Raw genomic sequence first — 125,342 nt, 5'->3', positions numbered from 1 at the left:
TTGTGTCCAACTCTTTGTGACCCCATGGACTGCAGCATGCCAGGCTTCCCTGTCCAACACCAACCTCTGGAACTTACTCAAACTCACGTCCATCGAGTCAGTGATGCCATCCAACCATCTCATCTTGTCAGCCCTTTCTCCTCCTGCCTTCAATCTTCCCCAGTATCAGGGTCTTTTCTAATGAGTGAGTTCTTTGCATCAGGTGGCCAAAGTATTGGAGTTTCAGCTTCGGCATCAGTCCTTCCAATGAACATTCAGGACTGATTTCCTTTAGGATTGACTGGGTTGGATCTCCTTGCAGTCCAAAGGACTCTCAAGAGTCTTCTCCAACACCACAGTTCAAAAGCATCAGTTCTTTGGTGCTCAGCTTTCTTCATAGTCCACCTCTCACATCCATACATGACTACTGGAAAAACCATAGCTTTGACTAGACAGACCTTTGTTGGCAAAGTAATGTCTCTGCTTTTTAATATGCTGCCTAGGTCGATCATAACTTTCCTTCCAAGGAGCAAGTGTCTTTTAATTTCATGGCTGCAGTCACCATCTGCAGTGATTTTGAAGCCTAAGAAAATAGTCTGCCACTGTTTCCACTGTTTCCCCATCTATTTGCCATGAAGTGATGGGACCAGATGCCCTGATCATAGTTTTCTGAATGTTGAGTGTTAAGCCATCTTTTTCACTCTCCTCTTTCACTTTCCTCAAGAGGCTCTTTAGTTCCTCTTCACTTTCTGCCATAAGGGTGGTGTCATCTGCATATCTGAGGTTATTGATACTTCTCCCAGCAATCTTGATTCCAGCTTACGCTTCATGCAGCCTGGCGTTTCACATGATGTACTCTGCATATAAGTTAAATAAGCAGGGTGACTATATACAGCCTTGACGTACTCCTTTTCCTATTTGGAACCAGTCTGTTGTTCCATGTCCAATTCTCACTGTTTCTTCTTGACCTGCGTACAGATTTCTCAAAAGGTAGGTCATGTGGTCTGGTATTCCCATCTCTTGAATAATTTTCTATAGTTTGTGGTGATCTACACAGTCAAAGGCTTTGGCCTAGCCAATAAACCAGACATAGATGTTTTTCTGGAATTCTCTTGCTTTTTTGATGATCCAGTGGATGTTGGCAATTTGATCTCTGGTTTCTCTGCCTTTTCTAAATCCAGCTTGAACATCTGGAAGTTCACGGTTCACGCCGTACTATTGAAGCCTGGCTTGGAGAATTTTGAGCATTACTTTGCTAGCATGTGAGATGAGTGCAATTGTGCAGTAGTTTGAACGTTCTTTGGCATTGCCTTTCTTTGAGGTTGGAATGAAAACTGACCTTTTCCAGTCCTGTGGCCACTGCTGAGTTTTCCAAAATTATATCCATGTTTTAAGAGGAAGAAGTTTCCTTAAACCTTTCCTCTTCTGCTTTGCATCCAAACTCACTGTGATCTCATCCAGTTTCATGCTGTCAACTCCCAAATTTTACCCCTAGCTTAGACCCACCCCTGAACTCCAGACTTGGAGAAAGAGAGAGAGCTTGTGTGTGTATGTAGAACAGCTGGTGTAACATGTCTACATGAAATTCTAATTAAAGCTCAAACTCAGCACGCCGGAGCTGAGTTCTTAAGCTTCTCTCCCACACTTGCTTGTCCTTCCTCAGTAAACGGCAGTGCCGTGTTTCTAGTTGCTCATATTCAAAACAGTGGAGTCACCTTTGCTTCTTTCTTCTTATCTCCCATATCCAATCCACCAGCAAATATGATAGGCCCCACCTTTGAAATATATCCAAAGCTGACAACCTCTTTTGACCTTTGCTGTTAATATCCTGTTCCAGACCATATCTTCTCTTGCCTAGATTGAATTATCTAGGCAAGTCTGTTCTCTGTTGAGTACCCACAGCGATTCTTTTTAAAAGAAATGAAATCATAATCACTTGCTCAAAACTATCCAGTGGCTCCCCGTCTCACTCAGAGTAGACACCAAAGTCCTTAAAATTAGGCCCACACTCCCTTCCTCTCCTCACCTCACCCACTACCATTTTCCCCTTCTCATTCAACTCCAGGCTCTCTGGCTTCAGCACTCCTCTTCAAAAATACCAAGTACAGTTATAAGCAGCTAATGAATATAAATGAGTAAATGGTGCTGAGTACTTTTTTTTTAAGCCACAGTTTCATTTTCTTAGTTAAAACAGGATTAAGTGGTGATTTTTTTTTTTTTTTTAGCAACTTTAATTGTAACAATGGGCTTCCCTGGTAGCTCAGTTGATAAAGAATCTGCCTGCAATGCAGGAGACCTGGGTTCAATCCCTGGGTTGGGAAGATCCCTTGGAGAAGGGAACGGCTGCTCACTCCAGTATTCTGGCCTGGAGAATTCCATGGATTGTATAGTCCATGGGGTTGCAAAGAGTTGGCCACGACTGAGTGCCTTTCACTTTCACTTAAGTATAACAACTGGAATTAAGTGTATTTTCTATTAATAAAAATGAATTTTGACCAAAAAACCTAAGTAGACTCCTGTTGCAGACCCTTTGGTGTTGGTGTTCCCTCTGCCTTTAATGTTTTTCTCAGCTGTATATGTAGCTCACACCTTGCACCCTTCACTCTCACTCAACTGTTACTTGATCACGGCCTTCCTTAACTGTATATACATTGGTACTCCATGTCTCCCCTCCTTTAAATTTGTCCATAACACTTATCATGATCTGACTCTTGTTTGTTTGTCTTTGTTTTCCTATACTAGAATATAAGCTTCATGAGGGCAAAGTTTTCTGTTTTTGTTGAACCCTGCATTTGTAGAACCATGTCTGCTTCATATTAAACACTTAGTAAGTATTGAGCATTCAGAGTATTACTAATAGAACTTTGGTTTTTGAAAGAAAAAATAGCTTTAATTATTAAATGTTTATGATTTTTATAGTTCACGTGACATTTCAGTCTGTTTCATGTGACATTCAGTTTATTATATCAGAATCATGTATATCAGAATCAATCATTCAGGTTGATGATTAACTACTTTGCTTTCAAAGCTATTTGCTTTCAAAACTATTTGAAAGCAAAGTAATTCCAGTGACAAAATGACTGTAGAATTTGGACAGTAATCTTAATTGTGATGCTAAGTAATTTATTAAAGACCTAGTTTATTTTACAACTAGACCCTACCACAATTGTTGAGCATATTCCTAGCTATAAACAATGTCTTTTCACTTATATAGGGGCTTTCCTGGTAGCTCAGCTGGTAAAGAATCTGCCTGCAATGCAGGAGACCCTGGTTCGATTCCTTGGTCAGGAAGATCCCCTGGAGAAGTGCATGGCAACCCACTCCAGTATTCTTGCCTGGAGAATCCCCATGGACAGAGGAGCCTAGTGGGCTACAGTCCATGGGGTCACAAAAAGTGGGACACAACTGAGTGACTAAGCATAGCACAGTATCCAACCAAACCATAAATTTACTGGGATGATTAAAAACTGGTCAATTTTGTCAAAATGAGGAATGTGTGAATGTCATAAAAATTAAAATTCTGAGTTGAGTGATTCTAGGAAATGAGGAGGGAGAACAAGATAAGACTGGGGGTCAGGATAGTTTGAGAAGCAATAAGATACCTAACTCACTAATATTTCTGAGTTATGATTTCAAAGTAACATATTTTTATTATACAACTATAAAAATCATAAGCATATAATATACTTTAGTAGAACTTACCAGAAAAAACCTGAAGGCATAATTTCTTTCCTGTTCAAAATATGAACCCCGGATATCTCCAGACAGTGGCTTATAGATGACGAACTTCTTTTTAAATACAGAATCGTATAATTTTGTATTAACTTGCACTTATCAGCTTAAACACTGTTAGGATATTTTAAATTAAACAACCAACTTGTTCTGCAGGTTTTTTCCTGTCTAAGTGGAAGTAAGGTCCTGCTAAATTTGTATTCAGAGTATTTCCCAAGGTTTTTTAACTTTTCAGGTGCTATTTATTGATCATAAATTTTATTTTATAATTTTAAAAAACTGGCAGCTTACTTCTTCTTTTTCTCTAAATGTGGTTATACTTTCATCTGTTCTTCTGTCACCTCACTTAAAGTTCTGAAGAAAAAAGGACCTCTTGCTTTGTAAGCTCTTCTTATATAGCAGTTCCCTCCTTTTCTCTCCCATCTTGTTTCTGTATCCTCATGTAACATTTAGTGCTTTTCTTGTATAAACACAGTAAATGTTTCCTCTCGCTTAAAAGAGCAAGAATAAACACTTATCCCACTGCTGTCATGCTCCCTCCCTTCACGTCCAGCGCTGTCCAGCTGTATGAAGTATGTTCAGCCTGTTTCCTCACTTCCCAGTCATTCTTTAGCCTGTCAGGCTTTCTCTTTTCTCCTCCTATTTACTTAGGATATCCTGGGAAGTAACCAGATACCCTCCCTTGTCAAATCTAGTGTGTTCTTACCAGCCTTCACTCTGCTCAACCGATTCATAACCTGTCCTCTTGACCACTCCCTCCTAGGGTACTCCTCTCTGATGTTGACTTTTGTTCCAGGGTCTCGATCCCAGCGCTCGGTTGGTGCTATTTTTTCCCCTGGTTAAGCTCATGAGTGCCCAGAAGAAACCTTCAGCTTTCCCTCAAAAACTGGCTGCTCCTGTCACATTCTTGACTTTCATTAATGGCATTACCATGGACCCTGCCACTGAAGATATTTAATAGAAGCCTCAGAATCATTTTATTCTTTTTTCTCCTCACACTGAAAGAGTTATCAAGTCTTTTTGGATCTGCCTTCTAAAAAACTCTCTTGCATTTGTCCCCGCTTCACTTCTGCTGCATTCTTAGTTTAGGCCTTCATTCTTCTTCCCTCACAAGAATCTTTTCCATGTTGCTCCAGTTAAAAAAGAATTCCCCATACTTCCAATCCAGTATATTACATAGTTAGCATTCCTTGAGAAACAAACAAACAAAAACCTCTCTCAGGTCCCTAGGCCTCCGTGCCTTTAACATGTTGTCCGCTCTGCCTCTGCTCTTCACAACCACAGCAAATGGCCTTTGAGAGCTGTGTGATGTTTGGTCTGCCTCCCTAGCTGAGGCACAGCTTTGCACATGTCCCCATTGCAGACCTCCTCGCACTGAATTATACACTTACATAGTTTATCTCATTCACCTTTGGGACTCCATTGCTTAGCATAATCCCTAGCTGGTGCTAAATAAATGGTAGTATTAACAGAGGGAAAGAATGAAATTGACATAGATGTGATTATAAAAAATGTGAACAAGTATATGATTTTTAAATCATATAAATGATTTAAATGATTATTTAATCTGGTAGGGAAAGCAGTGATTACCCGGCTTGTGAAATACTTTACCCTCTGCCTCCTATAGTATCAAGAGTATTAGGTAGAAATTTTACAGTTCTTAGGATACTGTAAAATATCCTAAGAACTCTGAACTTAACTGCTCTCTGCTCTGTGTGGCAGGTTTAATCTCACCTTTGGGGCATTCCCTCAGCACCGTCCCCTTGCACAGAAACTCCAGTATTCATGTAACCAATCACATTTTTGAATGTCTCATGTGCAAAGCACCATGTTAGGGGCTAGAAAGGGCATAGAGGTGAATGAGACAACCGACTTGCTCTCAAAGATGTCAGGCTTTTTCTTTTGAGGGATAACATAAAGTGCATAAAGTAGGCTAACTTTAAATTTACAGCTTGATAAATTTTTACATATGTAAATAATCATTTCTACATCCCCAGAAGTTTCCTTCCTGCCCCTTGCCAGGAAGGAACCTCAAAACCACTATCTGATTTCTGTCATCAGAACCTACTCTCTTAACTGGCCTTCAACACTGGTAGCTGGGCTTCCCTACTCAGAACCTTAGTGAACAACAAATAGCTGGGTTATTTCTAACCTAATGCTTCAGAAAAATGAACTATGCTGTCTGTGTTAAGAGAGACTTAAAATTGGTGACCCACGGTGCCTAGTAGCCCCAAATAATTTCTTCTATCATAAATTGATTTATTGAGGGAGGGATTTAAAAAAATTACTGTGTGGTGTTAAATAAAAGAAATGGGAAGAGTAATTTGCAGTCAGGACATCTGGGTTTGAGTCTTCAGCTCTGCCACTTAAAAGTTGTATAATATTTTGCAGATGGCACTTCCCATGGGCCTGTCTCTTCACATGGTTCCCAGCCTACTTACCTCACAAGGCGTGTTGTATTAAGTAAAATAATGCATAAGAAGCACTGTAAACTGTATAGTACAAATCAAGTATCGTTAGTAAACCAACATATGCATATACCCTGTGGCCCTGATAATCTCCAATCCAGACATTTCTTCCAGTTCAGAGTGACAAATCACTGTGGGCTAGATTCTTTAGTAAGAACGCTGAGATGACTTTCTCTTTAGAATGGCTAGCTATTGCCCAGGCCAGGTCTGGAGGACTTTCATTTGGCCATATCCTTTCCAGAACATTTCCTATTGTATACTGAAGATAAGGTCAATTAATGACTTCCAGTTCTCAAATTCGGACTCTTAATTTCTTTGCCAAAATTGACTACAAGTTGCGAGTATTATGACTGTATTCCTAAAAAGGAGTCTCATCTTAGTGAAGTGGCCACTGAAAGATTTCTGATCTGTTTTGCTTCCGGAGATGGAGTATATGCTTTTTGCATTGCATGTAACAGAAAATTTCATGCTTTTTACATTATAAGCCCAGATGTGGGCAGCGAATCAGAGAGAAATATATGAGTTGCCTTGTCCAGTTTTATGCCTTTGTCTAAGATTCAGTCAAATTAATATTTTAACTAATACATCTTAGCAGAGTTTAAAGTACAAACTTAACATCAGTGAGTAAAGTCAAATCTCAATAGTAATCATGTCCCCACTACCTTCACTAATAAAACACAGGTACAAAACAATTATTTCTTCTAAATATTTTTTCTATTCTAAATGTCTCTAGTTTTAGAAGAAAAAATAAAACACCTGCTAGTAATTATATATTTAAAGGGAGCAGCATTTATACTCTTTATTCTTACATGTCTTATTTCTACAACTTCAGTTTACTATTGGACTTCAGAAATTTAAAGAATAACCAAAAAATCATTAAACACCTATGTGTGAACAGTAATAAACTGTAATTAGTGCAAAATGTTGGTGCTTCAGTCAATCAAGTTCTCAGGAATATGGGCAGGTCAATAAAATACAAATTTCTGTTAAAGGTAGCAAACATTCATCTTGCTTATTTTCTTAAACTTTAATCAAGTATTATAGCTTTGCATAAAATGTAGTGAAAAATAAGTTGGAGTGTTTGAGGATCTATTTCTGAAATTTAGTCTCAGGAGACTTCGTTGGTGACACACTTGATTTTATTTGGTAATTAGATAAAAATACTGATCACTGATCCCTGGATTGTGACCATCCCCTGGAGAAGGAGATGGCAACCCACTCCAGTATTCGTGTTTGGAGAATTCCATGGACAGAGTAGCCTGGCAGGTACAGTCCATGGGGTAGCAAAGAGTCAGACACAGCTGAGCTCGTGGTGCACACTTCAGACAGCTTTAAGATGAGACAGAAAGGAAACCACCAAGTTTTTGGGTAATGGGCATTCTTAAATGCATGGCTCAAACCAGATGAACCCTTTTCTAGATGACTTCTATTTTTTTAGGTGTTCTAAATATTTGTATATGCTTCTTAATGACTAATGAATTTGGAAGCACTGAAAAAATGATTTTTAAAAGTTCTCAGTGTTTAATTATTTAATGTTAAGTCTGATACTTAAAAGCTGAAATCATTTTTAAAATGTCAAAATGTCTTTTGTACAGAATATTTTATTACTTTTGTAATATCTTGTATACAGTGATTTTTTTCTTGATAATAAATGGAAAAAATTCTAAAGCCGTTACAAAAATTTGCTATCTGACTTTTAAAACATTTGAGATTTTCTTATATTTATAGCATACGCCTTACAGAAGAAGGCAGTTTTGGTTGCTTAGAAACATTAGACATCTTTATGGAATGCTATAGCTGAATATATTTGCATATGTAACTGTCCTTTAAAATTATAATTCTGTTTAGTACCAAAATGCCTTCTTAAAAGATTTTCATTTTCTGCCTTTCTGCCTTATTTGCTTCCCTGTGTCTCTCCCTTCTTCAGCAATTCAGAACAAAAATCATTTGCTTATTCTGCGCAAGGTAAGAGTTACATCTGCCACAGGGAGAAAAGTGCCGGCCCAGTGTGGGATTACAGTGTGGAGCCTAGGAACATTTGAGGGGAGGAGGGAGGGGAATCTCATCGATCTTGTATAAGGGTGTGGCAATAGAAGATTGGTTATTTATCAAGGGGAATGATCTATTAAGTAAAATGTTAAGGCTAATGGGAGCCAGATTTCTGTCAGGAACTGCAAATAAGGAAAGGGAGAAAACTAGAAGAAGGTTGGAAGTGGAAGTACTGGTATAAGCTCATAGTATGTGTAGGTAAACAGAGGTGTGTGTGCACACATGCACGCCATGAGGGCTTGGGAGCAGCAGTGCCACAGTAGCAATGGGCACATCTTTTTTCCATCATTTTCCATGAAAAGGAACCAGTTCTTCTTAGAGAAATGGCCATTTCAGGGCTGCAGATGAAATACAAGATAAGCCTGGAATGTCTTTGTATTAGAAAGTAAGAACATGCTTTAGGAATGATGGGGATATGTCAGAAGGACAAAGGAGCCAGCTTGAAGGGGTATCCACTGGCCAAGTCAACACTTAGAAATAAAAATAAATGCCAGTAACAAATTATAAACCATCAAATAAAATAGGAAGCCATGAATCCCCAAGAAGGATGTGGATTCAGTGTAATGCCAACCAGTACATGTAAAGGAATGATGGAATTAGAAAATCATTTGACAATCATTGTGATTGGTTCAGGTGAAAGTCTTCAATAAATACTAAAACTAGTGAATGAAAAGTTTGATGGTCTCCCTACAAGATACTTATTAAAGGGAAAAAAAGGGTTAACTAAAAAATTGGAAGAGCTTGGCACACATCACCTTCATTAACTGATCAAAGCCCAGTTACCAGTAACAGCAGGTATCAAATCATGTGCCATCTGAAAGGATATAAGACGGTAATCTCCCATTTGTGGGTATTCTTGCTAGAAAGGTGCAAGCTAAACCTAATTATAAGGGAGAAACTAGAAGAAGGTTGGAGTTGGAAGTACTGGTATAAACTCAGTTTTCAGTGTAAGTTTTCAGTTTCTTTCAGGCAAGCCCAAAGGAGGAATAGTCAACAAAATAGCCTGAAATCCTCAAAAACGTTAAAGTAATGAAAATCAAGGAAAGGCGGGAGGGGGGATCGGGAAGGGGAACACATGTAAATCCATGGCTGATTCATGTCAATGTATGGCAAAAACCACTACAATATTGTAAAGTAATTAGCCTCCAACTAATAAAAATAAATGGGGGGGGGGGAAGTAAAACTCTAAAAAAAAAAAAAATAAATAAAAAGATAAATGTGATACAAAGGAGAAAAAAAAAAGAAAATCAAGGAAAGACAAATTGTATCAGGTTGGTGAAGATTAAAGAAACTTAATTAAATGCAGAGTGTCATTCCTGACTATGAAGGACATAGTTGTAACAACTGGTGAAACTTGAGCCGGGTGGGTGGATTAATTTATAGTAGTATTAGGGGGACTTCTCTGGTGGTCCAGGGGCTAAGTCTCCCATACTCCCAAAGCAGAGACCCGGGTTCAATCCCTGGTCAGGGAACTAGATTCCATATACCGCAACTAAAAGTTTGCATGCCACAACTAGATCCCACATCTTGGAATTATAGATCTCACGTGTGGCAACTAAAAAGATACTGCATGCTGCAACTAAGACCCAGTGCAGGCAAATAAATAAATATATAAATAATAAAAAAATAGTAATATTAGTGTTAATTTCCTGATTTTGATAGTTATATTGTGATGAAGTAGAAGAATATCCTTGTTAGAATTTGTCCTTATTTGTAGGAATTACACACCTAGTGTATTTGAGGTGATATATTTCAGGAAAAAACAGTCTTTGTACTTTTCTTACAAGTTTGAAATTATTTCAAAATGAAAAAAATTGAAAAATGTTATAAAATATATTTTCTCTATAATAATAAAGGCTATCGTTTAAAAAAAAATCAACTCAGGAAAGCTTAAAGTTCATTTTCTTATATGGAGTTAAAAATCAAAGAACAGAACCCCATAAGAAAAGATCTATTTAAATAAGATGCTTTTTACAGAAATAGAAATTTAACTTCTAAATTGATTTCACATGATGTGTAAATGAAACCACTTATCTTACTTAGGAAATTTTTCATTTTATCAATTTTTTTTTTTCACTTTTCCAGCTATTCAGTGTTTTTCTTAAAGGGAACAAGACTGTATTTGGGACAAAGAGATACTTAAAGTACAAAGGGCCCTTTCTCTTCAGTGTTACTAAAAAAAAAACAAAAAAACAAAAAAACATTTAAACAAGTTACAGTAGAAGATCACAAAACTAATTTTAAAATATTTTTATATAGGCAAAAAACTATATTGCACTCTTATTACTTAATATTTTCAGTTCTAATTAAACAAAGACCTACATTAATTTTCAACAACCTGTCTCATGAATAGTTGGAATAAGTATATACAGCTGTTTCCTCTTGAAATTTTATATAATCCCAGTATAGTAAGTATAAGAAGTCTTCTAATAATTGCTAAGGAGATTCTTAATTCTTCCATTTGCAGATCTACTAAATTCAAAGCTGAGTCAAGAAGAAACCTACAAGAGACTATTTCTCAAATTATTTAAATCTCTCGTAGCAAAATTTCCCTAGAAATTGAGAAACATTCACACAAAAGTTCTTACGTTTTTACCACAAGTTTATTTCTATTATCCCTTTCTCATTTTCTGGCATTGAGAACAATGAAAAAGTTATTTGCTGTTACCAGGTGGCTCAGTGGTAAAGAATTTGCCTGCCACGCAGGGGACCTGGGTTCAATCCCTGGGTTGTGAAGATCCCCTGGAGAAGGAGCCAGCTACCCATTTCAGTATTCTGGCCTGGAGAATTCCATGGACAGTTCATGGGTTCATAAAGAGTCAGACATGACAGTGATTTTCACTTTCATTCACATATGAAATTTTTTCATGTCAGTTAAAGCATTTTCCTGATTCCTAAAGTTAATGATACAACTTAGTATATCTGAAGCATGTTTTTCTGTTTTTTTATTTGTCTTTGTTGCTGTGAATGGTCTTTCTCTAGTTGCAGTGAGCAGGGGCTACTCTTCATTGCAGTGCATGGGCTTCTCATAGCGGTGGCATCTCTTGTTGCAGAACACAGGTTCTAGGCTCCTGGGCTTCAGTAGTTGTGGCTCACAGGCTCAGCAGTTGTGGTCTATGGGCTAGTTGTTCCCTGACATATGGGATCTTCCTGGACCAGAGGTAGAGCCCATGTCCCCTGCATTGGCAAGAGGATTCTCATCCACTGTACCACAAGGGTAGTTCTAAAGCATGTTTAATGTAGAGATGGGAAACTGAGTAATCCATACTATCCAAGTCACACGTGTTCCAAAATAAGTTCAGAAAGTTGAATCATGGTGATGGAAATTGCACTTATATCTGAAATTTTAATAAGACTCCTTTCTGAAACTTTTTTCTTAATGATCCATCCATTTTCTTTAGGTTGTGCTTATTTAAGGATTTTCCTTTTCAGAGTACCAACTGATGATTAACTAATTAACAAATGGTAATCATATGAGCTCACATGAAATTTACTTGGGCTATTTTTTTGTAAGCTTTACTTGGTATCTAAATTCCAAAAGTCAGTTCTCATGGTTATGTGCATTAAAATGACACTCTAGGTGCCTCCTTCATGTAGGAGGTGCTCAATAATAAGGTTTTCTAGAAAGGACCCTAGCGACCAGGAAACTTCAGTCCTAGTCCCAGATATGGAACTTTAGATGAATTTTAGATAAATCAGTTAACTTCTATTCTTTGGTTTTCATATTTATAAAGTGGAGATGATAATACTCTTATCTACCTGATGAAGATGTTTGCAATTAGATAATATATTGAAGCACTCTGGAATAATATCAGCTTACCTTTGTTTAGCAAGTCAGTTTTTCAGAATCTTATCCCTGGGATTAAAGTCATTGAAGGCACTTGTGTCTCCTCATTTAAAAGTCTCTTGCCATGGTATGCCTCAATACCTAAGGTGTTACTTCCTCTCCCCCAGGAAACATAGTGACAATTCTAGATTGTCAGAATAGTAACTTGGAGTCATTAAGATTTTGACAAATCATACCAAAACAGTACTTCTATTGGTAATAGCTTGCTTGAAGCTTACTGGGAAAAATATGAATGATGTCAGATTTTCATTTGATATCCTAGAATATTATAAGGATACTGTGCTGTATAAGTCTAGAGGTAACTTTTATCAAGATCATTTAAAAAATTTAAAACATGATTTTAACTATCCTATGGAGGGAAATTTTGCTGAAAGAATTTAGAACTTCTCAGATTATCAGAATGTATCCTGTTTTTGTAACTCTAAATGAATGGTTTCATTATTCATAATTTGGCTTGTTGGGGGTTGGAGAAAAATCGTAAGACATCCTTAGAATAATTCAACACAAATTATACACATAGATAGATCCTGAGATGTTACAACAAATTTAAAAATATATAGATCAACATGATCCAAATGATTTCCAAGACACCGTTATGGTGGGTAAAAACAGCCATTTTACAGTGTATGCTGGATGGACGTCCATGCTGAGCTGGAAAAGCCTACTCTTTGTTTCCAAATCTGAAAGCTAGTCATCCAGAGCAGGGGGCCAGTCAACATCTACAGACTAGAAGGAAGAAAACAAGTCATTAACACATTATTGTTCTAGTAAGCATTTACTGGTAATGCTGTATATATTTAATAGTTTTAATATAATGCAACAGAGGAAACTGCATTGGAAGAAAACAGCCATAGAACATCACAATTTAACACTCTAAAATCCACTCTAGGACTTGGGGTTCTTGGACTTGAGGTCTCTTCCTGAATTCACTGAGTATTTGGTTACTCAGTCAGTTATTAATCATACTTTTTGATCAAAACAAGTTTAGAGTATATTTATAAACAAGTCAAGAGTATATTTAAATTTTTAAAATGTTATTTATGGGAAAATGAATGAATGCAGGGGGCAATACCAACCTTCCCTCAAAAGTCTCAGCAGCTTTTAGTCTTCATTTTCCCATCCTGCATCTAACAGTACTACATTTAAAGTAGTCTTTATACTTATAATGTTAAATAAATGTTAATAAAGTAGTACATTTAAAGTAGTCTTTATACTTACAATGTTGTTTGTAACTTAGCAACTAAATGTGAAATAAATCATTATGAAAGATCACCTGAAACTAGAAAAGGATTAGAAATTTGTGCATTCACATTAATAGAATTTTTGTTTCTTTTAATATTGAATTTATCTATCTCTACTCATCCTGGTTTGGCTCTTCTAGAACAAAACCTTGATCTTTTAAGTTATAATGGAATTACAGTAGCAGACTATTAGTCTCAACATAAAACATCATGTCCCAGGCATTAGAAGTATGAAATTGCCTTTTGCCTTAACTACCTAGAGGGCCTAATTTAGAAGTTAAACAAACAAAAACTACAAAAAGCAAACAACAACAAAACTACCATGCCCACATTGTTTTTTAAGACCTAAAGTGTAAAACCTGAAATGACTTAACTTACTAAAAATTATTTTTTTAAGTTAATCTATGAGTCAATACAAGACTTGGGAATTTTTATTAGAAAAGCCCAAATAAGTATTGTGTGTATCTGTATCTTTTACAAATGCCAAGAAATACTTTGGTTTCATTTCAGAGAGTAGCCATAGACCAAACACCTATATATAAATTTATGGGTGGTTTTTCAAGCCTGAAAACCAAACATTACTTATCACAATATCTTGTATGTGTTGAGGGCAGGGGAAAGTAGGCATATTTATTGGGTTTTTAAAGTTCTACATGTGATTGCAGTGGACAGTCAAGGCTGAGAAACTCTGGCCTTTGGCTCTTTGACACTCCTAAGCTATCCTAAGAATTAAGGTCAAAGAAGATGAATGCATTTGGAATTTTCTTTAGAAGATTGTCTTCCTGAAAATGACAGTCTTACTAAGAAGATTCCCTGCAACCCTCAAGGTGCTATCACTGGTTGTCCCACAAGAGGTGTATAAAATCTAACCTGAAAGAACTCAAGGGAAGTGCTGGTAAGGTAAAAATGCTCCAGTGATCATTTGATTACATGGCTATTTTCACACCAGGTAATTATACCCACTTCTTTTCATTTATACTGAGATGATTCCCAAGTGCAAAAATTGCCCCCTCCCTTTTTTTGTGGGCTGGGGGGCTGTTTTTAATCAGATATTTACCAAAGTGCACAACTTGTGACTCAATACCTATTGGTGCTCAAGTGAGGAAAATATTTATGGAGAATTTCCTGAAAGATCCATTCATTCCATCCTTCTAATTAAGAATATAATCTGATTTCAATTCAGATGATATGAACGGAAAATTTCTTTTATACCGTATCATAGAAGCCTTATGGGACTGCTTTTATTTATAACCATTGACTCATCCCATTTTCTATCCCTACTTGTTTCTGAGTAGGCTGTCTTAAATTCTCTACTAAAGAGTCCAAAGGATATGTGAAGGGCACTGAAAACTTTCTTTTCTTGCATGGTTCAAGGGTCTCATTCATATGTAAAGCACAGTTAGTCAACTGGCTATATATTTGTAAGAATCATAAATGAGACCAATTTCAAATATCTATTAAAGTGAACAGTACTATTTGGCTTAGTGCTTCAAGAGCATAATGTTGGCTGAATTCAGTGTGTAAACAGGCATTTCCACAATAAAATGGTTTACCTCAACATCCAGCTCAAGAATGTCTGCAGTCACGTCCATCAGAGAGCCAATGTTTGGCTTGGTTCTTCCAAAGTCTCCATGTACAAACTCTTTAATGTAGCTGAGGTTTGTTTAAGGATAAAATGAAGATAGTCATGTAATACCAACTGTTAGGTGAGATTTGACAGGTTGGAGGGGAAATGACAAACAAAGGCAGAAATGCAACAGAAGGGAGTTTATTTCTGAGCCGTGATTGGGATGTATATCTTAGAAAATACAGCTATGGCAATAAATAAGCTATGGCAAACTGATTCCTACCAGTCTGGGAGCCGACACTGGGGCCTAGGGCCTATGTTTACACCAAACTTACCAAGAGTCATGACTTTTCTTTTGGCTCATCTCCAAGCGCTGAAGCTTGAATATGGTTTTTTAAAATTAACTGTAGTTCAGTGCTTTAAAAAAAAGAACTTCAGCTGTTTTCTTTTTGCCACAAATTCTGTCATCTTTTTGGTCTCATCATTTTTTAGTAATGACAGCAGATACCTGCCAAATGGTAGGTTTTCACAGGGTCACTCATAGTGACATTATTGATGGCTTCTCTTGTAACATGACCCAGTGACACAATAGCAATAGGATGGGAGACAATGTACATATTTAGACTTAATGAAGGTCCTTCAGAAGGATTCTAAATTCTACTTGTTTGCAATTCTTGCATGGTTAGCAATAGAACTAATTGTTTTGTGTGTGTATTTTTCTTATAGATTTTCAAATCTCCAAGTCAGTGACTAATCCTAGAATTATTCAGATTACCTTAATACTCCTTACACAGAACTCGACTATAATCTTAACTGTATTTTACCTGAGAGATATGTTTTTGCCAGCATTCAGTAAACACTCATTTAGCCTATGTTATCTATAAACCAGCAGAATGGCACCCCACTCCAGTACTCTTGCCTGGAAAATCCCATGGACGGAGATGCCTGGTAGGCTGCAGTCCATGGGGTTGCTAAGAGTCAGACATGACTGAGCGACTTCACTTTCATTTTTCACTTTCATGCATTGGAGAAGGAAATGGCAACCCACTCCAGTATTCTTGCCTGGAGAATCCCAGGGACGGGGGAGCCTGGTGGGCTGCCGTCTATGAGCTTGCACAGAGTTGGACACGACTGAAGTGACTTAGTAGTAGCAGCAGTATAAAAATGTAATATAATTTGAATATAAAAGTTTATTCTCATCTGATAAATATAAAGTTAAAACCATAATATGATGATATAAGTCTTCCTCACTTTCTGATAATTTGTTCACTGTACTTTCACCAAATATTTTGACTCAAACATAAGGTATATAGTTATCTAGTTAACTGTCTTCTTTGCTAAACTCATAATTGCTCAACTGTCCCCTTTCACTCACTTCTTTAGAGAGTGCTACTTCTGAGTAGCAATGATGAGGGAGGATGAGAAAAAGTCCCAGAATAATCAACTAAAAGGTCCATAATGGTTTTTATTCATAGTCAGAGGGATGAAGTATAAGTCAAACGAACTAGTTTGGTATGCTGAGCAATATATGAGAAAAATTCACATAATTCTGTGAATTAGGGAATCTAAAGTTTTACCATGTAATAGTCTTCCTTGGCTAATGCCTTAGACTGGTTCTAAAAGTATGTTAGTTAGATTGAAAAGAGATTGGCTTCTCCATAAGACCACTGCATTTCTTCTTAGCACATCAAAACAAATGCTAAAATTAGATGAAAATGTATGTCTTTTATATCTGTGATTTCTCTGAAATTCCACCCACAGTCCATCTACAATAAGCAAATGTGCTTCATGTCCCCTGGTCTAAATAGGTCATCACTTGATTGAAACTACAAAAATTTAGGAGATTTTCGGAGTAAATAACCTGTACCTATTTGGTCAATAACCTGTACCCAGCTTGGTCAGTCCTGGGGTGGAGTAGGGAAGGAGAAGGGGAGAGAAGATTGATGGAAAGGAGAGGCAGACTAATAACAGAAAGACAGTAAGAATGCTATTTGGTAATTAAAACTTGACATATTCCCCCCCTGTTATTATATCCAGTAAGTTATGTCATGAGTTTTATACCAATTAGAAGGTTTCATACTTCATGATATTCAATACAAAACAGCCTCAAACCAAGAAACAAATAAAAACTTGGAGCATTTCTGAAAAATAAACTAAAACTAAGACGAAGGCAGTTCCCTGATATACTTTAACCCAGCAACTAAGATCTGATACAAGGACTTCCCTGGTGGCTCAGATGGTAAAGCGTTTGCCTATAATGTGGGAGACCTGGGTTTGATCCCTGGGTTGGGAAGATCCCCTGGAGAAGGAAATGGCAACACACTCCAGTACTCTTGCCTGGAAAATCCCATGGATGGAGGAGCCTGGCAGGCTACAATCCATGGGGTTGCAAAGAGTCTGACACGACTGAGTGACTTCACCCACTCACTCACTCAAGATCTGATACAAAACCACACAAAGCAGGGTAGGCTACAAACAAATGATTTAAACTGGGACTGTTCTCTTGTTCTGGGCCAGTGGCCAGATAAGTGAAGGTCTGCATGTGAGGTGGGGCCACTCCCATCCACCACCCCTGTTTAATAGTTTGGGGTAGAATGCTGAAAGGACCTAAATGTGGTCATGAATATGTGGCCTGCAAAATGTGTAAAGGCATGAATCAATCAAAAGTGTTCCCTGAGCACTTACTATGCCCTCAGTACCTCAGCATTGTGTAAGACACTACACATTTTAAGGTTCACATTGAATTGGCTGCTGCCTCGTGATTTACAACGTCATTTTGAAAAACAAATTTAATAGGTCAAAATACCTCAGATAGAAAAAAAGAAGATTCTTCTCCAACCCAAACCTTTCCTGAGCAGTTTCAAGATAAGGTTGAACCCCTTTCCTAGGGTGGCATGAATTCTCCCAATAGGATTCTGGCAGGCTTAGTGCTACACAAGGGTGGAAGGATACGTTCCAGCTTGAGTCTTCAGGGAGAGGTGGAAATGGTGCTCGTCCACATAGCGTGTCTCCATGGAGTGAATGATGCGAGTTCTCACAGCCAGGGGCCTCCGGTGAAGGACCCGTAAAGGTGTTTTCTGGTCAATCTTTAAGTCCTAGAGAAGGATATGAGAACCATGTTTCAGCTTTCCTGCCCAGTGAAGCCTGTCTTAGCATCTCCTTTGTCATCCATGGCTCACTATAGATGTTTTCTTAAGGATCCCATCTATTACTATCAGGATAGAAATTAATACTGTAATAAATTGTATTCTCTAAGGTTCAAACTTTGTGGGACTTCCTATAATCTAGTCCACAATTACTTATCTTCTGGGCCCCAGTACACTATTTAAAAACAAACAAAGTATCACTGATACTCTTTTGCTCCAATATTGACAAATTGATTGGACCCTGGAGTGTTATTTTGCCCATTAAACAGAGATCTTCTAGAAGATAATGTTCTTACTTTTTTTCCCCCTAACCCAGCAGAGTGACCTAATAGAATTTCATACTGAGGTGAGAAATGGTATTTATAGAAGACGGACATCAGCGTCACTTGTGTGCCTGGGCAGTGTCCCGTGTTGTAGGAATAATAATATACCTATTCACAGGGTTATTTCTTTTTGTTCTACAAAAGGAAATATCTGGAAACTTAACAGCTTCATCACTGTCTAGGGTGGTGTTTCAGAATAATAATGACAAGTAAACCAGAACCTCTCAATATTTGTCAGCCCAGTTCAAGTTACTTGAGAATTACATTGCATGCTTTTTTTTATAGTTCGGCTTTTTAGGGACAAAGGCTTGGTTTTCTCACAATTAGAGATGTCCTTTTATGTCACAAGATATAGGTTAATATTGTAAAAGGCCAACTAATTCCCAGTTTTAAAAATAAATACTGGGCATAACCAGCAATGTAGGTTCATAAGAACTTTGAATCCTCTGTAATTTCTTGTCGGAACAACTCCTTCCTGATTTATGTGATTAGTAAGTGCCTGAAGCCATGCTGAGAAAAAAAAGATTTCTGTCTGGCCTCTCCTCTATCAAGTTCTCCACCAAGAAAGAAGAGCAGGTTCTGACAAAGACTACACTTGAAATGGTATGACTGCTTTCTTTTATCAGAGCAGTGAGTCAATGGCTCCTCCTAACTTTTGGTTTTTATGATTCTATAATTCTTTGATTTTAGAAGCACTTTGTTCAGATGAGATAAGTTGTCTCCATAAGGTCTAACATTACTCTGGTCAAAAAAGACCAAAAAAAAAAAAAAAAAGGACCAGGCTGAATTATTATAGAATCTATAAAGATATGGTCTCCACTTTAGGGCATAGAATCAGCTGGGCTTTAAAGGTGTGACTAGGTGAGGTGTGCCCTTCCCCTGTTTCCTTTACAAAGAGTCATTCCTGGGACTCTGACCCAGAAGCAGGCAATGGAGTTAACACTGAGCCAGAAGACGCACCACTGCTTCCAACACAGCACTCAGACTGACACACACTCGTGCATCTTTTTGGACTCTTGGTTTTTTAGTGAACAAAATGAAACCACTTCATTTACTCCAACACTGTGCTCTGCTTCCCCATACTGCTGAATTTTTCAGAAACACACATAAATATACACAAGTGATTTCTTCCTTACAACTAGATTGCCCTGGACTTCCCTGGTGGTCCAGTGGTTGAGAATCTGCCTGCCAATGCACGGGACATGGGTTTGATACCTGGTCTGGGAAGATTCCACATGCCACGGGGCAGCTGGGCCTGGGACAGAACTACTGAACCCAAGCTCAAGAGCCTGTGTTCCACAACGGAAGAGGCCACCACAATGGGAAACCCGTGTACCGCAACTAGAGAGCCCATTTTCATCATGAAGGTCCAGCGCAGCCAAAACACACACACACACAAAACTAGATTGCCCTTCAAAACAGAGGAGACAAACAGTAAATCTGAAATGACCTTTTTCCAGAATGGGGCAGTAATCAGTTTTTATATTTTTGATGCCAATAGGAATATCTGAAAAACGTTTTAACCCTAGCACTTTAAGAAAATGATTAGATGTTAGTTGTCATCAGTCCACAGGGCTGTGGTCCATTAAAATAGACCTTTTCACTACTTAGTGTGTACCTATAACAATCATCTCTCAGCATTGTTTCTGAATTAGCTCTATGGCTACTCCCAAACTGTCAATCTGTTGTTAAAATGGGTTTCTATTTTCCCCACAGCATTCTAAATGATATGTACACATGTCATGGAGTAGAGGCTTAGAAATTTGTTTCACAATCTTAAAGAAATTTGTCTTAGTAAAACTATCATTCAAAAGACTCTCAATAATAGAGCCAAAAGCCAAAGGGCCTTAGATATGAAATCACCAGAAGCCAAGAAGTGGAGGGCCCACTGAGGATCATCTAGTCCACCAGTCATTTTATAGATGAACTTCTCTCAGTAGGTGAATGACATGCATGTTTTCACCAAAACACTCATTATTAAAATAAACACTATTCTGCACCTTGCTTTTCCCCCAAATGTTACAAGTCATAGATGTAGACCTACCTCTATCTTTTTTTTCCCAACAGTTTTAGACATATATACATACAACAACACAAATTAAATGGGATCACATGTTGTTTTAGTTTTTTTTAAACAGTTGTATAATATTCCAACATGTTCTACCATTTCCTTATCAAAGGAAATTTACTTTGTTTACAGTTTTGTTGATTTTCTCACTCTGAACAAAGTCAACAAACATCCTTGTGCACATATCCTTATACACTGAAGTTTTATTTCTTCAGGACAGATTGCCAATAGGGAAAGTACTGGGTAGACCATTAAATTTTTTATTTTCACAGTCACTGCCACATTGTTTTCCAGAAGGCTAAAACACTTATATTTCTATTGAAAATATAGGTAACTAGCCTTCTCCCTCCAACCAACAGGCATTCTTAGCCTCAGAAGAATAAAGCGATGTCTTATTGTTACTTCAGTCTAGAGGTGAAGTATCTTTTCAAATGATTCTTGGCCATTTGGAGTTGCCATTTTTTCAGTTGTCTGTTCAAATAATTTGTCCAGTTTTCTCTATTGGGTATTTGTGTTTTTCTTAAGTATAAATCCTATTTATGGTATTTCTTTTGCCATACAATTTTTTTGTACAGAGTCATACATATGTGTATATATAACCACACACTTATGTGTGTGTCTAAATCACAATGTATCATCCTCTATATATTCTTTTATTATTATTATTTTTTTTAATTTATTTATTTTTGGCTGTGCTGGGTCTTCATTGCCACACACAGGCTTTCTCTAGTTGTGGCGAGCAGGGGCTACTCTCTAGTTGAGGTGTGCAGGCTTCTATTTGCTGTGGCTTCTCTTGTTTTAGACCACGGCTCTAGAGTGCGTGGGCTCAGTAGTTGTAGCACACAGGCATAGTTGCCCATGGCATATGGAAACTTCGCAAGTCAGGGATAAAACCCGTGCCCCTGCATTGACAGGCAGATTCCCAACCACTGGACCACCACAGAAGTCCTTTATATTCTTATAGCTTGTTTTTTTTTTTTCTGCTTTAGTATTCATCAGGAACATTTCCCTTTGTCAATGAATATTCATCTTCCATAAAATTTCTAACATCTGGCTAGTAATAGTCCATCATACCAGATAAGTCGTAAGATTAAACCAGTCCCCTCTAGATTTTTACAAAATATTGCCCATCTAAACAATGTTGTGATAACTACATATTTGTGCCCATTTATGCTCATTCCTTGCATGTGAAAGTCAGTTATCTTTACAGGAAGAGGTGGGGGCAGGTGGGAAGAAATACTCAACTGAACATGTAGATCCTCAAGAGCAACATCCTCATGTGAAGGAAAATCCAGCATGTGCCAAAACATCTGTGCCCTACATATATCACCCTGACATATTTATTTACAATATGTTTTATCTGTGCAGTTAATCTGAGCACCAATTCTATTAGATAAATTCTGTTTTCTGTTTCCTTTCTGCAGATGGGTCAAATATAATAATAGCATTGTTGAGTGTTTTCTATATGCCAGATCCTATTGTAAGGGCTTTATATGACTAAACCTGTTTAATTCTTCTAACTAATTTTATCGATGAAGAAACTGAAACACAAAGAAGCTAAGCAACTCATCCAAAGTCATACAACCAAGAAATGCAGAACCAAGATTTGTACCCAGGTTATCTGTTCTCGGAGTCAAGACTCCTAATCAATAGCAACACTGCATCTCAGACAGGTTAGATGAATTACTCAGTCATTTAAGGAGTAAATGGCAAAGTCAGAATTTAGAACCAGGTTTCCCAGTCCCCTGGTGGCTCAGTGGTAAAGAACCTGCCTGCCAATGCAGGACACATGGGTTCCATCCCTGAGTCGGGAAGATCCCCTGGAGAAGGAAACAGCAACCCTCTCCAGGATTCTTGCCTGGGAAACGCAATGGACAGAGGAGCCTGGCAGGCTACAGCCAAGGGGTTGTAAAAGAGTTGGACATGATTTAGCAACTAAACAACAGCATCAACTCAAGAGTCCCCAAAACCAGTGTGCTATGACTTGGTAATAAATGAGAAGACAAAAGACTTTTATAGTCAGTAGAAAAATAAAAGAATTAGAGCACTGAACTACCTTTATGTCATCTAGGAATTCAATGTCCTTCCTCTGTATTGCTTTATTTGTCCATATTAAGGCACTGTAGGTCTTGGTCTTCTCCTCTTCACCTTCTTTCATATGTCCTATTGCCTCTCTAAACAAAAACAATAAAAGAAAGTTTGTCTGAGTTTATAAAATACAGATAAGCCTTGCCCCAAACTTCTCTTTCTTTAAAAATAGCTTTAGTGAGATATAATTTACATACAATTCCCCTGTTTAACTGAACGATTCAGTGATTTTTAGTACGTTTACAGAGCTGTGCAGCAATTACCACAATCTAATTTTAGAATACTTTAATCACCCCAAAAGAGAAACTCCACACCCAACTGCAATCACTTATTCCCCATTTCCCCCAGCCGTTGGCAACCACTAGTTGACTTTATATCTCTATAGACATCCCTACTCTGAACATTTTATATAAAATGTGAATACTGTAAAATGTACAATATATGGTATTTGATGTCTGGCTTCTTCATAATGTTTTTAAGGTTCATCCACGTTGCCACATGTATCAGTACTTCAAAGTGAAGTACTGATATTTTACCACTGATTTTCCACTGTATGGATATATCATTTTGTTTATCCACAGACATTTTGGTGGTTTCTACTTTTTTGCTATTGTGAGTAATGTGACCATAAGCATTCATGCAGAAGTCTCTGTGTGGATGTACATTTTCACTTCTCATGGGTATATAGCTAGAAGTGGAACTACTGGGTCATATGGTTACTCTATATTTAACCTTTTGAGAAACTGCCAAACTGTTTTCCCAAGTGGTACTAGTTACAATCCCACAGCGATGTATAACAGATCCAATTTCTCCACATTCTTGCCAATACTTGCTGTTTTCTGTCTTTTTTGTTAAGTGGGATCTCATTGTGGTTTTGATTTGCATTTCCCTAATGACTAATGATGCTGAACACTTTTTCATGTATTCACTGGCTATTTGTATATCCTCTTTGGAGAAATGTGCACTTAACATTCTCTCCATTTTTAATCGAGTTGTTTTCTTATTATTGAGTTGCAGGAGTTCTTTATATATCCTGGATACAAATCCCTTATCAGATAAATGATGTGCACCCAAAACTCCCCTCTTGAGACATCACCAGTGAGCCTACCCTTACCTTGTGACAAGCTGTAAGTCACGGACTTGGATTTTGTTAGATGAGTTATTAATTTTCTGTAGTATTAGAAAAAGAAAAACAATTAGCAACTCTAGTTCAGTTACAGAGTTGCAGAAACATGACAATTTCCATGTCATGAAGTGGTTTACCTGCTGAAGTTCCTTAATTTCTTGTGAAGTGAAATGTACTCTATGAGGATTCACCAGCTCAATTGCAAAGGGCCTTCCTGGCAGCACACACCCCGTCATGAAACAGAAACGTGTTGATGGAGTTAACATTTGGGCTAATGCAAGAGGGTTAGGAGGTGTGAAAAAACGAGTTGAGCTCTAGGGGACGGAAAGTTCAGTGACATGACTACATCTGGGGGAGGGAAGAATGTGTGAAAAGAATCAAGGGGTTTTTGGGGGGCTGCTAAACCCCAATACAGGCAATATGTGAAAATGACTGCTTTCCCAAAAGTCCATGAACGAGCCTGTGTTAATTTACAAAATCACGTCCAAACAGCCACTAATTGACTTGGTTACACTAATGTAACATTGTCATGTGCAGCAAAGCCCAGGTATACCAAGTTGAAATACATTCTCCTAGACTAGTGAAATGAAAAGCTGAGATTCCATGAGAAGAAGGGACTATAAATCTAGAATAGTTCAGGATTCCTCTCATCATCTTCCTTGTAATGCAATAATATAAAATGAGAAAAATGAAGGCTAAGAGAGCAAGAACACCTTTTCAATGAAGATGTGCACTCTGAAAACTGTACTGGTACTGAAATGTTATTAAAAGGAACAATGAGTAATCAGACTTTTGGAAAAAATCAAGTACCTGTTTGTTAATGCACAATTGTAAAAGTCCCTTATAACCTATAGGTATGCAATAAAGATGGCCTCTGAAGAAATGATCCCTGTTAAAACATAATCATATAATTTACAAGGATAGCTCCAAAATCCACAAGGCTTCCTCTCATGGAGAAGCTCTGGGCGCCAACTTTGACTGACTAAGTGACTACAGAAAACCTGCTGCCCAAAAAGGGTGATAATCTGAAAGTTAGTTCTAGTCAAGTGATGTCGCAATCTTACCATTTCCTAATGTTCTCACATCTACATCTTCTCTTCCAGAGGAAGAAAAATTAAAACCTTTGGAAAGAAGATAAAGAAAAAAAAATAAAATCAGCGACATAATAGTCCTAAAACTTTCATTCCCACCCTTGGTAGAAACCCAATTTGTCTTAATCTACAGAAGAATCCCAAGGAATAGTCATCATCACAACTCTAGTCCTAATCTCTACTGAAAATAACAATGATAATAATAAATACTATTTATTGAGTACTTGTTACATGTTAGACACTGAGCTAAAATTCTGCATACATTATTTCATTTATTCCTTACTGTAATCTTATGAGGTAAGTATTAAATGAAAGAACACCAAGCTTCTGAAAGGTTAAGTACTTTCCCCAAGGTAACACAGTTAAAGGGCAGAGGTCAAAGCCACATCTTTCTTATCATCCCATGCCACCATCCCACGGGAAAGCCAAAGGCAGAGCACTGTTTGGAGAAAGGCCCTGCTACCAAACTGGCTACAAACTTATGGTGAAAAATTTATCTTTCTTCTTTTTCTTAAAACAAAAGAAAACAAAATAAAAACAGTATTTGAGAATTAAACTCCATGAAAGGAAGGGAAAAGAAAGTGTTTGACTCTAAAACCAAATTCATTATATAAGCAAACTTAAGCTGGGGCCACAATAAAACTAGTATATATTTTAAGATAGATGGATCATCACAGACTAAAAGCTACAAATACTGGGGTGGGAAAGTGGAAATACGGAGCGGAGCAGAGGGTGGAGGGAGTGGTTCCAGGACAACTTTCTTAGATGCAGAACCAGCTGATGATTTTACCAGAGCAAACATTACCATGAGCAGGCTGTAGTTTGTCTTATACCTGCACACCTCCATCCCCAGTCCAACCTCAGGGAACTAGGGCCCTACAGTGACTGAGCCATAACCTGTGGCTGATGGGGTGGAGGGAATGAACAGGACACAAAGAGGTAGATCTCCCCGTGACTCCTCAATCAGATCAGAAACCTCAAATTCATAAATAAGCCCATAAAGCTTCCCCAAAATTCCAGCCCATCAACAAGAAAGAAGTATAGAAAAATAGGCTCTTGAGAAGCCCAAAGAAATATTAAATCCAGACTAAGGGAGAAAGGGTATTTATTACATCTTTTAGAAAAAATGTTGCAAATTTGGACCCTACACTGAGAAATACTTTGGGGGTCAAACTTTAGAACTTTATTTGTATGCAATCATGAATAACAAGTTTAGGAGGGTTCACGGAGAAGGCAATGGCACCCCACTCCAGTACTCTTGCCTGGAAAATCCCATGGATGGAGAAGCCTGGTAGGCTGCAGTCCATGGGGTCACTAAGAGTCGGAGACAACTTCACTTTCACTTTCACTTCTCACTTCCATGCACTGGAGAAGGAAATGGCAACCCACTCCAGTGTTCTTGCCCGGAGAATCCCAGGAATGGAGGAGCCTGGTGGGCTGCCATCTATGGGGTCACACAGAGTTGGACACGACTGAAGTGACTTAGCAGCAGCAGCAGCAGCAGAGGGGTTCAGGATGGGGAACACTTGTGCACCCATGGCTGACTCATGTCAATGTATGGCAAAAACCACTACAATATTGTAAAATAATTAGCCTCCAATTTAAATAAAAAAAAAACAAAACTCATATTATGCCTTGCCTTATCCCCCATATCCTGTGAGTTCTACCAACTTCTCAGTGGAACAGATATTTCAAACAACAACAAAACCAAGGACAAGAATGATCAGGAACGACAGTGATCAGGAAAAACAAGGACAAGAATGATAAGGGGTTCAGAAGTCTGTAGTGACCCTCATACTTGGGGACAGACAGACAATGGGACTGAAGGATGAGCCGAGGTCAGATGATGATGGCCTCAGAATATCAAGTTATATAGTTTGGACTTCACCCTGTAGCTGAAGCATTGACCAGTTTTCAGCAGGCAACTGACATGACAAATGTTTATTCAATAAGTGAAGTAATAAATGTATTGGGAAAACATTTCTTAGACACATTGGTTTTGAGAGTATATCAAAGTTTCACTTATTAACTAGAGAACTGGCAAGTAGAGAATATGACGTGCCAGTCTGAAGTGACTGAAAAACAAGTTTGTATCTCCCACTGAGGGGAAAGACCCTTTATAGAAGTAGTTAGGCTGCTTCATGCAATACTGGTTTATTTTTATAGAGCGTAAAGTGTAGAGGTACAACAGTCATAACCATCTTCCCAGAGCTGTCAGATGTGAATCACAGAAGTGACAAGTAATATATCTGAGAAGCACAAGTTTAGCAAACTGATGCTACTAATCAGGGATTTCAGACAACAAGGTTTTATTTCATGACAAGGAGCCAATTAGCACAGAGGCCCAGAGGTCTGCTTTTTCTCAAGTGCCTCTTTATAAATTTCCTAAACATACAATTACAGTTTGCTTTCTTCTCAGTTTGGGGACAATTTTTTTTCCTTCTCAAGTGGACTATAACAAGGAATCACCTCATGAGGGACTGCAAGGGGGAAACATACAGGTGTTCCAGAACCCCTCTATAGCCCTCTTGCTAATGGGGGATTCCTTGGAACCCAAAAAATCAGAACTAAATCTTATATCTTCTTACAGAAGGGAAATAAGATGGCCCCAAAAAAGAGTTTGAAAGAGACTTTTCATGCTAACGCTTTATTTTCACTTCTTTGTAACTTGACTAAGTCTTATGAAATAACCAGTATATAAATATTAAATTAAGTAGGTAAAAGTTCATGGCAATTGCCCTGAGTCTTTACTGTTAAGATTTTGGAAAATGTTAGGTTGCTAGGTTACTTTCTTTTCCATTCAGTAAACAGTTCTTAAAGGCCTTTTAAAAAGGGCCCACCTACCTGATAGGCAACAAATTATACAAGGGATATGGCTCTGAAGTGCTTCTCTTTCCTTTTGACAAGCAGAGAGCTGGACGGGATAGGGCATCTCATTTTGATCACTTGTCTGCCTTTACTAAAGCACATTTGTCTAAGGTTTGCCAGAGACAAAGATAGATGTCTAGCTGGTCTTTCAAAAAAGATGTTTTAATTATGCCAGGAGACCTACTCCAAAGAGTATGATATACTTACTCACTGACTATGTTTTTTCCTGATATACAACATGATTTCCCCTGGTTGAAATCTTAGTCTCTTTCCTCTAAGTCTAATCCTGGGTGAAATCAGAAGGTTTTTTGCTCCTTTGACCTGAGAGCCTATTGAGACAAAGAAAGCATATTCCTGACAGGGTCTGACTCAGCCCACAAACCTGGGCTTGTTAATACCTAAGAAATTACAACAACACTACTATTAAGTCTTTGTGAAATAGTTGCTGTTGATCTATCTTCTCTAGGTCTGAACTCTATTCTAGGACATTTTAGCTGTTAAGACAGAAGCCAGGCATTTGCCAGTGGTTACTCTTGAATAAACAATGGATATGGAAGCTGTGTTTTAATTTCCTCATATTCCCAGTAAGAGGCTGAGGCTAAGGTGTCCCAAGGTCAGAGCTTAAGTACATTCATTGAAAGTAGTTTCAATTGTTTTGAATTTGCCCAGAAAAAGGCAAATGAGTAGTCTTGAGAGAACAGAGAAATCTTAGAGCAGCTTGGCTCAAATCCAGCCCTGGGCAGAGGAGCTCAGGACACGGCAATCCCTATTCACAGGAAGCTGCCAGGCAAGGGGCCCAGACTTGGTGTTGGTTTACAAAATACGGAAATCTTTCCTGCCATCTCCAAGAAGTCTATTTGTGAACAAACATTTAAAACATGAATATTATAACACTTACTTTCTGCTTTGAACACTTTCAAAAGATGGTCTGAAATTAATTCTTCCACTGAAGATTCCAGCTTCCTTTCTCCATCAATTATCCAAGGAGTTTGTGGTAGATTCCTGGAGTATTTATTATATCTCCCTGACAAAGAAATATAAAGGTTACCTAGCTGGGATGGTGTGATTAACACAGCAGAATAAAAAAGAAAGTAACAACTATCCACTAAGTGCCAATATTCTAGGTGCTATGATACAAAACAAGGCTTAGCCTTCGACTAACTTATAATCTAATTTAGTGACTTAGCACATACACATAATTCAATGAAAAAATTTAAGGTGGCAATAGAAGAGATGGCTAAAGACACAGTATGAATCATCAATGAGTTCTAAAGGAATGCTCAGTATACTTATTAACCTGACTGACTGAACAAGTTACAATATTATGGAACACACCAAGGATCGTTAAAAAAAGAGCAACTACTGCTTTTACGCCTGATTGATAATACTCTCAGTGTAAGAGTCATTGGTGATAATGTATTCCAAAGAGTTCAAAATACAGGAAATTTTGAAGTTTTTATAAGTTAAAAAAAAAAAGAAAACACCCTAACAGAATATGACTCACTGTTTCATGAATAAAGCTACGCCGAGGCAGGTAGCTTTTATTACCCCAGGGCAGGGTATTATAGTCAAGACTAAAGAGCGATTTCATTTCAGCTATTATTATGAAACAGCTGTAGCTTTCAAAACAAAACTGTCTAACCAGATTTACCTCTTGGGAACGTCAATGCAACTATTTCTTTTTCTAAGCAGAAGCCAAGTGTTTAGCCACTTTGCAGATAAATTTTTTTTTCACAATTGACTTCATGTTGTAAAACATCCTCTCTGTTCTCTTGATTAGTTTTTGGTCTGTACATCTACTCATATTTCTACTTGGCCATCTCTGATGAAAACTGTTAAAATCTGGGATGTATCATTTCCTTTTGGCATGGCATTTTAAATATCAAATCTCTTTAGTGTTCCATTAGAATACTTATAAAATCTAAAATAAACTTGACTATCAGGTCTAGTGCTTAAAAGAGTTAACTAATCAGAAACTAATAACAACAATAAGGAGGAAACAGAGGAGGAGTCAATTGAGTTTTTCAGAAAGGAGAGACAATTGGCAGTGTAAGTATATTCTAGACTAAGTGTTTTACCAGCCACAAAAACAGCACCATGAGCACATTCAATTTCAAGAACAGTGCATACAGCCTTTGGTGAGTCTGGAGGACAAGGAAACTGCCTGCAAAACAAAATAAATTTTATAGCTACTATTTTCCAGATATGATATTGAACCACAACATAACTAAGATGAATCAGCATTGCCTGAGATGCACAGAGCTTGAGTCTCTCAAGGACTAAGCCTCTCCCATTTTTTAAATTTTGGGACTGTAAGGGTCTTCTGGGCCTCTGGAGGACCACTTTTAATACATGAGAATTGCACTAAGTAAATGAGGGCTCTGCTAATAACATTCAGACTCAGGAGGCCTCATGTTCCCAGATAACAGTTTTCAACATCAGCATTGAGATTTGGGGGGGGAAAAATCCCCACATATGTAATAGTAGAAGCCTCTTCGGGTTCATTTTAGTATCCATGAACACTTGCTGCTGCTTACAAAATCCTTAATCATTTGGGTAAAGCTGGTGTGCAGTCAGAGACTGGTCATGTGAGTATGGCACACCTGTGGGGAGGGTAGTCTGCCATTTTTCTCTCTTTTCATTTCAACTAGGATCTTGGAAATCAGACCACAGACCCAGAAAAAGTGAAATGTGGCTGATTCTGTCCTTTAGCTAAGAAACTTCAATCCAGTTGAGGACAGACAGGAGAAAGCAATGTATGACTTTATTCTCTGTCCACCATCTGGGAACTTCCAAGAACTGGAGTCTCTCTATAAATGACTAGATGTGTATTTAATCCAAAATGCTTGTGTTGAAATTTTCAGTTTCCCAAGATGTCTTAACAAAGAAATCACTTAGAAACTCAGGCACTACTGCTTGTAGAGAGTAACTGTCTTTTGTTTCTAAAATTTAACAGGGACTTCCTTGTCGGTGCAGTGGTAAGGACTCCACATTTCAACTGCAAGGGGCACAAGTTTGATTCCTGGTGAGGGAACTAAGATCCTGCACAGCATGGTCAAAACAACAAAAAAAAACTTAATAAAAATATTTATATTCTGAGACATGTTTAGTCAGCAAAATATATGACACCTTCCTCATAACTTCCTTTTTTGAAATTTATTCAAGGCTATTCTGGAAGGATAACTATGGTAATATCTTATTAAATGACATGAACACACTGAGTATTAAAATCTAAGATTTATTGTAGTTCAGCATACTTTAGCAAGAAAGGAAACTCATGAGCCTTTTCCTCTCTCTTCTGGAGATGTACAATAATAGGAAAGCCAGGATGAGGGATGTAATGGGGCTAGTACTAGCCTGGAGAATCAGGAAACCTGGCTCAACATCCAACACTCAATCTTAGGCAAGTCAACGTCCACTTTGGACCTCAATGTTGTTGTTGTAAAGTCGCTAAGTCATCCTCTTCTAAAAGAGACAAGTTGGACATGATTCATAAATCCAAATATTAATTTGAGAAACATTTATTGAACACCACTACATGCCAGATACTGAGCCAGGAACTGGGGATATAATGGGGGTTAAGACACAATTCTGATCCCGAAAATACATCCAGTCTTGTTTCGGAGATAATCCAGATAATTTCTAACATTCCCTTTATTCTAAATTCCATGATTATTTCTTATTTCTATACTTCTACTTACTTGCGGAAATCCTCTTCTTTTATCTTATTCAAAGCTTTCATAACTGCCATTCTAGTGAATACTGACTATATAGGGTAAAATGAAAAGAAAAAAAAAAAACATTTTATCACCTATATAAGAAAACATCCGAGTTGAAACAGAACATGGTTGGAGAAATTATAATCATTTTAAACCATACTTAAAAGGGAGAAATACTTACTAGCTTCAAGAAAATAAAGAAAATACAGCACAAGTGTCCATACTGTCAGTTCTGTGACTGGATGCTTCTCTTCAATTTATCCTATGTCTATAATATCAGGTGGATCTAGAGAATGTTTTCTTCACTGCACTATCCCACTGCCCTCAAAATGTGGTATTTTTCAAATACAAAAAAATGATGACATGGCAGGAAATGTGCTTCGAATATTTCTTCCGAGACCTCAAAAGAAATTTAGATGGACCCATCTCTCTTTTCTTCTCTACATTCCTTCAGGGGTCACAGTACATAATTTAGGAGTTGGCTGCCAGGATAAGGGGTAAAACAGAGCCAACTAGCATGTCTTGACATCCAGCAATTCAGTATCACTCACTAATCACAGACAAAGTAAACAAAATCCACTATGCTGAATAGAAGGGGATCTACAAATGTTCCACTTTGGATTTTTTAAAACAAGGAAAGCCAAACTTCATGGTAGACATACCAGAACTAATTAGTGCATATTCTTGTGGTCACTGCGATAAGTTACAATTATTTCTTCTGCTGTGAGAAAGTACACTTGACTGAAAATAGGAACAATGTGGATCTCTAAACATCTCAGCAATGATTTCCTAAACCATACTCTGTCACAGGGTTAGAATAAAAAATTAAGTGCCTGTTTGTTAAGATATGAAATCTTAACCCTGGAAGAACCTTAAAAGGTCATTCAACTTATTCCCAGCCATCATGCCGGAAAACTACACTTAAGACTAAACAACACCTACTGGCCAAATGGCATGATGTCTGTGATGGTTTGACAAAAATTTCCTTACTCTATTATTTGACGCTGGTACTTACATACTTGCTCAAAGATAACAAAAAATAAAACTAGATCTTTATATAAACATGGCTCACAGGTCATTTAGGCAGAACCTCCCAGTTGGTATGGCAAAGCAGTGAGCTACAGCTGTACCCGGGTCCTTCTAGGTCACGAGGGTTGAGGGAAAAGGCCTGGAACAATGAGAAACCCTAGGCCTACTGCTCACAACTTAGAGCAACTTCACCTGTTAACCTCAGGGTGCTGGCCAAACATGGTAATGTTCTAGATGTGCCACGATGTGAGAAAAGGAGGGAAGCAGGGTTTTAGACTTGATCTGCATTTCTGATTACTTCTGCACAGGGCATTTGGCAAATGTTACAAACTCCCCAAGCCTCCAATCTCCCCAAGCCTCCAATCTCCCCCAGGTACTAAAAGATCCAGCAATTAGTCAAAGTAAGAGGAAAGACCAAAAGATGTATCTTTGGCGATAAACTTATATTCTTTTTAGCAACCACAACAGCAAAACATCCATCAGTTATATTTAACAACCATAACATCGGTCAGTAAAACTAGAATGTCTGAGCCTGTATAAAACCAGCTAAGTAACTGGGCTGTGAAAACCTGTCAGTAACATGCCAGGCCATTCCATCCTGGCATGACAGAAACTAAAAATACAAGCTAACTATTTTTTCTCATTAACATGAAGGCCAACTCACATCAGACAGTAAAGGAGAGTTTAAATAAAATACTCTTTTGCAAATGTAGCCTGAAATAGGTTCTATTAATTCAGGACTGTCCTAAATAAAACAATTTACTTTGGATTATATTTTCAAAATACCAATTTCTAGAAAACAAATATTAGAAGTTTGGAATGGTGATGATACTGAAAACATACTTTCCCAGATGATGTAATTTTGGGGAAACAATTCAGACACTGACACAAGCATGAGAATGTTTGTGTGTTATGACTTCTGAGCCACACACAAAGGTGTTGAGAGTTTAAAAAAAAAAAAATGAATGTAGCAAATAGAAATAGTTTGAGATTGATTCTTAGTATAACAGATTGCCAATATTTCTAATGCATATCCTTTTTGTTGTTAATTTGAATATTCAGCTCAGAAAAAATTCACTAAAGAATAAGAAGCAGGAATCCTTACCTGTTTGTTTTTGGCTGGCTTGAAACAATCTGGGCATATTGCACGTCTAAGCAAAATTCAAGTTAATATAAAAGATTAATGAGTTTATTTGAGGGTGGATAAAATTCAAATATTTTATACAACATGACTGCTAAATTCAGGATATCAGAAGCAGACAAAATGAATCCCTATATGAGCCACATTGGTTTGTCTAGACTCATATCAGAGAGCACACTTTAAACCTTCAGAGACATAACAAGTTCTGATATGCCCCTTAGAAAGAAGAACAAAACTATTTTCATGAAAATCAAAAGGTATTAACAATGCTGCACAATTGGCAATGTTAAGTTGTAACTTACAGGAAGTGGCAATCCTCAACTGTTTCTGGGTGAGCAAAGACCACACTCACTTCAAACAAGCTCTAAAAATTATAAAGACAGTTTAAAAATGAGCAAAAAGAAACTAACATCTAACAACTTATCAATGGAAACAGAATAACTCTCAAAGACTGGCTCAGAAAAAGTGACAAGGAAAACTGGAAATACTACTGTTTTCAAATCAGCTTGGTCACAGGGCAGCTGTAAAGGAAATAGTCTTTTTTTTTTTAACTCCCAGAACTCAATCACTAGTGATCCTATAGAAAACAAGCTTAAAACAAATTAAATTTGTATGATTTTTTGTAAAGTATATAAATTAGGTATGAAAATGAATGAGAACTCAGGGAATTGGAAAGGGGTAACTGAAACAAACGAAGATATACTCCTGTCAGTACTATGATTAGAATTAGCAACTAATATTTATGCACATGCCTAAAAACTCTGCCTGAGGTTTCTTTATTAAGTTCTCAAAGTTTTTAATAGATGTGATTTTTAAAAGAAAGATCTTAATTTTTTGTCTCATTAAAAATGTAATACATAATAATATTATAAAATAATGGGTTTTCAATCCCACTCCACTGAGGTAGAACTAGTAACAGTTTGACATGTTCCCTTCTAGCCATTTTTATGAATATAAACATAAATATATGTACTTCTTGGTATATTAAATAGACATTTAGAAAACTGCTTAATACAGTTAATATTACATCATGAACATCTTTTCACCTGTAAGACTGCTGAACATTTAAGTTGTAGTTAAGTTTTACCATTTTTAAAAAATGGTACAGTGTTGCTATATGGCAAACTAATATAACATTGTAAAGCAATTATCCTTTAATTAAAAATAAATTTTAAAAAATATTTTTTAAAATGCTACAATGAATATCCTTGTACACACAAAGAAGCACAATTTCATACTCTATATACATTTACCTCCATGGAGATTATACAAAATTTCACACTGAAAAAAAGATATAAATGTCATATAATAATTCTTCCTTTTTATTGAATTTTATATTTATCGATTGCATTGGATCGTCAGCAGGCCTATTAGCAACTCTTAATCACAATAGTGAAAGACTAATTTTTTTTGTTCTACTCAAATCAACAAAATAAAATTAAAATTATGACATATTCCTTTTACTTAAGAAAACTTCATTCATCCTGAATCTATTAGAACATTACTGCATCTTTTGTTTTCTATTTTCTGTTCTCACTGATTCAACATGTAAAATTATCTGTACTTCAAACTGAAATTTGAGTTAAAAATATTTTGCATCAATGACTTCTCTAATTTCCAAAGTACTTTCATCACCTCATTTCCTCTTCATACTATCTGTGAAGTGGTTTTATTCTCTATTCTCTCGGTATTCAGTTTAAAGGACAGAGTTTATTCTTACTAACAGAGGGAAACAGAGCTATATAATTCAGAATGAGGAAAATTTTTTAATTGTTTAGCTTTGAAAGATGGTTTTGTGATTTTATTTGAATAGGGGTGTGTCTGATACCCAGGGAATTTCCTTCAAGCAAAATGATGAAGCAATGAGGCCATACTATTAAAATCTAATTTAAGATGAGCTGGGAATATGTCCTGTTTCCACATCTGGAAATCTACTGAGCTCTTCCCTAAAATTCAGTCCATTTCAAAGGCTGAAGCAAGGTCTACCCTGGAATAGAGGGGATGGGAAGTGTTCTGGTTTCAAAGGCACTCTGCTTAAAATTAAAGACGAGGGATTTGAGATACCAACAAGGCGGGATAGGTTGAGCCCATGCTCCCTATAGTTGAACAGGTTCTGTCTACATATTTGAAAACAAGACTAGCCACAGACAACCAAAATTAAATAGTCTAGAGTTGACTCCACACTTGTTCATAGTTATTTATGTATAGCTTTATATCAGTAAATCTATCTAATTAAACTATAAATATACTTAAAGGCACAAATTCATTTCTAACCTTTTAAGGTCAATTAGGGTACACAGCACCTGTTACACTCATAAGTGTCTTGATTACAAAGAAATTTAAAAAAGAAAAAAACTTTAATCTCAATTTTAACCTCAATTTAAGAACTGTAAAAGCTTAAGAAACTTTTATTGGATTATTGAAAGAGAAGATTCCTTTGGGTAACCAAAACTCTGCCATATAATGAAGTAAAACTAGTAAAACCAGAGAATAAAATTAACAATGCTGATGACCCAATACCTTTCCATCAATGGGAACACCCAGTTCCTCTGAAAACAGGGGGTGAGTTATCCATTTGTAGGCTTCTTTTAGCTGAACTATATCATTTCTTCCCAGCGACAGACTCTGCTTTCTGAATAACATAAAAATTAATTCACTGATATGAAAAACATCATTTTTATGAAGGCAAGAATTTATGCTATCATTAAAATGTACTGAGTGCCTACTATGTGAAGGCACTATTTTACACATTAGATAGAAAGCAGAGACCAAAGCAGACAAAGTTTCCTCAGTTTGTGGACCTATATTCTAGTAGAATCAAGTAACTCCTTTTTTTTTTTAATGGCATATAGGACAAATTTTGAAGTTTCAAAGACAAAGGCATATAAATGAGTTTTTCTGAGATAGAATTGCCAGATTCCAGGATTTATATGTCAAAAGATGGAAAGATGGAATAGAGAAGATTGTTTATTGCTCAGAAATTACAAACTGTGTATTACAATAATTTCACCCAGACCAAAATGTTTACATCTACTTTCTTCCTGATAATGGGGACTTACTTTTGAGAAATCAATGTAAAAGCTGTACTTCTCTTTACTGGTAAAGAAGATTAAATCCTAAAGCATCAGTGCTCTAAAATGTTCACTAATTTAACAACATATACGTGTCTTAATAAACATTTTACATTCCCCCCAAATCTACTCATAGCCAATAAACAGGTTTGGGGAAGTCCCAATTATGATCTCTAGCTTTTAGTTTGTAACCTAAAATTGATAGAAAGGAACTGAAGTGAAAGAAAAGAAAAACATAATATGGTAATATTTAAACAGCTCTACTCTGAAATATCACTAATAAACAGGCCCCTGTCATTCAAATAATTAAATTTTTAAATCAGTTATAGCTATTTATAGGACTTCTTTTTAACAAAAGAGATGTTTAGGCCAACTTGTGAATCATTTCTTTTAACATCCAATTTTCACTAATAAAAAAGACAATATAGTCAATATATACTATACTATACTATATATAGTCAACAATATACTATATTTAATTCTTCAACACCAAAAGACACTATAAACTATGAGAAGAAAATAAAAAATAATTTTGTTGATTGCTAAATTTAATTGATCTAAAAATATAATTATATACACACAATATAAAGACCACTGTTACTCTAAAAATGTAAATTAAGAAATAGCTGATCTACCCATTTTAATCCAGCTGAGATAACTGTTTAAACTGAATGCTTTCATATGCTTTGGGATTGTGGTTTAACAATAAAGGACTCTGATAAGCCTTACATCTGACAAAAAAAATAAATTACTTCTCTACACTTATGAACTTATTCAAACACTAAGTGTTTGAGCTTCATAAGCTGTTCCTAGTTCTCTGAATATCAGAAACATTTTAGGAATTTTCAAAGACTATCTTGATATTGCATCAACAGTTTAACTAATGATTATTTGCATAAAACAGCATCACAGTTGAAAGTAAATAATTAAGGTATGAGCACACATTTTAAAGAATAAAAAGGTGAAAACAGAAAACACAAGAATGGAAAACCCTTTAAAACTGTTTAGACTTTAGAGAATCTAAAGTACAAAGGATTGTAGTCAAAGCCAATCCTAAAAACAGATTAAAACATTACTCATTATGTGTTTAAGAAAATTAATATTTTAGGTCCTTCGTAGTTTTTGAAATACATTTAAATTTAAAGCACCTTACTCCAGTTTAAAAACTTCAACTACAGGTATGTTTTTCCTTCCAGTTTAATGAACTATAGGAAAGGGTTAACAGACATTTTGGAAACCTTAGCCTCACCTTTAAGGTAAAAATACAGTACTTAAAATGACAGATTTTCAATCCTGCAAGTTGAATGTAGCTAATAGCTTTTCTAATATAATTAAGGGTGAATGTTTTCACAGAGGTCCTTAGCTTATGATTGATGGTCCTTTAGAGGAATCAGTAGTCATTAAGGTAAATTCAGTGCCAATTTAATACTTAGAAACTGCATTTCCCTCGCCTCTGTTAGATAACTAATGATGAGGATATCAATTACAATCACTTTTTCTATAGAGAACAACAGGATAACCATTCTTAAGCAAAGATGAACCAAAATACCCAATACACTATTTTTCTAAGTTCCTTGAATCAATTCTTTAATGGTAATCCCTCCACAGCCTTTTGACATGATTATTATAGAATGAACTAGGGATATTAAGAGAAAAGAGTAGTATTCTGCATTTTTTTTCTGTTTTAGTATCCCTATACTGATCAGGATCTTTGGAAGAGCTAACCTTGGTTTAAAATCGTTCAATAAGAAATAACCACAATAAGAAAGGAGGATGGAAACTGGAAACATTTAAAAAATAGCATGCTCTGACTATGCTATTAATAAAAACTTCTCAAACACAGGATCAAATTTCATTATGCCAGAATCACAAGCATTTGAGATTAATTTAACATAACCTAACAGAACCCAAAAACCTTTGATAAACATGTGGTTACTACCCTTTTAAAAATGCAGATGTGAAATACAACACACACAAAAATGCCAGATGAACTAATTTTCTGTAAAATACCAAGTATGAGATTCTGATACAGAAATTCGTAATTCTCTCTGGTTTTCTTTCAGGAGTACACAGGAATCTCCAGTAGTTACCTGGCCCTTTTCATACTGGTATAAAATTTTTAGTTTCAAAATCCAGAAAGCTCTGGGAAATTAAAGAGCTTTTTCCTTAACTCAGTTGGCAACCAAACTCTGACTTAAACATGTAAAGCTTTATCAAATTTGGTGTGAATACTGGTATGCTCCACTGCAGAAATATTAATGCTTGATAATACAATACTACCCCAGAGGAGAGAGGTATATCATATATGGTATTTACACTGTATTACATTTCCAAAGTCTAAAAAACTCTAAATTCCAAGACACATTTGCCACCAAGGGTTTCAGATAAAGGACTGTGGATGTATGTTTTCCATGTCTTACCTATGTATAAACTTATTGTTGGTCTGCCTTAACTAGGACTTTACTACGTATCTTTTACAGCAGAATTAGTTTTATAATTTAGTTTCTAAGACCAGCATAATATGTGTTCCTTTAAAATAAGCTGCCAAACTACATTATATAAGTGCATAATGATTATAAAATATACATTTATGTTCATGATAAATCTACCAAAAAAATGAGACTACTAACATGCTGTGCAATAAACCAGTTAAACAAGGTTAACACCTAAATATATAAAATAAAAATTTTTCTTTGTGCCAATTTCTCTAGTAGCTAGTGAACTCACTCTAAAAAAAGAGTAGTAGTAAAAGTACTTTAAGAATCAAGTAGCTTATATTTAAATGGTAGTAAAAATTCCCTATGTAAATTACTTACCCCATTTCCTGTTTTACCAGCAACCAAGCAGCATGCTGTAGGCAATTTAGTCACACCCAGAAAGAAGAGAAAAGGGAAAAATGTTCATTGAAATTTGGTTCCAATATCATTACTAAAGTGCTTAAGTAATTTGCTAATCAAACTCTCCCCTGTAGAAGAGGAGTTACTGTTCAGAAATGTGGCAATGACCTCAATCTCATTTAAAATCAGAAATGAGGTAAGATGCCTCATTTGCAGTGCTGACTTGCTGTGGCCTAGGAATTCAACAGGGGTATCCCCCTCCTCCCCACAGATTTCTATTTCTCATTAATAAGTTACAAGTGTTTTTTAATATGGGTGGCTCACATTTTTCTCTTAAAATATCTTATTGTTTCATGGGGGAAAGCCCAAACTGAATGAGTACATACTGTGTCCCCAAAACACAGATTTGAAGGACTCAGTTTTCTGTTTTTGCTTTTTAATACAGCTAACACTTTTAATTCAAATTAATGATATCCACATAAAAGTGTTTAGGAGAATAATGTACTAATGTCTATAACTCACTTTGAAATATAACAAAAACTAAGATGTGTGGGTGGATAAATGGATAGGTGTATTAAAAAAAAGCAAATATAGAAAAATAAGTGTAGAATCTAAGTGGGTATATGAGTGTTCACTGTACAATTCTTTCAATTTTAATATAGGTTTGAAATTTTTCATAATAAAATGCTATGGGAAATGCTCTGGGAAGGATTAATTAAAAAAACTGAAAACGAAAACAACAACATTTACAATCACAATTGTTATGAGGACTTAGTGAAATTCATGTAAAATGCTTTGTATACGAAGTGTGTGACACCAAGATGTCTCAGTGTGCCATTAGACTTCCACAGCTTTCAACTTAAAGAAAGGTGACATATGGCCTGCCCCATATATACGGCATTTTGTGAATACGACAGAAGCATAAATGTGTAAGTCAATAAAATACCACATGTAGTCTCTGCATCTACATGTCACAAAAATGGCCAGTCACACTCATTTTAAGACCTGGAGAGACAGCTTTTGTTGTTCATATGTTCTTTTAAACTTCAAATGGCTGGTAGGGCACCAGAGACTTCTAAAGACTTAGGATCATTCAGAAACATTAGGTGCATTAATTTGATCAGATATTAGCTAAGCAGAATAAATTAATCACTAGTTAGGTAAGAACTACAACTGTTCCCAGTACCTAAATGTCTCATCAGCACCTTCCAATCTATTATTTTGTTTACTTTGCTACCTCAAACTAGTATCATTTATAGTGCTGCAAGACCCCTTCCCTCCTGCCTTCCATTTACTCAAGCCTTCCTTGAAAGTGTATGGTCATGGTGGAATACACAAATTAAGGAGTTGGAAGACCTGGCTTTAGGCTTTACCAGATGTCTGGCACTCAATTTCCTAGTGTGTAAAATAAGAGAGCTAGACAAAGATGCCAGCAAATTTGGAAAACTCAGCAGTGGCCAAAGGACTGAAAAGGTAAGTTTTCACTGCAATTCCAAAGAATGCTCAAATTACCGCACAATTGCACTCATTTCACATGCCAGCAAGGTCATGCTCAAAATCCTCCAAGCAAGGCTTCAATAATACATGAACTGAGAACTTACAGATGTACAAGATGGATTTAGAAAAGGCAGAGGAACCAGAGATCAAATCACCAACGTCCGCTGGGTCATAGACAAAGCAAGAGAATTCCAGAAAAACATCTACTTCTGCTTCATTGACTACACTAAAGCTTTTGACTGTGTGGATCACAACAAACTATGGAAAATTCTTCAAGAGATGGAAATACCAGACCACCTTACCTGCCTCCCACGAAACCTGTATGCAGGTCAAGAAGCAACAATTAGAACCGAACATGGAACAACAGACTGGTTCAAAGTTGGGAAAGGAGGGCATCAAGGCTGTATATTGTCACCCTGTTTATTTAACTTCTATGCAGAGTACATCATGCAAAATGCTGGGCTGGATGAATCACAAGCTGGAATCAAGGAATCAAGATTGCCAGGAGAAATATCAACAACCTCAGATATGCAGATGACATCACCCTTGTGGCAGAAAGTGAAGAGGAACTAAAGAGCTTTTTGATGAAGGTGAAAGAGGAGAGTGAAAAGCTGGCTTAGAACTCAACATTCAAAAAACTAAGATCATGGAATCCAGTCCCATCACTTCATGGCATATAGATGGGGAAACAATGGAAACAGTGAGAGACCTTATTTTCTTGGGCTCCAAAATCTCTGCAGACAGTGACTGCAGCCATGAAATTAAAAGACACTTGCTCCTTGGAAGAAAAGCTATGACAAACCTAGACAACATATTAAAAAGCAGAGACATTACTTTGCTGACAAAGGTTCATCTAGTCAAAGCTATGGTTTTTCTAGTAGTCATGTGTGGATGTGAGAGCTGGACCATAAAGAAGACTGAGCACCGAAGATGCATTTGAACCTGTGATGTTGGAGAAAACTCTTGAGAGTCCCTTGGACTGCAAGAGATAATACCAGTCAATCCTAAAGGAAATAAATCCTGAATTTTCATTGGAAGGACTGAAGCTGAAGCTCCAATACTTTGGCCACCTAATGTGAAGAACTGACTCACTGGAAAAGACCCTGATGCTGGGAAAGATAGAAGGCAGGAGAAGGGGATGCCAGAGGATGAAATGGTTGGATGGCAGACTCAACAGACATGAGTTTGAGCAAGCTCCGGGACATGGTGAAGGATAGGGAAGCCTGGTGTGCTGCAGTCCATGGGGTTGCAAAGAGTCAGACATGACTAAGCAACTGAACAATGACAAGACTAAAGATGACTGTAATTTAAACTTTTCTGGATGGCTAACGGTCACCATTAATGGACATTAGTGGGTAAACTGCTCTATAACAGGGGCTATTAAGACTTCTAGGACTCTGAGATCATAGAAAAAATAAATAATGGTCTCCTAAAGTTGAAACCTTGGAGTCAATGTTATCCCACCTTTCTTCAGTCTCCATACTTTAAGAGATCAATAAATACTTGTTTCCTCATCTCTAAAGGGATATTAATATTCCCCTTGTAGAGATATTGTAAGGATTTAATGAAATTATGTATGCAAAGAATCAAGTAAGATTTCTGGCATGTACTTAATAAATGGTACCTATTATTGTCATTTTTAAATTAAAACCTTATCTGTAATTCACAAATAATAAAATTATTATCCCTTTAATTATTATCCCTTACAAGACTTGATCCTTTTCCTTCACATTCCAGACTGCTCTGCTGAAGGCAGTCCTGGAACCTCCCTCATCAATGAAACCCTCCTGGGTATCTGCACTGTAGAGAACTATCTGTCCTTTTTTTCAGAGGACTCAGACTCTTCTGTCCTTTTTTAGTGAACTTTTCATTTCCTCTTTTGACCTCTGTTCTCTATGGTCCCTTCCAGATGATGCCATCTAGTCTGTAATCTACCCTGCCATCCTCTGATTATAAAGCAGTGTATGGTGGAGGTAGCCAAGGGAAACCAGATTACCATGTGTAACATGTTAAATTAAATCAAATGTCTTTAGTACCTGAGATTTGTTAAAGGGTTTTTCCTTCTTAATCCCCTGCAGGCTCCCTGCTCAAGTATGCCAGCAGGTTGGACTGAACTAATCACACAGCAGGGGCTGGAAGGCTGAATCCCAAAGTAGTCAGTGTTGCTCAATTATTCAATTTTACCACATGCTAATAATGCCATGGACCTGCTTCTGCTGAGGTAAAAGGTGTACATTCCTCCCCTTCAGGTAACCAAGATACTTTTTTTTGTTTGTTTGTTTTTAACCAAGATACTTTTAATAAATGTTCTATTCCTTAGTCAGTGGAAAAAATTCATTCTCTGGAGTAAGAAATTTTATTCTTCCTCCCCAATAGAACCACTTAAAGTTATCAAGTTTAATCAAATTTGATACCAAAGGTAGCATGTCACCTCCTGAAAACTCAGGACCCACAGAATTTAATCCTGGACTCAGTTTTGCTAAATGGGGGAGTTGAATAACGTGCTAACTAAAGTGCTTGTGCGCTCTGGCAACACACAGACACACAGACAGACATACATACACAAGCATATACATACACAGACATACATACACAAGCATATACCCATACACATGTCATGGAAACTCTATGCCTGGGGACGGTTTTTAAGCCTAGAGTTCCAAGCTGGGGGTTCATTCACCAGCAAACAATGAAAGTGGGTTATAGTAAGGCCAGGTATTGAGGCTGTTCAGGCAGAGGAGGCAGGAAGGAAGGAAGGAGAGATGGGGGAGGCATTAAAAATGGCACTTGTCACATACAGATCAATGGAGAGCCTAGAATAAAACCACACACCTACAGTCAATTAATCTTCAACAAAGGAGGCAAGAATATAAAATGGGAAATAGTTTCTTCAACAAGTGTTGCTGAGAAAGTTGGACTGCTGCATGTAAATCAACGAAGTTAGAACACACCCTCACATCATGCATAAAGATAAACTCAAAATGGCTTAAAGACTTCAACATAAGATATCACAATATAAAATTCCAAGAAGAAAGAATAGGCAAAATGTGCTCTGACATAAATTATTCAATGTTTTCTTAGGTCAGTCTCCCAAAGCAACAGAAATAAAAACAAAAATAAACAAATGGAACCCAATCAAACCTACAAGCTTTTGCACAGAAAAGGAAACCATAAACAAAATGAAAAGACTGGTAGAAAATATTTGCAAATAATGCAACCAATGAGAGCTTAATCTCCAAAATATACAAACACCTCATACAACTCAACAACAACAACAAAAAACCCAAACAACTCAACTGAAAAATGGGCAATAGGCCTTAACAGACATTTCTCCAAAGAAAACATACAGATGGCCAGTAGGCACATGAAAAGATGATCAACATCACTAATTATTAGAGAAATGCAAGTCAAAACTACGATGAGGTACCACCTCACACTGGTCAGAATGACCATCATTAAAAAGGAAACTCTTTTTTTGAGACAAACTCACACTTGTTTGTTTACAAGTAACAAACACTGGAGAGGATGTGGAGAAAAGGGAACTCTCCTACACTGTTGGTGGGAACATAAATTAGTATAGTCACTATGGAGAATAGAATAGAGGTTCCTCAGAAGACTAAGAATAGAATTACCATATGATCCAGCAATCCCACTTCCGGGCATATACCTGGACAAAACTATCATTCAAAAGGGTACATGCATCCCTATGTTCATAGCATCACTATTCACAATAGCCAACTCTTTGGGGTTGGCAAAGAGTTGGACATGACTGAGCAACTTTCACTTTCTTTACCAAATACGCTATCAGGGAAGCCCCAGAATGGTAATACAACAATAATAATGATTAATAAGATTAATAAAAATAAAAATACAGAGTGGTAGGGGCTGTGACAGGGAAATATCTTGAGGGGACACTTAAGGCATCCTCAGTTCAGTCTTGTTAAAATTATCAAGAAGTAACATCTAATCTGAGTTCTGAAGAATCAGGTATTGAGAATTACCTGGGTGAAGAGTGGAGAAAATATAATCCGAACAGGGAAAAACTCTTGTGCAAAGGCCACAGAGCATCAGGAAACTCCTGGGAACTATAGGTTATTGGTCCCTAAGAGCTGAGGATGTGTGGCTGCAAAGTACAAAGGAGGAAACAGGATTAAAATGATAGAACTAGTGAACCCATGGTAAGGGGTTTAGATTTTACACTTAAGGCAAAATGGAGCCACAGAAGGATTTTAAGCAAGGGAGTAGCATGATCGTATTTGTCTTCAGAAATTCTCACTCAGGTTGCAATGTGAGTTAGAGAAAGAAGATGGTAACTAAGGGAAATGAAGACATTTGGTAAACTAAAGCAGTAATTCAAATAAGAAATCATATACATGGCAGTGGTGGTAGGACTGGAGAGGAGCAGGCAGCTTTAAGAGATAATGAAGACATAGACCAGCAGGACTTGGTGATCAACACTGATGTTGGGGTTTCTAAATTACCACCAATGCCCTTAAAACTCTAAAGTCTTTTGAATCCTACACATCTCTTGGGCTCATTTATGACAGCAAGGATAATACAAATATAGACTTGTACCTACAGGGAAACGACAATAGCAGTGTGGGCAGCTAGAGGCATGACCCTCTGTTCTTCTCCACCCAGCACGCAAACACACACACACACACACACACACACACTCTCTCTCTCTCTCTCTCTCTCTCTTCTTCTCTCTCTCTCTCCCCCACTTACCTACCTCCAAGTCTCCTCGCCACTATCACCTCCCTGCCACTTTTTTGTTCCCCAGAATCTCTGATATCAGACCTGTGATGTAATGACTAACACGGAGTCTGGGTGTCTCTTTTGATAAATAGAAGATCTGTTTTTAGCCATGTTTAAAAACCCACCTCAATCCTCTACATTATCTTTCTCTACAGAGTTGAGAAAAAAGAAAATGAAGCCAGACATATGATCTTCTCATTCCAACTTTTCCTACTACTGTTGGCAAAAAAAACAAAAAAAACTTTAGATAGCATTAAAAACGTTGAACATTTTATTTGTGACAAAGCAAGAGGAACAAAGCAAGGACAAATCAGCAGATGGAATGAATCTGCAGAGTCAAATTAGATACAGCTCTGTGCTGTGTGCTGTGCTTAGTCGCTCAGTCGTGTCTGACTCTACGACCCCATGGACTGTAGCCCTCCAGGCTCCTCTGTCCATGGGGATTCTCCAGGCAGAATACTAGAGAGGGCTGCCATGCCCTCCTCCAGGGGATCTTCCCAACCCAGGGACTGAGTCCAGGTCTCCTGCACTGCAGGCAGATTCTTTACCATCTGAGCCACCACGGTACAACTCTACTGATACAGTTTCCAAGAGCATTACTACTTCTGTTTTGTGAGTTTTAAGGAGAATCTGAGGGGAACTGGGGAAGAAAAAGGAGAATTTCCATTGCATTTTCCAATACTCTAGATAATTTTTGCCTACCTCTGAAGGATTTGACTGGAAATAATTACAAGAACAAATTCTATGGGGGTGGGAAGGTGGAATAGAGGTAGAGGAGGAGAAGGACCCGGAAACCAGAGCAGCTGCAATGAATGACGGCTCTGGGACAGACACAAAGACAGACAGCATTCAGTCTTGTCCGTCGGTGTCATGTGCTAATGAGGAGACAATCTGGAGACTGAATTTCAGGTAACTCCAGAGTTAAAGACATTAGTCAAATGGAGATAACAACAAATATCTGTTAGTAACTGGGTGTGGCTGAGGGTGCAAAGGTATTTCCTCTTAGAATTTGATTTTAGAGAATTAGCATTCACTGACACGGTCCATCTGGTCAAGGCTATGGTTTTTCCAGCGGTCATGTATGGATGTGAGAGTTGGACTATAAAGAAAGCTGAGCGCTGAAAAATTGATGCTTTTGAACTGTGGTGTTGGAGAAGACTCTTGAGAGTCCCTTGGACTGCAAGGAGATCCAACCAGTCCATCCTGAAGGAGATCAGTCTTAGGTGTTCATTGGAAGGACTGATGCTGAAGCTGAAACTCCAGTACTTTGGCCACCTCATGCGAAGAGTTGACTCACTGGAAAAGACCCTGATGCTGGGAGGGATTGGGGGCAGGAGGAGAAGGGGACGACAGAGGAGGAGAAGGGGATGACAGAGGATGAGATGGCTGGATGGCATCACCGACTCAATGGACATGAGTTTGAGTAAACTCCGGGAGCTGGTGATGGACAGGGGGGCCTGGCGTGCTGCGATTCATGGGGTTGCAAAGAGTCGGACACGACTGGGCAACTGAACTGACTGACTGACTGACTGACTGGCTGACACCCAGTTAGCATATGACACTGAGGGACAAGGCGAACCTTATTTGTCTTTATTTATATCTGTCCCCAAGCCTTCATTCACTGCAGCTGCTCCGTCTTTCCTGTCCCTTCTCTCCAGCTCTTCTTATGCTGGTTAATGCAAAGTGAACCTGCCGATTCAAGAGGCTTCAGTTCATCAACTGGCTCTATTTCAATAGTCATAAATACAACTTTACTTCAAAACAACTACCAAGAAAAACAGCTTTTTAAAAGTAAGTTTTAAGTTTTGGAATATTAAGGAGATAAATTAACTTGCTGATCACCTATTAATTGTTGAAAAAGGTCTTCAATAAATAACTCAAGAACTCTATAAAGAGAATTATTTTAAAATTATTCCAAGGTCTTCCCTGGTGGTTCAGTGGTTGGGACACCAGGCTTTCGCTTCCAAGGGCCTAGGTTCAATCCCTGGTCAGAGAACTAAGATCCTACAAATTGAACAGTACAGTTAAAAAAAAAAAAATTCAAATTAGGAAAATTATAAGACTGGAATCATTCCATATATTGAACTTGATTTGCACTAAATGTATTAATATTTTTAGGGATCAAGATTTCTTTATTGCATTTTTAAAATTAACTTTTAGATATTACTTCTTAAATATACTAAAAGAATATTATCAAAATAATCAGACTTCTGGCTTCAAGATAGTGGAAAAAGGCCCTTTGTGCTCACTTCTCTGGAAAATCACTGCAAAATAAGGAGAATGAGAAACAGAAAAAGACACTCCATCTACAGTGAGACAAGAATACTCATCACCCCAACTCTCGATGTACAACAGAAAAGGAATCCAGGAGTGGAAAATAGCAGAGCCCAGGAAGCTGATCCCTCAATTTTGGCAAAGAGAGATACTAGCTCCTCCAAGCCCAGCAAAGCTGAGGACTGGAAACCTAAGACAATAGAGGGTGAAATGTGGACTAAAAAGAAGAGGAATAGTTGAAGGCCTGTATAAAGAACAGATGGACCCCCCGTCCCTCCCTGACACCAAGCAATAGGAGACTTATACTCTGGGAAGCCAAACTAGAGGTGTCTACACTAAGGAGCCCCTGGCAAGAGGACAGCTGGAGTGAAGCCCTGCAAGGAAAACAGGAGGGGTCCATACGAGCTTACAGTCTGAGCAGAGAGAACGGCAACCCCCTTTCCTACCCTGCTCTGGCACTCAGGCTGCCAAGCTTATACCTTTCTTGATGGGAGACTAGAGGATTCTTCTCTGGACAAACTGGATGCTTTTTGAGGGAAATTTTTCAGATAATGTGATATGGTCCTTTCATATAAAAAGTCAACTTACTACCTGTTCTCTTCTAATAAAACTCAGTCAACAGGCACCATCATCCCACACATAACTTTCAATCACCTTTTAATGTTCTGTACTTAAATGAATGCACAGAGACCATAAGTCATTTGAAGAAAATCTCTAACATGAAAGGAAGAAACCAAAACACAAACACAAGTGGAAAGAACAGTGCACAAATTTCCATGTGCCCTTCAAGTCAGCCTCAAGTTATCAACATTTGGCTAAACATATTTTACCTATCTCGATTACCTTTTTCATTTAAGAGGGATGTGGGCTGGAGTTACCATAAGAAAATCTCAAATAATTTCACCTGTGAACAACTCCCAATGGAAACATTTTTAAAAGCAATATTCTTTGTTATTTAAACTTACATTGAAACATTTCAGATGTCAATTTAAACATACGTAAGGGAGCTCATAGTTTCTCAAACTTCTTTTGGGGCTGGAGAAGGGTACATAAGTAAAAAAGTTTGGAAAGCATTTACTGAACCTTAGCATAGACAAACATCATTAGAAATGAAAAAGGGACTAAAATCACATATGTGGAGAAGGGTTTTTTTTTTCTCATTTTCTGTTTTTCCTCTCAGATAACATGTAAAAAGTACAGAATATACTGGTTTAAAAAAATATTTATTTATTTATTTGACCGTGTTGGGTCTTAGCTGCCCTGTGGCATGTCAGAGCTAAGTTCCAGAACCAGGGATCAAACCCGTGTCCCCTGCATTGGAAGGTAGATTCTTAACCACTGGACCACCAGGGAAGTCCCTGAAATACACTGTTACTTATTGTGGAACATAATTTTCTCTCTCACTTTCTCTGTGTATATTTTATCAACCTCAAAGGTTTTTTTGTTTTTTCAGCAAAGAAGTATGAGGGCCCTTGGGGAGTGGAGGAGAAAGAAAGACCTCCTTTCTCCCTTTCCCCATTTCTTCCTCTTACTCTGATCACTGAATAGACATGAATTCCCATAGGTTCTGCTGGGAACCTAGGTAAGACATGCTGGATACGGTCCAGAGTGGCCATAGTCAATGACAAATGTCTTGTGTCCAAGTGTGGTAGGCATATATTTGTAGACAAAATAGACACAAATTCCTGCCCTTGTAAAATTTATAGTCAAGAAACAGATAACAAGCAAAATAAATAAGTAAATCACATGCTATTTCACGTGATAAATGCAATGAGAAACGAGCCATTTATTGGTCAGTTCAGTTCAGCTACTCAGTCATGTCTGACTTTTTGCAACCCCATGGACTGCGTCACGCCAGGCCTCCCCCATCCATCACCAACTCTCAGAGCTTGCTCAAACTTATGTCTATAGAGTCGGTGATGCCATCCAATCCTCTCATCCTCTGTCATTTCCTTCTCCTTCTGCCTTCAATCTTTCCCAGCATCTGGGTCTTTTCCAATTAGTCAGTTCTTTGCATCAGGTGGCCAAAGTATTGGAGCTTCAGCTTCAGCATCAGTCCTTCCAATGAATATTCAGGACTGATTTCCTTTAGGATTGACTGGTTTCTTTTAGGATGGACTGGTTGGATCTCCTTGCAGTCCAAGAGACTCTCAAGAGTCTTCTCCAACACCACAGTTCAAAAGCATCAATTCTTCAGTGCTCAGCTTTCTTTATGGTCCAACTCTCACATCCACACACGACTACTGGAAAAACCATAGCTTCAGCTAGATGGACCTTTGTCAGCAAAATAATGTCTCTGCTTTTTAATATGCTGTCTAGGTTGGTCATAGCTTTTCTTCCAAGGAGCAAGTGTTTTTTCATTTCATGGGTGTGGTCACCATCTGCAGTGATTTTGGAGTCCAAGAAAATAAAGCCTGTCAGAGCTTCCACTGTTTCCCCATCTATTTGCCATGAAGTGATGGGACTGGATTCCATAATCTTAGTTTTTTGAATGTTGAGTTCTAAGCCAGCTTTTCTACTCTTTCACTTTCATCAAGAGGCTCTATAGTTCCTCTTCACTTTCTTCCATAAGGGTGGTATCATCTGCGTATCTGAGGTTGATATTTATCAGTTACTGTGGAGAAAACTAAAACAGGAAAGAGGAATGGAAGAAGAGCAATTTGCAAGTTTAAATAGGGTAGTAAGGGAAAGCCTCACTGAGAAGCAAAAAAAAAAAAAAATGAAGAAGGTGAGGGAATAAGCCATACATATACCTAAAGAAGAAGTATTTTCGGCAGAGAGAACAGCAATGCAGAAGGAGGCAGAAGTGTGCCTGTTGTGTTCAACGTGGCTAGACCAGTCTGGGAAGAGAGCAAGTACCTAGTGATGAAGTCAAAGAACTAAGGTGCAATGGTAGGGCAGGGCCAGTATAGGCCCTTGCAGGCAATTAGAGGACTCTCATTTCACTCTGAGCCAGATGGGGAGCCATGGAGGGTAAACTAAGGAAGGATAGGAACTGATTTACTTTTTAAAATGGTAAGGGACAAGCATGGAAGCAGGGACAGTTTTTAGGAGGTCACTATAAAAATCCAAGCAATTGCTTAACCTGCCTCTGGATAAGGGAAATTATCTTGACAGGTACAACAAGGAGAAAGACTAGGGTTGTTTCTAGGATCTCAATGCCTTCAAATTAACCAGTCTGTTACTAGGTCAACAGTCCGTGGCCTATTTGCTGGAAGAGTAAGTTGGGGCTTTACCAGCTAAAACCCTGTCCTAGGTTTTGGCCTGTAATCCTCTGCTTCACACTGTGCTGGATTATTCTCTTCCAAGAAGGAGCTCCCAGTGCATAGTGGGCAGGCAGGAGGTACCACAGCCAGGCCTCTCACCTGCGCTCTGCAGTACGTCTCCACAGGCACCAGCCTTCAGAGCCAGAGGCTTCTGGTCATCATGGATAAGATGATGATATAGTCCAGCTTGGTGGAAGTGGGGGAGAGGGTACACTGAGGACAGACAGTTGACATGCATAAACTGCAGACCCCAGAAAACTACTGATCATGGGATTAATAGTGGCCAAGACACTGTACATAGCAGCCTCAATCTAGGGGCTTTTCTGAATCCCTACCTTGGACACAAGACGGGTTTCAAGAAGTCCAATGCAACTGTCAGAGGATGGGGCTGACCTATGATAGCAACTTCCCTGGGGGAGCCTCCCATTCTCCCTGCTACAGCTTGGAACTCCATGCCTTTCATCCAGGCCTATTCAGAAGTTGGCCACTTCACGTACCTAAATCAATTCTGTAAACTTGGCCCATGGACCAAATCAGCCACAAAGAAGACCCAAAATATCAAGGGGGCCAGTTCTTCCATCTACATTGGGGTTCTGCTCACAAGCACACATGAAGAAATACACAATGAATACATAAAAAAACAGATGCATGCACATATGTATGTGTACATACAGATGGAAACATATATACAAACACACACACACCTATACAGCAGAATATTCTATTCAAAGAAGACTTCAAGAAAGAGTTGATGAGTACGTGCATTTAAAAAAAAAATGTTAAATCTAGATCAGTGACTCTCAAATAGTTTGGTTTCAGAGCTCTTTACAGTATTAAAATTTTTTGAGAACCCAAGATAGCTTTTGTTTATGCTGGTTATATCTACCAATATTTATCATATTAGCAATTAAAACTATAAATTTTTAAAATATTAATCCCGCAAAGAGTTGGACACAACTGAGTGACTGAACTGAACTGAACTCATCTAAAATTGATAAGAAAGTAATAAATCTACTATGTGCTAACATAAATAACACTTTAAAAATACTATATTGTTTAAACAAAATAATTCAGTGAGAATAGTGGCAATGCAATACATGTTTGCAATTTCTTTAGTATACATCTTAATAAAAGACATCTGGATTTTCATATCTGCTTTTATGTTCAGTTTGCTGCAACAGTATACATCATGTAGCCTCTGCATGACTCCACTGTATACTCTTGAGAGGATGAGAATGAAAATGGCAAATAATTATATGTTACTATGAAAATACTTTTGACTTCATGAACCTCTTACAAGGACCCTGAATAGTCCCTACACCACACTCTGAGAACTACTGATGTGACTGAAATGGACAGTTTTGAAGGAACATACAAATAATTAAAATCTGACTCAAGATGAATGAACGAAATCATATAGACCAATAACCTTTAACAGAATAAATTGAAAAAGTAATAAAGCTATCCCTTTAGTACTCCCTAAAACAGTTTGTTAAGTATAGTCTATCAGAACTTCAAGAAACAGAAACAAAATTCTTTTTTGCTAAAATTTTGCAAGCACAAGAGAAAGCCTGATAATGAAATCCACAAGGATTACACAATCTAATATCCAAACCATAATCTAATATGTAATATATTTGCATAATTTAATACCCAAACCAAAGATAGCATTAAAATAGTAGATAAGAGGCTACTTTATACACATATATATACATACAGACTTCCCAGGTGGCGCTAGGGGTAAAGAACCCACCTGACAATGCAGGAGACTTGGGTTTGTTCCCTAGGTTGGGAAGATTCTCTGGAGGAAGGATCCTACTCTAATATTCTTGCCTGGAGAATCCCACGGACTGAGGAGTCTGTTGGGCTATACTCCATAGCATCACAAAGAGTCAGACACGACTGATGTGACTTGAGCATGCACGTGCGCATATATATAAAAATCCTAAATAAAATATTAATAAGTCAAATTTTTATTTAAATAAAATCAGGCTAAAAAATGTTATTTAGGAAAACAACAGAAGTTCAACATAAGAAAACCAATTCATTTTCTTGACTACAATAATAGTTAAAAAGAAAAATATAATGACTGTAAATACTCATTTTTTATTAAAACACTTACTAAACTTGAAATAGAAGCAAATTTCCTTAAATAGAGTAAGAATGTGTATAAGCAAAGAGTTAACAATGTAATTACTGCTAAAACTTCATAAACATTCCTATTACTGAAGAGGAAGACAAGAGTCACTACTAGTGTTACCATTATGTAGCATGGTTTGGAGGTCCTAATCAAGTCTATGTACAGGCACAAACACACATAGACATATGTATCATATATATATAAATAGTGAAAAAGAGTAGAAAAGTGATCATTATTTGCAAATAAAGTAACAATATATTTAGATAATCAACCAAAAAAAAAAAACCACTAGAATTTTTAACAGAGACTAGAAAATCGGGCAATTACAAGATAAATATCAAGACATACAAACATACACATATTGCTTTCCTAGTAACCAAACAGAAAATGTTATGAAAAAAAGAAACCCTACTCAGATTGTCTTTAAATAAGAAATGAAAACATGTTTAAAAAAACCAAAACATATAGGAATAAATTTATGAAATGTGAGATGAAAATGATAAAATAATTGTAAGCCCAAATGAAGAACTGAAACACTGTAGAGACATTTGCTCCTTGTTGAAAAGTTCCATAAAAATTAGAAACATAAGTTTGCTGAATGACTATAAACAAAGCTAAATAATAAATGACAGACTGGAAGAAAAACTGTATAAAGGATCAATAACCATATGTCCAAAGAACTCTCACAAGTCAGCTTTAAACAGCCAAATAACCAGATAAAAAGGAACCCCAATGATTAAACATACATGCAAAAGAAATGTGAAACCTCACTTGAAAATCAAATAAGTGTAAATTAAAACAAGATAACTTTTACATGTAGTTTAGAATGTGAAAGAGTATGATATACCCAGTTGGGTGAAGGTACAAGGGTGTAAGACACTGTTGTAAACTGGTAACATCTTGTGGGAGGGCAACTTAGAAATACTTATCAAAATTTCAATTAATTCAAAGACAAGAGCTGCCCATTTTGAATGTAAACCTCATTTCCCATAAACATAATAGCTCATCTTAGAGGTGCTGTGATGACAGAATGAATGTTTTGTAAACTGTAAAATGTGCACACGACACATGTACCCCCTCCCACCCCATATGCCATGATCCTGTTTTTGTTAATGAATTTTATTATAATTTGAAAAATAGATTATCTGTCAAGGTATTAATATTGAAGGCTTTCTAAATGTGTTAAAGCAATGTACCCAAAACTTCCAAACAAAATCTTGTCAAATACATGATAAGCTCCTCTGATCTGGTAAGGTTTAGTGTGCCTACCACTTTTTCTCCCCAGGGACTTGCCTAAGTAGTATCAGAAGCAGGATAGGAAAGAGGTCAAAAAGTATCCTAGAGGATAGGACTGACGTAGATACACTACTGTGCATAAAACATAATTAATGAGAGCCCACTGTTCAGCACAGAGAACTCTACTCAGTGATCTGCGGTGACCTAAAAGGGAAGGAAATCTAAAAGAACAGATAGACGCACACATATAACTGATTCACTCTGTTGTACAGCAGAAACTAACTGTAAAACAACACTGTAAAGCAACTATACTCCAATAAAAAAATTTTTTTAAAGTATCCTAGAAAAAGCATGGGATTCTAAAATAGAACTGGGTTCAAGTTCTCTTCCTACTTAGCAGCAAGTCATTTGGGGCAATTATATGCCCTTTAGTTGCTTGTTTCCTCATCTGTAAAACAGTCAGAATGCTGTTTCTCGTATAAATGAAAATTTAAGTGAGATATTCTACCACAATGTTAATTGTTGTTTTTATAATGCAGGTCTCCTAACTCAGTTTAGTAGTGCACATTAAACAAAAAAGGGGATTTCCTCAAGCCTTGCCCCTTCCAAACTTTCAGTTCTAGTTTTAGTCTAAAAGTTTAAGGAAGGTCGTTTGTTGCGAATTTGAGTATGGAACAGCATCCGCACTTGGCCAGTTTCTAGCTATGAATGCTGGTTAACAGGTATGCAAAACATCAAGGCAAATGACCAAGGCAGATCAAATATACACCCAACAAAAAAATGCAGTAAGTCCCTGGGGAAAGGAGAAAGGCAGGGGCCCTGGGACCTTAAATCCTGTCCAGTTTAAATCCTGTCAAAACCTTTATTAGGTGACCTTGTGTAGTCTTTGGAAGAAGAGGGAGGGAGTCAGTGAGGGAGGGGAGGAAGGTAAGAAAGATGGAAAGAGGGAGAAAGATGGAGACAATGAGAGAAAGAGGAGGGAAAAGGAACCATAGATTCCTAAGAATAATTTGGGGAAGCCTATCTAATGGCAAGATCTAATGTCAACACTTTGGCATTTGGCTGGGAAATTTCAAGTGCATTTCTAGAATATGGCACAGTGATGAGCTATTCATATACAACCACTAATTTATACAATATGATATAAAAATAGAAGCTACAATAACTAAAAAATTAAAAAGGCTTTAGTTCATGAGCTGTCAAAAATGATTATTAAATACACTCATGAGTCTGATTGGTAATGAATTTTTTTCTACCCTTTACTTCCATCTACCACGCCTCCATTATATAAACTTAAAATATGCAAACATTGTAAGGATCACTATTGGGTATGAGTCCTACTATTAACTCTCAAAAAAGAATACAAACTTTACCAATAATTTTTTGTGTGTATTTTCTCTAAACTTAATTGATAGATTTTCATTAGGGTTGTTATTGTATAAAAAAAAGTATTTCTAACCTCACAGATGAAACAAACAGTACAGTACACTCTGATCTTAGTAATTTGTTTAATGTAATAAATAAAAAAATGTAACATAATAATAATTAAAAGGAAACAAATGCAAAAATTACATTTTAAAAGTAAGCAAATATATTTGGATTTCTCGTTAAAGAAGAGCAAATTCAGGTATATACTTTTGCTAATTCTATAAAAAAACACGTAATTAGATTTGTACCCAGAATGGGGACAGTGGGAGTGGAGTAGGAAATCTGGAAGTTGGAAAGCAGAGGAGTGGTCAGGGGCAAAGACGAACATACACACAAAAAAGCTGAATCCTAAACTGGCAGAATGGGAAGCTGATACTCTGTGACTAACAAAGTTTGAGGAGTAAACACCACCATGGAATTCTCAAAGTTGGGATAGAAGGAGGAAAAAGGAAGATTGACCAAAAATCTGTTTGAAAAAGATGTAGACCCTCAAATCTCCCATTCCACTCCATTCAGCCAGGTGAATGCCCCTCCCTAACTCCTGTAAAAGGCCAGTTATTTTTCCTGTAGAAGGTAAAATGAGGGTCTTTTCAATGTGGGTTTTGAGTCAAATGAAGGGAAATGACACCAGATGGCAACTTGGACCTCCAGGGAACGAGGAGCACTAGAAACGGTAAATTTGTGGTAAATATAATAGGTAGGTGCCAGGCTTCCCAGGTGGCTCAGTGGTAAAGAATCTACCTGCTAATGCAGGAGATGCAGGCTGGATCCCTGGGTTGGGAAGATCCCTGGAGGAGGAAATGGCAACCCACTCCAGCATTCTTGCCTGAGAAATTCCATGGACAGAGGAGCCTGGCAGGCTACATACAGTCCATGGGGTCACAAAGAGTCAGACATGACTGAGCAACTGAGCACATTGTTTTCATCTCTTCTTTGAAAGATACATTTTCAGGGCAAAAATTATAACACAGTATTGTTGGGTTAAAACGTATATGGACATAACAAATATACAATAATAGCACTAAGAACAGTAAATAGAAATATAATGTTGTAAGATTACAATATTTACCTGATAGAGTTAGGATAAACATGCTTATTATAGTCCCTAGAGCAAAGGCTGGAAAATTTTTACATAAAAGAGCAGAAAGCATGTATCTTAGGCTTTGCAGAACATAAGCATCTAGCACCTAATCAACTCTGCTGTTGTTTAGTTGCTCAGTCATGTCTGACTCTTTGCAACGCCCTGGACTATAGCCTGCCAGACTCCTCTGTCCATGGGATTTCCCAGGCAAGAATACTAGAGTGGGTTGCCATTTCTTTCTCTAGGGGATCTTCCCCACCCAGGGATTGAACCTGCATCTCCTGTATTCACAGGTAGATTCTTTACCAGTAAGCCACCAGTGAAGCCCACAATCAACTCTGCTATTATGGCACAAAAGAAAAAAAGTCTAAAATAAACTATCTAAGCTCCCAGTTTTAGGAAACAAAAAATGAAGAATAATTAAAGCCAAAATAAGTAGAAGGAAGAAAACAATAGAGAACAGAAATCAATGAAATATAAACATATATAGAGTAAATCAATGAAATCAAATGCTGGTTCTTTGAACAAATCAATCACATTCATTGGTAAATCTCCAGCTGAACAGATCACAGAGGAAAAAAAGGGAAGACACAAATTACACTGTCATGGAATAAAACATTAAGTGATAAGAAGGGAATACTATGAAAAACTTTATGAGAGTAAATCTGACAATTTAGATGAAACAAATTCCTTAAAAGATACAAATTAACAAAATTGACACAAGATGCAAGAGGAAACTTGAATAACTCAGTATCAACTAAAGAAACTGAATTTGTAATTTAAAAAAAGGGTCAAATATCCTAAGGAATCTACAACAAAACTATTAGAGCTATGTTTAAAAGTTTAGCAAGATTCCAAGTTACAAGTCTGCAAAAACCAATTATATTTCTACAGATCAGCAATGAAAAATTGGAAAATGCAATAAAACTCTAATTCCACTTGCAAGAGCACCCAAAACAATGAAATTCTTAGGGACAAGTTATTTAAAATATGTGTGAAATCTGCACAACTAAAAACTATATACCATTGTTGAAAGAAATTAAAGATCAAAATACATGAAAAAATATACTACATTTATGGATTAAAAAAATTCAATATTATTAAGAAGTCAGTTCTTGTCAAATTTATCTATAAATCCAAGCAATTCCAGTGAAAATTTAAGCAAGTTTTTATTTTTAAAGAAATTAACAAGCTGATTCCAAAATTAGTATGAAATGGAAAGTACCTAAAATAGTCAAAGCAAAGCAAATTTTAATATGGACAAAGTTCAAAGACTTATGCTATATGTTTTTAAGACACACTATAATGCCATAGTAATCAAGACAGTGTAGAACTGACATAAGAATGGGCCAATGTCAATGGAAGAGAATGGGGAACAAATACATTTATATACACATTCAAGCGCACTGTCAGTTTATTTTTGACAAAAGTAGGAAGAAAATCAATGAGAAAAGAAACATCAGATGGTACTGGGGGAAAAAAACTCATCAAAAAAAATTTACCTCACAATATAATAAAATTTAACTTGGAATGGATCATAGATCTAAATATAAAAGCTAAATGTAAGAAACTCTTAGAATAAAACACAGGAGAAAAATCATTGCAACCTTACAGTATACAAAGATTTGTTAGCCAAGACACAAATAACATGAACCAGAAGAATGAAAAGCTGGTGAACTGGACTTAATCAAAAGTAAAAACTTCTCCTCTTTGACAGATACCATTTAGAAAACTAAAGAGCAAGCCACAATGTGGGAGAAAATATTGGCAACATGTTTATAAAACAAATTTGTACATGAAACATGTTAAGAACTCTTACAATTCAATAAAAAGAAGACAACCCATCTTTTTTAGAGGCACAAAATATCTGTCAAGAAAGCCAAATGTGAAGAGTCTTTACAAAGATATATGATTGGCAAGTAAGCACATGAAAAGATGCCCAATATCATTAGTCATTAGGAAAACAAATACACAACCTCTACACAATCACTAGAATGGCTCAAATGAAAGGGAAGGACGGCAAGTATGGAAAAGGATGTGAAGCAAGTAGAATGCTTATACACTGATGATGGGATATAAACTTAAACTGATAAATCCACTTAGGAAAATCATTCGGCAGTTTCTCACAAGGTTAAGCACAAAGCCACCCTATGACCCAGATATGTCACTTCAAAGTAGAAAAATGAAGACATATAGTCACACAAAGAATTGTCCACAAAAGTCATAACAGCATTATTCAAAATAACCAAATACTGCGACAACTGATATATCTGTCAAATGGTGAATAGATAAACAAATGCTATTATGTTCATACAGTGGAACCCTGCTAAGCAGAGAAAAGGAATTGATTACTGATATATAAACAACATGGATGGGTCTCAAAATCATTTTGCTATACCAAAGAAGCCAGATGGAAAAGAATAATGTATTATTCCATTTATATGAAATTCTAAAAAAACACAAAGCAAACTAAATCTATAATATCTGAAAGCAGATCAGTAGTTGGCTAGAGTTGGGAGTGGAAGCACTGCAACAGGCACAAGAAAACTTTCCATGTTATTTGGAAATGTTTTATATCTTGATTTTGGTGATGGTTACTTGGACATTATGCATTGGTCAAAATGCAGTAAACTATTTTTTAACTAGGTACAGTTTACTGTTCATAGTTATAAGTTGAAACATATACATGCAAGGAGATACCAATAACACTCACTGAAATACCAAAATTAAAAAAATTCAATACTGGGACTTCCCTGGTGGTCCAGTGGCTAACACTGCGCTGTCAATGCAGAAGGCCTGGCGTTGACCCTGGGGCTCAGGGAAATAGATCCCACATGCCACAACAAAGATGAAAGATTTCAAGTACGACAACTGAGACATTGTGCAGCCAAATAAATAAATATTTTTGTAAAAGACGCAATACTAAGAGTCAATGATGATACAACATAACTGCAACTCTCATACACCATTGATGGGAATGGAAACAAGTAGAACCTCTTTGAAAATTATTTGGCATAATCTGGTAAGCTCAAAGAAATGTATTCCTTATGACTCAGCAACTTTAGTCATAGGCATATATCATAGATGAACTCCTGCATGTATGTAAGATAAGCTATGAGAATGCTGATGGTTTCACTGTTGAAAGTAGCCAGAAACTAGAAATGCCCTCAATATCCATTAATAGTAGTATGAATAAACTGTAGTATATACATGTAACTAAATACTGTACAGCCATGAAAACATAGTACAGTTCCACATAGCAGTATCAATGAATCTCTTCAAAAATAACATCAAATGAAAGAAGCCAGACAAAAGATTTATCATGTTATGGTTCCATTTTATATAAAGTTCAAGATCACACCTATTTCAATTCTAGCTTGAGGTGTAAAGACAATGGTTACCTGTGAGAAGAAGGAAGGGGTTAAACGCTGATAAATATAAAAACAATAAATTACTAAAAAGAAAATGAAAATATTTAACCTCTGTGTTTTCTATGAGGCAATTACTTAAAATGTGAGAAATATGAAAGATAAAACAAACTAGAAAAAGACTAAGATATCCAACAAGCTATCCAATATACCTACTATATCACAAGCTCAGGGAAAGAAATCTCTATGCTAATTGATATTGTTTATCTGAACACTCACTCTGACACATTACAGTACACCTGTAGTGAGTGTGATTAAAAGCTCTTCAGAAGACACATGTGGTGCATCTTAATCTTATTTGCAAAATAACTCAGGTTGCATAATGAATAAAAATGTGATCCTACAGAAGTGCCCTGATTATATGTCTGCATTTAAAAAAGTCTTTTGAAATACCAATTTAGCATTTATTCTTAGTTACTGATTTACTCACTAGGACTTGAGTATACATGCCCACTTTCTTCATCAGGAAAGAATTTTACCTTGATAGGTAATGCTTTTAGAAATATGGTCCAAATTCTCACTAAAATCACTCTCTCATGGTTTCTAATACAAATTTATAGTGATAATACCAAATGAATATTATATTATTAAAACACATAACACCAGCTTCACAGAAAATTTAAATCCTAAATGGGAACTGAAATCTAAATGGAAACTATTTTATGATTCTTTTTTTAATTGCAATAAATTGGTATATAACATTATATAAGTTTCAGGTGCACAGCATTATAATTTGACATCTGTATACACCACAGAGTGATCACTACCAAAAGTCTAGTTACCATCCATCACCACAGTTTGGCCCCTTCACTCATTTCACCCAACCTGCAACCCTCTTTGCCTCTGATAACCACCTATCTGTTCTCTGTATCTGTGAATGTGTTTTTGTTTTGCTTTATTTGTTCATTTGTTTTTCTTAAGTTCCACAAGAGTGATATCATACAGTTTTGTCTTTCTCTTTTTTTTTTCATTTATTTTTATTAGTTGGAGGCTAATTACTTTACAATATTGTAGTGGTTTTTGCCATACATTGACATGAATCAGCCATGGATTTACATGTGTTCCCCATCCTGATCCCCCCTCCCACCTCCCTCCCCATCCCATCCCTCTGGGTCATCCCAGTGCGCCAGCCCCGAGCACTTGTCTCATGCATCCAACCTGGACTGGCGATCTGTTTCACACTTGATAATATACATGTTTTGATGCTATTCTCTCAGATCATCCCACCCTCGCCTCAGTTTTGTCTTTCTCTTATTTCATTTATCATAATATCCTCAAGGTTTGTTCACGTTGTTGTAAGTGGCAATATTTCATTCCTTTTATGGCTGAGTAATATTCCATTGTGTATTTACACCACATCTTCTTTATCCATTCATCCTTCAGTGAACATCTAGGTTGTTTCCATATCTTGGTTATTGTAAATAATACAGAATGAACATGGTCGATAGTGAAGCCGGATTTGTCGGACTTCAGGGTGCCACCAGGTCCGTCTTCTTGGACATTTGGATGTACACATGACAAAAGAGCATCATTGAAAAGCCTAACTGACATGTCCAATTAATAACTCTGATTATTAAGGGAATATCATCATAATTCATTATCACATAGGCCGAACAACTATCTTAAGATCAAAGGAAAATCAGAAGTAGCTCCTCACAAAAATGACTGGAGATTCCTCTATTTTTAAGATATCTGCTGTGATAAAGTATTTTATTCAAAACCTCTCCTGTGCAGTCATCTGATAACAAAACTTGAACACAAGCATGGTGAGGAAATGCTAAAAAAATATAATGTTAATTTACTTTCAAAGTTGTAGTCTTAGAGAATCACCAAATAAACTGTTGGTTTACATTCATGCTTGTTAAATTATATATATATATATATATATATATATAATTTTTTTAAAATCAAGAATCCTTTCCCTAACTTTGAAGATAATGGACCTTTTGAGTGTGAAGATCAAAACCTAGACTAGGTCTCTCCTGTAAACATAGATATACAATAACCCACTTCTGATATCTAGCTGACTGAATCACATTATAGGCAGTAAGCAGAGCATGGAGTGTGCATGCTCAGTCGTGTCCAACTCTTTGCAATCTCATGGACTGTAGCTCACCAGGCTCCTCTGTCCATGGAATTTTCCAGGCAAGAAATAATGAAATGGGTTTCCATTTCCTTCTCCAGCAGATCTTCCTGACCCAGGGATCAAACCAGAGTCTCTCGAGTCTCCTGCATCAGCAGGTGGATTCTTTACCACTTGCACCACCAAGCATAGCAATAATCAAAAGCATAAACTTTGGAGTTGGATACATGAGTATTAAATCCTAGCTCTGTTATTTATTGGCAATGTAACCTTAAGTTTCAATTTCATCATCTATAAAATAGAGATAATAACCCCACCTACTTCAAGGGGCTATTACAATTAAATGAGAGCACAGGCAGCACACCACCCTACCAATACTAAATGGTGGCAGCTACTGCTCCCTGTATTCCCAGGAAAGAGGTTGTATCTTGCTGCTCCTAAAACATCAGCACACGTTGTGGTGTGACTCTTCACAAATAAACTACCACTTTATATACATATATATTATACATATAAACTATTATGAATGATTTTTCAGGAATAATAATTTAATAGCTGAGAAGTACTAAGTCTAAAACACGGAGCTGATCTCAGCAAAGGGTAATTGAGATAACTTCTCTATGTAACAAGAGAAACCCCAACCTGAAAAGGGCAGAGTCTAATTTAGAAGTTCCCCTTTTTCTAAAACTTAGTCCACTCAGCCACACAGTCCTAAAACTGAATGAAAAGAAAACGTTTGACAAGGAAATAGTTGGTAAGTAGCAATGTGCTAAGTAGCAACAGCATTCGATGGGGAAATAGAAAAATGATGTGTTTTATATCTTGTATTCCTATTAATTCTTTTATATAACCATTTCTCACTATAAAATTTAAAGATACAAAATGTGACAATTCATGAGAATAAAACCATACAAATTAGAACAATAAATTTCAAAATTTCAAGGCTGCCTCATGCTCTTAACACCCTCCGCTCCCTCTAGACCACCCACACTGGTGGATTGGCCACAGCAACCTTTTCTTTCCCATTGCCTCCTCTACCAGTGCTTAGCTGGGTCAGGCCAAGAAAAAAGCAAAGCTTGGAAGTAACCACATGCATCTTCAAGTATTTAAACATACATCTGAATACTCTGCCAATGGCATTCCTGAATCCAACATGCATTCTATCTTTGTGGTGGTTTTTAGAATTAGCCTTGCTCCTAGTTCTATTTCACCGTGCCATCTCATTCCAGGGAATGTAATTTGTTCTTCCTTGCTACAAGCCTCAGTGACCTTAGGAAAGGGTTTTTGCTTTATTTGTTGGCCTCCCTGCACCTTACCCTCCAACTGGGAGTTATTAAACCATTCAATACCTACTCTTACTCCCTGACAGCTAGACTCCTGACTGCTCACCCTAACCAGAACTTCGGTTCTGTACAAATCTTGACTAACCACATGTCACTCATCCTTTCTCCCTGGGAACACACGTCCCACTTGTAGATCAAGTAACAGAATCCTAAAGCTGCTCCCACGTGCAGTCCCATGGCCCCCAGTGTAACACCTCTGCCTGGATTATATCATTCTTGTGTCCCCTGACCTTTTTCGAGTGCATGATTTAACAAGGACAGTAGTTAGGAAAAGGCAATGCTCATAGAGCCAAGGTAGTTAAGTAAATAAAACACACCTAAATATAAAAGATGGAGAGACAGCATAGATTAAAAACAAAAAAAGAGCATGAATCAGGGAGACACACCCAAATTCCAATAAATGTGACACACTGGGCAAGCTTTGGTTTTTCCCTCTTCACATGAGATGAGATGATTAGTGAGGTAATCCCAATCACCCAAACATACCCTCTTTCCAATTCACAGACTGGGGATCTGTTAAATTTTCAGATTGAAAAGTTGGGAACTGCTGGCTCTCTGTTAGCGATTCTCCACTAGAGATTTTAATGCATTTACACCTGGGGTGGTGGCATGACCAGACTTTCATATACTGATGTACTCACAGAGGCATGCTATTGGGGTTACCTTTTATAAGGAAGATGGGTTTCAGTTGCTGCCTGTCCTCTGAATGGCTTAAAATGCTGCAGCCTATGTATGCAAAACATTAGCAAGGTTACTTCCCCCCAAACCATCCATAAAGAGTACTGAAAAATCTTTAAGAGGCAGAGACAGTGATTGCTATAATTTTGCATGTTTTTCAGTGCCTCAATCAGCAACCTTGTAAAAATGCATTGCATGGATAAATGGACCATATAGAGATTGCAGCACGTCCTACCTAACTATTCTAACCATAAAATAAAGCTACAAATTCTGGAAACTCCTTAGTAAATCTAGAAAATTTGTCAATTGAAGTGAACCTTAAATTGGTGTTATACTAAATGGTGGGTAAGAAAGAACAAAAAGTGACTTAGGCAGGGTGTCTGTCATACAAATAAAAGTTGAGAAGTCATGGAAAATGAACAAAAAGTAGAAAATATGCATGTTAAATTAGAGAGTTGGGTTGATGAATGGAGAGAGCCAGCTTAGGCCTGTACATACAACATGAACTTGAAAGTGTATCTCTCTGTACCTGGAGTCAAAGAGATATCATCAAATTCTGTTCTATGAGCTAAACATAATTAGAAAAACCACTGTCCTTTAGACAATGTAAGCACATGAGTCAATTATAGAGGGTAAAATGACTGGAGTGTCCAGTTAAGAAAGATCCTAGGTTAATGATTGGGAGTTTAAGAAGTCCCTATAAATACACCCAAATTTTTTAATATGTGTATTTTTAGGACAAGTAAGTCATAGATTTCTTTAGATTCTTAATGAGATAACATCCCAAACCGGTTAATCTGTGGTGTTACTTTTAAACCCACAGATTTAAAATTCAAAGTCTTTTGCATACCCATTTGTCAGAATTTAAGGAAAAAAAAAATTTTGTACTGCTTTTAATTTTGGCTATTTTCCAGGGCTATGTGTAATTTATAGTACTTAGTGCAAAGCCTGGGCTATTACAAAGTATAACCAATGAAAGGGAAGGGAAAAGGTTTTGATTTGACAAATAAAATCCAAACTATATCAAGTTGCATATAGAGAAGTAACTGTTTCATACAACCAAAGTAACATTTAAGGGACACTAAATCCATTCAAAGTCAACAGTAATAAGGACGTACTGTATAGCATAGCACAGTGAACTCTACTCAATACTCTGTAATGACCTATGTGAGAAAAGCATCTAAAAAAGAGTGCAGTATGTATAACTGACTCACTTGGCTGTGCAGCAGCAACTAACACAATATTGTAAATCAACTCTACACCAATAAAAATGAAAAACAAAGCAAAGTCAATAGCAAACAACTGTTTCCCACATGCCGCTCCTCTGGTGGGGCCAGTATGCCAAAATGATAGTACCATATTGCCCCCTACTGGACTAGACTGAGAAAGACAAACCTAACCAGGACTTTTACATTAAAGTAGTTACTTTAAGTGTTTACTTTTATTTTTTATTTTTTTAGAGTGTATATAAAGATTTACTTTAATGCCCTCTTGTTTCAGACAAGCAAAATAACTTTTGGAGCATTCTTTATAATTTTAAGAGTAGCTAACACAATACAGCTACACAAAACCTTCTTGAAATAGCATGCAATGAAGTAATTTCCAAGTGATGAAAGTACTTAAAAAGCAAAAGTGGCTTGAATAGAATGGAAATCCAGGTAAGTGGATTCATTACCTAGATGTGTTATGGGAGATACATTAGAAAAGAAACAAACTAGAAAAATGAAATGGAAGAAATACAACCAATTCACATTCCTTCATGTAAAAAGAATGGCTACTTTACCTACAGATATTAGTAAAGACATTGTAAGTATTTTTGCTTATAATGTCTGATTTTGGTATCAAAGTTGGCAAAATAAAATGAAGTTGGGAAGTGTTTCCTCTTCTCCTGGAAGAGATTGTGTAGATTTAATATTAAGTGTTTGGTAGAATTCACCATTGAAATTGTCTGGGCCTGTGGTTTTCCAGAGGTACCTTATTTCTCCAGTGAGTTATGGTAGTTTGTATCTTTAAAGAATTTGCCTGTTTCATGGATATAGACCTACAGTTGATCATAGTATTTTCTAATTATCTAATTGTCTACATGGTCTGCAGTGATATCCCTTCTTTCACTTCTCTTACTGTTGATTCATATTCTCTTTATTTTCCTACTCAGAGGCTTACCAGTTTTATCAATTTGAAAGCATCTGTAATGCATTCAAGATAATTATGCTAGGAACCTTTTCTTATGCAACACCAGCAAGAATTGACTTTTTTTTTTTTCTTCCCACACCATAGGCTGGCAGAATCTTAGTTCCCTGACTAGGGATTGAACCAGCATCCTCTGCATTGCAAGTATGGTGTCTTAACCACTAGATCACCACCCAAGTTCATTTAAGTGCAATATAGGAGACAATTCAGAAGGCTGAAGTCCTAATTTTCCCTGGAAAAGAACTGTAGGTTCATGTAGCTCTTCCTTGTATCCTGAGCCCAGGCATTTTAGATATTTGCTGACCTAAAAGAGGAGACATCTCTAACCTAGTGTTGCTTTCAAATTAGAGCCCTTGGGACCTAGATCAGAACCACTTGGTGTGCTGTGTGGAACAGTGATTCCCAGACCTCATTATAGGACCTGATAAAGTTGAAAAGTATGCCCCTGAATCTGGATTTTTTAATGAATTCCAAGCTGATTAGTAAAATTATCGAACTGTTCTAATCCAACAAAGGGAAAGAAGGGAAAGTAGGTTTTTAAATTTTAAGATACCAAGTAATTAGCCTTTTGAGATGAAGAGTTATAGTAATACAAAATTAAATCAGTCATCAGTATTACTGATTTAATTTTGTATTACTGTTTTAGTTTTCTTTCACAACATTTGTGAAATTCATTATGTGTCCACCAATTGTATAACTAACAAACCAAAGAAATTTCAACTGGAATTAGAACAGTTTCATCCATCACTCTAGTTAAAGACATTCCAATACTTAATGCCACTTCTCTTCACTAACTAATATGTATTCTAATTTCAGTACAATATTTCAAGTCCCCTGTTATGTTTAAGCTGCATCAAATTAAGAAGAAGCATAAAAGTGACATGCCAAGCCAAATTATAGCAGAGGATGAACATGAACAAGAAGTGTTAATGACAGATACTTTTTGTAACCCATCAAATAATTACAAGTTTAAAAAATCAGTGTCTGCAGGCACATAATTAAATGCCACTTAGGAAATCCTTAAGGGCCAAGCTATTGGCTTATTTAAATGTAGATATATTTGAAAGTTTCCATGGTAAGGTCACTACATAAATTGTGCTAGTGGAATTGAATAGTTATACAACTGACCTAACCAATATTATTAAGGATTTCTAAATGTATTTTATTATGTACTTAGCATAAGTGGCCATGCTAATGTTATCTATACCAAACTGTAGGCAAGATTAGTTAAGAACTATGCAAAGAACCTGAGCACCCTACATTCACTTTCTATACATTCACAGCATCTATTTTTTCCTTTTCTAAACAACACCGAATACTGCTTTCCACCAGCTCTTAAGATTTTGTCACCCAACAAAATAAGCAGCATTAAAGACAGTACTGGCCCCTGTCATATCTTCACTACTGATAGCACTATCAAAGCTAAACCCAGGAACGAATTTCTTCTCCAAAGACGCTACTCAGTGGCAAGTATATTTCTCCTAAATCAGCATGAGAATCCTTTCCTCTTAGTTATCTCCCCTTTCAAAAAGTTTGCTTATGGGAATTTGGTGCTAGAGAACTCACCAGTAAACAGCCCTACTGTTCAATAAATATACTCTGCTATTAAGTCTAGTATACAAATACAATGAAGATGTGAAAATGGAACCGTGTCCAGTTAAGTGCTATAACTGGCACTTAACAAAGGCTACTGATCACCTGCTTACAAAGGAATCATGTTATGGTCAAGTCAACATAACATAGTCATGTTATGTTATCTGTTTGTGATACACCTATTGTCTAGACAGATTATGTTTTAGATTTGTTTTTGTTTTGGCCACTATCTACAGCAGACACTTGAGAGCCATCACCAACTGCATTCTGGGTGAGGGGCCCTGGTCAGGTCAGGAGTGTTCTTCAGCGCTGCTGCTGAATGACCTGCTCCGGATGTGATTTCTAAGTTGCTCTATGAGTTCAGGATTCTGTTGCTGTATCTGCTGAGCAAACTGCTGTCCCGCTTGGATGAGGCTAGACAGGTCAGTTAGGCCCCCAACACCAGCAGCAGGCCCCCCAATAGCATTTGTCATCATTCCTGACATTAGCTGTTGTACTTGAGGATTCTGCATTAAACTTGCTGCCATACTAATGAAGGCTGGATTATTTATTAAGCTAGCCATGTCAAAGCTCAGTCCAGTTCCTGTAGGACTAGATCCCTCTCTTAACTTCTGTTCTGCTATTTTCAGATTTGATTTATAGGAATCATTTTCAGGGTCAAGATCTAATGCCTTCTGATAACTTGTAACTGCTTCTTGAAATTTATTCATGGCAGTGAGGGCCAGCCTTCCAAACTTTCTTGCTCATCTGAGGTATAAGCATCCATCTGACTTTGTTCCCGTAAGAAACGAATAACTGCATAAACTAGGTGCTTGATGGATGACATGTTTAAAGCTTAAACTTTTCCAGGGAAGAGGATGCGAAATGGTGGCAGCGGCCCGAGGGCGTCCGTAAGGGTGTCCGCCTGCCCCCTGGTTCTCCGGGCTTCAGCCTGGCTCCGGAGCGCAGCACCGCCGCCAGAGGTGGCCCAAACTTCCCCGGCTCCCAGACCGCCGCCGCCCCTCAGCCCACCCCTCGCTGCGCCTGGCTCCCAGCCTGGTCTCGCCAGAACCAAGTGTTTACTTTTAAAAGGACTTAATTGGAATGCTCTTTTCCTATAATTCAAGTTTAATCTAACATTAGCATAAGTCCAGGTTATTCATTCTATAGTAATTTTATTGTGGCAGTAATTAAATGTGGTGGAGACGTTTAGAGGAATCAATCACTAACATAAGCTAACACTTAAAAATTACTATATTTTTCTAAAAACTATATAGGACCTTATATAGTTTAAAAAGGCTGAACAAAGTCTCTAGTCTAACCAACGATATGGTGCACATCTCTGCCAAGTAGCTGCCCAGCGTTGGTTTACACATTCTGGTGACAGAAAACTCACCAGACCTGAAAACAGGATAATCCCACTTAGGGCTGAAAATTACTCTCTCTCTCCAGGAGAAAACCCCTCAAATACTTAAACAGAGCAAATTCATCCCCCTAAATCGTCTATTCTCCAAACTAAGTAACGCAAGTTCCTTTGGCAGCAGCTCCTGTGACCAGGAGTCAGATGTCTCCACCATTTCAAATACACTCATCTAAATGTGTGTTTGTTTCCACTGCTGCTATTATAACAAATTTCTGCAAATTTCGTGATTTAAAACATACAGTCAGTATCTTAATATTCTTTAGGTCAGAAGCCTGACACTGGTCTCACTGTGTCAACAGGGCCACATGCTTTTCTGGAGGCTCTAAGCTAGGAGGACCTGTTTTCTTTCCTTTTCTAACTTGTAGATACCACTCATTTTCTTTGGCTCATGACTCCCTCTCACTATCTTTAAAGGGAGCAACATTGCATCTCTCTGACCATTCTCCCACAATCACCTTTTCCTCTTACCACCATCTCAGCCAGGAAGGATACTTTTAAGGACTCACATGATTAGTTTGAGCCCAGTTAGACAACTCCTGGATGGCTCAGCAGTAAAGAACCTGTCTGCCAATACAGGAGACTGTGGTTCGATCCCTGGGTTGCGAATATCCTCCAGAGGAGGAAATGGCAACTCATTCCAGCATTCTTGCCTGGATAATACCACGGGCAGAGGAGCCTGGCAGGCTATAGTCCAAAGGGTGGCAAGGAGTTGGACACAACTGAATGAGCACACATACACAACTAGATAATTAAGGATAATCTCTGTTATCTCTGCATCCTTAATCTTAATGACATCTGCCAAGTCCCTTCTTTTAAGGTATGGATACATATTCACAAGTTTGGGGGATTAGTTCATGGACTACTACAAAATGCATTCCCATCTGTATTTGTTCCTCATAAAGTAGAACATTCCATCTGAATGCAGGACTCCAGGAATGACCAGCACTGAGTGGAAAAAGGACTGTTGTTTTAACCTTTTCAGATTGTTGTTGTTCAGTCACTAAGTCATGCCCAACTCTTGTCGACCCCATGGACTATAGACTGCCAGGCTCCTCTGTTCTCCACTATCTCCCAGAGTTTGCTCAAATCCACATACATTGAGTCAATGATGCTATCTAACCATGTCATCCTCTGCTGCCCCCTTCTCCTTTTTCCCTCAGTCTTCCCCAGCATCAAGGTCTTTTCCAGTGAGTCAGCTCTTCTCAACAGGTGACCAAAGTATTAGAGCTTCAGCTTTAGCAAATCTTTCCAATGAATATTCAGGACTGATTTCCTTTAGGATTGACTGGTTTGTTCGCCTTGCAGTCCAAGGGACTCTCAAGAGTCTTCTCCAACACTACCATTAAAAAGCACCGGTTCTTCAGCACTCAGTCTTCTTTATGGTTCAACTCTCACATCCATTACTGGAAAAAAACCACAGCTTTGACCATACTCTCCTTCTTTGGCAAAGTAATAACTCTGCTTTTTAATATACTGTCGAGGTGTATCATAGCTTTCCTTCCAAGGAGCAAGCATCTTTTAATTTTATGGCTGAAGTCACCATTTGCAGTGATTTTCGAGCCCCCAAAAATAAAGTCTGTCACTATTTCCACTTTTTCCCCTTCTATTTGCCATGAATTGATGGGACCAGATGCCATGATCTTAGTTTTTTGAATGCTGAGTTTCAACCCAGTTTTTTCACTCTCCTCTTTCACTTTCATCAAGAGGCTCTTTAGTTTCCTCTTCACTTTCTACCATTAGAGTGGTATCATCTGCATATCTGAGGTTGTTGCTATTTCTCCTGGCAATCTTGATTCTTCTTATGATTCAAACAGTTCAGCATCTCCCATGATGTACTCTGCATATAAGTTAACATGACAATATACAACCATGCCATACTCCTTTCCCAATTTGGAATAAGTCAGTTGTTACATATCCAGTTCTGTTGCTTCTTGACCCACATATAGATTGCTCAGGAGACAGGTAAGGTGGTCTGGTATTCCCTTCTCTTTAAGAGTTTTCCACAGTTTGTTGTGGTCCACACAGTCAAAGGCTTTAGCATAGTCAATGAAGAAGTAGATGTTTTTCTGGAATTCCCTTACTCCATGATCCAGTGAATGTTGGCAATTTGATTTTGGTTCCTCTACCTTTTCTAAATCAGCCGTACATCTGGAAGTTCTCAGTTCACGTACTATTGAAGTCTGGCTTGAAGGAATTTGAGCATAACATTGATAGCATGTGAAATGAGTGCAATTGTGCAGTAGTTTGAACATTCTTTGGCACTGCCCTTCTTTACAATTAAAATGAAAACTGACCTTTTCTAGTTCTGTGGCCACTGCTGAGTTTTCCAAATTTGCTGACATATTGTGTACAGCACTTTAACAGCATCACCTTTTAGGTTTTGAAATAGCTCAACTGGAATTCTGTAGATTTGTTAGTAGTAATGCTTCTTAAGGCCCACTTGACTTCACACTCCAGGATATCTGGCTCTATGTAAGTGACCACACCATCGCAATTATCTGGGTCATTAAGACCTTTTTTTGTAGAGGTCTTTTGTATATTCCTGCCACCTTTTCTTAATCCCTTCTGCTTCTGTTAGGTCCTTACCATTTTCTGTCCTTTATCACGCCCATCCTTGTATGAAATCTTCCCTTAATAACTCTAATTTTCTTAAAGAAATTTCTAATCTTTCCCATTCTGTTGTTTCCGTCTATTTCTTTCCATTTTTCATTTAAGAAGTCCTTCTTATTTCTCCTTGCTATACTTCTAATATCTGGACTGAAATCCAAAGAGCTTATCTAATCACATCCATAATTCACATTGGGCTACTAACTAAAACCCTTAAGCTTTGCTATAAACAGAGCTCTGAAGCTACTCCTGCCTCATCCTTTACTTGGCAGTTGTTTTTATAAACACAAGTATAAAAACATACGTTTAATTCTATTAAATTTTATCTTGTTAGATTTTCCCTATTCTTGAGATCTTTTTGGACCTCAATTCTAATAGTTAACCTGTCTGTTATACTCACAAGTCTCTGTCATGCACAACTATAGTAAGTGTTCCTCACGATCACATGTTCCATCATCACTGATAGAAATCATGAACAGGACAAGGTATGAAAAGAGTCTTGCAGCACACCAGAAATCTCCCTGAAGTTTGGTGATTCTTGAATTCTAATATGTACCTAACTTGTGGAGAGGCTTCTCTGACCTCTCTCTAGAGATTACGATTTAGGAGGTCTGAGACAAGGCCTACAATGTTTTCGACATCTTTCCTAAAGTGAGTTTCAAGTGGTTGATCTACAGAGCACCTTTGGAAAAACATCATCCAGTCTGATACCAGTCGTTAATCAGCTCCTTCTGGGCATGACCAAAATCCACCCAACTGTTTTCACATCCTGGTCACATTTCCTGCCACTTTTTAGGAAGTTACCATGGGAAAGAAACCTGATCAAACGACTAGCTGAGTCCCAGTCATACAGGTGCTGCTGCATTTCCCTGTTCTACCAGTCCTGGGTCAGGAAGATCCCCTGGAGAAGGGAATGGCAACCCACTCCAATACTCCTGTCTGGGAAATCCCACGGACAGAGGAGCCTGGCAGGCTACAGTCCAGGGGGTTGTAAGGAGTCGGACACGACTGAGCACGCTCAGACGAACCAGTCCTACTAGACTGTAAATGCAAGAAATAATACAGACGTAATTCGACTCTAATGAATTTGTTCAACTAAGTTTTCCTTATCCTCACTGTCCACAATTGACTCTTTAGTTTCTGATCTAGAATCTTGCCAGGCTTTTAGATTCAAGGTCACTAGTTGGTAGGTAACAAAACCAACTTTCCTCTGCTTTGGAAAGTTACAACTGCCCTCATCTGTCTCTAGACGTTTGGAAAATCTGCTTTTAAAACCTCTCAATGATCATGGAGGCGGCAAGTTTCTTTTCAATCTATTCTGGAATGTAATTCATCCAGATCTGAACACCTGAACCCATTTGGAAATGCTTAACAATCTGGACTGGGGACTGGGGAAACAGACTCTTGGAGGGCACAGACAAAACTTTGTGTATACCAGGAGCCAGGAGAAATGAGCAGAGTCCCCACAAGAGACTTGCCTGTGAGTGTCCAGGAGTCTCTGGCAGAGGTGTGGGTCGACAGTGGCCTGCTACGGGGTCAGGGGCACTGAAAACAACAGTGCATGCACAAGTCCTTTTGAAGGAGACCACCATTATAATCCTCACAGCTGTCATAGTTTAAGTTAAGTCACTCAGTCATGTCCGACTCTTTGTGACCGCATGGACTGTCGCCCACGAGGCTCCTCCGTCCATGGGATTCTCCAGACAAGAATACTGGAGTGGGTTACCGTTTCCTTCTCCAGGGGATCTTCCCGACCCAGGGATCGAACCCAGGTCTCCCGCATTGCGGGCAGACGCTTTAACCTCTGAGCCACCAGGGAAGCCCTACCATAGTTTGGCCTGGGCCAAATCAACAGGAAGGGAACACAGCTCCACGCATCAACAGAAAACTGGATTAAGATTTACTGAGCATGGCCCTGCCCAGTTTCCCCCACAGTCAGTCTCTCTCATCAGGAAGCTTCCGTAAATCTCTTATCCTTATCTATCAGAGGGAAGAGAGAAACTGATCACATGGACCACAGCCTTATCCAACTCAATGAAACTATGAGACATGCCCTGTAGGGCCAACCAAGACGGATGGGTCGTGGTAGAGAGGTCTGACAAAACGTGGTCCACTGGAGAAGGGAATGGCAAACCATTTCAGTATTCTTGCCATGAGAACCCCCAAAACAGTATGAAAAGGCAAAAAGATAAGACACTGAAAGATAAACTCTAGGTGTTCAATATGCTGCTGTAGAAGAGTGGAGAAATAACTGCAGAAGTAATGAAGAGGCAGAGCCAAAGTGAAAACAATGCCCAGTTGTAGATGTGACTGGTGATGGAAATAAAATCCAATACTATAAAAAACAATATTGCATAGGAACCTGGAATGTTAGGCCCATGAATCAAGGCAAATTGGAAGTAGTCAAACAGGAGATGGCAAGAGTGAATGTTGACTTTTTAGAAATCACTGAACTAAAATGGACTGGAATGGGTGAATTTAATTCAGATGACCATTATATCTACTACTGTGGGCAAGAATCCCTTAGAAGAAATGAAGTAGCCATCATAGTCAGCAAAAGAGTCTGAAATGCAGTACTTTGGTGCAATCTCAAAAATGACAGAATGACCTCTGTTCGTTTCCAAGGCAAACCATTCAATATCACAGTAATCCAAGTCTATGTCTCAACCAATAATGCCAAAGAAGCTCAAGTTAAATAGTTCTATGATGACCTACAAGACCTTCTAGAACTAACACCTAAAAAAGATGTCCTTTTCATCATGGGGGACTGGAATGCAAAAGCGGGAAATCAAGAAACACCTGGAGTAACAGGCAAGTTTGGCCTTGGAGTACCAAAATGAAGTAGGGCAAAGTCTAACAGAGTTTTTCCAAGGGAACATACTACACTGGTCATAGCAAACATCCTCCTCCAACAACACAAGAAACAACTCTATACATGGACATCACCAGATGGTCAATACTAAAATCAGACTGATTATATTATTTGCAGCCAAAGATGGAGAAGCTCTATACAGTCAGCAAAAACAAGACCAGGAGCTGACTGTGGCTCAGATCATGTACTCCTTATTGCAAAATTCATACTTAAATTGAAGAAAGTAGGGAAAAACCATGAGACCATTCAGGTATTACCTAAATCAAATCCCTTATGATTATACAGTGGAAGTTACAAAGAGACTCAAGGGACTAGATCTGATAGACAGAGTACCTGAAGAACTATGGACAGAGGTTCATGACATTGTACAGGAGGCAGGGATCAAGACCATCCCCAAGAAAAAGAAATGCAAAAAGGCCAAAATGGTTGTCTGAGGAGGCCTTACAAATAGCTGAGAAAAGACGAGAAGTGAAGGCAAAAGAGAAAAGGAAATGTATACCCATCTGAATGCAGAGTTCCAAAGAATAGCAAGGAGAGATAAGAAAGACTTCCTCAGTAATCAGTGCAAAGAAATAGAAGAAAACAACAGAATGGGAAAGACTAGAGATCTCTTCAACAAAATTAGAGATACCAAGGGAACACTTCATGCAAAGATGGGCACAATAAAGGACAGAAATGGTATGAACCTAACAGAAGCAGAAGTTATTAAGATGAGATGGCAAGAATACACAGAAGAACTATACAAAAAAGATCTTCATGACCCAGATAACCATGATGGTGTGATCACTCACCTACAGCCAGACATCCTGGAGTGAGAAGTCAAATGGGCCTTAGAAAGCATCACTATGAACAAAACTAGTGGAGCTATTTCAAATCCTGAAAGATGATGCTGTGAAAGTGCTGCACTGAATATGCCAGCAAATTTGGAAAACTCAGCAGTGGCCACAAGACTGGAAAAGTTCAGTTTTCATTCCAATCCCTAGGAAAGGCAATGCCAAAGAATGTTCAAACCACCGCACAACTGCACTCATCTCACACACTAGCAAAGCATGGCTCAAAATTCTCCAACTTAGGCTTCAACCATCCATGAACCGAACTTCTAGATGTTCAAGCTGGATTTAGAAAAGGCAGAGGAATCAGAGATCAAACTGCCAACATCTGCTGGATCATTGAAAAAGCAAGAAAGTTCCAGAAAAACATCTATTTCTGCTTTATTGACTATGATGTCAAAGCCTTTGACTGTGTGGATCACACAAACTGTGGAAAATTCCTCAAGAGATGGGAATACCAGACCACCTTATCTGCCTCCTGAGAAATCTGTATGCAGGTCAAGAAGCAACAGTTAGAACTGGACTTAGAACAACGGACTGGTTCCAAATTGGGAAAGAAGTACATCAAAGTTGTATATTGTCACCCTGCTTATTTAACTTACATGCAGGTTGAGTCATGTGAAATGCCAGGCTTGATGAAGCACAGGTCGGAACCAAGATTGTTGGGAGAAATATCAGTAACCTCAGATAGGCAGATGACACCACCGTTATGGCAGAAAGTGAAGAAGAACTAAAGAGCCTCTTGATGAAAGTGGCTCTCCTCTTTAGAAGAGTGAAAAAGCTGGCTTAAAACTCAACATTCAAAAAACTAGGATCATGGCATCCAGTCCCATCACTTCATGGCAAATAGATGGCGAATCAATGGAAACAGTGAGAGACTATTTTCCTGGGCTCCAAAATCACTGCATATGGTGACTGTAGCCATGAAATTAAGAGACACTTACCCTTGGAAGAAAAGCTATGACCAACCTAGACAGCATATTAAAAAGCAGAGATATTACTTTGCCAACAAAGGTCCATCTGGTCAAAGCTATGGGTTTCCCAGTAGTCATGTATGGAGTGAGAGTTGGCCCATAAAGAAAGTTGAGCACCAAAGAACTGATGCTTTGAACTGAGGTATTGAAGAAGGCTCTTGAGAGTCCCTTGGACTGCAAGGAGATCAAACCAGTCAATCCTAAAGGAAATCAGTCCTGAATATTCACTGGAAGAACTGATACTGAAGCTAAAATTCCAATACTTTGGCCTCCTGATGCAAAGAACTGACTCACTGGAAAAGACCCTGATGCTGGTAAAGACTGAAGGCAGGAGAATGGATGACAAAGGATGAGATGGTTGGATGGCATCACCAACTTGATGGACAAGCTCAAACGCAAGTTCTGGAAGTTGGTGATGGACAGGGAAGCCTGGCATGCTGCAGTCCATGGGGTTCCAGAAAGTCAGATACAACTGAGCAACTGAACTGAACTGACCATGTGGAGCTTTCATTCCCTTAGCAGTGACCATTTGAACCTTTTCATTTGCAGGTCATTTTCCTTGGAGAAGGAAATGGCAACCCACTCCAGTATCCCCGCCTGGAAATTTCCATGGATGGAGGAGCCTGGCAGGCTACAGTCCATGGGGTTGCAAAGAGTCAGACATGACTGAGTGACTTCACTTTCACTTTCTTTGACAAACAAAATAGGGTCTTCAGGGTTCTGCTTTCTTTATATCATGCATCAGCAGTATACCTTTAGTATCAGAAAGCAGATCTATCCCCTTTTCATCTCTTTGTTGATCTAAATATAACTTTAAGTACCCCAAGTCTTCCTTAGCAATTCTTGCAAGTCTGTACTCATTTTTCCCTTTGCTGTTACTATAGATCTAAGCCTCCTTCTACATTTGCCTTAATTTGACTTCACCTTTTCTATATTTTTTAAAAATTGATATCAGGTTGGTAAAATTAAAAAAAAATTTAATTGTTGGAGTTGGATGATACACATAGGGTTCATTAGGCTAGTCTTACTACTTTTGAAACTTATCAAAGAAAAAGTCAAACAAATATATAAATACAAATGTTTACACACACACACAGAGAAAGTGAGAGAAGATAGCCTCCATTTCTTCTTCATCAGGATGTAATTTTCTCCCTAAACTTTATTTTATTGGTTGGGGTAATTTGCTTTTTTTTTTGGTCATGCCGCATGGCTTGCAGAATCTTAGTTCCCCAACCGGGAACTGAAACCAGGCCATGGTAGTGAAAGCACAAGTACTAATCCCTGGACTGCCAGGGAACTCACATGGATAATCTGGCTTTAACTAAGGTCTGAATTGCACTTTCTCTGAATTTCCCAATCCTTTTATTTTCCAGGCCAGATTCCTATGCCATTTTTTCTTTGACTGCCTCTTCCTCTGAACTGCTTGAAGTCTACATATCAAAAGTCTAGTATATATTCTAATTATGCCTACTTCTCCCATCCTATCAGGAATACAAATTTTAAAAGATTTGTTCACTTAGGAGTAGATTAGTTCCCCCATTATCCTTTAGGGCAGTGGTCCTCAATGTGTGGTCCTTATAGCGGCACCAACATCACCCAGGAGCTTGTTAGAAATGCAAATTCACGCGTCCCACTCACCTACTGTATCAGAATCCCTGGGGATGGGGCCTAGGGGACTCTCCAATTGATTCCTATGCACATTAAAGTTTGAGAACAACTACTTTAAGAAAGTAAACTGTTCCAATTCAAAAGCTGTCAAGACAATGTGCTTTAAACTGTGATTTCCATCAAGTGCCTTAACACCAAAAGTCCCTCATACTACTGCATACTTTCATGACTCTCTTATGTCTGCAACTCATCACTTCTGCCCTTGACCAAGGGACAACTGTGTTGTAACACAGTTCCACTCCTGTCATTGATGCCGTTTCTCTTTTCATGCTTCTCTGGGTGTTCAGCATCCTTCCACTTTCAGGATCTCAGATCTCAATGCATGTACATAATTTCTTGCCACATCACAATATTACATCTCTCCTTTAAACAAATCTGAATCTTGCAACAACAACAAAAATCCTTCCATAGTTACATTCAAGTGGTAAGGTCAATTTCAGAAAGTCACCATGATAGCTAAGAGATATTTATTACTCTCTCTTATAACCAACTTTATCATCCAAATTTTGTATGCTGTTATGAAGGCTTTGGAGTCTCTAAGTATTAGATCCAACTAGTTTCCATATTGTTATCTTCTGTGAATCCCTGGATACGGTCTCCATTTATTCTGCTTATCATGTTTTACTTGCTATCTAACAGGTGTTTGTCAGTTCATCACTTGTTTTTCCGCTCTTTAGCAATATTAGTCTGTAACTGTCCTGACCAGACCAACTAGTCCAACTAGTTCCTAGGAAAACGTGTACAGGAACTGTACTCCACCCCTCCTTCCATATTCTCCCAAACTCAGTGAACATGATGGCGATTATACTAAATGCAAGTTTTTCTTCCTACACTTTTAAATTAGTGCTTCTATAATGATGATAAGCTAAAATTATAGCTTAGCCAGAAAGGAACTGGTAGGGCCAGAAATATGGAAGAGTGAATACAAATTTAACAGTTTGATTTTTTTAAAAATTCTTTATTTGAGCTCATCCCTTTCCTAGGTTCTTCTGTAAACAGGAATATAATAAATACTACCAGGCAAATGAAAAATTATTTGCTTTTAAATCAATTTATCTGTGATCTTAATTTTCTTCTTTATAAGTAGGAAAAAAGGTGAATGATTTCAACTGACTCAATTGTATATTCCAACATGAATTATGAGATAACCAGCATCAGTGAATGTCACATAGGTCAGTAGTTAATTTTACATACAGACAAGTTCCAAGTTTTATAAGATCTAAGCTGATAACATAGAAGAAATAAGGCAGTAGAGATGCACAAAATTTATGTTCAAAATACAAGAATATTCTGAAGATGTATAGTTTGTTTAAACTGGGTTGAGTAACAAATAAGTTTTGAAAAGCCTATCCCTTATCCAGCGGATCTTCCCAACCCAGGAATAGAACTGGGGTGTCCTGCATTGCAGGCAGATTCTTTACCAACTGAGCTATCAGGGAAGCCCCAAAGATCTCTGAAGTCCTGGTTAAATCTCTTTCTCTGACCAGCATGTCTCACACAGAGCTAATGCTCAATGAATGTTGCTGCTGAATAAGGACCTTTAAAAAAGATGGCAGTCCTGTGAGGGATAGATTAACTTGAACCAATAATTCCTTTTTTCATTCATTCATTCAACATTATTAAACATTTATAATATAATGCTTTCAGTCATTCAATAAATACACAAAGTGTGAAAACATAATATGGTAAGGAATATTTATACTTCCCTATTTTTTTAGGAATTTTATTGCATACTTCACATATAGTTTTATGAATGTAAATGACCTTACCTCTCTTACAGATAGCTGTGGTGGGAAGGAGACTGACAATACCAAGTTGGTGAATTCAAACCCAGAGGCCTCAACCTTTTGGCACACCTAAAAAAGTATTACATAGAAAGTATTTTTTATTCCATAAAAAAAGTGTTACACAAATTTCTAGGAATTGCCAAAACAATCCTGAAATCAAATATTTGATGTCACAAGGCGCCAAAAGAGCCAGGACTCACCTGCAGAACAATCTATCGAATGTCAAAATACTTTGCTATTAAGTCACCTGATAATTCAGAAACGATTTTAAACAAAATAGAGCCAAATAGGCACTCTTAACACCTGGCGACAAAAAGCAATCTCACCTTTAATCATGTACCTTTCACAAAGTTCTAGACACTGAGAAGTCTCAAAAAGAACTGTTTCTCTAACTCCTTAGCTATGTTAAACAGCAAAGGGGAAACTGCCATATTTTGTTCAATTGAATAGCACTCAGAACAGAAATACATGGATACATATGTCATTGATTTTTTTCAGACATGTTGATAAAAAGGTAATTTGAGAATAGTAGACTTCTTTTTTTAAAAAAATTAAGAAAATATTCCAATGATCCATTTGTGTGAAACAAGTTAAAATGAATGGCATTCTTCCTTTGGATACAGGAACTATAGGCCTTAGAACTGAAAATCTTTATATATTACACATTAATAAAAAAAATCAGTGTACCTTTTTAATGAACTCTTTTTCACAGAAATCTTGAAGAATTCCTAGGCATACATTGCATACATTTAAATTCAAATTCTTGGAAGAACTGCTTCCATCTTCAGTCACTGAGAGCTTTCTCCCTCCATTTTGACTCAGACTATCCATCCCATCAATCCGATCTTCTGGTTCTTGGAGTCGAATTTTCTTGGGAGGTGGGTTTGGAACTTCAGAAACTAATTCATCTTCTTCAGCTTCCAGAAATTTTTGTAGTTCACTGAGCAACTCCTGAAAAGTTAATTAAAAAGAAAAAGTAATGACTCTTTGACAATATCCTTAAAGATAAGATGAAGCATGAAAACAGGAATGAAAATTATGATGTATCATAGACTTATACAATGCTGATTTACATCAATTCTGGAGCAACGAATTTGTTTTATTAACCAGCACTGGCTTTCGGGAGAATTTAGAAGAGATTTACCTAGCTCCTATAATATGTGTGTGAATAATTTTTCAAAAGGGTTTCATACATCAGTGGAGCTAAATTCTTAAATCTGAGATGGAAAAGCTCCATTAACAAATTTTCTAATTTGATTTGTAGTTCTGTTTTGATGATCATTCACTTGCTAATTTCAGCAACACAAATAAACAAAATAAAAAACTTCAATTCTAATTATTAACAAGTAGAAATGCAAACTGAATTTCCATTCATATTAGGTTATTTAATAATCTCACAACCACAAAAATCTCATATGTTCAATGTTTAATATGAAATCTAAAAAATTAAATTAAAAGTCTACTAAGTAAAAATAATTTCAAGGCAATTAACGACACAAAGGTAAACAGATGCTGGCAATGCTGAAATTTGGCATCATAATTACATACCACTAATAGGCAATTATTGAAAAAAGCTCTTTACTACATTCTGGTTTCCCTAATTTCTGTCACTCTTAGTATTGGAATGTAAATTGTGGCACTGCTTTCAAACATTCTCATATTTCAGACATACCACTCATCTAAATATTCAGAGGACTTTTCTTCTGTTTTGTCTAAATTAGGCAGATATTATTCAGTTGCTGAATAAATATCCCTTTGAAATTCACTCACATTACAATTTACTGACTCCAAAGGGAAAAATCTTTCACTCAAACAAATTTAATTCATTTTATTAAGACATTAGTTTTCCTATTAAATCTTTAATAGAGAAGTATGTACTCATACATATATACACATACAGGTATATTATGGCCCACACAAATATGTTTATTATTACCTAAGATCTATAATGTCAATAAACATTGTACAGATATATTAATATGTATGTGCACATATATGACATGATTAGAAAATACCAAAATATAAGTATATTTACCCAATAAAGTCCTCAGATATTTTCATGTTTATTTACATAAAATGATATATTAGTTGGTAACACTAAGTCTCTATACAAAACTTACAACATATGTATAAAACAATGTATCTGAAAATAATTGAGGAGAGTTACATAAACTCAATCTTATTACTTTGTAGTTATTATGCATATAAATGATATAGATATATTTATTAGTTTTCATAGCATATGTACCATTTTCAGTTTTCAAAGTGTTTTCACATACGTTATTAGATATTGTCCCTTAAAATCCTGTGAGGTGGATGTTATCATCAATTCCATTTACAGAGGAGAAAACTGAAGCTGGAAAGTGGTGGAACTGGGGTTCAAATCCATGTCTTCTAGCTCCAAATTCTAGGCTTTGGATTCAGACAGACAGTTCATATCCTAGCTTGCTCACTTAATAGCTGTGTAACTTTGGGCAGGTTGCTTAACCTCTCTGTGCCTCAGTTTCGTCATCTGAAAATAGAGACAATCATAGTATGTACTTACCTAATAGGTTATTATGAGGATTATATGAGCACTTGACATATAAAAATGTATATGAATACTGGACATAATTACTAATTTCCAAGATAATAGAAACGATTAATACATAGAAGGAATGACTGCTGTTGTTAACTCCTGGGAAATTTTTTTTCTGTCTGTGCCATGTGCAGCAGGTGGGATCTTAGTTCCCCAACCAGGGATTGAACCCATGCCCCCTGAAATGGAAGCACAGATTCTTAACCACTAGACAGCCAGGGAAGTCCCTGGGAAATTTTTTTTTAATTATAGGAAACTGAGCGTGCAGGCATGCATGTGTGTGAATTTGTACTGCTTATATAAGTACACATTTATATACATATATAATTACTATCTGCCTCTGAAATGAACATCACTATTAGAGTAAAATATATTTCACAAAATGTTATGTATCTTATATGAAATATTCTATAAAATGTCAAAGCTCTCTGTATATTACCATAAATGTCAAAGACCTCAGAACATTACTTTTTTGTTATGAATAGCACAAGTGATGATAGATGATAAGCATTTACTTCTAGAAAGTTATAAGTACCCCTATCTGTACATACAAGTGGTAAAATAAAAAACAGAAAAAGAAGAAAAGGCAACCAAACTCATAATGCTTCCAACCCCGTCTGTTATATTTTACTAAAATCTGGTGAGAAACACTATTTTGTGATATCCTGTCTAGACAGTCTTTAGGAAAGGTCTATGCAAACATTAAATGTACCAGGGAATTGCTCCACAAAGATCCTACTACATTAAATGCAACATATAATCACTTAAGAAGGAACTTACATTTATATGGTAATGGAAATTCTAAAATTATCATTAATTATTTTATTACAGTTTTTTAATGAAGAGTTATGAACAGATACTTGCTCTCAAATACACAGGTACTAACTTTAAAAAGAGAGACCCTTTCTTAACTTCAGAAAGAAAGAAAATACCTTGTAGGGAAGTTTGTATGGTGCGTGAAAATCCACACCACAGAATCTGAAGATACATCTTGGACAGGTACCAGTACTGAGCAACAACTGGGCCACACGCTTGTTTTCCGCAGTCAGAGGAAACATATTCAGTAACTGCAACTAGAACAAAAGAGCAAGTAAAACTAATGAGCATCTTTTGTGCTTTACTTTCACAGACAAATATATGGTCACCTTTAAGGATAAGCCTCTTTAAGGATAAAAAGTTCATATTTGGTATTCAAAGTTCATCACTATTTGGTACTCTCCAATAACGTTGCTTTCATTACATCCATATTGAAACATAAACTTGAAGGCACTTTATTAGATGGATCAGGTAAAAGTTTCTAGTTGTCGAGGACTCAACATTCTAGATTATGATAAGTGTATCAACGTAACTAAATCAATCAAAAAAAATAAAAATAAAACAAATAAAATATGGTTGTCTCTGGGGAGGACAATGAAAACAAGAATAGAGACTGCAATTTTGCTTTTTATTTTGTACCATTCAGTATTGTTTGAGAGCACAGAGTAGTAAATTCGATCAACTTTCCTGTTAGAAATAAAAAATGAGTTTACTAGCAGTTTCCCTGGTGGTTCAGTGGTAAATAATCTGCCTGCCAATGCAGGAGACAGTTTCGATTCCTGATCCAGGAAGATTCGCCATGCTGCAAAGCAACTAAGCCCATGTGCCACAAGAGAGTAGTCCCCACTTGCCACAACCAGAGAAAAGCAGGTGCAGCAATGAAGACCCATACAGCCGAAAATAAATATTTTATATTTTTGCTAGAAAAAATAATCAGATCATTCTATGTTACATAATACTCGACTGACCTTAATGACAGTTAAGTAGACAAGTATTCAAAATAAAATGATCAGTAGATTCAAAAATGTCAATTTTACTTTGACGAAATAATAACTAAAAAACAACCAACTATTAACAAAGTGAGAACAATCTATTCTTTCCTACACAAGTAAAAACTCCAACAAAAACAAATTAAATGCAAAATATTTCAGAGTAATTGTTGTCTAAACAACTTGCTACTTTTCAATTTGAAAAAACTCACTTAGAAGTAAATACTGCATAGAGAATGGGCTCTTGTTGCCTGGAAGGAGGGGTAATAAAAATTAAATTATGGAATCATTCTTTTTGGGGGCAGGGTCTTCTGATTAATGAATCAGCTCACATTAGTTTGAAATGAGGAACTAGTGATATTTTATAAAACTATAATTGCATGGTAATGGTACTGAGGTACTGACAAAAGACTGGCACCTTTAATTTGTGCAAAGTCATAATTCAAACAAACTTGCTTAATATTAGTGGGAGAGTGAAGCTCTTACCAACTGCTTTCTATGAAGATGTGACTCTTAGAATCAGTTTATGTTTTCTAACCTTTTAAACCCACTACTAAATTCAAGTGTCTAAATGTTTGTGGCCACTTATCAAGAGCAGATCCTTGACAGAAAATAATGAAGACAGGTAGATAGTTCTTTGGAATTCTTCACCATAAAAATCAGTTGAGCAGGCAAGACTACAAACAACAGATTGCCTGTGGCTGGGTTCTAATTCAGTTAAATATGTGCAGTTGGGAGGGAGAGGCAGGGAAGGAAATCAGGTCTGTCTGGACACACCAGTGAGAACTTTCAGACACCCAGACTGGGAAACATTGATTTAGGGTTGCCTAAGTAAATTGGAGCTTGGAAAGTAAAGAATATGTGGAGAACACTCTTGACAAAATGAAGCTCTGTGTGACCATTATTTACAAAAGATCTGAATCTCTTCCCCTAGCCCATTTAATCTAGTAGTTTGGTGCTGAGAAGGGGTTGGCATTCTTTAAGAAGCTGATTGTCAGCATTTAAAGTGTATCCCTGATGCACTGGCCTCACAGAGAAACTGTTTCTATCTTGCCCCTTTATCTTTTCTCCTCCTTTCCATTAGCTAAGGTTAAGGATTTCATTTAATTGAGAATTAAGCTTTAACTAGAAAGAGAAACAAATAAACCCTCCTGAACAAAAAATAAATCCGTGAGTGACCTTTAAAAAGGACACTTTGTACTGAAGGTTTCGCTGGAGACTTTCCTCTTTGTTAAAATGTATGTTTTACCTTTCCTTTGGCTTAAAGACAATGTTTGTTCCTCTAGTGGGTTGACTAGAGTCAAAGTATCACACAAGTCAGTAAATGACACATCATAATCTCATAGCTCTAAAAAATTATCAAACCTGTTCAGAATTAGGAAACCTCCCGACTTGAGTAATTTGAAGAGGTCTTAAGAAGCAGAACAAAACCCTCTTCTGTAATTATGTTAGTGGATTTAGAAACTTCTCAAGATCATTTTCATCTGGCGACCATCTAGCGACTTCCCAAGCACGTTAACACTATTGGGAGAAAATAACGCTGTGCCTTAAATTTGGTTTCAAATGTACAGCGCTGAAATGTTAGGATTTCATAAGACATGAGAAATCAGTTATTGCATATTAGATTTATTATCTTTAAAAGCAAGCCTTGAGAAATACATCCCGTGCTGTAAGGATTTCATTGTTGGTTGTCTTCAAGGTATTTGCTTTTAGTTTACATGTGTACACAAAGAACTGGAACGTATTGCAACAGAACCTCTTCCCAGGTGTCAGGATCCCTAGAGTTTCCTCTCCACAAACCAGCGGCAACTCGCCCGGTCCCTGGTTTACTAGAGGAGAAGATGAATTTTCTCTTCACACCTCCAACGATTATAGAAACTATTTATGGCAAAGGAGCAGGCAAAATACCCAGGTTGAGTCTCACATCCTGGGATCTTTTAAAACTCATTTTCATACAGAAGGGGGTCATTCATTTCGTGGGGTGGGGTGTGGATTTTTTAAATAAGGAGGTGCTCGTAACTTCATCGCGCTACCGATACACTCTGCAGTGGAATCTAATTTCTGGAAAGTTCATCCCCAGGTCTAACCTCGAGTCTTCGGCCAACCAAGCAAGCTCTTCTCCCCTCCACTCGGATCCAAAAAAACTTCCCACGCACCCCTCCTTGCTAACAAAGCCTCTCCCGAAGGAACGCAACGATCCCCTCCATCCACACCTCTCCGGCACCCAGTCCGCAACCCCTCACCTCAGACCTCCTAGCCTCACCTTCTCCCAGGACGCCGGAGCCTGAAATTTAACCCCTTCCAGCCCTCCGAGAGAACGGGGAAGACTAAAGACAACGCACCTATTGCGTCTAGCAATTCTGTTCCCCGAGGAAACAAGAGCTTTAGAACGAAAGTACCAGGTGCCTCACGCGAGGACTGAGACAACTCTCTCTCCTCTGCATGTTGGCAAGGAAATCAGTCAAGATGCCTGGCCAGTCGCAACACACCCTGCCTCCTCCGCGGGGAGAGAAGTGCGTGGGGCATTACTCCGGAGGGTGCGGGACTTGTCCCAGGGAAGCCTCCGTGGGATTCCGACGTCTGGGGAATCTGTAGCCGCTGCCGGAAATATCGATGAACTCTTATCCTCGGTTTAGAATGGAAATTCTTTCTAGGACAAATAAAAAGAGAGCATTTCTTCCCATGGATTAGTGGTATAGACCTAGACTGTATGTAATCCCAAGCAGCAAAGCACCACGAGCCACATCCTGACGTCAGGGGCGGGCCGGGTGGAGGGCTCGGCGCTCTGCAAGTTGTGCCTGGCGTTCTAGCGGCCGGTGTCGGCCTGGAGAGTCCCAGTTCAGAGCGGGAGCTGAGAGGAGGCGGAGATGGCGTCCCAGCCGCCGCCTCCCCCGAAACCCTGGGAGACCCGCCGGATTCCGGGGACCGGGCCGGGACCAGGACCCGGCCCCACTTTCCAGTGAGTGTGCGATTCTTCAGGCCGCGAGTTTTGTGGGCCGCAGCGCGGACTTGGCAGGAGGCGGTTGAGGCCGTTGTTGGTGGTCAGTTATCCCCTCCCCCTCTTCACCAGTTCCCACCCGCACTCTTTCGGGGGTCGAGGTGCAGCCGGGGCGTGCAGGGGTAGTTTCGGTGTCAGATAGCTGTTCTGATTCGGCAGCTCTCGAAAGCGACGTTCTCCAGGGGGTTCCTGTGCGCCTGTGTGGGTGCGGGTGCTCGGAAGAAAAGGGCCGGTATCTGTCTCTTTTCTTTGAGGGACACTGAACTGCTTGATTCTCCCCCCCCCCGCCATCCCCATCTTAAAGAGACTTTCGGTCCGTTGTAGGTGAGAAAGACATCTGCCCAGCCCCTCTCGTTAGGGAGCAAAGTCTCTAAAGCCTTTAACCATCTCTCTCCAAGTTGGTGAAAGCCCAAAAGGTCACTTTTACGCAACTACAACTCAAGCCTGTACTCTGCGTTCTTTTCCAGCATAACCCAGCATTGTTTGGGATAGAGATTTGTGAAAGCAACTTGGAAGCGGGAGTTCAAAACTGAGGCCTAAGGGTGGCCTTTGTGTGCTAGAGAGCGACTGATTTTTTTTTTCTTCTAAGGCCTGTGGTTTTTTGTTTGATTTTAATCAGTGTTAAATGAATCTACAACTCAAAAAAGGTTAAAATAGAATAAAAGGGGAGCATTCACAGCCTGTGTGATTTGTGTTGGGTGGATCTGGACTTCTTTTTAATATTTAAAAATTTTATATTGGAGTATAGTTTTATTTTTTACTGGAATATAACAACAGTGTTGTGTTTCAGGTGTCCAGCAAAGTGATTCAATTATACATGTATCCTTTTTCACATTCTTTTCCCATTTAGGTTATTTCAGAATATTAAGCAGCTTTCTCTATGCTATACAGTAAATCCTTGTTGATTATCTAAATACAGCAATGTGTACATATCAGTCCCATACTCCCAATCTATTTTCCCCCCACACTCTTTGCCCCTGGTAACCATAAGTTCATTCTCTTAAGTCTGTGGATCTGGACATCTAACTTCAGATGGTGAGACTGGAATGTCTATGGTACATTTCCTTACGTAGAAATCCTGAACATACTGGAATGAATTTCTGCTATGTTCTGAAATCTTGTTATCTTTTATTAAGATGTTTGAGCACAATTGCTACTTTATTTAATAATGATAGGCACATAAGTAATAAGGTTTAATTATGCTGTTAAGCTGGGTGACACTTTCTGCTACCTCTTTATGAGTGGTTGACTTTCTTTAAAAATCTGGAGTGCTCTTGGGAAGAGCAAACTTTTAGTCTTGCTTCTGGTTAAGTTCTGTTTATGTAAAATTAACCATTTTCCCACTTTTTAAGAAAATGTGAATTGTAATATGTTAAACACCTAAAGACTGGTAGAGACTAAGATGATAAATACTCATGTATTAACTCCCAGCTTTGAGCAGTTAGTAACATTTTGCCAGATTTGCTACAGGTCTTTTAAAAAATAAAAATTAGAGCAACAGTTAAACCCTCCCATTCTTCCTTCCTACAGTAACTACTGTCACTATTTGGTGTTTAGTGTGCATAATGTTCTTGTTGGAGGAGGAAATGGCAACCCACTCCAGTATTCTTGCCTAGGAAATCCCATGGACAGAGAAGCCTGGTGGGCTGCAGTCCATGGGGGTCGTAAGAGTCAGACACAACTTAGGAACTAAACCACCACCACCAGTGTTTTTATACTTTAGTATTTGGGTTTGTGTGTACATTACATATGTATGTATGTATTATTATTTAGTATATTTTTAAGCTATAAATAAATATTATCAAACTGTTTGTTATCATTTGCAAAGTGTTTTTCCACTAAGTTATTTTAAATTTCTTTTTCATTCATATAAGCTGTACAGGCATACCTGGGAGATATTGCAGATTGGGCTCAGACCACTGCAATAAATGGAATGTTGCAATAAAGCAAGTCACATGAGTTTTTTGGTTTCCCAGTGCTTATGAAAGTTATGTTTACACTCTATTGAAGTCTATGCAGTAGCATTTTGTCTAAAGAAATAATGTACATACCTTAAAGATACTTTATTACTAAAAAAAAAATTTCAAACTGTCATCTGAGCCTTCAACCAGTTGTAATCTTTTTTTTGGTGGAGAGTCTTGTCCCTATTGCTGAAGGCTGGAGTGGTTGTGGCAGTTTTTTAAAATAAGACAATGACGAAGTTTGACACATTGGTTGACTCTTCCTTTCTCAAAATATTTCTGTGTAGCATGCAGTCCTATTTGATAGCATCTTACCCACAGTAGAACTTCTTTCAAAATTGGAGTAAATCCTCTCAAACTCTGATACTGCTTTATCAACTAAATTTACATAATAGACTATATCCTTTGTTGTCATTTAAAAAATCTTCATGTCCTCACCAGGAGTGGATGCCATCTGAAGAAGCCACTTTGTTTGCTTATCCATAAGAAGCAGCTCCTCACCCATTGAAGTCTTATCATGAGGTTATAGCAATAAAGTTACATCTTCAGGCTCCACTTTAGTTCTCTTGCTGTTTCCAACACATCTACAGTTCCTTTTTTCGCTGAAGTTTTGAAGCTGCTCAAAGACATCAGTGACGATTGGAATCATCTGCTTCCAAACTCCTGTTAAAATTGATATTTTGAACTTGTCCCAGGTATCACAGATGTTTTTAATGGCATCTAAAAGGTGCCATTAAGAAAACCTTTCAGAAAGCTTTTCAATTTACTTTGCCCAAGTCCATCATGGAAATCACTATCTATGGCAGCTATAGCCTTATGAAATTTATTTCTGAGATAATCAGCCTTAAAAGTTGAAGTGCCTCTTTGATCCATGGGCTGCAGAATGGATATTTGTTAGCAGGCATGAAAACAACATTAATCTGGTTGTACACCTCTGTCAGCTCTTGGGTAACCACTTGCATTGTCAGTGAGCAGTAATATGAAAGGAATCTTTTTTTCTGAGCACGAGGTCTCTGCAGTGGTGTTAAAAATTTTTAGTAAACCATATTGTTAACAGTTATGCTGTTGTGCAGACTTTGATGTTCCACTAATAGAGCATAGGCAGAGTAGATTTAGCATAATTCTTAAAGGTCTTGGGATTTTCAGAATGATAAATGAGCATTGGTTTCACCTTCAAGTCATCAGCTGTATTACCCCCTAACAAGAGATTGTCCTTTGAGGCTTTGAAGCCTGACATTGACTTCCCTCTGGATGTGAAAGTCCTAAATGGCATCCTCTTCCCATAAAAGGCTGTTTTTTGTCTGCATTGAAAATCTGTTATTTAGCATCACCACGTTCGTTAATTATCTTAGCTAGATCTTTGGATAACTTGCTGGAGTGTCTGCATTAGCACTTGCAGCTTTATCTTGCAATCCCTTGTTACAGAGACAGCTTCTTTCCTTAAACTTTGTGAACCAACCTCTGCTAGCTTCAGAAGTTTCTTCAGCAGCTTCCTCACCTCTCTCAGCCTTCACAGCATTGAAGAATTAGGGCCTTGCTTTGAATTAGGTTTTGGCTTAAGGGAATATTAACGGCTGATTTGAGGTAGCCAGACTACTAAAACTTTTGTCATATCAGCAGTAAGGTTGTTTCACTTTCTTATTCACATGTTCACTGGAGTAGAACTTTTAATATCCTCCAAGAACTTTTCCTTTGCATTCACAGCTTGGCTAACTGGTATAAGAGGCCTAGCCTTTGGCCTGTCTTGGCTTTTGGCATGCCTTCCTCACTAAGCTTATTCATTTCTAACTTTTTTCTTTTCTAGAAAAATATTTATGTTAGCCTTATCAGGTCTTAGTTGTGTGGCAGCACACAGAGTCTTCATTGTAACACATGGATGTGTGGGCTTAGTTGCCTCTCAGCATGTGAGATCTTAGTTCCCCAGCCAGGGATTGAACCCATGTCCCCTGCCTTGCCAGGCCAATTTTTATCCACTGTACCACCAGGGAAGTCCTCATTGCTAACTTTTGATTTAAAGTTAGAGATTTGTGCCTCTTCTTTTCACTTGAACACTTAGAGGCCATTGTAGGATTGTTGATTAGCCTGATTTCAACATTTTTATGTCTCAGAGAATAAGAGGCTCCTGCGAAGAGAGACTTTGGAGGAAAGGCTGGTCAGTGGAGCAGTCAGAACACACACAGCATGTATTTTGGCAGTTTGCTGTCTTATGAGTGCAGTTCTTGGTGTCCTAAAACAAGTAGAGTAGTAACATTAAAGATCTCTCATCTCCATAACAAATATAATAATAACAAAAAAGTTTGAAGTATTGTGAGAGTTACCCAGCTGTTACTCAGAGACACAAAGTGAGCAAATGCTGTCTTAAAAAAAAAAATTGGCGCAGACAACCTGGGTAGAAGGGGCTTTTAGGGGAAAATGGATACATGTATATGTATGGCTGAGTCCCTTTGCTCTTCACCTGAAATTACCACAACATTGTTAATTGGCTATACCCCAATACAAAATTTTTAAAAGTTTGGGGGGGAAAATGGCGCAGATAGATTGTCTTGACGCAGGATTACAACAAATCTTCAATTTGTAAAACACACTATATGCAAAGCATGATAAAGCAAGGCGTTATAAAATGAGATATACCTGTAGTTCGTTTTAATTGCCATAGAATATTCTGTTATAGAGGGGCTTCCCAGGTGACTCAGTGGTAAAGAACCTGTCTGCTAGTGCAGGAGATACAAGTTTGATCCCTGGGTTGGGAAGATCCCCTGGAGGAAGAAATGGCAACCTGCTCCAATATTCTTGCCTAGAAAATTCCACAGACAGAGGAACCTGGTGGGCTACAGTCCATGGAGTGACAAGAGAGTCAGGCACGACTGAACACATGTATTCTGTTACATAGAAGCAAACTGTATATTTGTTCTGTCGCAGATACTAGAGAATTTGTAGTTTAAAGCTACTGCTACTTTCAGTAAACATTCTTGTGTCTTTCTCCTTGTTCACATTTACATGAGGTTTTCTGAGAGGTGAGTTACTTAGTTGGAAGGGTATGCTTATCTTCAAGTATTGACTATTATCATGGTGCTCCTCAAAGTTGTTGTATACCAATTTTTACATTTTCACTAGCAAGGTATTCTGTTTCTCTATATTTTTTTCAACACTTGATGTTATTTTGTAGTACTATATTTATGAATCTAATGCATGTGAAATGATATTTAATTTGCATTTCTCTGATGAATAATAAAATGTAGGATCTGTTTTATATTTCTGGCTTTTCTAGTGGATCAGACAGTAAAGAATCTGTCTGCAATGCAGGAGACCCCAGTTCGATCCCTGGGTCAGGAAGATCCCTGGAGAAGGAAAGGGCAACCCACTCCAGTACTCTTGCCTGGAGAATTCCATGAGCAGAGAAACCTGGCAGGCTTCTGGACTATAGTCCGTGAGGTCATAAGCAGTCAGACACGACTGAAGTGACTTAGCACACAGCACGTGATATGTGTGCTATTTATCTATTCTTATGCTAACACCAAACTGTCTTTATAGTAAGTTTTTATATTTGGTTTGTCAGGATCCTTGCATTGCTTGCATGTACCTTGAAGTACATGCATTGCTGTACTTCATAATTACTTTTGTTACATTTAGCCTTTATAAAAAGACTAATTGGGATTTTTTTTATTGGAACTTTATATTTTATTGGAAATTTCATTTATATATAAAGTAAGTCTTTGCATCCATGAGTATTGTGTAAGGTGAAATTGGTGAAAATTTTATCCTTTTTTACCTTATGTAATGTTTTATTGTAGTTTCCATGAAGTTCTTCCCTATCCTTTGTAAGATACAGATACTATATCCAGCTTAATGTCAGACTCTTAATTTGCCCTGATGATTTGGTTGAAGTGTTTTAAATCCCATGTTGACAATAATGTCATTTATAAATAAGCCAGCATAAATAGCCAGCATCCTTGTATTGGTCCATAGACCTAACATTCCAGGTTCCTACGCAATGTTGTTCTTTACAGCATTGGACTTAACTTCCAACCAGTCATATTTAGGAGTGGGTATTGTTTTTGCTTTGGCTCAGCCTCTTCATTCTTTGCTGAGCTATTTCTCCACTCTTCTCCAGTAGCATATTGGGCAACTGTCAATCTGGAGAGTTCATCTTTCAGTGTTATATCTTTTTGCCTTTTCATACTGTTCATGGGGTTCTCAAGGCAAGAATACTAAGGTGGCTTGCCATTCCCTTCTCTAGTGGACCATGTTTTGTCAGAACTCTCTGCCATGACCTCTTTTGGGTGGCCCTGCATGGCATGGCTCATAGTTTCATTGAGTTAGACAAGGCTGTGCTCCATGTGACCAGTTTAGTTTTCTGTGATTGTGGTTTTCATTCTATCTGATAGACAGAGTACCTGAAGAACTCTGGGTGGAAGTTCGTAAAATTGTACAGGAGGCAGTGATCAAAACCATCCCCAAGAAGAAGAAATGCAAAAAGGTAAAATGGTTGTCTGAGGAGGCCTTACAGATAGCTGAGAAAAGAAGAGAAGTGAAAGGCAAAGGAGAAAAAGATATATCCATCTGAATGCAGAGTTCAAAAGAATAGCAAGGAGAGATAAGAAAGCCTTCCTCAGTGATCAATGCAAAGAAATAGAGGAAAACAGTAGAATGGGAAAGATTAGAGATCTCTTCAAGAAAATTAGAGACAGCAAGGGAACATTTCATGCAAAGATGGGCACAGTAAAGGACAGAAACGGTATGGACCTAACAGAAGCAGAAGATATTAAGAGGTGGCAAGAATACACAGAAGAACTATACAAAAAAGATCTTCATGACCCAAATAACCATGATGGTGTGATCACTCACCTACAGTCAGACATCCTGGAGTGTATCTCAAATGGGCATTAGAAAACATCACTACGAACAAAGCTAGTGAGGTGGTGGAATTCCAGCTTAAGCTATTTTAAATCCTAAAAGGAGATGCTGTGAAAGTGTTGCACTCAATATACCAGCAAATTTGGAAAACTCAGCAGTGGGCACAAGACTGGAAAAGGTCAGTTTTCATCCCAGTCCCAAACAAAGGCAATGCCTAAAAATGTTCAGACTACCGCACAATTGCACTTATCTCACACTCTAGCAAAGTAATGCTGAAAATTCTCCAAGCTAGTTTTCAACAGTACATGAACCAAGAACTTCCGTATGTTCAAGCTGGATTTAGAAAAGGCAGAGGAACCAGAGATCAAATTGCCAACATCCGTTGGATCATCGAAAAAGCAAGAGAATTCCAGAAGAACATATATTTCTGCTTTGTTGACTATGCTAAAGCCGTTGACTGTGTGGATCACAACAAACTGGAAAATTCCTCAAGAGATGGAAATAACAACCACCTTGCTTGCCTCCTGAGAAACCCGTATGAAGGTCAAGAGGCAACAGCTAGAACCAGACATGGAACAATGAACTGATTCCAAATTGGGGAAGGAGTATGTCAAGGCTGTATGTTGTCATGCTGCTTAATTTAACTTCTATACAGAGTACATCATGAGAAATGCCGGGCTGACTGAAGCACAAGCTGGAATCAAGATTGCCAGGAGAAATACCAATAACCTCAGATACACAGATGACACCACCATTATGGCAGAACGTGAAGAAGAACCAAAGAGCCTCTTGATGAAAGTGAAAGAGGAGAATGAAAAAGTTGGCTTAAAACTCAGCATTCAGAAAATTAAGGTCATGGCATCTGGTCCCATCACTTTGTGGCAAATAGATGGGGAAACAATGGAAACAGTGAGACACTTTATTTACTAGGACTCCAAAATCACTGCAGATAGTGACTGCATGAAATTAAAAGACACTTGCCCCTTGAAAGAAAAGCTATGATCAACCTTCACAGCATATTACAAAACAGAGACATTACTTTGCCAAGAAAGGTCTGTATAGTCAAAGCTCTGGTTTTTCCAGTAGTCATGTATGGATGTGTGAGATGGCTCATACAGAAAGCTGAGCGACGAAGAATTGCTGCTTTTGAACTATGGTGTTGGAGAAGACTCTTGAGAGTCGCTTGGACTGCAAGGAGATCAAACCAGTTCATCCTAAATGAAATCAGTCCTGAATATTCATTGGAAGGACCAATACTGAAGCTCCCAGTATTTTGGCCACCTGATGGGAAGAACTGACTCATTGGAAAACACCTTTGATGCTGGGAAAGATTGAAAGCAGAAGGCGAAGGGGATGACAGGTTAAGATGGTTGGATGGCATTACCAACTCAGTGGACATGAGTTTGAGCAAGCTCTGGGATTTGATGATGGACAGGGAAGCCTGGCGTGCTGCAGTCCATGGGGTTGCAAAGAGTTGGACATGAAAGAGCGACTGAACTGAACTTCTATTGGTCCAGGCTTTCACTGGAATTCTTCTCAAGTCTTGCTATCAGTTATGATGTTTGCTTTTTGTTTTTGATAGATAGCCAGCAAACTTCTATCTCACTATGTTACTTGGATTTTTATTATGAAGGGTAAATTTTGTAAATTGCTTTTCTTTATCCGTTGGGATATTTTGTTTTTTTATTTTATTATGACTGTTTTCTTGCATCACTTAATGGTCCAGTGTTGAATCATCCTTGCATTTCTGGATGAACTCTGCTTAATTTTGTTTTTTTTTAAAAAAATAACAATGTTGAAATATAATATTTTAAGATATTTGCATATATGTTCCTAGGTGAATTTGGCCTCTAATTTACTTTCTTTGTATCTTTCTGGTTTGGTATCAGAGTTTTAAAGCTACAGGAATTTTTCTATGGAGTCTAGTTTTTATTTCTTTAGACTGTCTTTTCCTTAGCATTTTTTCAAAATTTTACCTGACACCTTCGTCCTCTGCAGCTTTATTAGGCTCTTTGTTGTTCAGTCACTAAGTCATGTCTGACTCTTTGCAACCCTATGAAGTACAGCACGCCAGTCTCCCCTATCCTTCACTATCTCCTGGAGTTTGCTCAGATTCATGTTCATTGAGTCAGTGATGCTATCTGACCATCTCATCCTCTGCTGCCCTCTTCTCCTCTTGCCTCCAATCTTTCCTGACATCAGGGTCTTTTTCAATGAGTTGGCTCTTTGCATCAGTTGGCCAAAGTATTGGAGCTTCAGCTTCAGCATCAGTCCTTCCAATGAATATTCAGGACTGATTTCCTTTAGGATTAACTGGTTTGACCTCCTTGCAGTCCAGGATTCTCTCAAAAGTTCTTTTCCAGTACCACAATGCAAAAGCATGTATTCTTCAGTGCTCAGCCTTCTTTACAATCCAGCTCTTACCTACGTACATGACTACTGGGAAAACTATAGGTTTAACTGTATGGACCTTTGTCAACAAAGTCATGGCTCTGCTTTTTAATATGTTGTTTAGGTTGCTCATAGCTTTCTTTCCAAGGAGCGTCTTTTAATTTCATGGGTGCAGTCACCATCCACAGTGATTTTGGAGCCCAAAAAAAGAAAATCTGTTCCTGTTTCCACTTTTTCCCCATCTATTTGCCATGAAGTGATGGGACCAGATGCCATGATCTTAGTTTTCTGAATGTTGAGTTTTAAGCCAACTTTTTCACTCTCCTCTTTCACTATCATCAAGAAGCTCTTTAGTTCCTCTTCACTTTCCGCCATAAGGGTGGTGTCATCTGCATATCTGAGGTTATTGATATTTCTCCCGGCAATCTTGATTCCAGCTTGTGCTTCAGTCAGCCCGGCATCTTGCATGATGTACTCTGCATAGAAGTTAAATAAGCAGGGTGACAATATATAGCCTTGACATACTTGTTTCCCAATTTGGAACCAGTCCATTGTTCCATGTCCAGTTCTAACTTCTTGACCTGCATACCGGTTTCTCAGGAGACGGGTGATGTGGTCTGATATTCCAGTGTCTTTAAAAATTTTCCAGAGTTTGTTGTGATCCACACAGCCAAAGGCTTTAGTGTAGTCATTGAAGCAGAAGTAGATGTTTTTCTGGAATTCCTTTGCTTTCTCCATGATCTGGCAAATGTTGGCAATTTGATCTCTGGTTCCTCTGAATTTTCTAAACCCACCTTGAACATCTGAAAGTTCTCGGTTCACATACTACTGAAGCCTGGCTTGAAAGATTTTGAGCATAATCTTACTAGCATGTGAAATGAGTGCATTTGTGCAGTCATTTGAGCATTCTTTGGCATTGCCCTTTTTGGGGACTGGATCTGGGTTCAGATCAACGTCTGTGTATGTGTTCTCCTGCTCAGCAACTACAGCGTTTGTGCTTGGTGCCCGTAGTGCCCAATCTGACAATTCATGTCTTTATTTCAGGAAAACTCTCACCAGTCCTGTTTTTAAATACTGTTTGAGCACTGTTCTTTCCTATCTCTTCTAGAATTCCTATTAAACATATCAGGGGTAGTTCTGCTGCAAGTAACAGTATCTGACTTTCTGTGCTTTGGACTATAGACACAGTTATTCTTTGGTTGACAGGAAGTCTAGAGTTATGCTAACTCAACATTGTTATCAGCGGACCTATATATTTTTTTTGGCCTCCTTTTTGTCAGCTTTCTGACAGTCTCAGTCATCCCTGTCTTACTCTTGCTCCCTCAAAAGGAATCTCTTTTTTTGCTCTGGCTGCTTTAAAGATAACCCCCCTTTCCTTTTTTTCTTTTTCCAGCAGTTATACTTTGTTGGGATTTAATGTATTTTTCATTACATTATTTTTGGTGAGATTCATAGATAACTTGAATCTGACTTGATGTCTTTCACTGATTTTAGGAAAGGCTTAAGCATTATCTCTTTAAATATCACTTCTGCTCATCATCTTTTCACTTCTCTGGCTCTAATTATATATACATGCTCTATTTTTCACTATACTCTCCATGTCTTACACTCTTTTCTGTATGTGTCCTTTTGTTACTCATGCTTCATTCTGGGTATTTTCTTCTGAGCACTCTTCTAGTTCACTGCTATTTTTCTTTCAATTGTCCAATCTGATGTTAAACGAGTCAGTCTTTGAGTTCATAGTTTTAGGTACTTTATTTTTTTTTAGTTTTAGAATTTTCATTTGATCCAGCTTTAGAGTTTCTGTTACCTCCTGAAATTCCCAATCTTGCCTTTTTTTTTTCTTGAGTATTTGTGGCATAGCTGTTTAAAGTCTCTACCTCATAATTCCATTATCTGAATATATATCATTTTTATTGTCTAACATCGCTCTTTTTTTTTTTACATGTAGTTTTGTCATCATAGAGGCTCAATTATTTTTCAGTGAGAGCTGGACATTATATATAGACAATGTAAGGCAACTGGAGGCCTAGGATGGTCTCTTCCCACAGAGGTTTTATTTTTGACAGGCACCGTGGGCCACTAGCAGTCCAGGGTCATTTTAATAATTTCAAATTTGAGCTAATTTGAAATTGTGGTTTTCAGTTTCTGCCTGGGCTAGTCTATTTCTTGTTAACCATTTCCCCCTTACTCTTAGCATATGACCTTTTAAGGTCCCAGTCTGAAGTGTGGGCATTACCTTGTCCCTCCTCTTTGGGCTTCTGAACTCTAATTTTTGTCTTCTTAGCTCAGAGAAGCTTTAAAAAACTCTGCTCAGTTTCTCATACCGTCAGCCATCTCTGGAACCGGCCCCCATCCCTTGAGAAACATCTAAAATGGGCTCTCTAGCTTTTCTAATTGTTTTCTGTGGAAGGGTTGATCTGGTTACTTAGAATACCATTACTTGAAGTAGAATTCCCCAAGTTCTGTATTTCTCCTCTGTATCTTATTGTACAACTAATTTTCTTTTTGCCTCATAGTTACAAGATTCCTTATGTCTGTGGGCATTGTGTATGAGTTCTAATGAAATTTTTTCATACTTATAGGCATTTTTCACTTTTTATTTTACAGATGTTATGACTTCATTTATGTCTTTTGACTTTTTTAATCAACTCATTCAATCTCTAATTCTTATTCTCATCTCTTTGACCATTATAAACATATTTAAAATCTTTGTTATATAAGCTTAGTTTTTCCTTGAATGACCTTTAATTCTTATTGTTGATTTTTGTTACTTTGGCATCCTAGTGTTTTTATTTGTTCTTGTGTATAGTTTTGAATATTTTTAATGTGTCTATCTTGAGTAGGAATTTGTGAGTTCTGTTGTCTCACCTTTCCCTGCTACATTCAGTACTCTGTGCCTGGTAGGTTTTTTTGTTGCTTCTACCTCCCTCTCAACACCCACTCCCCATGTAAGAATCTGGTATAAAAATGGTAGCTTAGATTAAGGATATCACAGATTAAGTCACTGAGTCAGTTGTTAACTTGTTTCATTTCCTGGGTTTGAGGCTTTATCAGAGTCTCCCCCTGCAATGCTTTATCAGAGTCTCTTCATCCGCAATGCAGGAAACCCTGGTTCAGTTCCTGGATCGGGAAGTTCCGCTGGAGAAGGAATAGGCTACCCACTCCAGTATTCTTGGGTTTCCCTTGTGGCTTACCTGGTAAAGAATCCGCCTGCAATGTGGGAGACCTGGATTCAGTCCCTGAGTTGGGAAAATCCCCTGGAGAAAGGAAAGGCTCGCCCACTCCAGTGTTCTAGCCTAGAGAATTCCATAGGTCATAAAGAGTCGGACCCAACTGAGCGACTTTCACTTTGTTTCCCCCTTCCTAGTTCCATAACTTTCTAAAAATTGTAATCTGTTGTTAGCAAATTTCATAATCTTTTTCACCACTGTAAGCAAATTTTTAAGAACCAATGTATTTCTTCCTAGTGCCTAGCCTCAATGAAGTAGTTTCATTTGAGTGGAACACTTACACACTGAGCTGCTTCATCCAGACCTGGATGTACTACACTATTTGGTAGTACACTGACCCTTTGTAAAGTTTTGGTTCTTTTTTTATGATGTGAGTCAGTCTGAGGTAAACAACTTCCCTGATGATTTATGCTTGCCAAAACCTTTAGATCAGACCTTTAGATGCATCCTTTAGTTTGACTGGAAATACAGAGGATGGGGTATAAGTTAAACAACATTTAGGGGAAACACAAGTCTAGAATGGGGGACATTCATTAAGGAGACTGGCTGGGCTCTTCTGAAAGTCCAAGACATTATTGTTTTCTTTAGATGAGAATGAAGACACAGTGAACCAGATGCAATGTGTGAGACATAATTGAATTTTTGTCTCCCCCCTCCAAAAATAAATAAGACATTTTGACTTTTACAACACAGTGATAAAGACTAACAACCTATTTTTTTTTTAATGGGCACAGTATGTGAATAGACATTTCTCCAAGGAAGATATAAAACTGGTCAATAAGCATATGAAAAGAAACTCTGTCATTAACCATTCAGTTCAGTTCAGTCGTTCAGTCGTGTCCGACTCTTTGCGACCCCATGAATCGCAGCACGCTAGGCATCCCTGTCCATCACCAACTCCCTGAGTTTACTCAAACTCATGCCCATCGAGTCGGTGATACCATCCAGTCATCTCATCCTCTGTTGTCCCCTTCTCCTCCTGCCCCCAATCCCTCCCAGCATCAGGGTCTTTTCCAATGAGTCAACTCTTCGCATGAGGTGGCCAAAGTATTGGAGTTTCAGCTTCAGCATCAGTCCTTCCAATGAACACCCAGGACTTATCTCCTTCAGGATGGACTGGTTGGATCTCCTTGCAGTCCAAGGGACTCTCAAGACCAACACCACAGTTCAAAAGCATCAATTTTTCAGCGCTCAGCTTTCTTCACAGTCCAACTCTCACATCTATACATGACCACTGGAAAAACCATAGCCTTGACCAGACGGACCTTTGTTGGCAAGGTAATGTCTCTGCTTTTTAATATGCTATCTAGGTTGATCATAACTTTCCTTCCAAGGAGTAAGTGTCTTTTAATTTCATGGCTGCAGTCACCGTCTGCAGTGATTTTAGAGCCCCCAAAAATAAAGTCTGACACTGTTTCCACTGTCTCCCCATCTATTTCCCACGAGGTGATGAGACCAGATGCCATGATCTTAGTTTTCTGAATGTTAAGCTTTAAGCCAACTTTTTCACTCTCCTCTTTCACTATCATCAAGAGGCTTTTTAGTTCCTCTTCACTTTCCGCCGTAAGGGTGGTGTCATCTGCATATCTGAGGTTATTGATATTTCTCCTAGCAATCTTGATTCCAGCTTGTGCTTCTTCCATCCCAGCGTTTCTCATGATGTACTCTGCATATAAGTTAAATAAGCAGGGTGACAATACACAGCCTTGACGTACTCCTTTTCCTATTTGGAACCAGTCTGTTGTTCCATGTCCAGTTCTAACTGTTGCTTCCTCACCTGCATACAGGTTTCTCAAGAGGTGGGTCAGGTAGTCTGGTATTCCCATCTCTTTCAGAATTTTCCACAGTTTATTGTGATCCACACAGTCGAAGGCTTTGGCATAGTCAATAAAGCAGAAATAGATGTTTTTCTGGAACTCTCTTGCTTTTTCGATGATCCAGCGGATATTGGCAATTTGATCTCTGGTTCCTCTGCCTTTTCTAAAACCAGCTTGAACATCTGGAAGTTCTCGGTTCATGTATTGCTGAAGCCTGGCTTGGAGAATTTTGAGCATTACTTTACTAGCGTGTGAGATGAGTGCAATTGTGCGGTAGTTTGAGCATTCTTTGGCATTGCCTTTCTTTGGGATTGGAATGAAAACTGACCTTTTCCAGTCCTGTGGCCACTGCTGAGTTTTCCAAATTTGCTGGCATATTTAGAGTGAAGCACATTCACAGCATCATCTTTCAGGATTTGAAATAGCTCACCTGGAATTCCATCACATCCACTAGCTTTGTTCGTGGTAATGATTCCTAAGGCCCACTTGACTTCACATTCCAGGATGTCTGGCTCGAGGTGAGTGATCACACCATTGTGATTATCTGGGTCTTGATCATCTTTTTTATACAGTTCTTCTGTGTATTCTTGCCACCTCTTCTTAGTATCTTGTGCTTCTGTTAGGTCCATACCATTTCTGTCCTTTATTGAGCCCATTTTTGCATGAAATGTTCCCTTGGTATCTCCAATTTTCCTGAAGAGATCTCTAGTCTTTCCCATTCTGTTGTTTTCCTCTATTTCTTTGCATTGATTGCTGAGGAAGGCTTTCTTATCTCTCCTGGCTATTCTTTGGAACTCTGCATTCAAATGGGAATATCTTCCTTTTCTCCTTTGCTTTTTGCTTCTCTTCGTTTCACAGCTATTTGTAAGGCCTCCTCAGACAACCATTTTGCCTTTTTGCATTTCTTTCCTTGGGGATGGTCTTGATCCCTGTCTCCTGTACAGTGTCACGAACCTCCATCCATAGTTCATCAGGCTGTCTGTCAATCAGATCTAGTCCCTTAAATCTATTTCTCACTTCCACTGTATAGTCATAAGGGATTTGATTTAGGACATAACCTGAATGCTCTAGTGGTTATCCCTACTCTCTTCAGTTTAAGTCTGAATTTATCAATAAGGAGTTCATGATCTGAGCCACAGTCAGCTCCAGGTCTTGTTTTTGCTGACTATATAGAGCTTCTCCATTTTTGGCTGCAAAGAATATATTCAATCTGATTTCGGTGTTGACCATCTGGTGATGTCCATGTGTAGCATTGTCTCTTGTGTTGTTGGAAGAGGGTGTTTGCTATGACCAGTGCGTTCTCTTGGCAAAACTCTATTAGCCTTTGCCCTGCTTCATTCTGTACTCCAAGGCCAAATTTGCCTGTTCGTCCAGGTGTTTCTTGACTTCCTACTTTTGCATTCCAGTACCTATAAAGAAAAGGACATCTTTTTTGGGTGTTAGTTCTAAAAGGTCTTGTAGGTCTTCATAGAACCATTCAACTTTGGCTTCTTCAGCGTTGCTGGTTGGGGCATAGACTTGGATTACCGTGATATTGAATGGTTTGCCCTGGAAACGAACGGAGATCATTTGTCGTTTTTGAGATTGCATCCACGTACTGCATTTCGGACTCTTTTGTTGACTATGATGGCTACTTCATTTCTTCTAAGGGATTCCTGCCCACAGTAGTAGATATAATGGTCATCTGAGCTAAATTCACCCATTCCAGTCCATCTTAGTTCGCTGATTCCTAGAATGTCGACATTTACTCTTGCCATCTCCTGATTAGGGAAATGCAAATCAAATACACAGTGGCATACCATTTCACACTCACTAGGATGCCTTTAGTAAAAATAATGGCAGATAATGACAGGTGTTGACAGAATGTAGAGAAATTGAAACCCTCATGCACCGCTGGTGAGCATGTAAAATGGTACAGTTGCTTTGGGAAACAATTTGGCAGTTCTCAGAAAGGTTAAACACAGAGTTACCATATGACCCAGGAATATCATTCTACTCATAATAGCCCCAAGGTGGAAACAGCCGATCTATGGATTCAGTATCTATCTATTCAGTAATAAAAAGGAGTCATGAAATTAAAAGACGCTAACTCCTTGCAAGGAAAGTTATGACCAACCTAGACAACATATTAAAAAGCAGAGACATTACTTTGCCAGCAAAGGTCCGTCTAGTCAAGGCTATGGTTTTTCTAGTGGTCTTGTATGGATATGAGAGTTGGACTATAAAGAAAGCTGAGCACTGAAGAATTAATGCTTTTGAACTGTGATGTTGGAGAAGACTCTTGAGCATCCCTTGGACTACAAGGAGATCCAACCAATCCATCCTAAAGGAGATCAGTCCTGGGTGTTCACTGGAAGGACTGATGTTGAAGCTGAAAGTCCAGTACTTTGGCCACCTGATGTGAAGAGCTGACTCATTTGAAAACACCTTGCTTCTGGGAAAGATTGAGGGCAGGAGGAGAAGAGGACGACAGGATGAGATGGTTGGATGGCATCACCGACTCAATGGACATGAGTTTGGGTAAACTCTGGGAGTTACTGATGGACAGGGAGGCCTGGCGTGCTGCAGTCCATGGGGTTGCAAAGAGTTGGACTCAACTGAGCGACTGAACTGAACTGAAGGTACTAATATATTCTACAGCATGGATGAACCTTCAAAACATTAAAGTGCAAGAAGCCAGTCACAAAATGCTACATATTGTATGTTTCATTTACAGTTCAGTTCAGTTACTCAGTCATGTCCAACTCTTTATGACCCAATGAATCGCAGCACACCAGGCCTCCCTGTCCATCACCAACTTCTGGAGTCCACCCAAACCCATGTCGATTGAGTCGATGATGCCATCCAACCATCTCATCCTCTGTCGTCCCCTTCTCCTCCTGCCCTCAATCTTTCCCAGCATCAGGGTCTTTTCCAATGAGTCAGCTCTTCCCATCAGGTGGCCAAAGTATTGGACATTTGTCCAAAGAAAGCAAACCTATAGCTACAGACAGTAGCTTAGTAGATTAGTAGCTTGTAGCTAGTAGCTTAGTAGATTAGTGATTATACAGGATTAGAGGAGAGTAAGAAACAGGGAGTGACTGCTAATGAATATGGGATTTTTGTACACTTCTGTGAATATATGAAAAATCTTTTTACACTTTAAATGGGTGAATTTTATGGTATATGAATTGTAGCTCAATAAAGCTATTTAGACAAAGATAACTGAGAGTAATGGATATGTTTTGAATTATCAATTGAGTAATGGAGAATATGGATTTGTTAATTTTCAGAGATGGGAAACAGTATTACTGTTTTGTCTGAAATATCTTTGTTGTCAGGAGATGCCCACAGAAATATTTAGGAGTAGTTTATTCGGCCTGCAAGTTAATTTCAAATAGCTCAAGAATTTTTAAAAGACTGTAGAGTGAGAAAGGGAAAGCAAGTGTGGCAAAATGATAGCAGTTGTTGAATCTAGATGGAAGGTATGTGGATATTCATTGTACTTTTCTTCATGCTCTTTTTTTTTTTCTTTCCTGTTTGAAACTTTTCAAGATAAAAAACTGGGTGGGGGAGACTTTTTGCACTTTCAGCACTAAGGAAAAATCTTTTGTTCTTCTAACCATAGGCTTCTTTAGTTATTATGCTTGTTGTAACATAGAGCAAAACTATATATACCTACTGAATGTATTTGTGTATGCCAGAAACAGAGACCATTAAAACCAAAGAAGAGGGAATTCCCTGATGGTCCAGCAGTCAGGACTCCAAATGCTCACTGCCGAGGGCCTAGTTTCAGTCCCTGATTGGGGAACTAAAATCCCACAAACCAAATAGGGCAGCCAGAAACGACAAAGAAGAGTAAGAGGAATATACTACATTTCATATGTAGTATATGTAATCTTTTTATTACCAAATGTTTAAATTTAATTCCCTATAATTTTTAAAGTTCCATATTCATCACAATTTATGAAACAATACAAGGATATAGAAAGAAAATCTATATTAATAGTCTGGGTGATACATGTGTATTAAATACTTATTAATGAAAGACTCCACATAGTGTTTGTGTGTGTGTGTACATGTGCTCAGTTTGGTTTTAATGCAGGCAGATTCTTTACCACTGAGCCACCTGGTAAACCCTATAGTGTTTGTATCGTACCTATTTATATGCTAAGCTCTATAGTAGGTGATGCTTCCCTGGCGGCTCAGACAGTAAAGCAATGCGAGAGACCCAGGTTTGATCCCTGGATTGGGAAGATCCCCTGGAGAAAGGAAACGGCAACCCACTCCAGTACTCTTGCCTGGAAAATTCTGTGGACAAAGGAGCCTGGTAGGCTACAGTCCATGGAGTTGCAAAGAGTCGGACACTACTGAGCCACTTCACTTTGACCACAGTAGGTAATGGAGAAGCAAGGAGAACTCCTGTGCCTTTGAGGAGCTCGCTGTTTACAGGAAGAGTCAGATACATAAATAAATGTAAGATACTGTAGAATCCACCTGCCAATGCAGAAGATGCAGGTTTGATCCCTGGGTTGGGAAGATCCCCTGGAAAAGGAAATCGCAATCCACTCTAATATTCTTGCCTGGGAAATCCCACGGACAGAGGAGCCTGGTGGGCTACAGTCCATGGGGTCACAAAAGAGTCATACACAACTTAGTGACTAAACAAGAACAACTGTACAAAATATGGATAAAGAATTATAGGAAGAACTTTTAGTGATGGCAGAATAATTTAGGGGGGAAAAGTAATTGACAAGTTGAAAGGTATGCAGAATATAAAAACATCTGCTAGAAGACATTTTAGAGCAAAAAAGAAAATATTTATGGAGCTCAGATTCAGGAAAGCTGAAAATTCATAAAGGTGAACATGACCTTTGGATGCAGTTTTTCCATATAAGCTTCTGCTGATTTCAGAAAAAGCAGCTTAGATAATGTAGCTAGTTGAATAGCTCTTTTTTGAAGCATGGTTGGAGTTCAGATGCCCTGCAAGAGGAGATACTGATAAATTACCCATGCATTTATGTTAGAGCCTGAAAAGATACATCTAGATATAAGGATATAAAAGAAGTAGACAGGCCCTTATAGGAACAGAAGCCCAGCTTCAAATCATCAATTCCTGAAATTAAGGACATTATGCATTGATAGTAGCCTTAGAAGCATGTCTGAACCAAACTAAAGGATAGTTCAGAAAATGATATCCAGGTATATACTACTGTATATAATATAGATAAGCAACAACAAGGACCTACTGTATAGCACAGGGAACTAATGTATAGTACAGGGAACTGCATTCAATATCTTGTAATAACCTATAATAGAAAAGAACCTGGAAACAGTGATATATATGTTCAGTTATGTATATGTATATGCACTTATTTTGTTGTTGTTCAGTCACTCAGTCATGTCTGACTCTTGTGACTCCATGAACTGCAGCACGCCAGACTTCCCTGTCCTTATTATCTCCCAGAGTTTGCTCAAACTCATGTGCATTGAGTTGGTGATGCCATCCAATCATCTCATCCTCGGTTGTCCCCTTCTCCTCTTGCCTTCAATCTTTCCCAGCATCAGGGTGTTTTCCAATGAGTCAGCTCTTCCCATCAGGTGGCCACAGTATTGGAGCTTCATTTTCAGCATCAGTCCTTCCAATGAATATTCAGAGTTGATTTCCTTTAGGATTGGCTGATTTGATCTCCTTGCTATCCAAGGGACTTTGAAGAGTCTTCTCCAGCACCACAGTTCGAAAGCATCGATTCTTCAGTGCTCAGCCTTCTTTATGGCCCAACTCTCACATCTATGCATGACTACTGGAAAAACCATAGCTTTGACTGTACATATATATATATATATATCTGGATCACTTTGCTGTATACCTGCAACTAACAAAACACTGTAAATCAACTACATTTCAATTTTAAAAAAGAAAAACAATATCTAGAATGAAACACATCTGGAGAAAGAGAACATCATCCAGAATCTCAGATTATTGCTACAATAATGATTGCTGATGCACAGAAAAATAAAACAGCCAGACCCAGGAGGACATTATATAACATAAATGTTAGCTAAGTAAACAGCTAGGGAAAAAAAGATTCATAGGGACTCTAGATATTGGCGTTATCAAAGAGACTTTAAATTATGTTTAATATGTTGAGGGCAATAAAAGAAGAATTTTGACAGAGAATTGGAAACTATTAAAAAAGCAAAGGAATTTCTAGAATAAAAATAATAATCAAGATTGAGAACTTGTTGGGTTTAGAAACTGATTAGACACCACAGGTGTGTTCTGTAGCTACTGAGAATCTATGGGCTGGATGCTATTTTTCAAACTATGTAGTAACAGTACACGACAAGATAGGAAATTTGTACCAGTATGTAGAACAACATTGACCCTAAACACATCATTTAGTTCAGCTGGCATTTTTTTAAAATTTTATTGGAGTATAATTGATTTACAATGGCATGTTTCAAATGTACAGCCAAGTGAATCAATTATACATATACAAGTATCCACTGTTTTAGATTCTTTTCCCATATAGGCCATTACAGGGTACTGAGTAGAGTTCCCTGTGCTATACAGTAGGTTCTCATTAGTTACCTATTTTGTATATATTAGGTTGGTGCGAAAGTAATTGTGGTTTTTGCATTGTTGAAATTTGCCATTTGATATTGGAACCACCAGGCTTCCCAGGTGGTGCCAGTGGTAGAGAATCCACTTGCCAGTTAGGGAGATGCAAGAGATGTGGGTTCGATTGCCGGGTCAGGACTATCCACCACTTGGAACCACCACTGCACTGTACATTCCTTAAAACTAGAAAAGGAACTACTAGATCTATAACCTACAGCAAACATGATAATTGCCAGTACCATCTTGAAAATTTTCCCTTTGAGACTGGGAATGAGACTAGGATGCTTTCTGTCATTCCGTTTATTCAAGATTGTGCTGCAAGTCCTAGATGCAATATCTTAGCAATCAAAGCTGTAAGAATTGAAAAAAGGAAGAAATAATCTATTGTTATTCACATACAATATGACCACAGATACTTAAGATTCTAGAAAATACAAAAGAATCCAAAATAAGGTTGCTAGATATAAGGACTATATTTTTTAATCAATTATTTCCATATAACAGCAACAAAGTGAAATTTTAGAAAGACACCATTTACAATAACATCAAAACCCCCCAAATATATAGAAGTAAATTTAAAGAAAGACCTCCACATAGTAAACTATAAAACACTGAGACTCGGTAGTTATTTTTAAAAAGATTGTTGAGAAAAATCTTTAAGAGATAAGTAAATGGAGCATATGTTATAATCTTAAGTTGAAACTCAGTATTTTGGAGATGTTGACTACCTCAAATTAATCTATGAATTTAGTGTAATCCCAAATCAGAATCTCAATAGGGCTTTTGCAGGGAGAGCAGTATAGTACTTCAAGCTCTGATTCTAAAATATATCTGGATATTCAATGGGTCAGATAGCCAAGACACTGCTGAAGATGAAGAATATTGTGGGAAGACTTGTTTTATTGGATATTAAGAACTATTATAAAACTACAGTAACTAAGATAGTACCATTTTAGGTGTAAGGATGGATAGATACCAAGTTATAACTAACTCTGAGAAAATGAACATATGTCTTTAAAAGAAACCCCAGGTTGAAGATACTACTACTAATGCAAGCACAAGTAAACAAGAAAAAGAGTTTAGTCAGCCACTTTATCTTACCCATTTTTTTCTTAACACAGATTCTAAGCATTTGGATATTAGACGTTGTTCCTTACTCTTAAAAATCTTTAGTAGAACCTATTTACTAGATTTAATAGAATCATAATGTTGTTTATATAGAAAGTTTAGTAGTTAGTTTGAATTAATTTATTGTGTGCTTAAATTACAATTTTGAATCTTTTTCGGTTTTAGATCTGCTGATTTGGGTCCTACTTTGTTGACAAGACCTGGACAACCAACACTTACCAGAGTGCCACCACCCATTCTTCCAAGGCCATCACAGCAGACAGGAAGCAGTAATTTGAACACTTTCAGACCTGCTTACAGTTCATTTTCTTCTGGATATGGTGCCTATGGAAATTCATTTTATGGAAGCTATAGCCCTTATAGTTATGGATATAATGGGCTGGGCTATAACCGCCTTCGTTTAGATGATCTTCCACCTAGTAGATTTGTTCAGCAAGCTGAAGAGAGCAGCAGAGGTGCATTTCAGTCCATTGAAAGTATTGTGCATGCATTTGCCTCTGTCAGCATGATGATGGATGCCACTTTTTCAGCTGTCTATAACAGTTTCAGGGCTGTATTGGATGTAGCAAACCACTTTTCCCGATTAAAAATACACTTTACAAAGGTTTTTTCAGCTTTTGCATTAGTTAGGACTATAAGGTACCTTTACAGACGGTTACAGTGGATGATAGGTTTAAGAAGAGGCTTGGAGAATGAGGACCTATGGGCAGAAAGTGAAGGAACTGTGGCTTGCCTTGGTGCTGAGGACAGAGCCGCTAACTCAGCAAAATCTTGGCCAATATTCTTATTCTTTGCTGTTATCCTTGGTGGACCTTACCTCATCTGGAAACTGCTATCTACTCACAGTGATGATGTAACAGGTAAGAGTAATAGAATGGGTTTAACAACCATGTAACAAGGACTTCCCTGGTGGTCCAGCAGTTAAGACTTCACCTTCCAATGTGGAGGTGTGGGTTCAGTCCCTGGTCAGAGAACTATGATCCCACATACCTCACAGCCAGAAAACTAAAACATCCAAACAGAAGCAATGCTAAATTCAATAAAGACTTTTAAAAAATGGTATACATCAAAACAAAAAATACTATATATAAGTCATAAATTTCAATAATAGATTAGTTAAATTAGCTTTTTTATATTCATTTGTATTTAATCTTTTGATTGAGTTATTTTATCAGTTAAGAACTTTAAAACTAGAAGAGGAACATATAGCAAAAACAGACTTGTTGATTTATTCTTTGTTAGTTCAGTTTAACAGCACACATTACTTAACTACTGTAAACAAAGTACTAAACTTGATGCTATAGATGATACAGAGATAACATAGGGAATAAACCCCTTATCCTTTTTAAAACTTAATGAGAGAGAGGTAGGTGAGACACATATAGGTAATTGTAGTGAGGCGTAAAGAGTGTAAGGAGTATGACAGTTGGGGAAAAACATAAGACTTATTGAGCCTTTTTATATGCAAGACACTGTGCTAAGTATTTTGTGTATTTTACTCATTTAATTCTTACAACATCATGCACAGCATTGCCTTTTCTCTTTAAACAATAAAGTTTGCTATTCTTAAAAAATAATAATAATTCTTACAACAATCCTAAGAGGAATTATCTTCATTTTGCAAGTGATAGAACTGAAGTTCAAAGAAGTCACTTCCTCAGGGTCACATCTTTAATAAGCCAGAACCAAAAACAAAATGAGGCATCTTTGACTGTTAAGCTCCTACTCTGTCAACTGGTACAGAATATTATCTCAGTTTAGAATTGAAGCTGACATTTTTTGATTATTCGAATCTAGAAAGAAGTAGCATCTAAGTTAGATTTTGGAAAGACAGGTAATGTTCCATCAGTTGTGTAGGAAAAACACAAGACTGAAGCAGATGGAATAGCTTGAACAAAAGTATATAGGCAGGAACTATAAGAGTTGTTCATCAACTGTCCTGTAATATTGGATAAAGGATACTGTGAAGTAAGGCTGAGAAATTATATTGGAACCTAGTAACGGAAGATCTTCATTTCCATGGAGAGGAGTCAAAAGATGAAGCCTCCTGTAAGAGAGTAGGAGAGGATACGATCCAAGACAGGTGGAAGGGAGAGGTGATTTTTTAATCTGAGGCCAGAGAGGGAGCATGTGTTCATTAGTAAAGTTTTATTAGAACACAGCCACATTCATTCATGTGCATTTTATTATGGCTGCTTATGTACTGAAAGACCAGAGTTGAGTAGTTTATGACAGAGACCCTATCTTTGTTGGCACTCTTGTTGCCTTGCACTTGTTCTACACACTGCATATCTCAGTATTATAACTTGACAATGTATTGAGTGCAGCATGTGTTGTTATACTGCAGTACATATTTTTTATTATGAGTGCAGACATGCCTCATGAGAAAAGAACAGTGAAGTATACTTTGAATGTCACACTTTGAAGGCGCACTATTGTCTGGATTATTCTAGTATTGAATTAGGTGGCAAAGCGTTGCATTTGTTATGCAGTGACAACATAGCTATGTTAAAGTGATACAATATACATCACCATTCCCAGGCTATTCCCAACTGAAAGTCAACAGTCAGAAAAATGAGAAAATTGAAAATGAAATATCCCATCAGAGCAGAATTCCCTCACCTGAAAACAGGGTGGGGGAGAAGGAGCAAACAAAGAAAAAAATAAGCCTGCAACCAAAGTAAGATTCTGAGAGACTTCTTTGTCAGATCAGCAAGGAAATCTGTTTACTATTGGTTATTGCAATAGCCAAGGAAATATGTTCAGAAGAAGTAAACTTGTTTGAGACTATTAACATTTCAGGGAGAACAGTTTCTGAAAGAGTGTTTAAAACAACAGCAATAGTCATTTTAAAATTAGGCAAATGGATTTACTTGGCTTGAATGGATTTACTTGGCTCATGAGGACCCAGTAGATGTTGATACTGTTCAGTAGTTTATTGGAAGAGTCCTGTTGAATTTGAAGTGATTGAAGATGTTGCCTCTGTGAACAGACTGCTGGGAACAACTACAGATGAGTATTTTCAAAGCAGCTGGAAAACACGCTAATCCAGCCCAACTTGAAGTTACATCTACAGAGATGTGTTGTAACTAATGGTAAAAATTTGTGTGTAACAGAAGACTGGGCAGGACAAAATTTACAGAATTTTGAAAATATAGTTTTTAAAGCCTATAGTTATTCATAATATTCTTTATCAGCAGGTATATTGCATAAAATATTTGAATTTATCATATGTTATTGAACTAGTAATGTCAAAGATAAACTTCAGTCACTCTTGTGGACATAACTGTTGTCAGTTCTGTGAATTTTTATCAGGAGAAGAAGCTGAAGATCCTGACTTGCCCTACCATACAGCAGTGAGATGACTGAGCAGTCAGTGGTTAAGTTTTATTACTGTTTTGGGAGGATCAAGGCCAAGATTGAAATTTTTCTGAAAAACAAGAATCACCATGAGCCACTGTTAGAAAACACTAAGTGGCTTTGGAAATCAGTCTTTGCTGCAGACTTGGTAATCTTAATGAGTTCAACCTAAAACTGTAAGGCAAAATAGCATTGGAGTAAAGGAGGAACCAGAGATCAAATTGCCAATATCCGCTGGATCATCGAAAAAGCAAGAGAGTTCCAGAAAAACATCTATTTCTGCTTTATTGACTATGCCAAAGCCTTCGACTGTGTGGATCACAATAAACTGTGGAAAATTCTGAAAGAGATGGGAATACCAGACCACCTGACCCACCTCTTGAGAAACCTGTATGCAGGTGAGGAAGCAACAGTTAGAACTGGACATGGAACAACAGACTGGTTCCAAATAGGAAAAGGAGTACGTCAAGGCTGTGTATTGTCACCCTGCTTATTTAACTTATATGCAGAGTACATCATGAGAAACGCTGGGATGGAAGAAGCACAAGCTGGAATCAAGATTGCTAGGAGAAATATCAATGACCTCAGATATGCAGATGACACCACCCTTACGGCGGAAAGTGAAGAGGAACTAAAAAGCCTCTTGATGATAGTGAAAGAGGAGAGTGAAAAAGTTGGCTTAAAGCTTAACATTCAGAAAACTAAGATCATGGCATCTGGTCTCATCACCTCGTGGGAAATAGATGGGGAGACAGTGGAAACAGTGTCAGACTTTATTTTTGGGGGCTCCAAAATCACTGCAGATGGTGACTGCAGCCATGAAATTAAAAGACGCTTACTCCTTGGAAGGAAAGTTATGACCAACCTAGATAGCATATTAAAAAGCAGAGACATTACCTTGCCAACAGAGGTCCGTCTGGTCAAGGCTATGGTTTTTCCAGTGGTAATGGATGGACGTGAGAGTTGGACTGTGAAGAAAGCTGAGCACCGAAAAATTGATGCTTTTGAACTGTGGTGTTGGAGAAGACTCTTGAGAGTCCCTTGGACTGCAAGGAGATCCAACCAGTCCATCCTGAAGGAGATCAGTCCTGGGTGTTCATTGGAAGGACTGATGCTGACTCCAGTACTTTGGCCACCTCATGCGAAGAGTTGACTCACTGGAAAAGACCCTGATCCTGGGAGGGATTGGGGGCAGGAGAAGAAGGGGATGACAGAGGATGAGATGCCTGGATGGCATCACTGACTTGATGGGCATGAATTTGAGTAAACTCCGGGAGTTGGTGATGGACAGGGAGGCCTGGTGTGCTGCGATTCATGGAGTCGCAAGGAGTCGGACACGACTGAGCTACTGAACTGAACTGAAAGTTACTTTGACAACAACTAATATTGTTTGAATCACAAGTAATGTCACACTGCTTTTATACCTCATAGGTTGTCAAAAGCTAATGAAACAAGATTTCCATTCCCACATAAATTTGCAGCAGTTATACTTTTCTAGGTCATTCTACAATTCAGAAGTGTTTTTGGACCTCCATGCAAGTGTGGGGGAAATGTCCGTATTTCAGAACCCATTTAACTGCCATTAAAGAGCTTCCATTTAATCTTCATTTGAAAGTGATTAGTTTCTAATGAAATGACATGTTCAAAGGTTAATATCAAGAGAATTTAACAATTCTATGCTATTCACCCTCTTAGGATGAATATGCTCATTAAAATCACATGTTCAGTGGATTGGTATTAGAATTTGGCAATACATGTCTTTGCGAAAAAACATTTTCCAAATGAGATACCTTAAATCTCATTACAAATTAGTGTCAACGGATGTATATTTGCAGTTGATAACAGATAGAAAATATTCTTTGAACCCCAAATTAAGTGAAATATTATCCTACTCCAAAAAGATTCCATTCTTTACAATAGACCTATATTACAAAAAAAGAACTCAATTGTTATTATATTTTAAATTTTTCATAAAATTTATGGAAAAATTTTTTCTGTCATTGTATAAGAAACTACATGACACATTCAGTTTTGCCTCATGGCCTGCAAAGCTTAAAATATTTCCTGTCAAAATTATTTTACTCTATAAAAAAAAACTGCCGACCCCTGGCTCAAAATAAGGAAGCTGGAATTTGGAGCTTAAAGAAAAGGAAAAAGTTTATAAAAGATATTGTAATAAACATGTTGTTGATCTTACATAGTGTTAATTGTGGAAATTACTTTGCGGGATAGCTTTTCTTTTGGCAAATAAGTTTATATAGTTTGCAAAACATTGCCACTGGAATATCTTTTTTTTTTAAGTTCTATTAACCTAATCTTAATTTGGTTTATAGACAATACCAACTGGGCAAGTGGTGAGGACGACCATGTAGTTGCTAGAGCAGAATATGATTTTGTTGCTGTATCTGAAGAAGAAATTTCTTTCCGTGCTGGTGATATGCTGAACTTAGCTCTCAAAGGTAAGAAAACATGAATAAATGGGAATTATCTGTGCACTTTTAGAATTTGTAAATGTATTGAAAACTGCATTAAAGGATAGTGGGGGACAAAAAGGATCTTGGTCACTGTTAGTTAAGTCAGGGGTAGTTACTAGAATTTCTTTTTGTCCGTGTAAACCTTTCAAACCTGGGGGAGTGGGAGAGAAATGTTCCAGCAAAGTTGTTCCAATATTTCACTGAGATAAGGGAAGATTTTGTTAATATGATCTCTTCTAAACTTAAAACATTTGAATTCCAAGTTAATTACCAACCCAAAAACATGAGGTGAGCACTAAATGTAATGAGTCTAATAAGCCAAAGTAATTGCCTGGCATCATCTAAAACATCCCTGTTAGTCTTTTGTTGCTGAAACTAGTATTACTTTTTTACTTGAATCATGTTTACCGTAGAGACTTCAACATGAATATTTAGGAATTACTGTCATGAAGTATTAAAGAACCTCAGCAAGAAATTTATAGACATTCAGGTTAATTTTCAGACCATGTTGCTAATAGTTTTTAATAGCTTCAAACAAAATGGCCTTTTCCTCCACTTTTCCCCAGTAATGACGATCAGAATTTTTGTAGATTTACCAAAAAAAAAAAAAAAAGGATTTTTTGTTTGTGTGTATTTATAGAGATTCAGTTTTGCTATGAAAAGTCACATTTTGTTGGTAAAGATACTAGTAACAATAATAAGAATGGTCACTTATAGACTGCTTCGTAGGTACTAGGGAAAATTCCCTGGCTGTCCAGTGGTTAGGACTCAGTGCTCTCAACTGCCTAGAGCCTAGGTCCAACACCTGGTTGAGGAACTAAGATTCTGCTAACTGCAGAACGGTCAAAAAAAGAAAAAAATATAATGTGCTAGACACTGTACATATTTCATTTAAACCTTATAATAATGCTGGGATGTAAGTACTGTTATTATTCTATTCCTGGCTTACATATGAGAAAACTGAAACTCAGAATGAGTGAGTTGTCCAGTGTTACCTAAGATGTAATGGAGATGGGACTATGAACCTAGGTTTATCTGACTTCAGAACCTGTATTTTAATCACTTTGGCTGCTTTCCATGTGCTTTATTAATGGAAACTGCCATTTTATTGGTGTTAGTCACTCTTTACACAAGGGAGAAATATCTTCAGTGTTCAATCCTTAGTTTAATTGGGTAACTAGTTGAAAATCTTGGATCAAATTAGCTAAATCTCTGTCTCATCTCTTCACACACAAAACCTAGGCTTCTGAGAAAAAAATTTTAAATAATGTAAAGAAAAATTATGTAAGAAAAATAATGTAAGAAAAATTCTGGCTGTTAGATATTATATTCATGTTTTTCGTCCAGTCAAAATAGTGATTTACTTAGATTTCAAAAGAATTCTTTCTTTTTAAGATTTATTGTTATAGGGAAGTACAGATAATTAGTTTTAATAAATTAAATAAAAAGTAAAGAAGATCAAATGTGGATTCTTTTAAATTATAATATTCCAGAAAAATTTTATATCTCAGATTATTCTTCAACTAATAGTGCCTTTTAACACTTTGCTTCTTTACTTTCTTCATTGCTAACATGTTAGGGCATTTAGAACAAAATCAGTCACAGACATGGTTAATTTAACTTTTTTTCCTTTTTATTATAGAGAAACATGAAAATGTCATATTGTGCCGGAATTACAGTTTTGAACTAAAACTTAACAATTAAACAGCTTTTTAAAGATGTAAATAAAAATAGCACAACACTGTAAAGCAACTATACTTCAATAAATTTTTTTTTATATAGGTGGGATTATTTAAATAATTTTTTCTACTTTAAGCTTAGAGTATTAACTTTTTGTTACATGGCTGTAGGTAACTGAGGTCTTCAATTTTTGCCCACCTTGGATTAAAATTAACATTCATTGTCCTTCAGGATTGTGAATCACAATCACATAGAATGGATTTTTTTTAATTTCAGCCAAAAATATATAAAGAAAGCTGGCTTACATAAATGAACCTATCTATTTTCTGTACTCATTCTAACTTATCAAGAAGTAGTGAGATACTCATTCCTTAAATTTCAATTTAAAATATGAAAGACACTGATGTTAATTTTCAGCTTTTGAGAGAACTGAATTTATTTTTCTCTATGAATGCACCAACTGACATAAACTTTATGTTTTTCAAGGCTGAAAAAAATGTTCATAAATACAAAATTTAAAATGTTATAAGAAGGGATCCTAGAATTGAGCCTACTCATCTTGATTTTAAATATTCATGTGCACTATTTATTTATGAGTATACTATAATATGTAAGTATAACAAAGATTTTAACATTTTACTATCAATATTCTGTTGGACCCTCAAAGTATGTTATAATTACAAGGCTGTCTTTTCTTCCATCAGAGCAACAACCCAGAGTGCGTGGTTGGCTTCTGGCCAGTCTTGATGGTCAAACAACAGGACTTATACCTGCTAATTATGTCAAAATTCTTGGTAAAAGAAGAGGTAGAAAAACAGTGGAATCCAGTAAAATTTCCAAGCAGCAACAGTCTTTTACCAATACAACACTAATTAAAGGAGCCACAGCTGCTGATTCTTTGGATGAACAGGAAGCTGCCTTTGAATCTGTTTTTGTTGAAACTAATAAGGTTCCAGTTGCATCTGATTCCACTGGGAAAAATGGAGATAAACAAGATCTTTGATAACTTTCATATTTGCCTGAAGTTGAACTATAGAGTACTTTTTAAAAATTTCTTCTTACAAAGAAATTAATCTACAATCCAATGAAAACATTTGTTAATGACTATTTAAGATGTTTTGCTGCTAGAAATTACTCAAGTTGTACACTAGTATGTTGGTCTAGTGACCTGGTTACGTTTTATGAGTTATTGGACCATGAGGATATTTGTTTAGCTTAGGTTATAAGATTATGGAGACTATCATTTTCATCTTATTTGGAACCCTGTGTTTCTCTTGAAAGAGTAAGATTGATGAACTGTAGAATACACACTTTGCTACAGTAGGGATCACTAATACATTTTAAAATTCTAGTTTAATTGACTTGGAATCCTCAGAAATTGAGTGACAGTGTATGAGAACAGGCTAATTTTTCTACAACTTTAATTAAACTGAATAGTAAAAATTTTCTGATGTGTATTACATCCAGTATTGGGTTTGCTTTAGGCAGTAGTAAAATATTTTCACCCAACAATTAATGCTATTATGTTTTATTGTATTTTTGAAAATTTTATCTTAGAAAGGTTGCTAAAAGCATTGTAAAGGAAATGGTTCTGGGGTGATAGTTAGCCCGAATAGTTTTCTTTGCTAGTAAAAAGGCTATAATTTATCTTTCTTACAGATTGCTTCCTTTTCTTCAGAGGGTCATATGACTTTTTATATGTATGACTAGTTTTCATCCTGGGTGAATCAGAACTCTTAATCTGTAAGATTTACTTTGTTTTTCTCCAGCCTAGACTCAAGTTCTTTAAGTTTGCAACTCGATTCTAGCAGTAATGATTTTAAATCTTTTCACAGATTCTCTGCTTCTACCTATTAAAATTATTTTTTTAATTCCATATTCAGACTGTTCTGTAAACATTGAGAGTGTATTACATTGGGTACATATTTCTTTTAGGTTCAGTTTTTACTACTGAGACTATAAATAAAATGCTGAATTGCCATTTAGAGTATGATAATATTATTTGACTTGTTTAGGAATGATTTTAGGTACAGTTAAATTTCAGTACACTGAATATTTCCCCACAAAATTGGAAAATTCATATACTTGCTATTATCATACTACAAAAACAATATCAGTTATACAGAGTATGAAAATACATTACAGATATTGTTGAAAACTTAAAATTATTTGATGAAGACTTTGATCTTTTTCTTCTTATAGAGTTTATGTTCAACAACTAAGTAATTCTGAAATAGTTCAAACTAAAACATTAGGAACCAAGTATATGTGTAATCAACATAGAATTTTACTAAAGACTTCTTGGGAACCTCTCTTTTGTGATAATACAGTAAGTAATGTATCATTTAAAATACAATGTTGACCCCATGCAGAAAAAAGTAACAAAATAGTAAAATTGTTATCTAGACATATTTTTCTAACACCTAGTTCTTCAAACCTTCAAGTTGAGGAGATTAAGTTACTTATATACTATTTTCCATTTGTATTCAACACTTAGAGGTTCTGCTTTGCTTTGTTAATTAGAAAGTCATTTATGGAAATTTTGTTCTTGAAACAAATTTTTTATAAAACAAATTATTAAATTTGATGTTGAGACATCTAAATTGAATGCAAGTAGAGGTGAAATTTTGAGTTGGTGCTATTTAGATTAGAAAAGGGGTCTTTATGATTGCTATTAAAGATGTATAGGGAGAAGAGTATAGCACAAAATAAATGACAAAAACAATTTGACTTTTCTTATGGTATTTTTGTTTTGGTTTTTTTTTTTGGTTAAGAATGCTAAATTGCAGCATACATTTTATGTATATTATTTGTGTCTAAAAATTCTTTTTCTAATAAGAATCTAGAAAAGGAATTTAGGAATAAGCAGAAAAATTTTATAACCTTTCTTATCATGACAGTTTTAGGTTTCAATATTGTTATTTTTAGAAATTTATTTAAGGACTGCTGCTTTGTAGAAATTACAAACTGAAAAAAACATTTTAAATTAAATACAGTAATCACAAGTTACAACAATAAAACAGGTTTCATTTAAATTTTTTTCTGATTGTAATTTATCAGTATAGAAAGGAAAAAGGTAAGCTTTATACATTTTCATGTGTTAACATTTTATTTAGGTATTTGATTTAGTCTATCAGTGTGTCATATATTTACTTGAATACTGATGTCCTTTATCTGTGCTTTCTTTAATAGATAAAAGAACAAATATTAAATGCTGTTAACATTTTATTTTTAATAGATTGTGAAGTTATTTTATTGGACAAATAAAAATATATTAAACTTGATTGACATTTTTTGAAGACAAACTGTTAACTGTTTTTACAGGATTGCAATTAATGTAAGTCTGTTTTTCTTCACATCATTGTATATATTGGCTACTGCAGATCCATGTGTCTTTTCTATTTACTTGTGATTAAAGAAAATATTGAATTTACACTTATGTAAAAATTACCTTGAAGATGAGTTAACTCATTATTGACTGGGGAATTTTTGAAGGAACTAACGCCCATGGCTAGCAGTTTTTATTTCGGCCACCCAAAAGTTAATTCTGTTATTTCATTAGCACTCTTTGGGTTATTACACTCAGTAGTTACACCTGACATACCTGTAAGTCTCCAGCCCAGTGAGTTTCATTTTCACTTTCCGTATCAGAATCCATCACTAAGGTTTTTTCGTCTTTTATTTTTTGTTGTTGTTTTTTTTTTCATCTGAAGCAGAACTGTATTCTGAAGAACTATCATCTTCTGAGACACTATATGTCCCTTACACAATCAGAGAAAGTACCTGCGTAAAATTCACTGAAAAATGCTTCTTCCTCAAAATTTCATGATGCATCATTTTTGAAAATTTTATTAAATAAACTTGCATTTAAAATATACACAAGGTTGGAACAAAAACCCAACAGAGCAAAATGGGAATGATAATGACAATCATAAGTTGTATAATGAGCCCTTGATCAATTTTAAGCTCTAACAACTTTGCACAGTGATGCTGAGCTGATTATATCACTCTCTAAAAATGTATTGATACATCTCCAGTCAATAATGTTTTAAAATAAGACCTCAGATCTAGGTTTTGGGAGACCTAGATTCTAGTCTGGACAACTACTTACTGTGAGATATACTTATTGTAAGATGATTTTTCAGTTTCCTCATTGATAACATTGGCGATAGCTGCTATAATCTACCTCACATAAGAGTGCTTTTTTAAAACTATAAATCAAAAGAGTTTATGGCAGCTATATATTTTGTAGTTTCTTCCATGCTTATTTAAACTTCTCACATCCTGTTAAAATGGCACAAGGTATTTATATCAATCTCAAGTTTCATATTCACACATAATTAAAAATTGAAATTAGTTCACTAGTACTTATAACTTTGCCCAAAATGTAATTTTAAATTATTTTGCTGAATACCTGAACAGCCTAGAAAAATATTTATTCAACACAAAGTGGAATATTTATTCAACACAAAGAAATTTTGTTTTTTAAGCATTGCCTTGAAGTGTCCTTTGAAATTGTATGTTGTTTTTATGTAGGTTATCTCATTTGGGAGAAGGAACTGTTTATTTTAGGTTAAGACAGCTAAGTCTTTAATCTTCTGGGGTACTTACTATATTATGCCCTATGAATAGAGAAGTAATGTTTTAAGTATTCTAACCTAACGGTGTTTCTGTCCTCATATAAATCGTCTTGTTTTGTAAGAATTTCATGTGCTCAGAATTGACTCAGTTATTGATTATACTCTTTATTAATGACACCAGTATCAATCGTCTAGAAAATCTGTAGTTTTGTTCTGCTTCATTTTACCCTAATAGTTTTCTTCATCTGCTGCCTGCAATTCCATATTCTCCACTCTCTTCTGTATTTAATGTTTATCCTTCCAAGCCATCTTCTAAATTTTTCACATATTTCTTTAAAAAACTGTATGATAACATTTATTTTGTATAGCTTTTCAATTTTATATAAGTGATATGGTATAAAACTCATTTCTAACTTTCATAAACATTAGGATTTTAGGAACTATTCATCTTACTGTGTATAACATGCTTCTGACACACATTATTCTGTTATAGTCACATACTATAGCTTATCTTTTCCTCTAGTCATAGATACTCAGGTTATTTCCAGCTGTTCACACTTCTACAAACTTGTACATTTCTTCTTATGACTCTGCCTGTAATTTCTTTGGTATATATGTCCTAGAGTAGAATGGCTGGTGTTTTGAGTATATACATATTTAATTTCAGTTAGTAATGATGGATTGTTCTCATGAATAGTTGTACAGTTTGCACTTACACCAGCAAGACAAGAATATCATTTCCTCTACATCTTCAGCAGCATTTGATATTTTCTGATTTCTTATAATCTGCTCTGTGTGAAATTGTATGTTGTCTTAATCTGCATTATCTGATTACTAATAAGCCCACACATATACTTTTTTTTTAATGACTGCACTGGGTCTTCATTGCTGTGTGCAGACTTTCTCTGGTTGTGGCAATTGGGGGCTACTCTCTAGTTGTGATGCACCGGCTTCTCATTGTGCTGGTTTCTCATGTTGTGAAGCATCGGGTCTAGGCACGCAAGCTTCAGTAGTTGTGGCATGTGGACTCGGTAGTTGTGGCTCACAGGCTCTAGAGCACAGGCTCAATAGTTGTGGTGCGTGGGCCCAGCTGTACCATGGCATGTGGGATCTTCCTGGACCAGGGATCAAACACGTGTCTCCTGTGTTGACAAGTGGATTCTTTACCACTAAGCCACGAGGGAAGCCCTGAGCATATACTTTTTAGTCATTCTGGTTTTCTTTTCTATGGATTGCCTATACTTATAGAGAGTGGATGGCCTGTACTTATAATATGCCCATTTTTCTATTGATTTTTCTCTTTCTTGTTGATTATAGTGCAAGAGATTCTTTATATATTCTAGGTAATGTTTCCTTGTTAGTTGCAGATGTTAGAAATAACTTGGGCTTATCATTTATTAATTCTTGTCTTTGGTGTCATTGATGGAATAGAAATTTTGCTTCCAGTTGTTATATTCTTTAGGTCTTGTTCTATCAGTGTTATAGTTTTATATTTACATTTAATTTAACTGGGGTTTAGTTTTGGTTATAATCAGTCAGTCAGTCCATTGTCCATTCAGTCAGTTCATTCAGTCACTCAGTTGTTTCCAACTCTTTGTGAGCCCATGGACTGCAGCATGCCAGGGTTGTCCATCACCAACTCCCAGAGCTTGCTCAAAACTCATGTCCATCAAGTCGGTGATGCCAGCCAATCATCACATCCTCTGTCATCCCCATCTCCTCTTGCCTTCAATCTTTCCCAGCATCAGGGTCTTTTTCAATGAGTTGGCTCCTTACATCAGGTGGCCAAAGTACTGGAGCTTCAGCAACAGTCCTTCCAATGAATATTCAGGACTGATTTCCTTCAGGATTGATTAGTTTGATCTCCTTGCAGTCCAAGGGACTTTCAAGAGTCTTCTCCAACACCACAGTTCAAAAGCATCAATTCTTTGGCGCTCAGCTTTCTTTACAGTCCAACTCTCACATCCGTACTTGACTGCTTGAAAAACCACAGCTTTTACTAGATGGACATTTGTTGGCAAAGTAATGTCTCTGCTTTTTAATATGCTGTCTAGGTTGGTTATAGCTTTTCTGCCAAGGAGCAAGCGTCTTTTAGTTTCATGGCTGCAGTCACCATCTGCAGTGATTTTGGAGCCGAAAAAACTAAAGTGTCACTATTTTCATTGTTTCCTCATCTATTTGCCATGAAGTTATGGACCGGATGCCATGATCTTAAGTTTTCTCAATGTTGAGTTTTAAGCCAGCTCTCCACTTTCCTCTTTCACTTTCATCAAGAGGCTCTTTAGTTCTTTGCTTTCTGCCATAAGGGTGGTGTCATCTGTGTATCTGAGGGTATTGATATTTCTCCCAGCAATCTTGATTCCAACTTGTGCTTCATCCAGCCCAGCATTTTGCATGATGTACTCTATTTAATTTAAATAAGCAGGGTGACAATATACAGCCTTGACGTACTCATTTCCCAACTTTGAACCAGTCTGTTGTTCCATGTCCGGTTCTAACTGTTGCTTCTTGACCTGCATAGAGATTTCTCAGGAGGCAGGTAAGGTGGTCTGGTATTCCCATCTCTCAGAATTTTCCAGTTTGTTGTGATCCACACAGTCAAAGGCTTTGGCATAGTCAGTAAAGCAGAAGTAGATGTTCTTCTGGAACTCTCGCTTTTTTGTTGATCCAGCAGATGTTGGCAATTTGATCTCTGCTTCCTCTGCCTTTTCTAAATCCAGCTTGAACATCTGGGAGTTCACGGTTCATATACTGTTGAAGCCTGACTTGGAGAATTTTGAGCATTACTTTGCTAGTGTGTGAGATGAGTACAGTTGTGCGGTAGTTTGAGCATTCTTTGGCATTGCCTTTCTTTGGGGTTGGAATGAAAACTGACCTTTTCCAGTCCTGTGGCCACTGCTGAGTTTTCCAAATTTGCTGGCATATTGAGTGCAGGACTTTCACAGCATCATCTTAGAGGATTTGAAATGGCTCAACTGGAATACCATCACCTCCACTAGCTTTGTTCATAGTGATGCTTCCTAAGGCCCGTTTGACTTCTCATTCTAGGATGTCTGGCTGTAGGTGAGTGATCACACCATCGTGGTTATCTGGGTTATGAAGGTCTTTTTTGTATAGTTCTTCTGTGTATTCTTGCCACCTCTTCTTATTATCTTCTGCTTCTGTTAAGTTCGTACCACTTCAGTCCTTTATTGTGTTCATCTTTGCATGAAGTTTTCCCTTGGTGTTTCTAATTTTCTTGAAGAGATCTCTATTCTTTCCCTTTCTATTGTTTTCCTCTATTTCTTTGCATTGATCACTGAGGAAGACTTTCTTATCGCTCCTTGCTATTCTTTGGAACTCTGCATTCAGATA

The 125,342-nt window shown here is 37.4% G+C and overlaps 2 protein-coding genes across 5 annotated transcripts; one reads left to right on the top strand and one right to left on the bottom strand.

Annotated features, from left to right (window-relative positions):
• Positions 1-10,812: 10,812 nt before the first annotated feature.
• On the bottom strand, positions 10,813-87,591 carry PUS10 (pseudouridine synthase 10). Of its 4 annotated transcripts, none has more exons than XM_043917928.1 (18): positions 87,251-87,591; positions 84,036-84,176; positions 81,213-81,476; positions 80,508-80,594; positions 39,370-39,404; positions 36,003-36,114; positions 33,785-33,846; positions 33,447-33,492; positions 31,295-31,359; positions 29,672-29,757; positions 28,492-28,617; positions 24,699-24,755; positions 23,772-23,848; positions 23,623-23,678; positions 22,477-22,594; positions 17,836-17,978; positions 14,870-14,969; positions 10,813-12,801 (listed from the first exon to the last, which is right to left on the bottom strand). In XM_043917928.1, the coding sequence occupies exons 2-18, from the start codon at positions 84,159-84,161 to the stop codon at positions 12,763-12,765; spliced, it is 1,599 nt and encodes a 532-aa protein (XP_043773863.1). In that variant the 5' UTR covers positions 84,162-84,176; positions 87,251-87,591; the 3' UTR covers positions 10,813-12,762. The 4 variants fall into 4 exon arrangements, with proteins under 4 accessions (XP_043773863.1, XP_043773864.1, XP_043773865.1 ...); XM_043917929.1 differs by lacking the exon at positions 87,251-87,591 and adding an exon at positions 87,172-87,229; XM_043917930.1 differs by lacking the exon at positions 87,251-87,591 and adding an exon at positions 87,152-87,211.
• A 34-nt stretch (positions 87,592-87,625) lies between these two features.
• PEX13 (peroxisomal biogenesis factor 13) lies at positions 87,626-120,691 on the top strand. Its single transcript, XM_043917932.1, has 4 exons — positions 87,626-87,867; positions 110,060-110,754; positions 115,588-115,713; positions 118,113-120,691. The coding sequence occupies exons 1-4, from the start codon at positions 87,776-87,778 to the stop codon at positions 118,409-118,411; spliced, it is 1,212 nt and encodes a 403-aa protein (XP_043773867.1). The 5' UTR covers positions 87,626-87,775; the 3' UTR covers positions 118,412-120,691.
• The last annotated feature ends 4,651 nt before the right edge of the window (positions 120,692-125,342 follow it).

This window comes from Cervus elaphus, chromosome 11 (assembly GCF_910594005.1).
Source record: "Cervus elaphus chromosome 11, mCerEla1.1, whole genome shotgun sequence".
Lineage (NCBI taxonomy): Eukaryota > Metazoa > Chordata > Mammalia > Artiodactyla > Cervidae > Cervus > Cervus elaphus.
This window is presented reverse-complemented; position numbering and strand designations above follow the sequence as displayed.

Bases quoted from the DNA above. Each gene is read 5' to 3' on its own strand.
- PUS10 (XM_043917928.1), bottom strand. From the start codon at position 84,161: ATGTTTCCTCTGACTGCGGAAAACAAGCGTGTGGCCCAGTTGTTGCTC. The intron at 28,618-29,671 runs GTAAAACACTTA...TTTCTTTGTCAG, and splicing joins TGGTGCTGTTTTTGTGGCTG to GGAGATATAATAAATACTCC. The intron at 22,595-23,622 runs GTAAGGGTAGGC...GTTTTTGTTTAG, and splicing joins GACTTACAGCTTGTCACAAG to AGAGGCAATAGGACATATGA.
- PEX13 (XM_043917932.1), top strand. From the start codon at position 87,776: ATGGCGTCCCAGCCGCCGCCTCCCCCGAAACCCTGGGAGACCCGCCGG. The intron at 87,868-110,059 runs GTGAGTGTGCGA...TTTCGGTTTTAG, and splicing joins GGACCCGGCCCCACTTTCCA to ATCTGCTGATTTGGGTCCTA. The intron at 110,755-115,587 runs GTAAGAGTAATA...TTTGGTTTATAG, and splicing joins TCACAGTGATGATGTAACAG to ACAATACCAACTGGGCAAGT.